This window comes from Rattus norvegicus, chromosome 4 (genome assembly GCF_036323735.1).
Source record: "Rattus norvegicus strain BN/NHsdMcwi chromosome 4, GRCr8, whole genome shotgun sequence".
In the NCBI taxonomy this organism is placed as follows: domain Eukaryota; kingdom Metazoa; phylum Chordata; class Mammalia; order Rodentia; family Muridae; genus Rattus; species Rattus norvegicus.
In genome coordinates, this window is record NC_086022.1 from 151,528,192 (window position 1) to 151,671,881 (window position 143,690).

General features: G+C 45.4%; 4 protein-coding genes across 14 annotated transcripts; 1 reads left to right on the forward strand and 3 right to left on the reverse strand.

Annotated features, from left to right (window-relative positions):
* Positions 1 to 30,062: 30,062 nt before the first annotated feature.
* Zfp422 (zinc finger protein 422) lies at positions 30,063 to 37,539 on the reverse strand. 5 transcript variants are annotated; one of them, XM_039107733.2, is made up of 2 exons: positions 37,388 to 37,539; positions 30,063 to 32,236 (listed from the first exon to the last, which is right to left on the reverse strand). In XM_039107733.2, exon 2 carries the CDS (start codon positions 32,140 to 32,142, stop codon positions 31,429 to 31,431), a length of 714 nt encoding a protein of 237 aa, XP_038963661.1. In that variant the 5' UTR covers positions 32,143 to 32,236; positions 37,388 to 37,539; the 3' UTR covers positions 30,063 to 31,428. The 5 variants fall into 5 exon arrangements, with proteins under 5 accessions (XP_038963661.1, XP_006237251.1, NP_001012763.1 ...); XM_006237189.5 differs by lacking the exon at positions 37,388 to 37,539 and adding an exon at positions 34,213 to 34,275; NM_001012745.1 differs by lacking the exon at positions 37,388 to 37,539 and adding an exon at positions 34,044 to 34,248.
* Positions 37,540 to 41,792: 4,253 nt separating this feature from the next.
* On the reverse strand, positions 41,793 to 77,012 carry Rassf4 (Ras association domain family member 4). 4 transcript variants are annotated; one of them, XM_017592701.3, is made up of 11 exons: positions 76,888 to 77,012; positions 63,866 to 63,956; positions 61,371 to 61,446; positions 51,976 to 52,118; positions 50,692 to 50,783; positions 49,907 to 50,067; positions 46,602 to 46,703; positions 46,340 to 46,391; positions 45,123 to 45,244; positions 44,343 to 44,440; positions 41,793 to 43,229 (listed from the first exon to the last, which is right to left on the reverse strand). In XM_017592701.3, the coding sequence occupies exons 2-11, from the start codon at positions 63,925 to 63,927 to the stop codon at positions 43,169 to 43,171; spliced, it is 969 nt and encodes a 322-aa protein (XP_017448190.1). In that variant the 5' UTR covers positions 63,928 to 63,956; positions 76,888 to 77,012; the 3' UTR covers positions 41,793 to 43,168. The 4 variants fall into 4 exon arrangements, with proteins under 4 accessions (XP_017448190.1, NP_001019446.1, XP_038963790.1 ...); NM_001024275.2 differs by lacking the exon at positions 76,888 to 77,012 and adding an exon at positions 76,623 to 76,692; XM_039107862.2 differs by lacking the exons at positions 44,343 to 44,440; positions 76,888 to 77,012 and adding an exon at positions 76,623 to 76,777.
* Depp1 (DEPP autophagy regulator 1) lies at positions 54,914 to 57,264 on the forward strand. Of its 3 annotated transcripts, none has more exons than XM_006237197.5 (2): positions 54,914 to 55,330; positions 56,128 to 57,264. In XM_006237197.5, the coding sequence occupies exon 2, from the start codon at positions 56,152 to 56,154 to the stop codon at positions 56,767 to 56,769; it is 618 nt and encodes a 205-aa protein (XP_006237259.1). In that variant the 5' UTR covers positions 54,914 to 55,330; positions 56,128 to 56,151; the 3' UTR covers positions 56,770 to 57,264. The 3 variants fall into 3 exon arrangements, with proteins under 3 accessions (XP_006237259.1, XP_006237258.1, NP_001019505.2); XM_006237196.5 differs by having other exon boundaries at positions 54,918 to 55,330; positions 56,147 to 57,264; NM_001024334.2 differs by having other exon boundaries at positions 55,180 to 55,330; positions 56,150 to 57,264.
* A 15,492-nt stretch (positions 77,013 to 92,504) lies between the features above and the next one.
* Tmem72 (transmembrane protein 72) lies at positions 92,505 to 117,798 on the reverse strand. 2 transcript variants are annotated; one of them, NM_001108643.1, is made up of 5 exons: positions 117,391 to 117,798; positions 101,732 to 101,798; positions 97,978 to 98,049; positions 96,476 to 96,615; positions 92,505 to 95,185 (listed from the first exon to the last, which is right to left on the reverse strand). In NM_001108643.1, exons 1-5 carry the CDS (start codon positions 117,458 to 117,460, stop codon positions 94,707 to 94,709), a joined length of 828 nt encoding a protein of 275 aa, NP_001102113.1. In that variant the 5' UTR covers positions 117,461 to 117,798; the 3' UTR covers positions 92,505 to 94,706. The 2 variants fall into 2 exon arrangements, with proteins under 2 accessions (NP_001102113.1, XP_038963792.1); XM_039107864.2 differs by lacking the exons at positions 101,732 to 101,798; positions 117,391 to 117,798 and adding an exon at positions 101,595 to 101,708 and having other exon boundaries at positions 93,469 to 95,185.
* Positions 117,799 to 143,690: the final 25,892 nt, after the last annotated feature.

Sequence of the window (143,690 nt, forward strand, 5' to 3'; positions counted from 1 at the left end):
ATAAAACTGCAAAGCTTTTGTAAGGCAAAGGACACTGTCTTTAGGATAAAATGGCAACCAACAGATTCAGAAAAGATCTTTACCAATCCTACATCTGATAGAAGGCTAATATCCAAAATATACAAAGAACTCAAGAAGTTAAACTCCAGAGAGCCAAATAACCCTATTAAAAATGGGGTTCAGAGCTAAACAAAACATTCTCAGCTGAGGATTATCGAATGGCTGAGAAACACCTAAAGAAATGTTCAACATCTTTAGTCATAAGGGAAACGCAAATCAAAACAACCCTGAGATTCCACCCACACCAGTCAGAATGGCTAAGATTAAAAAACTCAGGTGACAGCAGATGCTGGTGAGGATGTGGAGAAAGAGGAACACTCCTCCATTGTTGGTGGGGTTGCAGACTGGTACAACCATTCTGGAAATCAGTCTGGAGGTTCCTCAGAAAATTGGACATTGTACTACCTGAGGACCCAGCCATACCTCTCCTGGGCTTATACCCAAAAGATGCTCCAACATACAACAAAGACACATGCTCCACTATGTTCATAGCAGCCTTATTTATAATAGCCAGAAGCTGGAAAAGAACCCAGATGCCCTTCAACAGAGGAATGGATACAGAAAATGTGGTACATCTACACAATGGAGTACTACTCAGCTATCAAAACAATGACTTCATGAAATTCATAGACAAATGGATGGACCTAGAAAATATCATCCTGAGTGACGTAACCCAGAAAAACACACATGGTTTTAATATCATTGATAAGGGGATATTAGCCCAAAAGCTCGAATTACCTAAGATGCAATCCACAGACCACACAAAAATCATGAAGAAGAAGGATGATCAAAATGCGGGTGCTTCACTACTTCTTTAAAAGGGGAACAACAATATCCATCGGAAGAGATAGGGAGGCAAAGTTTAGAGCAGAGACTGAAGTAAGGGCCATTCAGAACCTGCTCCACATGTGGCCCATACATATACAGCCACCAAAACTAGATAAGATGGATGAAGCTAAGAAGTGCATGCTGAAAGGGACCAAATATTGATCTCTCCCGAGACACACATCTAGAGCATGTCCAATACAGAGATAAATGCTAGCAGCAAACCACTGAAATGAGAACAAGACCAGCTTGGGGGAATTAGAGAAAGGATTGAAAGAGCTGAAGGTGTTTGCAACCCCATAAGAACAACAATGCCAACCAACCAGGGCTTCCAGGGACTAAACCATTACCCAAAGACTATGCATGGACTGACCCATGGCTCCAACTGAATATGTAGCAATGGATGGCCTTGCTGGGCACCAGTGGAAGGAGAAGACCTTGGTCCTGCCAAGGTTGAACCCCCAGTGTAGGGGATTGTCAGAGGGGGTGCAATAAGGGAGGGTGGATGGGGAGGGGAACACCCTTATAGAAAGGGAGGGGTTAGGGGACTTATGGACAGGAACCTGGGAAAGGGAATACCATTTGAAATGTAAATAAGAAATACCCAATTAAAAAAAGAGATGAAAAATAAGAAATGTAAATAAAATAACCAATTAAAAAAACAAAGAAAATTTTTAAAAATCAGGAAAAAAAAACCACAAGTAAATTACTGATTGGTGCAATCTCAAACAAGAACGAACCAAACCCAACCCACTAGACACCAAGGAATATTAAAAATCCAGACCAAAATTAATGAAATATCAACAAAGAAAACAAAGAGTCAGTGAATCTAAAGATGGCTCCTTGAGAAGATCAATAAGATCAACAGACCTGTGACCCAACTAACCAAAACAAGAAAGCGGATCCAATGAACCAGAATCAGAGATGAACATGGAAACAGTACAGCAGACATCAAAGAAATTCAGAACACTATAAAAAAATGCTTTAAAAAGCTCTCCTTCATTAGGTTGGAAAATCTAAAATGAGTGAATTTCTTTCTAGATTAGGTCAAACTGCCAAGTTAGACAAAAAAACCTCAAACCACACCAACAAGTAACACCAACACCAACAACAACAATAACTTCAACCACAGCAAACCAATCTAAGCATATCCATAATAAATGAGGGGATTGAGAGAGGCATACATTTTTTTCTAACTGAAAAATGTCCAGGTTGAGATAAATTCACAGCAGAACTGAACAATATGTTCAGAGAAGACCTTCAGGGAATTCCTCTTAAACTAAAAAAGAAAATAAAAACAGAAGGATGATACCAAAGTCTCTCTATGAAGACAGTATTACTATAAGACCGAAACTATATAAATAGACACACACACACACACACACACACACACACACACACACACACACACACACGAAAAACTACAGGCCAACAATCCCAATGAATAAAGATTCAAAATTTCTCAATAAAATGTTTTCAAACTGAATAAAGATACATCAAAAAGATGACCCACTCTGAACAAGTTGGCTTCATATCAGAGATGCAGGGAAGAGTCAGCATATGCACATCAATAAATGTTTTATGTTACATGAATGAACTAAAAGACAAAATCCCACATTCATTTCCATAGATGCAAAGAGAACAAGCAAATGATGACAACAAAACCCCGTGACACAATCCAACATGCCTTCATAATAAAAGCCCTAAAAAGAGTAGGATCTGACAAAACATACCTCAACAGTAAAGGCTATGTCTGAGAAAGAGTAGGGTCAGAGAGAACATACTGCAACAGTAAAGGCCATATATATGAGGAACCCAGAGACGACATCATCCTCAACAGAGAAAAACATGAAGGAATACTATTGAAATCAGGAACAAGACAGGAGTATCCACTAGCTTCACTCCTTTTTAACACAGTGCTTAAAACACCAGCTGGAACAATAGGGCAAGAGAAGGAAATTAAAGAAATACGCATCAGAAAAGAAGCAAGACTATCCCTATTTGTAGATAACATATTAAACACAGGATTCAAAAATTCCACCTGAAAACGTCCAGAAATGAACACCAATTTCATCAAATGGGCAGCATACAGAATCAACTTACAAAAATTACAAGCAAACACACTTGGAGAGATAGCGGGCACTTTCCATTCACCAAAGCCTAAAAGAAAAAATATTTAGAAGCATTCCTAATCAAAGATGTAAAAGACTTCTACATTGATATGGTAATTCTCTAAAGAAAGAGATTGACAAAGAGCAGGAAATGAAAAGACATCCTATCGATGGATTGTAAGAACTACTATTGTAAAAATGACCATTCTACCACAATTGTATTCAGAAATACAATTCAATTCCAATCAAACTCCAATCTCATCAAATTCCTTAATTCTCTGGCTCTTACAATCTTCTGCTGCTTTTTCCTGAGGGTTCCCTGAGCATTAGCTGTGGGAATTGTTTTGTAGATAAATCCATCGGGACTGGTCTGTACAACTCTGCATTTTGATTGGCTGTTGTTTTACAAAATGGCATTTTAAAAAAAGAAAGAAATATTCTCCTAAAGTTCATCCAGAATCCCAAAAGGTCCTGGGCTATAAAAATTCCTGACGCTGGGAGACTTAATCTTTTCCATAGATGATTTCCTCTAGGTAGTTATCAAATCCCAAGTGGCCAGTCCTAAAAATATATGCACAACCAACACAAAAGAGAATCAGTGGATTGGATTGCATTTATATATTCTTACACACACACACACACACACACACACACACACACACACACGCATATACACACACACACACTCACAGAAATGTACACACACAAACACATGCAGCAATAATAAAAGATAATATGCCAGGATTTGAGAATAAAAATGAGGGCATGTGTGTGTTGTTGGAAGAAGGAGAAGAAGGCAGGGAAATAATATAATTATATTTTAATTAAATTAAAAGAAAAGCATAACCAGTTCCTCCATCAACTTAATACCATTTCTGTCTTAATTTGTTTCTATTTATGTGATAAAAACAGAAGCTAAAATGAACTTGGGGAGGAAGAGGCTTATTTGATTTACACATCTTGATCACAGTTCATCATTGAGGAAAATCAGAGTAAGAAATCAAGCAGAAGCCAGGAGCTCAGGCATAAACTGGAGCAGGGAAATGCTACTTACTGGCTTGCTCTCCGTGGCTCACTCAATTTACTGTCTTGTACACTCAGGTCCACCTTCCCAAAGTAGCACCAGCTTCAATGCGCTGGGACCTCCCACATCAATATTAATCAATGAAATACCTTACAGGCTTGTCAGCCTTATGGAGGTGTTTTCTTAACTGAGGTTCCCTTTTCCATATGATCCTAGATCATCTCAAGTTGACAAAGCAAAGAAACAAACAAATGAAAAACCCTAACCTAACCAGCACGTGTGTGTTTAAAACAGAGTACTTACATGCATCTAGAAAATCTCCTAAAGAGCATGTTGGGGAGGCAGAGGAATAAATGGAAAAAAGGAATAATGGAATAGGAAAGACTCAGAGGAGTGAGGAATGGGAGGTAAGTATGAGAGGAATTATAAGGAGGGATAACTAATATTAAATATCTTTGAAAAATCCATGTAAGAAACCACTACCATAGTCTTCCTAATATAAATAGAGATAAACATATACGTTGAGTTTAAATGGGGTTACTCTATCACAGAGGGACATTTATGCTGTCTTCTAGACACTACATGCTTTCAAATAAAAAGCTCAGTGCCTGGTTGAGTTCTCTTTTTTGTTGTTGGTGGTCAGCGGGGTCTATGGACCATCCATTGTCTCTGCCCTTAGTTACCCACCAGATTGTGATAGAAAGACTTTTTTGATGAAGATACTTTGTCTTAGTCACTGTTCTATTGCTGTGAAGAGACATCATTAAAGAAACTCTAATAAAAGAAAGCATTTAATTGAGGGCTTGCTTATAATTTCAGAGGTCTAGTCCATTGTGATAAAATTAATCTTAATTTTTATCAATATAAAAAGATTTATACCAGTGAAAACCTTAAACCTGTATTAATATACAAAATTCTGTACCAATGTAACAATATAACCTCAATTTTGCATCAAAATATAAAGATCAATATAAATATTGATCTTTATATAATATATGCCAGGATTTGAGAATAAAATATAATATAAATATGAATATAAAGACCAATGTAAGATTATGACTATAAAATGCTCTTGCTTAAGAGTAGATTCAATAATCCACCCATATATGTCTAATTTCTTATAATACTTCCATATCCCCCTCTTTTTCTTCTCAACATCCTGCCCTAAGAAAGAAAGAAGCATACGAGAAGAGGAAAGGAAAGAGAAATCATGGAGTCTGAACTTCTTACTTCAATTTTTCCCTATTCAAGGCCATAATTACTTATAGATCATCCCCTAAATTTACAACATGTCTATTATTTATAAAATAACCAAATCATCCACCCCAACTTAAGGGACTGGGATGATGGTCTCCTATAATTGCTTCCTGCTGAATTGGGGTGAAGATTTCCTGTTCGGGCCCCAAGAGAAAAATAGGGAAATAGTTAAGTTTAAAAAAAGCTAGCTGTTATTATTTGTCATCTAATCTCCATGTTCTAAGAAAGTTCAGGAGCTTAACTGAAGTCCTGACCTGAACATCTGAAAGGCTGGACCAAGTGAGCAACTGTTATAAAAATGTCCCAGAAGCAAGTCTTTAGAAGAAACAGCTTCTTTGCAGTTGAGGTTGGATCAAGCAGGAAGGTGGAAGAGCAGGTCCCCTCAGCCTCCTCATGGGTGACTCCTATTAGGGCTGCCCTCCTGAACTTCCATTCTGCAATATACAAACCTTACATGTAATACATATAAATGTCTACAGAGACATTTGTGTGAAATGTGTAGCACTCACAGTTTAATTAAGGATGTTTTCCTGCTCTTTTTGAGCAGGTGAAAGAAAACCGTCTTTCTATAAAAGTTATTTTGGATTATATCATTGCAATATATTTATCAGTACAATCTAAAAGAATGGTATAAAAAGTCTTGAGGATTTTGTAGTCAACAAGATCCATTGGCTATGCAAAGACTTTTGTATGTCTCAAGTCAGTCTCAGAGCTGCTCTCAAGTAGCAGGATGAGTGTATTTATTACCTGTCTTGTTGATCTTGCCAATCTCCTTCTTTTTGTCTGTAGCCAAGATCTTCAAGGGGTCTTCCCTGATCAAATCTTATTTTCAATGATCTGGATAGAAGATATAGCTTTTCTTTATCTGTTGGAACAAATGTAAAATCTCCTCTCCAACCTAACATATCTCCTTTCTTCACTTTTGAAATTCAGACTTCCATAGGTTGATCTAATTCAGCAGTCCTTTCTGAAATTCAGTGTATCTTAGCAGTTGTGCTATTTATGCCATGATGTCCATAAAATTGTATTTTAATAGGCATATATGCCTGAACATAATCAGTTTTACTTTGTAAAGCATCTCCAAGATAGCCATCATCTCTAATAAATGTGTAACCTCAGAATTAGCCCCCTCAGAACTCAAGTCCATTGGAACGCTGAACATGTATCAATTGTACGATGTATCAACTCTTATACATATCTCAATTCTCCAAACTCTACAAAATGAAGCACACAATCCGTTGTGTGGCATTGCTTTAAGTTAGAATTAGTAAGCAGAATCTGGATTTTTAATAGAATACATTGTATCCTTATGGGCTGCCATTCTAATTTCTTAAACCCCTGTGAAACCTTCTTGTATGAAACTATATTTTTTGATGTTTTTGTAAGTTCCGCATTGGATTCCTTTGAGGGTTTCTAATTTTGATTCAAAGATTCTTTCAACTTCTATTTTATGGTCTTTAATCTAGTATCTAATTTCTCAGTCTCTTCCTTCTCCAAATCTGTCTTATTCTGATCTCTCCCAAAAATGACATACAAAACTGTAATAATAGAAAAAAATAACCATTTGTATGCTGATAATTGAAGCAAGACCAAATCAAATCCAGATGCAGTGTGTCACTGTGCTGCCCTCCACCCCAAATATAAAATCATTTTTCTTTTAAAATTTCTCCATAAGGACTCTATATTCTTATACTTAAATTAAATATTTCTCAATATGATTTTTTAATATTTAGCTTCCCTTCTCTTTCATTGTTTTTAAAATTCAACACCTTATCAGTTTAGACTCTTGGGATTTTTGAATTTGCACTTTTTGCTGTGTTAGTTCCTTAGTTCTGCCCCAGAAGTTTAGTTAGCTCAGGGCTCCTTGCTCTGCCTTTTGTCAGCCCTGGCCAGGCTTCTCCAACTTGCCCTGCTTCTTTATGACTTCAGGTCTTCATCCCTGGGCATCCACCAGTAGTAGTCTTTGGCCCCAGTGCCATGCCATGCTTGGTTGTGCTGGCAACTCTCACCAGACAGAGGGCTCGAATGGACCCAGACTAGGATGCCATTCTTCTCCATGGGCCTCAGAATAAGCCATGCTTTCCACCAAGTAGCTCTTGGGAGAACCACAGCTTCAGTTTCTCTCAGCAGCCAAACACGTGCAAAGCCTTCTCAGACACTAATCCAGCTGGTCCCAAGCATTAGTAGCTCGAAAACCATGTTTTTGAGGAGTCTTGGGGTTGTACCTCTCTACCCAGTAACTTCTCTCAGTTTGGTTTTATGCCTCATGTACGGTGCGTTAGTAGAACCACTTTAAGCTTATCCCTGACTCGCTTATAATACAAGCCTTGATTATCACAAAAATATACATCCTGGGTTGTACAGATATTAGATAGCTGGAAACAGGCAATGTTTGCTTGCTCAGATATGCTATAAGAGATAGATGATCTTCAGAAATCTCAGAGACTCACAGAATATGGCACTTAAAGATATTTTTATAAATTTAAGGCCTTTTTGACATTGAGACACATCAGCTCCTGGCAGCACCCCATTCAACCTGGAAGAAATGATGGGTAACAAAAGACCTCTGTATGGAGTTGGTTCCACTGTGGGAACCTAGCCACTTGGAAAAGAAGATGCCCTAATTTTATTTGCAGACAAAATGCTGTGCAGAAAGGACAAACAGATGCAAGGATGTCAACTGCCAAGCTCTCCCAAGACAGGGTAAGCAATTCCTTCACCATTCCTGCTTAACCAAAGGCCTGTTAGGTATTCTGGGCCAGAAGGCTGAAGACAGATGCTCCAACATTGTAAAGAATATTGGTGACTGGCCAGGTGGTCAGCTGTTTCTGTCATTTCTATATTTTTGGAAGCTGCATACTCAGGTGATATTTCTTTCTCAGACCTCTGATGGGGTTGAAGACGAGATAGTCATAGTCTTACAATAAGCATAAGTTGTTTGGAATTTAAAATATTCTAGGTCTAGGAAGGTAATTTTAGGATGGTAATACAAGTTAGGATAGAAATTAATTTAGATACAGGACTCTGAACTCACCAGGATAAGAGAGGTAATAGAATAGGTTCTCCAGGGTTGCCAAATATAGACAAACTGGACTTTTGAATGTAACTCTTACCTAGTAATTTTCATAATAATGTCATGACTGTTGCTAGGGTACAATGTTGTTTGTTATAAAAGAAAGAACCTTTTTATTTAGACAAAGAGGGGAGATTGTTAAAGTTTGGTCTGTTGCTATGTGTTGCAATGCTAAATTCTATACCCAAAGGGAAGGTCTACGAGTGACTTCTCATGTTTATAAGCTGTTGTTGTGTAAACCTTATTTCTTGATTTAAAACTATCGATTAAACAAAATTAGCTATAGCCAATTACTGGAGGGATTAGGGTAGGTGGGTTTTGAGTTACCCTGTGTGGGACAGAGAAGAGAGAAAAGAGACCAGGTAGAGAAGGAGGAAGAATAAGAAGAGAGGAGGAAACTGCCACGAGGGGAGATGTATCATGAGCACAAAGCCAAGAGAAACAGTGTGTATTTGGGGTACATTGCTGGGTAGGTAGCTAAGTCAGCAGTTAGAAAAGTGGATTAAGGTTTCCTCAATTAATTGTCAAAGCCAAATAAAATAATCATAGTCTGAATCTCAGTTATTTGTAAGCTAGTCAAGGATTAGTTTAAAGTGGTTCTAATATACATAATCATCATGGCGGGAGGATGAATGGTGTTGGAATAGTAGTGGAAAGCTACAATCTGGTCTAAAGGAAAGGAAAGAAGGAAGGAGGGAGGGAGAAAGGGAGGGAGAAGGGAGGAAGGGAGGAAGAAATAGAGTAAAGGAGAGAGGGAAAGAGAGAAAGGGGCAGGGGACTTGGTCTGCTGTGGGCTTTTGAAAACCCCAAAGCCTACTCCCAGTGACAAACTTCCCCCAACAAGGCCACACCTCCTAATCCTTGTAATCTTCTCAAACACTTTCACTCCTTGGTGATTAAATATTCAAATATATGAGCCTATGGGGGCAATTCCCATTCAATTCAGCACATTCCACCCCTGACCCCTTACAGGCTTGTAGCTATATCACAATTCAAAATGTCTCCAGTCCAACTTCTAAAGCCCCCAAAGTCTTTCAGTCTCAATACTGTTTAAAGTCCGAAGTTCAAAGTCTCTTCTGAGACTCATGACAATCTTTTAACTGTAACCCACCGTAAAATAAAAAAGAAAACAAAAAACAGATCATACATACTTCCAACATACAACATACATTACCATCCCCCAAATAAGGAAAATAAGACTAGTGAGGAAATACTGAACAAAAGCACGATGAACAGGACAAACTCCAAAGTCTGTACCTCCACATAATGTTAAAGGATCTTCTAATCTCCAACTCCTTCCAGCGTTTTGAATGCAACATACTTCTCTCTCGGGCTGCTTCCACACCTGATCTGCAGCTATTCTTGGTAGATAACCCATGACTCTGGCATCTCCAACATCTTGGTATATCTCTAATCGAATCCAGACTTCACCTCACTACTTCACCCAATGGCCTTTCTGAGCTTCTATGCAATGACACCTCTGACCCTGCTGTGTTTCAGCTTTCTTCAGCCATGGGGGGAAATTCGTAAATCCCTTTATTGTATCCTTGACTCTAAGCCAGAACCATGCACAGTGGTCAGAGTGGCCAAGTTCTACTGCTTGCTGGGGCTGGCACCTGGGTCTCTTTGATTTAATTACGTTTGCATCAGCTTTCTCTTGTTAATGGCCTCCTTCATTGCTTTAAGCTTTTCTTTAATTCTTTCTCACAAGTTGTAAACTTAGCTAGGTAGGGTTACTCTGAGGTTACTGCTCCCTTAACTACATTGAGCATCAGGGTTTTCTTTAAACTTTTTATACTCTTGAGAACCGGACTTAGCTTCATTATACTTCCTGGTGCTCCTTTTCTCTCCAAACTGTACATCTTTATTTCTTTTTATCCAGCTTGTTCCTTCTCATTACAGACATGCATAGGAGTGATTACTAATAAGCACATAACACAGTCAGTACTAGGCTGCCTTGGAATCCCCTCCACCAACATTATTAACCCAGCATCTGCTGTTGCTGTTAGTCATTCTGACTGGTGTGAGGTGGAATCTCAGGGTTGTTTTGATTTGCATTTCCCTTATGACTAAAGATGTTGAACATTTCTTTAGGTGTTTCTCAGCCATTCGGCATTCCTCAGCTGTGAATTCTTTGTTTAGCTCTGAACCCCATTTTTAATAGGGTTATTTGTCTCCCTGCAGTCTAACTTCTTGAGATCTTTGTATATTATGGATATAAGGCCTCTATCTGTTGTAGGATTGGTAAAGATTTTTCCCAACTTGTTGGTTGCTGTTTTGTCCTAACGACAGTGTCCTTTGCCTTAGAGAAGCTTTGTAGTTTTATGAGATCCCATTTGTCAATTCTTGATCTTAGAGCATAAGCCATTGGTGTTTTGTTCAGGAAATTTTCCTCAGTGCCCATGTGTTCGAGGTGCTTCCCCACTTGTTCTTCTATTAGTTTGAGTGTATCTGGTTTGATGTGGAGGTCCTTGATCCACTTGGACTTAAGCTTTGTACAGGGTGATAAGAATGGATAGATCTGCATTCTTCTACATGCTGACCTCCAGTTGAACCAGCACCATTTGCTGAAAATGCTATCTTTTTTCCATTGGATGGTTTTGGCTCCTTTGTCAAAAATCAAGTGATCATATGGGTGTGGGTTCATATCTCGGGCTTCAATTCTATTCCACTGGTCTATCTGCCTGTCTCTGTACCAATACCATGCAGTTTTTATCACTATTGCTCTGTAATACTGCTTGAGTTCAGGGATATGATTCCCCCGGAAGTCCTTTTATTGTTGAGGATAGTGTTAGCTATCCTGGGTTTTCTGTTATTCCAGATGAATTTGCAAATTGTTCTGTCTAACTCTATGAAGAATTGGATTGCAATTTTGATGGGGATTGCATTCAATCTGTAGATCGCTTTTGGTAAAATGGCCATGTTTACTATATTAATCCTGCCAATCCATGAGCATGGGAGATCTTTCCATCTTCTGAGATCTTCTTTGATTTCTTCTTCATAGGCTTGAAGTTCTTATCATACAGATCTTTCACTTGCTTGGTTAAAGTCACACCGAGGTATTTTATATTATTTGGGACTATTATGAATGGTGTCGTTTCCCTAATTTCTTTCTCGGCTTGTTTCTCTTTTGTGTAGAGGAAGGCTACTGATTTATTTGAGTTAATTTTATACCCAGCCACTTTGTTGAAGGTGTTTGTCAGGTTTAGTAGTTCTCTGGTGGAACTTTTGGGATCACTTAAATATACTATCATATCATCTGCAAATAGTGATATTGTGACATCTTCCTTTCCAATCTGTATCCCTTTGATCTCCTTTTGTTGTCTGATTATTCTGGCTAGTACTTTGAGAACTATATTGAAAAAATAGGGAGAGAGTTGGCAGCCTTGTCTAGTCCTTGATTTTAGTGGGATTGCTTCAAGTTTCCCTCCATTTAATTTAATATTAGCTATTGGTTTGCTGTATATGGCTTTTACTATGTTTAGGTATGGGCCTTGAATTCCCGTTCTTTCCAGGACTTTTACCATAAAGGGGTGTTCAATTTTGTAAAATGCTTACTCAGCATCTAATGAAATGATCATGTGGTTTTTATCTTTCAGTTTGTTTATATAGTGGATTATGTTGATGGTTTTCCATATATTAAACCATCCCTGCATCCCTGGGATGAAGCCTACTTGATCATGATCGATGAGTGTTTTGATGTGCTCTTGGATTCTGTTTGCAAGAATGTTATTGAGTATTTTTGCATCAATATTCATAAGGGAAATTGGTCTGAAGTTCTCTTTCTTTGTTGGGTCTTTGTGTGATTTAGGTATAAGAGTAATTATAGCTTCATAGAAGGAATTCAGGAGCACTCCATCTGTTTCAATTTTGTGGAATAGTTTGGATAATATTGGTATGAGGTCTTCTATGAAGGTCTGATAGAATTCTGCACAGAACCTATCTTGACCTGTGCTCTGTTTGCTTGGGAGACTTTTAATGACTGCTTCTATTTCTTTAGGGGTTATGGGGTTGTTTAAATGGTTTATCTGTCCCTGATTTAACTTCGGTACCTGGTATCTGTCTAGGAAATTGTCCATTTCCTTCGGATTTTCAAGATTTGTAGAATATAGGCTTTTGTAGTAGACTCTGATGATTTTTTAAATTTCCTCTGATTCTGTGGTTATGTCTCCCTTTTCATTTCTGAGTTTGTTAATTTGGACACACTCTCTGTGTCCTCTGGTTAGTCTGGCTAGGGTTTATCTATCTTGTTGATTTTCTCAAAGAACCAGCTTTTGGTTCTGTTGATTCTTTGTATAGTCCTTTTTGTTTCTATTTGGTTGATTTCAGCTCTGAGTTTGATTATTTCCTGCCTTCTACTCCTCCTGGATGTATTTACTTCTTTTTGTTCTAGAGCTTTTAGGTGTGCTGTCAAGCTGCTGATATATGCTCTCTCCTTTCTTTCTGCAGGCACTCGGAGCTATGAGTTTTCCTCTTAGCACAGTTTTCAATGTGTCTCATAAGTTTGGGTATGTTGTACCTTCATTTTCATTAAATTCTAAGAAGTCTTTAATTTCTTTCTTTATTTCTTCCTTGATCAGGTTATCATTGTGTAGAGCATCGTTCAACTTCCATGTATATGTGGTCGTTCTTCCCTTGTTGTTATTGAAGACCAGCTTTAGCCTGTGGTGGTCTGATACGACGCATGGGATTATTTCTATCTTTCCGTATCTGTTGAGGCTTTTTGTATGACCGATTATATGGTCAATATTGGAGAAAGTACCATGTGGTGGTGAGAAGAAGGTATATCCGTTTGTTTTAGGATAGAATGTTATGTAAATATCTGTTAATTCCATTTGGTTCATAACTTCTGTTAATCTCTCTTTGTTTCTGTTTAATTTCTGTTTCCATGATCTGTCCATTAATGAGAGTGGGGTGTTGAAATCTCCTACTACTATTATGTGATGTGCAATGTGTACTTTGAGCTTTAGTAAGGTTTCTTTTATGTATGTAGGTGCCCTTGTATTTGGAGATAGATATTCAGAATTGAGAGTTTATCTTGGTGGATTTTTCGTTTGATGAATATGGAGCATCCTTCCTTATCTTCTTGGATGACTTTTGGTTCAAAATTGATTGTATTCGATATTAGAATGGCTACTCCAGCTTGCTTCTTCAGACCATTTGCTTGGAAAGTTCTTTGCCGGCCTTTTATTCTGAGGTAGAGTCTGTCTTTGTCTCTGAGGTGTGTTTCCTGTAGGCAGCAGAATGCTGGGTCCTCATTGCATATCCTGTTTGTTAACCTGTGTCTTTTTATTGGGGAATTGAATCCATTGATGTTGAGGGATATTAAGGAATAGTGATTGTTGCTTCCTGTTATCTTCATATTTGGAGGTGAGATTATGTTTGTGTGCTTGTCTTCTCTTTGTTTTGTTGCAAAATGATTAGTTTCTTGCTTTTTCTAGGGTGTAGCTTGCCTCCTTATGTTGGGCTTTACCATTTATTTTCCTTTGTAGGGCTGGATTTGTAGAAAGATATTGTGTAAATTTGGTTTTGTCATGGAATATCTTGGTTTCTCCATCTATGTTAATTCAGAGTTTTGCTGGATACAGTAACCTGGGCTGGCATTTGTGTTCTCTTAGGGTCTGTATGACATATGTCCAGGATCTTCTGGCTTTCATAGTCTCTGGTGAGAAGTCTGATGTAATTCTGATAGGTCTGCCTTTATATGTCACTTGACCTTTTTTCCTTACTGCTTTTAATATCATTTCTTTGTTTTGTGCATTTGGTGTTTTGACTATTATGTGAGGGGAGGAATTTCTTTTCTAGTCCAATCTATTTGGAGTTCTCTAGGCTTCTTGTATGTTTATGGGCATCTCTTTCTTTAGGTTAAGTAAGTTTTCTTCTTTGATTTTGTTGAAGATATTTACTGGTCCTTTGAGTTCGGAGTCTTCCCTCTCTTCTATACCTATTATCCTTAGGTTTGATCTTCTCATTGTGTCCTGGATTTCATGTATGTTTTGGGCCAGTAGCTTTTCTGTTTTACATCATCTCTGACAGATGTGTCGATGATTTCTGTGGAATCTTCTGCTCCTGAGATTCTCTGTTCTATCTCTTTTTTTCTGTTGTGATGCTTGTATCTACTACTCCTTTTCTCTTCCTCTGGTTTTCTATATCCAAGGTTGTCTCCCTCTGTGCTTTCTTTATTGCTTCTTTTTCCATTTTCAATTCCTTCACCTGTTTGATTGTGTTTTCCTGTAATTCTTTCAGGGATTTTTGTGTTTCCTTTCTATAGGCTTCTACTTGTTTATTTGTGTTTTCCTGCATTTCTCTAAGGGAGTTCTTTATGTCTTTCCTTAAGTCCTCCATCATCATGATCAATTGTGATTTTAAATCTAGCTCTGGCTTTTCTGGTGTGTTTGGATATTCAGTATTTGCTTTGGTGGGAGAACTGTGCTCCGATGATGCTATGCAGTCTTGTTTTCTGTTGCTTGGGTTCCTCTGCTTGCCTCTCGCCATCACATTGTCTCTGGTGTTACCTTGTTCTTCTATTTCTGACAGTGGCTAGACTGTCCTATAGGCCTGTGTGTCAGGAGTGCTGTAGACCTGTTTTCCTGTTTACTTTCTGCCAGTTATGGGAATAGAGTGTTCTGCTTTCAGACGTGTAGTCGTTCCTGTCTACTGGTCTTTAACTGTTCATGTGGGCGTGTGTTCTGAGTCCACCAGGCAGGTCACTTGGAGCAGAAATGTTGGTCTTACCTTTGGTCTCATTCCTGAAGATGCTCCTCCGGTCTGCATTTCAGATCTCCATGAATGCAGCAACCAGAAGGGCCTGTGCTGCATTCTCTGTGGTCCCTGTGCACAGGGGGCCCAGATGGTACTAGGCGTTTTCCTTTAGAGTCAGAAATGTGGGCAGAGTAGTCTTCTCTGGCTTCCCAGGCGTGTTGGCACCTCTGAAGGTCTAGCTCTCCCTCCCACGAGATTTGGGTGCAGGGAGCTGTTTGACCAGGTACCTTGAGATCTGGGCGAGTTCTGGTGAGTTAATATTATTTATTGTGATTTTAGTGTGAAATGTTTCCACTGGACCCAAATGGACAAGATGAAAGTACTCCTCACAGAAAGCTCATAGCACTAAGTGCCTACATTAAAAACTTTGAAAATTAAAAATTATCAGTTAATGACACACTTGAAGGCTTTAGCAAAACAAGAAGGAAAGAGTAAAAAAGAGTCTAAGAGCAAAAAATTATCAAACTGAGGCCATAATTATTTTTATTTATTTTTATTTTTTTTTTTGGAGCTGGGGACCGAACCCATAATTAATAACTAGAAAAAAACACAAATAAAAAATATAATCACTGAAATGGAGTTAGTTATTTAAAAAACAATAAGATTTACAAACCATTACCCAACTTACCCAAAAATTCTTAACAAAATACTTGGAAACTGAATTTAAGAACACATCATAATATTGGCCACCATGGTCAAGTTAGTTTCATCCCAGAAATACATGGGAGATTCAATACATGTAAGTTAATAAACATAATCTGCAGGATAAACAGACTAAAACACCAAAACCACTTAATTATCATACTAGATACAGAAAAATCCTTTGACAAACATCCAACATCCACTCATCTAACATCCCTAGAGACATAGGACATGAAAGAAACAGTACAACACAATAAAAGGAACTTATGATAAGCTTACATCCAACGTCATTCTAAGTGTAGAGAAATTCAAAATATTTCCACTAAAATCAAGAACAAAACAAGGGTGTTTAATCTTTTGATAGCTGTTTAGTCTAGGGCTTTAAATATTAGCTAGAGAATCAGAAAAACTGAAGGAAATGAAGGAGATACAAATAAGAAAGGAAGAATTCAAAGAACCCTCATCACAGAAATTACAATTTTATACATAACAGACCCTGAAGACTCCACCAGGAAACTTCTATAGCTGATAAGTACTTTCGGCAAATTAGTAGGATATAAAATCAAACACAAAATCAGTAGTCTTCTTATATACAAATGACAAACATACGGGGAAATAAAGAAGGGAAACAATACCTTTTTTAATACCCTCTGCCAAGTCCTGCATGACCTCAGAAGGGATGATATGACACAGTTCTTGCCACTGGAGCAAAGTTAGCAGGGAATAGACCTCCTTAAGTGTTAACAGGTGCTAGGCATAAGGCTTGATTGTATAATAATATAATAATAATATATTTTACTTCATGTTCCTCCTTCAGGAAATGTTCTCCTTACCATGGTTAATGAGTCCATGGTTAATTCGAAATAGCACAGTTCTGGGAAGTGAGATTGTGTCTCTGAAACATAGACCTTCAGGACAGCCATTAAGACTGTGGGAAAAAGCTCTGAAAACATGAGTTCAGGAATACATAACTGAGTGTAAGAGGTGTCCTTTACAGGATTTCTTGACTATGTAAAATATAAGAATGCAATATGATTTGTGTAAGGGGCTTCACAGACATGAAATAACAGAGGTAGCTGCACTAGTGAGTCAGTTTGTCAGAAAAGTATTAAAGAGATCAAGAAATTCAGGGGCACAATCCCACTTGGCTTAGCTTTTTCTTTGTGGTTACAAAGGCAGGCCAATCTCTGAATTCATTTGTTATGTTAAAAATAATGTACTTGCCCTCTTTTTCTAAGAATCCAGGGACTAAAGTCATAAAATGCTCTTTTGGGGATAATCGAAACGGAACTTGGATAAATGATTGAATTGATGTGTTAATAAAAGACTAAGCTTTGGTTTGCAAGAGAGAGCTACCTAGATAGAACTGTGTGGAGAGCTAACATAGCTCTTTTAGAATTGTTCTGGTGGGTTTTCAGACTTCGGCCAGAAAACCCAAGAGCTATCTATAGATCTATCTCAAGCAGAGAGCTATCTTGAGCAGAGAGCTGTCTTGAGCAGAGGGCTGTCTTGAGGAGACTACAGAGCTGTCAGCTTGCACCCCATCATTGACTTTGAGTCATTTCTTTTGCTGCTCCTAAACATTCCTTTCTCAGGACCCCCTCTCCAAGATGAGGCTGGTCCTTAGCAACCTAAAATATTTATGTTTCAATAACTCTAGCCAAGCAAGTGAAAGACTTGTATAGTAAAAGACTTATACAATAAAAACTTCAAGTCATCAAAGGAAGAAATTAAAGAGGATATCAAAATCTGGAAAGATTCCCATGTTCGTGAACCAGGATTACTATTGTGAAAATGGCTACCTTACCATATGCTGTCTACAGATTCAGTGCAGTCTCAATGAAAATTCCAACACAATTCACACAAATTGGAAAAAATTTTTAACTTCATATGGAAACACAAAAGCCTAAGTTAGCTAAAACAACCCTGAACAGTAGAAGAAGTGCTGCAGAAATGACCATCCCAGATGTCAGGATGTGCTACCGAGTGATAGCAATAAAAACAGCATGTTATTTGAATGAAAGAATATTGATCAATGGATTCGAATGGAAGACCAGAATATAACTCAACCTAAGTGTCCTATACTCATGGACATTTGATTCTTGACCAAAGAAGACTCTGATACATCCTGGAGAAAAGACAACATCTTTAAGAAATGGTACTGGTTAAATTGGGTAGCCATGTGTAGAAGAATGAAAATAGTCATTTCTAACACTGCATAGAAGTCAACCTTAAATGGACCAAGAACCTCAGTGTGAGGCATGAAACCCTGAATCTGAAAGTAGAGACAGTAGTGAATATGCTTGAGCTCACTGGCACAGGAAAGAACTTTCTGAACAAGACCTGCTACATCAATTACTATTCTAATGCTATGATAAAACACCATGACCGGGGCAACTTACAAAAGGAAAGGTTTATTTGGTACACATTCATGGTTCCATAGGAATAGGAGCCTGTGACCATCATGACAGGAAGTCATGGTGTTAGACTAGCAACTGAGAACTCACATCCAGAGCCACAAACAGGAAGCAGAGAGCATACTGGGAATGGCAGGAGTTGGCTGAAACCTCAAGCCAGTCTGCTATACCTCCTCCAACAAGGCCACACCTCCAGATCCTTCCCAAAATATAACTCCGACTGGGGGCCAAGTACTGAAATATGAGTCTACTGGGGCCCTTCACATTCAAACTCCACACTGGGCAGTGTTAACATTATGACCAAGAGCTAATAAATGGTAGGTTCACCAAGCTCCAGAAGAAGACCATACCACATGGATAGCACAAATTGTACTTGGTAAGCTTTTAAAGACAAAATTAGACAGTAGAAAAGGGAGAAAGAAGAGAAAGGAAGTGGAGTAGGGGATAAATATGATCAACATATATTGTCTAAAATTTTCTAAGGACTAATGAGGAGGTCTTATACACCAGGATCAAATAATGTATGTTTTTTTTTTGGCAGAAAGATGCATTTGTGAAGTAATTTTAGCACTACTTAAAAAGAAAAGTGAAGTTTTACTAGGAAGATGTTATTTAGGTAACAGTCAAAATGCTGTCAGCAGATAGCATATCCACGCCAGTAGTTAGAGAAGGAAATGGAGGCTTTCATCACTGTCCACCCATCACACCCAGCACGTAAGTCTTGCTTATCTACTCTGTCTGCAGTTTGGTTCAGTGATAAGTTGTTTTCCAATCAGAAAAGAAAACAATAATTTAATGGGTACTGACAACACGTACTTCTTGTTCATTATACCACTCCTAACCAATTACTAACTTCCTGTTCCTAGGGTCTCTAAATTTTGGGCATCGATATTACCTATAGGGTTTGTGAAATCACAGGTGGTATGGCTACAGCCCAAGAATTTATTTGTCTATGGGCCCCAAGAAAGCCAATTTAAAACCATTTCCTAAGTGAGGAATAGCTACCAGTCATGGAGTGGCCAACTTTGTATTCCCTTGGCACTCATTTCAATCCTCAAATATTAGTCAGCTTTTCAAGAAAATTAGCCCTGAGGGAAGCAATGTTGAAGAGTTGGTAAAACTCTTACGTTGGGGGACATGGCATAAACAAATCAGCAGCACAAGTGATATGCATAAATGAATGCTTATTTAAGTTAGGGTACTCACAGGAAGTGTGGATCTGAAAGCATGGAAACAGAGGAGAGGAAGAAGTCAACTTATTTTTGTTGCCAACTGTTTCAGAAAACCATGAGCAGTTAACAGTAATTGCAATAGAACATTTTGGGGAAGCAATGTCCTTCTCTGGGGCTTCCCCAAATCCCATTACACAATGTTTTACCTCTGAGTCAGTACAATGTGATAACTTAGTAGATAATTAATCCCATGGGAGCAAACTACTTACTTTGACTTGAAAATGTTTTTTGTTAAACTTACACACCTTTGGGAAATCATAAAATTCTGCCTTCATCACCTCGCCTATACCCTGAGCAATTAGAGCATTGAGGTAGTTATTAGGTATTCCCTAAACTATCTTAATGAATCTGTCTTTTGACCTCAGGATAAGGCTACCCAAGACAGGTATAACACATAAGTATTTGGCAATACACTGTTAGTAACACCTAGTACAATATATACATGCTATTATAGTTCTACATATGATGAACAGTTCATGATATGGTGTACAATGAGTATTACTCCTTCACTGAAGAGGAAGAGAAAAGGAACACCAGAAGGTGTATAAAATGTAAGTTCCAATATTGGTTGCAGCAAGGGGTTTAAATAAAGAATAAATGAGTATTTGCAGGAGCTGGTATCAGGAAATATAGAAAACTTTACTCTCCTCTATTTCTGGATACAACTATTAAATGAGAAATATAGAAAGGCTACTAAAGTTTTGAGAACACCATTAGTAGTGTGTGGGGACAGAGCACCAGAGTCAGAGTCACTATCAACTCACTGGTAAGTAGACTATGGTTTCATCCTGCCCAGGGACTGGATAGGACCATAAACAGGAGCAGGAAGAAAAAAGAACTGAGCCCTTTTTCTTCTGATGCAGGACAGTGAAGGCAGAACACCTGGGAAGTATGTGTGCTGAGAACCAGTGGTGGGTGGGACAAAGCCTATCATAAGAGATCTAATTAAAAATTATAAGTAGTGCAATCACACACAGTTGAATAGAGCAGCCACAGCCAATGAGAATAATGAGAGTAAGACACAACCAGTACTGTGTTTTCTTCAGTTGGGTCTCAGGGTACCAAGAATGTACTCCAGGGCTGCCTGCCTGGAGAACCACCTCTGCTTCTCAGCTGTCTAAGTTGGGTCTAAAGAGTTTACTGCGATGAATTTAGAGAGTTGTGTGACATTTACCCCCTCCTCAGCACCTCCAATGTGAGATCGAATTAGACCAAATGGGATGGATACTATCCTGGCAATGTGGGACAATGGACAATGACAGATTTATCATGGTTAATTATCAATGTCTTCAAAAAATATTTTTCAGAGACAAGGGAAGAAGTCATCAGAATTGACATAAGGTTGTGCACTTATGGGCAGGGACACTCTTTCCTCTGCTTGGGAAGCTGAAGCATGTGGTTGTAAGTTTAAGGATTGGGGAGGACCAGGCTTTGTAAGGAAAGCCTGTCTCAAACCAACAAAATGGAGTTGCTTTTGCCACCTCTTCCAAGAGTAAGCAAAACCCAAGAGGTTACAGAAAATGTTTTGTTTTTTAATTTTATATTGATCTTCATGAGTTTTATATTATGCATCCAGGCCTGCTCATCTCCCTGCCCCATCATATTCGCCCTTCACCCACCCCCCACAAATAAAAAAACACACAAACAACAGAAAAAAACGGAGCATAGAAATATCTCATTGTGGAAGTCTGGCTTCCATGCCACTTCACAGAAGATGAGTGGTAGGGCCAACTCTCCCAAGCTCTCGCTCTTGGGGCTGGCTCACCTGCACATTCTCCACAGCCCTACTGTGCTGCCCAGGTATGGTGCAGAGCCCACTCTTCCTTGGGCTGCAGCCAGCAAGGTACAGGACAGCTCGCCCACTCTCATGATCGGGGGTCAGCTCTCCCAACTGCCACAGGTGATGAGGGCCCAGAGGAGGAGGGCATAACCCCCATACCAATGCTCATGGCAGAGAAGTGGCAGGGCCTACTCTCCCATGCTATCATTCTTGGACTGGCTCACCTTCACCTCATCACCAGGGTCTGTAGCTGGTCTAGCTACTTTGTGGGTTCTTTTTCCCACCCTTTAACCCCTTGGTTTCACCCCCCCATCTCTAAATAGGAGATAAAGGATAGAGTGGGGGGTGAGAGAGATCCTTTAATACAATTTCTTTCTTGTTACTTCTTAGAACACAACTATTAACAAGCTGCAGCCAACCTCCCTGAAGGATAACCACCACCCACCCACTCTATGTGAGTTAAGCTTTGTATACCCTTTTAAAAAGTTCCCAGGACTCCAAATGTCACGCAATCACAGAAACTAACTGCAGCTGGCAAAACCATGCCTCTGCTAGAGCATGAGGCAAATCACAATCAGTTGCTGCGAAGCATCTCCACATCCCCACTCCTGGGATTAAAACAAAACTATATTCTTATAATATTTCTGTGTTTTAAAGAAAAAAATCCAAGATTCCTGAACTCTCACTCCAAGGGTCAGTTCTGCTGTGCTGTCCAGGAGGGGTACAGGGCCACCTCTCCCAAGTGCTGCAGCGGAGGACAGGCAGAGCGGCATGGCATGGCTGCAAGCAGGTGTCTACCTCCCACCTGTGCCATGAACTAGAGGGCAGGTCTGTGGGCAGCATGGTGTTCTGCTGGTCTCCATCTGTCTTCTCCCACGCTGTACTCTCTGAGTAGTAATTGGGACTCTGTGTTTCAATGCCCCGCCCCCTTGCTGTGGGGCAGAGCGTCTTTCCCTACCTGCACTATGTGGCATGGCAGAAAGCAGGTCTCTGTCTCTTCCTCCTCCTGAGTTGTGCTGCCTGGATTTGATTTGATTTTATGTATCCTAGGCGTAAAACAGCTTGGGACCACAAAGTCAGGCATCAAGCTAGGATTGATAAAGGACTGCCATCTGCTCTGTCCCTGACTGATACATGAGTATTGGCACCAACAAGGTGTGTCTTTGCCCACTGCCGGAGCAAGGCAGGGGTTCTGCAGGGCAGGGGGTCCTGGTTCTTATATTTTTGGTTGTGAGCCTAGCCTTTATTGGCTGAGCCATGTCTCCAGCCCTTTATGGTTCTTATACACAACTGACACTAACTAGATATTCAAACCTTGGCCCCTCCTTGAATTCTACTACATACATTTCAGACACAGACATGTCCCTTCTCAAGAATGAGGTGTTAAAGACACGGGAGAGACTTGTAACTGGTCTGGCAGAAAGAATGATAGTCTGAAGAGACACATGTGTTCCCCAGTCAGTTTATTAAAACAGTGGAGCCCAAGAAGTAGGAATGGCTCAAGAACTCTCATGCTGGGAGAAGGGAAAGGTCTCCACTAGAATATGTGTCTCAGAATAAAAACTTTCACATAGTTCTAATAACTTTACAGGTCATGAAGTAGGAGCCTAGAAGACGGTGAGCCAGCAGAGAGTGGGGCCAGACTTCGAGCAGGATCACTTAGGTGCATATGTCCCTGCCCTCTATTTAAAGGACTCTGAATAGTGTTTCAGAATTTCAGGCATGCATATGCCTTGCTCAAATGCACACCACATCTCTCCCTTCCAGTTTCTCCCTACACCTCCACCACTACTCCCTCCTAATTTCTTGGTTTTGTTTTTTCCCACAGTCCACTTAGATCTGCCAGTGTGTATACAGGTACAGGGTCATCTACAGGAGCGTGGGCATCCTTGCAGGGACAAAAACTTTAAGAAAGTTAACTGGGTTTCCTAGCAACCATCAACTGCCAAAGCTCTTCAGCAAAGACTTCATGACACCTTCCTCCTCCACACTGGGGTTATCCTCTGACTTACCTTGCTCAGGTCTTATGCATGCTTTCACAGCCACTGTGAGTTCTTATGTGCAAGTGCATTGAGGAGTATGTTAAATACTGGTGTGTGTGTGTGTGTGTGTGTGTGTGTCTGTGTGTCTGTGTGTCTGTGTGTGTCTGTGTGTCTGTGTGTCTGTGTCTCTGTCTCTGTCTCTGTCTCTGTCTCTGTATCTGTGTGTGTATTTAACCCATATAAGGAAGGAGCAAGAGGGTCCTCTTACAAAGTAAGAAAATAAGATTCACAAGAAGCTAACCTTGCTGGAACTTTGGATTTCTCTCCTCCAGAATATCTCTCTCTCTCTCTCTCTCTCTCTCTCTCTCTCTCTCTCTCTCTCTCTCTCTCACACACACACACACACACACACACACACACACACACACACACACACACCAAACAAATTAGTAAATAAATAAGTAAATATTTTTAAAGTACCAGAAACCAGTAAGAATGTGAACAGAATTTCTAATAATTTAACCCTGTTGGGTCTGTCTGAGCCTTACTTATACACCACTGTATTATATATGTCATAGGAACTTATGTATTAGTGATGTCTCTTTTCAGTCACTGATGTTACTTTAATCTTAAATTTATTCTTCTCTCATATAATACATCCTGACCAGGACTTCTCCTTGCTCCCCTCCTTTTAGTTCTGCCCCACCAACCCTCTCCCCTAGATCCACCACCCCCAGCTCTCCCCCATCTCCTGAGTCCCTCCAGGACAGATCTCCCAGAGACATCAGTCAAACACAGCACAAGATATTCACAGGCATGAACCCTCACACCAAAGCTGGGCAAGGCAACCCAGTAGGAGAAAAAAAATGTCCCCAAAGCAAGCAAAAGAGTCAGAGATACCCCAACTCCCACTGCCAGGAATTTCCCCCAAACACCAAGCCAACAACCATAACATACATGCAGAGGACCTAGTGCAGACCCATGCAGGACTCCACAACTCTGTGAGCCCTATGAGAACTACTTTGTTGATTCCACAGGCTGTGTTCTCCCTGTCTTCTTGATCACCTGATTCCCATAATTTCTCCTTCCCATACTCTGTAGGGTTCCTAGATCTCTGAGGGGAGGATTCCAATAGAGACCTCCAACCTGGGCTCTCTCTTTGCCTAATGTTTGGCTCTGAGTCTCTGCATCTGCTCCTGTCAACTGCAGAGCTAGCCTCTTTGATGACAACTAGATTAGGAACCGATCTATGATCTAGCAGAACATCGTTAGGGATCATTTCATTCATTCTTTTCCCAGTCATACTTGGTCTCATATCCTAGGTCTCTGGGCTGTTCCAGCCTTTAGTTCTTGGTCATTCAGGCAATGCTGAACATAGAGTGGACCTCAAATTAGACCAGTCATTGATTGGCCACTCCCACAAGTTCTGCACCACCATTGCCTCAGCATGTCTTGCAGGCAGGACAGAATATAGGTCAAGGTTTTGTGGCTGGGTTGATGTCCCAGTCCATAACTGGAAGCCTTGTCTGGTTACAAAAGATGGATGGTCCAGGCTCCTTGTCCTCCCCATCCTATTACTAGGAGTCCTTGCTAGGATAACCCTTGTAAATTCCGAGGGTTGCCCCCACATTGTCCCCCAAATGCCCTCTAATCCCAGTCATCTCTCCCTTTGTCCTTCTAACCTTTGTACTTTGTCCCTTTGTACTTTGTCCTTCTAACCTTTCCCCACCATCCGATCACTCCTGTTCCTTCCCCACCGGCTCCCAGTCCATTCACGAAATCTATTCTATTTCCCTTCCCAGGGAGATCCATTTGCCCCCAATAACTCTCCTTGTTACTTAGCCTCTCTGGATCTGATGATCATTATTTATTTAACAGTTAATATCTACTTATAAATTATTAAATACCATGTTTATCTTTCTGGGTTGGGTTACCTGAGGATGATATTCTTTCTAGTTCCAGCACTTTGCTGGCAAATTTTGTGTTACCATTTTTCCCCATTAATTTATTTATTTATTCACTTTACATCCCAGTTGCTCCTCCCCCATCCCTTCCTCCCTTTCACCTCTGAGAAGTGGAGGGGGCCTTCCCAGGAAACCAACCCATGCTGGTACCTCAAGTCACTGCAGGACTGGGTACATCCTCTCCCACTGAGGCCAGACAAAACAGCCCAGTTAGGGGAACAGGATCCACAGGTAGGTAGGCAACAGACAGGGACAGCTCCCACTCCAGTTGTTGGGGGACCCTCATGAAGATCCAGCTGCACATCTGCTATACAAGTGCAAGGGAGAGGGGCTAGGTCCTAGGTCCAGCCATTGTAAACTCTTTGGTTGGTGGTCCAGTCTCTGGGAGCTCCCACAGGTCCAGGTTAATTTACTCTGTTGGTCTTCTTGTAGAGCCCCTATCCCCTCTAGGTTCCTCAATCCTTCCCCCAACTCTTTCAACTCTTCAGTGACTTCCTGAGCACTGTAAAATTTTTGGCTGTGGGTCTCTGCATCTGTTTCTGATCAGCTGCTGGGGGGAGCCTCTCAGAGGACAGTTACGCTAGGCTCCTGTCTGTGAATGCAGGTTGACAGATACAATCACAGCCTGAGATTCCAAGGCGATTGAAGGATAGCCAGTCAGCAATGTGTCTTAGATCTTCTAAGAACAGCTTAGCTTATCCCTCCTCCCCCTCCGAACAGGCAGGGGTTGCTACTGCATTCATCCATGTCTGTCTCACACAGGATACCCATGTGTCAGGCCAGCAGTGACAAATATAGCTGTCAACAGTGTCTTCATATGTTGTATCATTGTGATAAGACTGACCAACCAAGAGGCATCAAGGTCTCACTGTGTGTCCCTGTGAATCCACTGCCTGTGTGGTGACAGTAGTTTCCTCCATCCACACATAGATGTCCACGGAGACATGGCTGACTGGAACATTCATCAAAATTAAGTTCACAGAGGTCTCCAAGGAATCCAGGTGCACAGTCACAGAAGTGATCCCAAAGAGCATCGTGACACGTGGCACCGTGTAGATTCAGCAGGGAACCACTTTCTTCAATTTCCAACTCACAGCTCACACCAGAATACGCTTGAGGAAGACACAGGTGTATCATCCTAGCTCATTGAGGCATACCGCCTCATCCGTGCAGGGATCAGAAATACTTTTACCTACTTCCAAGTCACAATGGCTGCCTTGGTATCCAGGCACACAGAAGCAGGAGTGGCCATTGATTCCATCCTGGCATACAGCCCCATTGTGGCAAGGGCTGGAAGCACATTCATTGTCATCTGTCTCCCAGAACCTTCTAGCATATCCAGCATGGCAGATACAGACGGGGTGCTCAGAGGCTTTACAGCACGTACCTCCATGTTGTCAGGCAGTCCCTCCACAGGAATCGTGGCAATTTCACAGGTCATCCCACTGTTTCCCAGGAGGAAATTGGCACAAGAAGCCCCTTTCTCCTGGGGTATTCACACAAGTGGCAATTCCTTGATAGGGACTGGAGAATCAAAGGTCTCTTAGATCTCATAGTCTTTGTCCAATGATGTCATTTAAAAAAAAAAACTGCCTAGTAAGACTCCCTTGTGTAAATATACCACGTTTTCTTTATCTCTTCTTTTTTTAAGGGACATACTAACATTTTACATTTACATAGGAACCATGTGTGAAGCAGACAATGTATGGCTGTTGGCTCTCTCCTTCCATTACATGGTTTCTAAGGACAAAAATTCAAGCGATCAGTCAGGTGTGGTGGCAAATTTACCTACTGAACCATCTTGCCAGTCCCCCAACTTTTTTTTGTAAAGTGTTTCAAAATGCAAATTTACTGATGGTTTTTAAAACAAACAACAAATAATTCCATGTATCCCAGGCTGGACTCAAACTCTGTATGTAGTCAGTCATGACCTTGACCGTCCTGCCTGAGACTACACACAGGCAGCACATTTTACCATTTGGGTGGTGCAGGCAGGGGGATGACCACAACACCAATCGGTCTCTATGTCAGCCCTCCCAGGATTTTCTAAGGTCAAATTTTAATGTACAATGTAACTACTGATTCTGTGTGTCTAAACCAACCAGCCTTTAAAATATTATTCTGCTCTTTGAAACATTCATATAACTGAGTTATCTTAGAAAAATTATTACTTATTAAATTGTTGATTTTATAAGGCTTTTGACTACTTAGTAAACTTATCTTAAAAGTCTAAGTTCGGGGCTGGGGATTTAGCTCAGTGGTAGAGTGCTTACCTAGGAAGCGCAAGGCCCTGGGTTCGGTCCCCAGCTCCGAAAAAAAGAACCAAAAAAAAAAAAAAAAAAAAAAAAGTCTAAGTTCATCTAAATCTTCTAGATGGTTACTTTACAAGCAATTGTTTTAGGTGATTTTAGATAAATTCAACACTGTTTAATACTCTATGTATCTGTGACTGGAAACACAAGAACTACGTATCTGAGCTTGATATTATGTGGGAGTCTGCAGAGTTAAAGACACATCAATAATGCAGTGATCTCATAAGCACTCTTCTATACAACAGGCCTGCCTGGATTTTCAACATATGAAACAATGGAATTATTTTCACTCTTTTTTGAGACAGGAACTCGCATATATTAGGCTAGCCTCATGTAGCTGAAGGTGACCTTCTGTTCTCTGGCTTTCATGAGAGGCAACCCAGTACTAGTTTAAGACACTTCCCTCCCTCCCTCCCTCCCTCCCTCCCTCCCTCCCTCCCTCCCTCCCTCCCTCCCTCCCTTCCTTCCTTTTTTCTTTTTCTTTCTTTTCCTTCTTTCTTTCCTCTTCTTTCTCTTCTTTCTTTTCTTTCTTTCTTTTTTTCTTAAGATGGGAGGTAGGGAGACCTTCTAGACACTTCTCTTTTTAATTAGTATCATTTGGATAAATAAAGAAAGAAAGAACCTGGCATTTGGGCATCTGTTTCCTTAGTAACTTTGTGTTTGTATATGAAGTCACCTGTACCTAAGAAATGAATGTTTGTGGTCAACAGCACTCTGGCAAAGTTTCGTAATATGTAAGAGTCCTAAGATTTTGATTTTCGTCAGTGCTATAGATTATCCTAAGTTAAGGGTGTAAGTTTTGTTTCAAAAGTAGAAAGTAAATACATAAAAGACTTCTGTGTAGTTGTGTGCAATTATGCTAATTGCTGCTGGCTCCCTCATCATTCCTCTTGTATTCTACAAGCCTTCCATGATAGAGTGGGCCATCTGTCTGTCTGTCTATCTACCTACCTATCATCTACCTATCTACCTACCTATTATCTATCATTTATCATCTACCTACCTACCTATAGTTGAAGGATACCACAAATAGGACTGACTGAATTTAACAATGGGCTCCAGATAGACTTGGCCTAGCAGTCATATCTGCACCCCTCTAACATTTGCCTACCTCTAACTGCTTGGATTTGGGATTAATACCTTAACATGTTACCCTCCCACATGTAACCAGACAAACCAAGGCAGACCTCATCCCTGTAACAAGGGAAAATCAAGCTCACACTATGTGATGTCTTCTGTCTTCAGAGTGAAGTGTTTGGGGGTGGGTGGAATGGTGGTGTTAAAATTCAAGTGGAAGTCATGGTGGGGCTAGTAGAACTCATGTGTAATGCTGGGTCTGGTAGCACTTATGTGTAATACTGGCCCATGGAAAGCCCAAGCAAAGGAATGAATTTAAGGTCTGGGTTTCACACCAAGGCACCCTATCAGGGTGCCAACAGAAATGGAGCCAGTCATGCCATTTCTTCCAGCAGTTATGAAGACAACCCCTATGCATGTTTACCTCCGGCTTCTAAACCTCATTCCTATTTCTACTCTGCTTCTGCCATTTGTTTCAGGACAAGCCACTCTTAGCCTTACTCTACACCTTCCTCACTGGGTGGAAAACATTTTGGCATACTTAAAAACCCACAAGAAACACAAACAAAAACCTATGGAGCACCTCTTTTCCCAATAAAACATGAAGTCAAGGAGTCTGGTGGAGTTGGGATGTGGCTTGGTAATAAGACCTAGACCACTATGCCTAGATGTGGGAAGAGGCAATACAAGAACTGGGTTGGTAAACACTTGACACCAGAAACTCAGCAGAATACAGGGGTTGAGGAGCAGTTTTCTTATAGAATGAATCTGTATTCCCAGAGGTGATGTCTACTAGACATGTTGGTATTTCTATCAGTATATTTATTAATTTTATACACCTGTGATCTCTCAGTTTTATTGACATTTCCAAAAAGAAACACAAAGTACACTGGTCACCAAAGAAGACTCCCACAAATCAGTGTCTTTGATGCCTGTCAGTTTCAGGGATTTCAGAATACTTACAAAACAAACTACATTAAAATCTGAAGGCTTTGTTTTAATAAGAAACACAGATGGATCTATTGGATAAGAGTACAAGCTATCAAAACTACTAGAGAGGCCTCATTGTGGTTGTCATCAGAATGGGCAACACATAGGACTTAAGAAAATGTTGTTAGTCCTGTGTGCCCCTCCTCTCCTAGAAGCTATGTCAGATACAAACCCAAGACTGACAGATGCTCGCAGGGCCCCATGGATGCATCCCTGCTACAGAGACTGACAGACGCTCACTAGAGTCCCATGGATACATCCTTGCTATAGAGATTTGGCTACAACAGGATGTCAAGGATTGAGTCTTTTATAAAAGATGTCTGCAATAGCCTTATACCATGTTGGATACTCTGTTGGATGTAACTATTGTCCACAGGCCACATGCTAAGGATCTCCATAAATACAGGTGGTGGGGATGGTGGTGGTGGTAGGGAGGGAAGGAGGAAAAGTTCAATTCTGAGGAAAATCAGAAAGAGCAGAACAAGTCTTCTAAAAGCTGTGATCTGTTTTTTAACTCACTGGAAACAATCTTCCAAAAGAAAGTAAGATAGTAGTACGCAAAAATATCTCAATCTTTATTTTGAGGATAATTGTCATTAATACAGGAAGAAGTGAGATTATAAAAATCAGAAAACATTAGCATTCAATAAACAAAAACTTGAACTAAGGGTTAACTAGGAACTCAGGCTTAGCATTCGAAAAAGGATGTCCGCTAGTCTTCTTAAACAACTGCTAAAAAGTAAAGAACAGTTAAGTTCTAACAGGGCTCCAGGAACTTGTAGACACACATCTGTCTCAGTCAGCGGCAGTCAAAGCTCAGTCTATGACACTGTAGTTCTTTAGCCAGAAGTAAGTCAGGCTTTCTTGGTAACATAGTTTATTCATGCAGGCCCTGTTTGCAAGAGAACAAAGGAACGCCAAGAGGCCACTGGCATGATTCAACATAAACCATTCCCATTTCAAGAAAGCAAGAGGCAGGGCATCAGCATCGCAAGTAATGGTCTTAGGAGGAGGTCTGCAGTTTCTCACTTTGGATTCTTTGAAATCTCTAAGAATATGGTAAACAAAAAACAAACAAAAGAAAAGCCACATGGAGACCTTTTCACCCCTTCATTAAAGCATCAGACACTATGACAAACTTATTAGTTAAAAAAAAAAAAAAAAGAAGCCAAAATCCTGTTGTTTGGCGAAAAATGGATAGAACTGGAGAACATTACAGTAAACACAGTAAAGCAGATGTGGAAAAATAACCAAAGACAATTTCTGTCATTCACAGAATCCAGGGTCAACAATTCAAGTGGGAAGGGAACTCTCTGGGAGGAAGAAGAGAACCAGGAGGTGGAGGTGAGGGTAAGAGCAATGGATATAATCAAAGCACATCATACAGATACATCGTACACATTAAAGAAAACGAACTCATTACTTCATACAATATACGCTAATAAAAAATACAAAAATCTATGAACTTGAATGCATTTTATTATGTCAAATACTGAATCAATGCTGATACTAATGGTTAAAAAAAACTACAAAACATTAAAAATATAGTCGGTCCTAGAACTTGAAAACTCATTCCTTCTCTTTAATGATTTTGTATACAGAAATTCCTAAAACCAAGAGTAATCATTGGCACACCAGTGAATCATGAAAACATGACGCTTTTTATCAAAACGTAGGGAAGAAATTTCAACTGAGGCCAAGGATGTTAAATTCTTACCAAACTTTTTTTTCAGTTTTCTGCTCCATGTCACATAAATTTACTTATTTATTCTGAAAGGAAATGAGGATGGCTAGACTCAGAGTTTCAGCCCATTGTCATGAAACTCCTGACATCTCCATGCTAGGGAGGACCAGTATCTAAGTGCTCTATCTACTGTAAAGTGTCCTCCCTCTTGGGAGAGGCTTTCACCGCTACGAGATTCACTTCTTCTTTTTGAAAAGGCCCGAAGCGGCTCCCTTTACCTGGCGGAGCCCAGCCACTGCCTTCCTTCCTTTACCACGTTTCCAGGACACCGGGTGAGTTTTCGCCCTGGCATTTTTACCCCTTTTATGTGACTTCTTTTCTTTGTGCACCTTCATGTGCTGCCTCAGGTGGGAGCTCTGGCTGAAGCACTTGTCACACTCCTCGCACTGGTAGGGCTTTTCTCCGGTGTGGGTTCTCTGGTGCTGAATGAGGTGGGAACTCTGGCTAAAGCACCGGCCACACTCATCGCAGCAATAGGGCTTCTCCCCGGTGTGAATCCTCTGGTGCTGGATAAGGTTGGAGCTCTGTTTAAATCTCTCTCCACACTCGTCGCACTTATAGGGCTTTTCCCCCGTGTGGATCCGCCGATGCTGAATGAGGTTAGAACTCTGAAAGAAACTTTTCCCACAATCGGCACATTTATGGGATTTCTTCCCAGTGTGGATCTTCTTGTGCTGAAAAAGAGTGGAGCTCTGACTGAAACTCTTAGAACATTTAGTACATTTGTAAGGCTTCTCATCCACGTTTCTTCTCCGTCTACTTAACCCTGAGTCGAAGCGAATGGCCACCCCCCATTTCTGTCGCTGGCGGGCTGTCTTGCGCTTGCTCTCATAGGTTTTTCCTTGGCTTGCACTTCGAGAAATACCCCCCTTAGGCTTTCCTAACCTCATGGTGAGCAGCCAAATGTACTGACAAGAGATTGTACTGTCTTCTGAACTTCTGAACTAAGGTCTCATATCCTAGAGTAACGCAACTCAGAATTTTCTGTAGAAGAAAAAGAAAAATACAGATCAACCGTTAATTCAACATTAACACCTCTTCGATCTGTCAAAACTGCATCCACATTTAAATCAAAGCACACCTAGTACAAAGGAAATGAGCGCACTTTTAAGAGACAAATGCTTGTTAGGGAATTCTAACTCCAGAAGTTAAGCTTAATAAATAACATCATCAATTTGCAATCTTACTGAGTTTGGACAGGCAAAAGAGAAGATGAAGATAACACAGATGTGTTCCGGAGCAGCCACAGAGGGTATTTTTGAAGGACTAAGAAGTAAAAGCAAGATAAAGGCTTAGAGGGAATAGAAAAATAACTGCAAAAGCCGATCAAACTCTTTGCCACACAGCATCTCATGTCCACATCGACTGTGCTACACTTCTCATTTAACAGCTGCTAAGACATTCAAATTCAAAGGAAATGAGGGATTAGATTCTATTTATTCTTATTTGTTTGGCTATTTCTGTAGATGATAACCTAGAAAACTGTGTCAAAAAATAGAAGCTAATCAGTAAAAAAAAAAAAAAAAGTAAAAGTTTCCAAAGAGTTTTATTCAGAAAATACTAGGTGAGAAAACTCTGAAGAAATGTTTTATTCTATTTCTAAGACTACACTACACCAAGAAGAAAAGAGCAATCAAAAGTTTTACATTAATTGTATTTGTTTACATTTAAGGTTGTCTGGAGGCTGTCAAAACAACCCCTTACACACACACACACACACACACACACACACACACACACACACACACACACAAATAGGTGACAGCGTGGGAGGTGTTCAGGGCTGCAAAGCCAAACTGTTAGTGGACTTTCAGTGTTGTAGGCTACTTAACCTACCCTACGAGCAATCAGTAACTGTCCTGAGTTTCCTTGCATACAAGCATTTAAAGGTAGTAAATAAAAACACAAATGACACGTTTCTTGTCTTTTTCTTCTTCTTCTTGATTTTGTTGTATAATAACTCTCCAAGCATAAGAGTGCTCAGGAACTTTTCCGGGGTGTTTAATAATTCTATCTGCTGTAACTGCAGCAAGAGAAAGGGCAAACTGCGTATAACACAGATCTAGAGTAATACCTGCCCATTAACCGTCCCCGTTACGTACGGACCGTTGTGTTAGGTACAATCGCACTAAACAGAAGACGGTGTGTGGGGTACCTGGTACTCAATAAACAGCTATAATGGTAATCATACACTTTCAAGCACATCTTTTTAAATACCGAGGAACTCACGACTGGTTGGAAACTGATGGATTATGAAATCTACCTATGGATGAAATAGTCAAACTTACAAGTAGAATTTTATACAGCTTTATGCTTTTGCCTCCGTTTGTGGATTTGTAAACACAAGCACAAAGCTCCTTTAACACACCCGTCCCAACCCAGGAGCCGCCTCCGGGCCTGTCCGAACTCGGGGAGGGGGGATGGGACGGGGGAGGTGGCCATCGCCCCCCTCCTCTGAACGCCAAGTCCGGTTTTCTGATAGAGGTCCTCAATAGAAAGGAGGCTCCGTAAAGCTGGGTAATGGAGCTCCAGTACGGGGAACCCGTCTAACTGGCATGCACCTGCTTTCTCACCCATTTACCAGAGCAACAAAGCCTCCCCGGCTCCCTCCAAGTCGCTCACAATGGCCCGGTGCAGCCTACGCAGTCGTACAATGGAGTCTTTCTCCGCAGCGAGCCGAGGCGCTCAGGCCGAGACTGACCCCAGGCCGAGGCCGCCCGCCCGGCTCCGTGAAGCGCCGCAGCCCGACCCCACACCGGTCCAGGCCGACCCGCAGGCCTGGCGCACTCACCGTGCAGGCCGCCACGGTGCTCGCCTCCCGCCTCGCCCGCCGGAAGTGCGAGCTCCTAGCGGAGCTGCGGGCCGCTCTAGGAAGAGGCGGAGAGACCCTCTATGGTCCCCAGCCCAGCCCACCGAGTCCTGCGGCTTCTTTAGGCGGTCCTTTTGTATTCCTCGCTTACCACTCAGAAGGCAGACCCACGGACCGCAAGGCCAAGTACCCGCTCTCTTTCTATTCCGGTCGAGCTACACAGAAATTGGCCTTTGTTAGATTCTCCCCACCCCCCAAGCTAGCCCGTCCAACTTGTAAATTGCATTCTTAGTGCTGAGTATCTAGTATAAAGAAAGAACATCAGCCTAAGGTGTAATTCATGTTTTTTGTTTGTTTGTTTTTGTCTTTTTTTTTAAATTATACCACTAAAAAGTCCCGTGAATGAAGTTCTGAAAGACATTGTCCGCACAGGCTGACTGATTAAAATGACAGTGGTGAAGAAAGGTTGGGATGTCCCAGGTCCAGAGGGTAATTACTATTCATCTCGGGCTGCATTCGTTCTTTGTCCACTTATGCGGAAGGACGTGGAACTTCCTGTTAGATAAAACACCTTTGGAATGCATTACACAAAATCCCATTCTCCAATCAAGAGGCTAAGAATAATACTATATTAGATAACATTTACAGCTCAGATGTCTAAACCCACTTCTCTGCAATGTATTTAAAAGTATCTCGATTTATGGCTTTCTTTGTTCTGTTACTGTCAAATTTTCATGAAACCAGTTGCAGGTTGAAAGGTGGAGTTTGGGTAATCTAAATCTGTGTTCCCTGGGCCATGGTCACTCGTGTTTGGATCCAGAATAAAAAAACAAAAAACAAAACAAAAAACAAAAAACAAAAGAAACCTCTTATGACTTTGAAGTGAGGGCTGTGGTTTTGAATCAGTCACTCCCATCAGGGGAAAATGAATGCATTCGGTATACTGGGCAGGAACCCCAGCTTGGAGAGGAAGTTTACTCACGTTCACAATTCGAGTGAACAACTCAGTTTTGGAAAGGCACACATTTACCTCCTTCCCAGGGGAGAGTCCTTCCAGTCTAATGGCTTCGGGTTTGTCACATTGCTGCTGACTCCCCCACAGGCAACCACTGATCCTGGTATCTATAAATGCAACTTCCCACCAAGAAGCTGCATCGTCTGCGGGGCTGGACAGATAAGTGAACTTCTGTGGTTCATTCTGTGTTGGAATGTTGCAGGTCCGGAGCCCAGTTACAACACGTTTTGAGGTATCTTTAGCCACCAAAATAACCACTACTTAGCCCACTTCTGTCAGACTCAACATCCTGTGACTGATAGGTAAAAATAGGTTTGGGGATGTGTTAATTTAACAAAACTGACTTTTCTACAATAAGAAGTCCAAGAGTCATTTGATAGGCAGAGGCCTGCAGCTGGGGTTCCTTCACATTGCTGTAACCACCCACTCCATGCTGCCACTGGCGTGTTTCAAAGTGTCTTGATATATAACTTTCTTTAATCTATTACTACAAAACTTCACGAAACTGCTTCCATGTTGGGGCCTGGGATGTGAGGCAACCTAAATCCGTTTCCAGACCATGGTCATTTATACTTGGTCCCAGAATAAACTCTCTTGTCCCATCTGAAGTAAGAGCTGAGGTTTTACATTGAAAGATACAGCACTCCAGAATTCCAGGTTCATATATCCACTTGCCTGAGTTCCCTGTTTGAATGTTCAATGAATTTGATAGACCAAACATTCCATCCCTGAGTAGTCTTCACACAGCTGTTGACAGCCATGCCATCACTCTAGCTGCTCAAGCCAAAAATCCCCAGTGTCATTCTTGTCACATTTTCCCCACTCTAGACTTACAAACAACCTTTCTGTTACCATCTAGGGGTCTTGGCTGGATATATTTCCTCACCAACTAAAGAAATAAAAGATGAGGGTCTGGAGAGATGGCTCAGCGGTTAAGAGCACTGACTGCTCTTCCAGAGATCCTGAGTTCAATTCCCAGCAACCACATGGTGGCTCACAACCATCTGTAATGGGATCTGATGCCCTCTTCTGGTGTGTCTGAAGACAGCGACAGTGTACTCACATATACAAAAAGGTAAAACAAAACAAAACAAAACAAAACCACACAGGAACACTGGAAAAGGACGTATCAATTAAAGGACCAGTTAAAGCCAGTGAGAAATCAGGCCCCAGAGGCAGCTACTGAAAAGCATACAGAAAGAAAGACTCTCCATAAGGTGGAAAGGGGATTAGGGAATTAAAATCCATTTTCCTCATGTGGGGCTTTTGAGTGTTTTTGGTTGCCTGGGTTGAGTTCTCACTCTCCTCACTTCATATTGGTTAGTGTTCTGTTTGGTATTATACTAACTTGACACAAGCTAGTAGCATTTGGAAAGGTCTCTCACCTGAGAAGATCCCCCCACTCTCCAAGGCCTGCCTGTAGGGCATTTTCTTGGTTAATAATTGATGTAGGTGGGCCCAGCTCAGTGTAGGTAGTGCCAGCCTGGGCAGGTGATTCTGGGTGTTTAAGAGCACAAACTGAGTGAGCCCTGGGGAGAGCCAGTGGGTAGCAAGTCTCCTTGGCTTCTTCATTAGATCCTGCCTCTAGGCTCCTGCCCTGCTTGAGTTCCTGCCCTGGCTTTCTTCAGGAATGGACCCTTACCTGGAAGTATGAGATGAAATAAACCCTTTCCTCCTCAAGGTGCTTTTGGCTATGGTGTTTATCACACCAATAGAAACTCTAACTGAGACAGTCAGTTTAGATGGAGAACAGGGAGCCGACAGACCCACAGCTTTGGGTAAACACGCTCAGGATTGGCCTTGAACATCGGAACAGCCTGGGCCGGTCAGCTACAGTGAGGTTCCTACTGCAGAAGAAAATTCCACCCGGCTTCTGCCTCAGGTCAGAAAGGTGAGGAAGAAGCTGGGAGTGAGCCTCTTTATTATTTGTCTGTGACCCTTTTCCATAACTAACTTTCCCCTTCCTAGCAGGGACCTCTCTAGCTCCTCATCTCTCATTCCCACAGATTATTCTGGGCCTGTCTTCACAGTATGTTCAGAACCGAGCCTCTTTCTCACAACCTCCACAGAGCTTCTAGTGACAAGTATTCTCTCAAAGCTCAGTGTGACCCTCTAAAAACCAAGTTAGATCATGCCTTTCCTGTGTCCAAAACCTCCCAAAGTCTTCCCGTCTCAAAACAAAAGCCAGTGACTGACTGTGGCACACGAAGTCCGACGCGGTAGGGCTAAGAGCCGTCCGCGCTCAAGAGGCCGCAGGTTCTCAGTACACGTTTGTTGCATCAGTGAACTGGTAAGACGCTTCTTTACTTACTTCAACATTTTCCTCATTCTCTTCTAGCTGCAGTCCCACAAAGCAGTGCTCACCATATCTGCCTTGGCAGACATGTAAATGAAGGCCAGCCCATCCCTTCTGGAGTTCGTGTCTCTGGCTAAAGAGTTCTGGCCAGCAGAGGGAGCTGTTTCTGCAGATGACCGAACAATGAACTTAATGATGTCCTCATCAAGGTCATCAACTCAGTAAGTCAGACACTGTGTGAGCTTTATCAAAGAGAGAATGAAATAACGCACAACTTTGTTCATTTTAGCTTTAATCAGCTTAAAATCACCTGAGAGGAAGGACATGAGGGATTTACCACATCAAATTGGCCTGTGGATATGTCTGTGGAGAATTCTCTTGATTATTAGTTGATGTAGAAGGACCCAGACTACTGTGAATAGCAGCATCCCTTGGGTAATATTCTTGGACTATATAAGAAAGTTAGATAAGAATGGGCCTGTGTGAAAGCCAGCAAACAGTACTCCTCCATGAATTCTGCTTCAAGTTCCAGCCCTGTCTTCCCTCAGTGACGGACCTGGTGGCTGAATAAACTCATTGTTCCCCTAAATTGCTTGCAGTTTGTGCTTTATCACAATGATAGAGGCTAAACAGGAGCAGACGCTTTGTGTAGCACATGATAAACATGATTTATTGTTAATTTTATTACTAAATTGTTGTCTTGTGTGGTTGGTGCTGGTGGTGAGGTGAGCTGGTGGAATAGAGAAAAAACTCAAGAGCAAAAATGCACTGGGACTACTAGTCAGGAACGCTAAATCTTTGTTGCCTCACTGAAAGGTAGAGCATCCTTCTTTGCTGTATAGAAAAACACCTACACCGGCTACAGAAGGCCCAGAGGGATTCGGAATAGGCAGGAAGTCAAGAGTGATGGAGTTTTTAAAGGAGACAAATGTCAGGAAAGAAAGGAGCAAAGTCATGGTGAATAGAAAGAATGGGAGGGAAGCCTGGGGAGAGGCCTGGGCCAGGAAAAGACATGCCCTTCTTCGTGTGTTAATATTACAGTATTCTGTTGTTATACTTCAGCCAGCTACTGTGTAAAGAACTTTTAAGGTCTTTAATACTGTCAGAGCGTGGCCATAGCAGCTGCCTGGGACACCTTTTTTGATTTTTGTAACTCTTGCTTATAGGGAGGGGGCAATTCTCAGAGCCCCCAGTGTAGCAGTTCTCAACTTATGGGTTGTCACAACCCCTTTTGAAGTTCAATGACACTGTCAATGAAGACCTTTGGAAATATCAGGTATTTCCATTGCGATTTATAACCGTAACAGAATTACAATTGAGAGTAACAATGAAAGTAATCATTCCGGTGTGAGGGTCGTCAGAACGTGAGAAAGTGTATTAAAGGATTGCAGCATGAGGAAGGTGAGCACCACTACCCTAGAGGGTGCATCTCCAGATAAGGACTTTACTAGGGGACTTAAACTGGCCAAGAGTGGATGGAGGTGACACAGTGGCCCAGAAGCAGCCTTGATACACATGCTCTTTCCCTCCGTTTCAATCACATGGCTCAAGGAGTTTGGGCATCCAGGATGAGAAAACATGTAGAACTGAGCCACACAGACACACCATGGGCACTGTATAGCCCCACCATTTCTGAGAGACGTAAAGTCTCCTGTGACGTTGTCTGGCCTTGTTATTGCAATAAAACTATGACTCTCAACAACCTTGAGAGAGAGGGACTATTTTCTCTCCCACTTTACTGATGGAGAAAGTGAGGCAAGTAACTTTCCCAGTATAGATTTCAGTTTGACATGACCATGGACATGTACACCATAACCATCATATTGCCTACCAGCTGACCTTGGCACACATCACCAGTCCTGTAAGACAAGCAAAGCTGTTAGGATACCCAAGCATTCTGTGCTGGTTACTGACACACAATAGTTCTTAACTGATATGGGACATGTCAACAGCTTTAGAGAAAGACGTGGTATATACTGGCTAACTGCAGCCTACCCTTGTCTGGAGTAGTGTATAAACTTCTTACTCCTACGTGAGATATACAGATCCCTCTGCCTGCTGCTTCACACGCCATGGAAGCCATGAGTCCATAAGTTACGCTCTGCACTCTGGGGTCTATCTGGGCCTGCCTTTAGTTTCATATCACCTTCTGCCTTCTGGCAGCTGGTTCTCATACACGAGGACCAAATGTTGTGAAACACCCACATGGACACACTTAACAGAGTCAAGTTTTGGAATCATGTTGTGTTTAAATCATCGATTAAATGATGAAAACCAGTCACAGGTCGTCCTTCGATTAGACAAAGGGAGAAGAGACAAAGGGTAAGAGGAGAAGCCACAGCCTGGACAGCAGGCAGATTTTCTTTCTGGGGAGTGTTAGCTCAATGGCTGTAGCTTCTCTGGAGATCTGCACCACAGGGGCCACTTACCCAGAGTGGGTTGGGTATTTAAAGAGCTCATTGTGGAACAAGAAATCTAGAACAAAACCAACAACAACAGCTGAGAAACACCCTAGCAAAGGAATTTCTCTTTTCTGTGGTTTTGTTTCTTAGACCCTGTTCTTCACATATGTGTTTTGGTACACATGCAGGTGTACATACATGTACACAAATAAGCACTGTATCAGTGAGGAGTGCTTGGCAGAAGTTCTGTCATTGGCAGAACTGACCCACAATCCAGAGACAGCAGGACGGGTTATTGGAATGCCTGAGTATAGGAACAAATATACTCTGTTTCCCTCAAAGTGGGTTCTTCAGCCCAGGACTCTGGACAATGAGTCGGTTAGATAAGTCTGTTTGGTAAGTCTTGTTTCCCTTGGGCTGGATGAAAAAGGAAACCCTGGGAATTCCCATGCTCTTGGATTAGCAGAAAACCTTTGTTACAACTCCACTGGAGGGCACAGAGCCCCACCTCAGGTCCTGTGAGGCTCCCAGCACGTCAACAGTTGGCTAATACCCAAGTGCCGTTCTTGGGGCCTAAATATAGTACATGCATCTGGTTGTTTGTATGTGTGCTACCGCTTGGCTGTGACCTAACAGACTTCCTGCTTGCCACTGATGAGGGTTAGAGGGCCTGAGGACCTGGCAGTCAGAGTCCCCCTGATAAGGACGTTCCATGGCCTGCCTCCCTGCAGCTGTGCTCACACAGCACAGTTGGCCTAATTCCAGTCCCTACTAAATCACCTGAGTAGACTACATAAGCCCTTTCTCCTTTCCCTGGGACCAAGGAGCCAGATGTATCCTGGGAGAAAGGCTTTGTTTTGTCAGAGAGAAAGGCCAAAGGTTACTGCTTCAGAAAAACAAGTCTTCCCCCTCTTGTTTTCAATCTACTCTGGTCATTTGTTCTGGACAAACAATCCTGTTTATCCTGCGCTCAGGACTTGTGCAATCTTGTAATCATGCTGATTTCATCCTGTGCCGTTTATTATTCTAGGCTCTGAGGACAGGCCTGTTTCTGAAGATGGTGCTTTCCGGCAGGGATCTTTATCTGTAGATACCTTTATCATCTGAGAGGCGGGGAACACCCCAGAAAGGCTGTGACCTCCATAGCAGAATGTAGCCCTAGCTCACCGTGACGTCTCAGCCTCCATAGTCTCAAGTTCCAGGGTTGTTCTGCCCCACAAAGGCTGGTCTCCAGCTGCCCTCAGAGGGCAGATGAGGCAAGGTTGGGCTAACATTTGTGAACACTTCACAAGAACGCAGCAGAGGACACTGCTCTGTGCAGTTTTCCCTAACTATGTCATTCAGAGATTAATTTTGATAATATTTCGAATGTAAAATACCTTAAAAAGCCTTAGCTAGTATTTTGACAGCTGTGAAACACCACTGAGCTGGCTGCCACTTCCAGGGTATCCTTGTCAGTGGTTCTCCCAGCACTGAGTCCCTGCGTCAGCACAGAAGGTGTCTCTTGGCCTACAGTACCCTTCACTTTTAGCTGTCTGCTCAGTATCATGCTTCCTTCTCAGGGGCTTAACTGTCCCCATGTCTACTTCTCCAGAAGAGGAATTACCAAGGCTCTATCTTTGCTCCTCCAGGATCCAGTACAGGCCTGGCATAAAAGAATCAAGTCAGTCGATTTCTTCTGGACAGGTTTTCAACTCTGGAGTCTGGCTGGAAATTTCTATGCCCTTCTGATGCTAAAATTCTACAATTCAGGATGACTCTATTGCCTAGGCCACCCACAGACTACCACCAGTAAGTCCTTTCCTGTGTTCTAAGGTAAGGTGGCCTTGCCTCAGGCCTTACACCAATCCCCAGCTCACGCATGAAGGGAAGGAGTTCTGTCAGTGTCCACAGGTTCCAACAGGTGTTTCTCTGCCTACAACAGCTCTTCATAGTGTACAACAGCTTCAGAGATTAGAAAAACAGGTCAAGGAAATAAACACAACAAGAAGAAGCACAAGAAAGGTTGGGCCTGCAGCTTCTGTTCAACACAACAGACCTTTATTAAGCACTGAAGAAAATACAGTGCCAAAGAATCGAGGAGGCAAGAAACCTCCCTTGGCAGCTAAGCATCTCGGTGAAACAGAGCTGGGTCCAGAAAACCTAGGGGTGACATCCACCCTGCTTCGTGGTTTCACACTGCACAGCTGTTCTCACATTTTGCTCTTCAGGACTCTGTGAGAGGCTTTCACATGCACTGCATTGAGGATAGAACTCTGTCTCCAAAGGCTTCCATCACACTTCTCTTTAAATCTACTGGCCTTGGACCTCAGGGGAGGAAGCTGGCCTTTAGTTTGCTGTTAGACAGCCATTTCCACAATTGATGTAAACCATTGCATAGTTTTACAAATGAAGTTTTCTCATTCATGCCAGAGATTTCAGTCAGCAAATTGTTCTGTATCCATTTCTAGGGGATTAGAAGCCTTTTGTCCTCAAACAGACATTTTTTCCATTTTTTGTCGAGCTTTCATAGGATGTATTGAGAGCTGTCCCTATCCACTACAGAGAAAGAAGCTCAGTGCCAAGGAAAGCAAGAGACATATAGACATCCACAAGATGGAGTAAAGGGGACTGAACCTTCTGAAGCCACTGCCCAGCTGTTCCAGTGCTACACGAGTCAACTCCCAAAACAATTTGATGGACATATTTCTTGAAGACAACTCCTTTCAAGAATTTCTTTGGATCACACTCACAAGCTAAGGGTGATTTATGCCAAAAACTGATGAGATATTGATAGTCCTAGTCCTGATCTAACCTCTGGGCCAGGAATGTTGGCTAGGAAAGGAGGCTCAGAGGCCAGGACATCATGGTGAAGCAGTAGATAGAAGCAAGCCACGTCTCATGGCTGTTGGCAGCTCCTGCCCCAGTTCAGTTCCTGAGTGGCAATAAGAAACAAGGGAAGACCAGGGGTTCATGGTTCACATGGATGATAAGGGCAGGGACTTGTGGCCATGCAGAGGCTCAGAGACAGACACTGGGCAAGCAGATGAAGCCCATTCTCCAGGGGCTGGGTGCTATATTGCTCTCTCAGACTGGAAATACACAGGAACAAGGCTGACCATACTATTCAACCATACAGTGTGGCCGGCACCGCAGTTCCAAGGCTCTTTATTACCATCTAGGCCAGCTTTGCACATAGATCCTGACTAGCAAGTTCCTGGGTGTGCCTTACGTGCTCCCTATGGTACCAAGACTAGAGACACAGGGTGCTAGGTAATCTGTGGACAGGTGGAATACGCATAGGTACTGGATTCCTTAGGCAGCAGGCATCGGTCAGTGATCAGTTAGGGCTGGGTCCCTGAGATTCCATGTGTACTTGCTACCACGGGAATCACAAAAGGCAAGCTCTGGCTAGTTACTTGGCCTCCACCAGCTGTTCCAGACGCTGCTGCATTGTCAGGCGCAAAGCTTGGAACCTGGAGAGAAACACAAGGGGTTTCACTAAGGCTGAAGGGCCAGGGAGGTGAGAGCAGAGAGAGAGGGGAGCAGGGAGAGCACTGCTCCCAGCTGGCTGACCAGCAGCTACCACCTCTGTCCTTCACCAAAGAGGCTCAAAAGGGCAGCGGATTGTGCAGAATTTCAAATAAAAATGCTGGCAGTTCTATTCCAGACTCTCTAGTAGGGACAGGGATGTGCTGGGATGCAGATCAGGGCTATAGATCAGGTTTCAAGAGACAATGTCTGAGCCAGGGCCATGCAAATAACCCAAGCTGCATCCTTAGCCTGGGTTTCCGATTGCTCTTCCCAACCTGAATCTATTGGCCAGGTGATTCCCAGGTCTCTGCTGTCTTTAAAACCCTATAGTGATGTGGTGGATTGACAGGACACTCTAGAGTCTCTGCTGAATCTGAGTGAGGCCCAGTTGCACAGAAGGAAGCCTGTGGCTTTCTAGGGATCATTAGCGTGAAGCCAGAATCCAAGCCAGTCCCTATTCCAGGCTCTCAGAGTAGAGAGAGCAGCTTGATCTCCCCTGCCCAGCCTTCCTGAATGATCTTCATACATCTCTGAAGCACAAACAGATCACTGGGACTCAAAGCATCATAATGTCATATAGCCTGCCCTGCTGCTGGTGACCCTTGCTCCCTCAAACAGCAGTCAGAGATTAAATGTTAACAGTCACTGCTTCCCACTGGGCTCAAACTTCCTACCTGTAGTAAGGCCTTGGACCAGGCTGAGGTTGTATCCAGCAGACTCTCTGTGACTGTTTTTCCTTGAGAGCTTGTGAGCTTGGTTATTAGCAGAACTAGAAAGCCAACCCAGGGCTCACCAGGCTCCTTCCCTTTGTCTTATGCTGGAGAAGAGGTCCAGCCTGGATGGGTGCATGCTCTACATCAGAAGGCTAACACCCTAGCTTGCTATCAGTACTGAACAGTGGTGTAGGAGGGCACTACTGGAGGCCAAGGTCAGCAGGCCTCCCCCACTGTACTTGGTATCTACAGAAGGGAGAAACCTGCCTGCTTGGACAGAGGAATGCCCCTCAGATGTCCTCTAATGGCCAGAACCGTGTCTGGCCAAAGGGTAATGCTTACTTCATGGTCAGTTTGATTATTTCTCTCTCCTCCTCTTCTTTTAATTTTTCAACAAAGCTGTCCAGAACTGGCATTTCGAACTTAATGTACTGGGCAACCTAGAAAACCCAAGAACATCAACATGTGCTTTAGATGAGAAGCCTGGGGTGTGTTGTCCACAGTGGTCCAAGCCTACGTCCTGCACCCACAGGAGCTGCCTCTCTTCCCAGCCCTGCTGCTGGCATTACTTTACTCTGTGTGCTGGGAGAATGGGGGACTGCTCTTATCTCAAAGCAACCATTAGCCATGGGAGGAAACGCCGTTGAGCTGAATATTAGGAAAAGCATTCAAGTCTGTGTCTTTGTCACCCTGAATGCTCTTGGCATGGGTGGGGGAGTCTGAATACCATTGTGCTCAACAATGAAATGAAGCTGTCCCAGCCCTGGGAAGCTGAGGGAGTCAGCCACAAGGTCTTCTTGGAGACCCCTATTCTATGGGCCCTTTTGTTTAGGGGCTGGATGTATGTGTATAGTGTTATCATTGAGACTCAACACCTCTACCCTTGTGTTGGCCCTAGTCAAGGGCCCCTTTGTGAGTCCTTAATGTGATAACAAACGCATATGCCACTGAAAGAAAGGGGCAGGGCTGGGTTCTCCTGGGACCCCAGTTCCTTCTGTCCCCACAACTGACAGCTGTGGGCATCTAGGACACACTGCCTGAGGAAATTGGTCATGATCCTCTTCAAGCCTTGCCTTCCAGTCCCTCCCTGTGGAACAGGCTTTCAGCTCCAGCCCCACTCACATCATGGGGCACTTCCTCACTCAAGTCAGCTTCCATCAAGAAGATCTTGACAATTTTCTCACAGGGCCCATGCAGGATTCTGGATATCAGTGGGTACTCACAATCTTTCAATTTTGTCTGCTCTGAAATAGAAATTTACAAAATTCATGGGATGTTAGGATTGCTCACCTATCCATGTGTGTGTGTGTGTGTGTGTGTGTGTGTGTGTGTGTGTGTGTGTGTGTGTATGTAGGTATGTATGTATATGTTTATTCAGGACAGGAGTATGATAAAAGGGATGTATTCAGACAATCTTTCTCAGACCTCTGTGGATCTGCATCTGGGGAGATATATGATTCCACTGAAGGGCAGCAGAGCTGGCCACCCTAGCTCGGCTCTCTGCACTCAGGATTGACGCTAGTGAGAAGAAGCAGATGCCTTCCTCACTTGCCTAGCAGCAAGACATCAATCTGTTGAGGCCTCACTCACATCTACTGTCAGACGTTAGATACTGTCAGGACAGAAGTTAATCACCAGCCCCAACTCTTGACCCTTGTTAGCCCAGAGGCAGCAACAGAGGAACCCACACAGTGAATGCTGCTAAAAACTGTCCTCGTCTTCCATTAGCCACTGATACTTGGTCACCATCCTGACTCAAAGGGCCCTTCGCCCCCCAGCCACCTTCATCTTCTCACCTCTCTAAAAGTTGACTTCCTTGCTATGGCAAAGGAATTCTGGGCATTCCTTTGAGTGAGTCATCTCTGGGAACTGCCATGGTTACGTGTGATGACCCATTAACAAGCTTCTTTCCTCTTGTAGACCCGCATTTGGTTCATGTACTTTGTAGGCCCATCCAATGAGCGGTAGCAGAGGAAAAATAACTGCCCTGCCCTATCTATCATTTAATAAAGGCTTGGCACAGAGAAAATAGGAGCAGGGTAGACAGAGGGGACCACAGACTTGGGAACACAGGAGATGCTTAGCAACAAGGAGCTGCCCATGGGCTGCCAAGGGATCCATGGCAGATCCAGGTTGCAGCCACTGGCACACAAGTCCTACTTTCCTAACTGAGCTACATAATGATCCACTAATGAGAAGAGTCTGGACAGAGTTCTTCCTACACTGTTTTAGAGGGGTTCTCAGAACGGAACCAAGTTTGATGGTGGAGAGGAAGTGTGGGGAAGAAGAAGGGGTGGCACGTCATGCTTGCCACGTGAACACCGGAAGCTAGCACTTACCCCCAGACTCATGGACGGTGTAGAGTGCGAACTCACTGGGGCCATCTTCTACCTACATAGGCAGGCACAAGAAATCAGACCACAGCAACTTTAGCAAAAGAGAAAAGACCAACCTCCCACCCTTCCTTGCCTAGAATCCCAGGGACACCGGCATATCAGCTTTTCCCCCAGAGCCAAGTCAGCCAATCCAGGAACCCTCAGTCCTTCCACTCTATCCAAGCACCAGCCTCTTGGCAAGGCTGCTCCCTGAGGTCACACTTACCCGGAACTTGTTTAGCAGCAGGGTGAGTACCTGCTGGGTGGTCATAGTGCTGTTAACCCGGACGTTGGTCACAGACCCATAGGCAGGCGTGAACACCGAGGTCTGTAGGGCAGATGGATAGCTCAGGGCAGGCCCACAGGAGACATAGCTAATGTTAAAGTTCTGAGCAGACCCAAACAGTGGGAGACTACTTCTTAGAATACCTGTCCCTTCCCAATCCTGCAAACCCATCACCATGATGTTTGTTCCTAGTCCTGGGAACACTCAAAGAGCTATTACTCTGAGGAAGAAGCTTAACACTGTACACATCCATCAATAGCAGCTCACTGGATCTTGGAAACCAGAACCCTAGCAGTAATTCACTGGGGTAGGACACGGGGCTCTCCATCACTCTTCCTACCGACAGCGTCGGCATCAACAAACACCTGTGAACTTAGGCTCAAAGCTTTCAGATCTACCCACTTCCCCAAGTGCTATCCAAGCAGAGGCCTCCAGTCACACGATGGCATTTGCCAACAGGCCCCTCCCTCTCACCTTCTAACATATTCTCCATATCATTCCCTATAGTACTACATTTAAAATACTCCAAATAACAAAATGTGGTCTGGCCCAGCTTCATACAGTCCCACCTTGGTCTTCCTACGTCTTTTACTCCCAAAGAGACCTGATGGATCAGAAACAACCTCGAAGAAGAGTATCAGGCCTGTCTGCCATTGTCAGAACCCCCTTTTAGAGAACATATAAGGCTTCCTGTGGCATCTCCACTCACTCTTAAACACTCGTGATGCCAAGACCCCCGACAAACATGTGGTGCTCCCGCTACATGGGTCTCTTCACAATTACTAATTTAAATATTCATGCATACATTTTGAGACAAGTTGTAACCATACAGACCATGCTGGTTTGAACCTCAAGACCTTCTTGCCTGACCTCCTGAAGGCTAGAATGACAATTTAGTATCACCGTGCCAAGCAGATAATTTTTACTCTTTTGTGGTCCTGGAAATTGAGCACAGGGCCTTGTACATGCTAAGTACCTACGAGTACTCCTCCACCATGAAGAACAGCGCCAGCTCTCTTTTTTTATCTTCAGATAAGGCCTCACTCTGTGACCTTGAACCTCTTGCACAGCTTAGGCTGCCTCAAAACAGGATCACCTTGCTTTGTTACCATGCTTGGTTTATTTATAATTTTTTGCATGGGAAGCATGTTGCATTTTTTTTTGCAAGTATCTTGCCCCTAATTTATGGTGGTGTGACTCATCATTCTTTTTTACTTTAAGACAATGCAAAAAATATACATATTCCTCAAATCATATCTCAAACTAAATCTGGATCCTCCCGCCCACCACCATTGAATAGAATACAATGCTACTCTCCATCCCGGGCAGCGACAGTGTGTACAGCTCCTGGTTAGCCACATAATCATCTGGAGAAGCAATCAGAACTCTCCAGGGGACCGTGCGTGCTTCTGAGCCCAGATGCACTGTGACTTGGGTGCTACATCTATTTCCACCTTAGGTTTTCAATTAGAATAAGCTCATCAGGGACACAAGTAGACTGCCAGTCAGACAGCTTCTGTGGAGAAAAATTACCCAGGACACTGTCTGAGGCTTGGGAAGGCTGCTATAAGCACTCTAACCAGACACTGAATGTGGGGAGCATCTGACATGTACTCTTGATTCTCACAGTGGCCCTCTAGAGGACCTACAACTGTTCCTATTTCCTGAGAAAGGAAACCTCAGTTGGGAGGTTAAATACCTCCTTAGGGTCAGCCATCAGGAAAGGACAGTGCTTCTTCGTGTGCTTCCTACTCCCTTAAAGCTGGTGCCTTCCAGCAAACAAAACTGACCCCGCTGCACTGGGCCTGCTTACTCTACCTGAGACCCACAAGCACTCCAGGCCACAGGCTGTACAGCAAATGAGCCTTTAGGACAGTGGTTCTCATCCTTCCTAATGCTGAGACCCTTTAATACATTTCCTCAACCATAAAGTGATTTTGTGGCTACTTTACAGCACCAATTTTGCACTATTATGAATTGTAATGTAAATATATGTGTTTTCCGATAGTCTAGGGTGACCTCCTATGAAAGGGACATTTGACCTCCCCCTGAAGAGGCTGTGATCCATAGGCCAAGAACCACTGCTTTAGTGCCAAAGAAACATGGGAAGCTCATCAGGTACTTCAAGGAGGGGAACATTCTTGTCAACAAGGCTGTTTGTTCTGCACAAAGCCTGCCTTGGACATGGTACCAACCAAGTAGAGACAAAAGTCGTTGGTTTACTTTCTTATCCCAGTGAATCACATCTGGATCTGAGTAGTCAGGACAAAGCAGCATGGACACCTCCAAGAATTAGAAGGGTCTGGGAACAAAACCCATGCTGTTAGTCATAACAGTTTAGGGAAATGATAGCATGAAGTACTAGTGGACAGTAGTCAGGAATAAAACCTAGAACAAGTACCCCTACCAAAAACGTCAGTACCTAGAATTAGTAATTTTCATTGTTTATGGCTTAGGGAATCTGTACCCCAACTTCTAAGAACATTGTGTATAGAAGTACAAGGTGAAAAATGGCATTTTTGTTCTGGTTAAAGACTCTCTGCAGTCCAGGCTTCCTTCCTATGAATCACTCTTTTAGAAAGGCAACAGTTCCAGTTGGAAGGTCCCCTCTCCATTCCCCAGCAGGGCAGGATGTGGCCTGTCACCATGCACTCCAGCTCCAGGCAGGGCCACACCCAGACTGCTACTCACTCCATTTATAGTAACAATCAACTTGTCCTTTTTAGCTCACTTGTTAATGGGATGATGTAATTGGGGAAGGTGATCTTTCCCTAAGGTCAGTACAATGCACTCTGGTACAAAAGGAGACGTGCTGGGAACTCAGAAATCCCCAGGTTCTCTAGGCACACCTTAGCAAGCAAGTGTAATTACCCAGCTAGAGCTGCAGCTGTGTACATGATGTTCCCATGACCCTGAAAGGGAGCCTCACAAGAATGGGCCAATTCAAGATACACTTGGCATTATTGTCTACTTAGGGCTTTCTTGCTCTGAATCCATACACCTTAGAGAATGGGTGGGTAGTGGTTGTGTGTGGGAAGCTCGGCTGTGCATGGGAATGTTATATGGCCGTGGCATTGGGGAAGAGCCTGTCACTCTCTTGAGCTTTCCGTATAGGGCAACAGCAGTTATCTTGAAGTCTAATGGAGGAATGGGACAGATGCTGAATGTTAGGGGCCTGCTCCTCTGTGCTGGGGAATAAGCCCTGCTCCAGCTTCAGAGCCCAGGAAAGGGCAGAGGGACTTCACCTTGTGGTTATAAAAGTGCCCATTGATGGAGAACCGGTGCCGTCGAATCTTCTGGGCCTCGCCCGGTGCCCGGGATTTGCACCTCCTCTGGATTATACAGCTGGCATCACTCTTTGTCCGCATAAGCTGCGGGACCTCCTCCTCTTCTTCCTGCAGGGGTCCTGCAGAAATAAATAGATGAGAAGGTGGAGGGTAGGGGATGGTCATGGCTCCAGCAGTGGCACTGTCTGTTGGATGTTGTGGCTCCCTGGAGTCCTATAGCCATGACATACTGTAGAAATGGCAGAACCAGGCTGATGCTGGTTTGGATGCTGGGCAGCAGTTGTGTTGGCACCACAGTGCCTCTCATGGTTGCCACTGAGGTATGTGGTCACCCATGTCCTCTGAGCACTCACACAGGGACAGGTCCTTCACCAGGTGCTAAGGAAAGGGTACAAAAAACACAGGCGAATGATGCCTGATCTCAGAGCAGAATGCAAGGATGAGGTTCTAGAGGCTTGGGATGAAAGAGAACAGCGCCCTCCATTGAGTCCACTTCCTTTTTATATCAAAGCCCATTTCAGAAGATTCAGGCCAGGAACCTAAGGTAACACTTCTATAAGCCTCTGCCTTCTTTTCCATAAAGGAATGAAGAAGAATGTGTGGACCCGGTTTCCTCCTGTGCAGGTGCTTAGCGAGGCTCTCTCATGAGACGGAAGCAGCCATTCCTGCGACTCCCTGTGGCTGTTCTTTGGAGACTGTGTACATCACCCAAAGCAGGCTGGGGTCTCCAAGGCTTTGCTTACCTGAGCCATCTCTGGAAACCTCTCCCTTATTTGCAGGTTGAGTGCTAGGCTCCTCAGCAGGGACCTTGCTGTCCTGGGGTGAAGCGTCCTTTCTGAAAACAGAGAAGCACAATGCTCAAGTGGCTGGGACAGAGAAAAAAGCCGCTCTGCTTTACCAGGCAGGACACCATGGGTGAGGATCCCAGAGGCAGAGTGTGGCGAATTTTATCAGCATAATAGAAAGCTCCCCATAGCATCTGGAAGGAGTGGGTGCTGTCCTTTCAAATGAGTAACTGTTCTGAGAGGCACCACAGACCAAGTGCAAAGCCTGTATCCGTGCGATCCTGGGAGGTGCGCTCAGTCATGTTAGTGCCTGCACAGCTGTGCAGCGAAAGAGCTTGTGGGTCTACGGAGTCAGGCAAGGTTACCCTTGGGATCAAATCTTCAGCCCTCTTGGCAGGACTGATCTCCACCCCAAGCCAGAGAAGACAGTAAAGGAGAAGGAGTAATGAGAGGAAGTAGCATTTGGTAGAGGGACTAGGGAGTGAGAAAGGGGCAGCCTGGGGACAGGTCAGAACAGCACGTGCTAATAACTATTGATCCATCTCTCCAGCTCCTCCATATATAATGCTTTAAAAATAGTGCCTCAGTATGTAAGCTGAGCCTGGGTTCAAACTCAGAATTCCTTCCCCACCTTCAGTTTACTGAGTGTTGTAATCTCGGGCATACTTTCATCCCCATGCCCATCTTATCTGCATATCTGGCCAAGGACAAAATTCGGAATGTTTGCTTCTGAAGAACTAACTGCCTTTGCCGTGATGGTAAAATAAATCAGATCTTAAAATTCTGGTAAACTGATGCAAACAGAATCTGTCACTGATGTAAAACAGTAGCAGCAGGAAGATGAATTTGGGTGAATCCCTAAAATTCCCTTTCAAGGAGATCCCCGTGGGCTGAGGACGCAGCTCATTGGTACAGCACTTAGCCCTGGGTTCAGTCCCCAGCACCATAAAGCAGGCGTTGGGATCATGAAACTATTCTCCTGGAGGAGGGTCAAAGGTCATATAATCATCACTAGGGAGGGTGCCCTAAGTAAGATTGTGTGTTGGGGTGGGTAAGGCTAGAAAGGATTGAGGTAGCCACTGAACGAGAGAGGGGTGTGATCTGTGCTCCATGCCTAAGCCCCAGTGAGGTGTCTACCCCAAGGCTCAGGATACTCCACATATAATGAGGTGTATCGTGTGGTGCTCGTGATAATAGACATCGCAGAGGCCTCTGGCTCTGCTCCCCCTGCCAGGCACTCACTGGAGGTAACTGAGCCGCTCAGGCACCCATGTGGCAGAAGGCAGGTGCACTCGTTCCCGATCATCCTGCATCTGGAGCCGGATGGGCCGTCTAAGTCCCCAGGCGATGTTGAGGAGTCCTTCGATGATCAGAGTCCCTTCTTCCTGTGGGACCAACACAGGTCAGTCTCTTCAAAACAGCAGTTTCCCTCAAGGTTTCTGTCCTTCCTCTCTGTGGCCTGCTCAGGAACATGATGCTCAGGCCCTCCGCTCCACCCGTCCTCCCGGGGAAGAGCGAGCAGTGTGTACATGCTTCAGTGCATGAGGGCAGGGGCCTGCACGAGGATGCATGAAGCGTTCTTTCCGCTGCTAAGTGCAGGCCTGGCCAAGGTCAGAGCTGGGGCCAGCATGGAGCTGCTGAGTCAGGTGTCCCCCAGGACACTGCAAGTGTCTGGCAGGCACGTCCACACTGCCGGGAGGAAGCACAGCCTGGGGAAGCATGCCTGCCTCCTGTGCTGGGCTAGGTTCCTTGACTCAAACTGCACTGGGACAAAGAATCCCACTGCCACCAGGTTCTACTGGACATCCTACTGTCTCTGCTATGCCCCAGGTCCTTCTCTCCACACATCCAGACAGCGGTAGTACCGACTGGCTCAGCTCACTCTGGACATTCATGGTCTATCATGAGTATTTCATGCTGTTTTTATACTGGACCCTCAACCTGCTCTGACTTCCTTAAGTCTACAAATGAAACAACTGCTACCCAACCCTAATTCAAGCATTCCATCCTACAGGCACCCACCTGACTCTGTCTCAAACTCCTTCTGTCCTTGGCTCTTTGTCTCCAATGTATTTCCAGCTTCCGTCTCCATGGGACCCTCTAGGTTCTCTGTACCCTAATGGTTACTCCATGAGCAACTGTATTGCCAGAGACCTACCTGAACCTCTGGCAGCTCTCCAGAGACTCCAGCCTCACTCTCCCATGGGTATCTCACCCAGTAGTTTATTTGCTTATATGCTTTAGGCCAAGAACATTTAATATACGAGTCCCCCCCACACACTCCTACTCCCCCCCCCACCTCTTTTCTCTTATCCTCTCTTCTCTTTAGGTATTTATTCAGTGATAGTCTGCATCCGGCTACCACGGTAACCATAACTAACCTCTTTCTGTCTCTATTTGCATCTTGGATGGTGACGCCACCATGGACGGGCCGGCTGACTACGATGCACGATGACTAACAGCATGCTGAAGATGTTTGTGAGCACAACGGATGCTGGGGATGCGTGGGTCCTAATTAAGAGTTCAGTCGGGCCGCCTAACCCACGGAGCAGGAGGCCTAAGCAAAGTCTGTGATTAGTTCCTTCCTCTGCTACCGAGTGATTCTCAGGCACAGTGCTGAGGGGCTAAGTGAGTCTGAAGCCTCCCATGCCTAATGACTACTTAAACGCACAGTGAGGTGGATTTGCAGTGGGCACTTCCCAGTGGATCTCTAAGATTCATTCAGCTTGAAGAACTGTGATCCCCACTTCTCTTTCCTCCCCACCACTCTTGATAGGCACCATTCTTCTTTCTGCTTCTATGAATTTGATTTGTTTTGAATTCCACACCGCACTTAAGTGAAATTATACAGCACCACCCCCCCACCCCGCAGTCTACTCTCTCTTCGTTGTCATGGAACGTCTCCATGAGAACAGGGATACCAGGAGAACTTCTTCACGTGAATATGGCCTCAGTCCCACTCAAGGTGTGGTTCCCATGGTCAGCTAACAGTCATATCTAGTTTCAAACACCTCACTGCCCACAGAGAGAATAGTCTAAGGTTATCAAAACCACACACAGCTTCTTGATATGGCCCTGTAGTGTTTGCCTTAACAGTCAGGCCAAAAGCTGGAGTCTAGTGGGATCATTCAGGTGTAAGTGGGGAATTGCCGCCTGACTTAAGCATTGTTCAGTATCTCCCGTGCCTTTACCCAAGGCACTAACACCACCCTTGGAATGCACAGATGCGGGACCAGCAGCGCTCTGTGCCCTCTGTCCATCTCTCATGTATCAGATCTGAGTATACTGTTCCCTCTGAAACTCCTCTTCCTCCTGCTTCTGAGGGTAGATGATCAGAGGCTCTGAGGACTGAGAAACTCACTGCTGGTTCCTTCCCAGGGTTGTCCACCTTGCCTTCAGCTGCCGCTTTGTTGGTATCACCCCTAGAGTTCCCTGGTTCCTCACAGCCCGCCATTAGCTCGAGCATGGCAACTGGCAAAAGCCACACAGCAGCTCCTTACTCAGACCTGCAGTGCCCTGCCATTGCTTTGACATCTTCTGGGCCCCTGACCTGGACCATGCACATAGGCTCCCATTGTTCCCCGAGTGTGCCCAGCACATTGTCGTCATAGGGCCTTTGCATGTATGTACTGCTCCAGCGTTTTTAGATCTCTGCACCAATGTCACCTGTAGAGAAGATATTTCTGACAGTCTCACCTGTAGTAGCAGCTATGACGCTGCTCTACAGCCTTTCGGCACCCTTCCTTGCAGCCATCATGAGTACCGAGTCACTGCCCCTGCCCACTGCTGACTGGATCATCCTCCTCACTGGGAAACAGGCTTCCTAGGTGGCGATTTGTCTGCAGTATTTACAGTCGCTGCACATGTCTGGCCAACAATGGGTAAGCAAATTTCCTCTTGAAAGCATCGCATCTGAGGTGTTATGAGAGAAGCCAGACCAACGGTTGGGCTGCCCTGGTGCCTGTGTAAGGGAATGTCCTTCACCCTGCAAGGCTCATGTGTTATCACAGTCATAAGTGCAGGCCTGGGACTCAGCAAAAATTAGTACAAGGCTGGTGTGTCATGGGATCACAGGGGCTAGTGTCATCCATAGTAGAAAATACTGTGTTATACCAGACATTGGCGGAAGCCTGTGAGGGTCCTATGCTGTTCCCAGGCTCTCCCAGCAACCCCTAAGCTGGCTTTGGTTTCTATCCCTAGTGAAGCTGTCTAAGTCAAGGCGTGGTGGCCGCCCCACACCTCACCCTACGGTGTAAATATTTCCCAACCTCCTGCAGGCACATACACACATTCCAGGCTGGCATCTGGGCCAAGCCCCACCCTCTGTGCTTTCCTCTGAGAACCTTCTGAAGCGCTGCTATTTTGAGCTTTTCCTGACAGTGATTGATGACTGGAGGAACCGTTTAAAAGCAGCAGCGATTGTTGGATTTGCCAGACAGCGCAGGGGGAGAAACCATAGCACATCGTCTTGATTGTCCTCTCCCCAGTGACCAAGAGCTAGAGACCCGGCTGTGATTGTCCTTCTCTGGGTGCTGCCTTTGGATCAGACAATCTTTACTCTTCTAGACTTCCTGCCACCCTGACTGCTGACTTACAGGTAAGAAGAGCAGTTGCCCTTTGGTTTGATGCTTTTAAAACACGGGGACTAGTTAATCTCTGAGAGCACTTCCCATCCTGAGCTTCCACGGCCTGGCTACTGGATAGTGTGTGCTGTTGACCACTATAATAAGGTGTTTATCCAAGGATTTTGTGCTTACAGGAGAGCTGTAATGTCAAAGCTCTGATTCCAGGAATTCCCCATAATATCCCTGCCAGTGGGCTGTTTATAACCCTGCTTTTCAGACGGGTAATTAGAGGTTTAGAGAGGGGACACTGTGGAAGGTCTTAAATGGCAGAGATGAGTTTGAAACCAGGGTGTTCTCCGACCCCACATTAACAACCCCAGGTTCTCTTATCTGTTCATTCCTCGGTTTGAAAATTTTAATTAATTTTACTCTATAGGCATGGATATTTTGCCTACACTAAAGTATATGCACTACACACATACCAGTCAGATCCCCTGGAACTTGATTAAAGATGGTTTGAGCCACCATGTGTGTGCTAAGAACTGAACTCAGGTTCTCTGCAAGAATAGGTACTCTTAACTGCTGAGCCATCGCTCCAGCCCAAATTATCTGGGTATTCTTAAACCACACTAATGATGAAGTCTTAGTTAGCTGCTTATTTTGGTGTTAGTAGGAAGGATAAGTGGGGGTGGGGGTGGGGGTGGTGGGTGAGCCTTGGTCTCAGATTTCTGGGAACCCAAGCCCCATGTAGCTTCTATGATGAGGGGGAGTAAGTAGGAGGGTGTCAGGCATGGTGGACCCTCACCACTGGTTTTCTCTTGGACAATAGGTTGTTTTTGCTTTATTAGCAGCAATGAGGTCCCGCCTTCTGCTGCCTGTGCCCCATTTGCCAACGATTCGGGAAACTTCAGAGGAGCTATCGCATGGGGCACCTGGGCAGGAGCCTCCAGCCTCTCCCAGCCTGGATGACTATGTCAGGTGTATTTGTCAGCTGGCACAGCCTACCTCAGTGGTGGACAAGGCCACAGCCTGGAGCCCTCCCAACAGATCCTGCCGGCCAGCCTGGCCTAGAGAGAAGAGGCACCAGTCCGAGTCTCTAGAAGATAGTTCTCCTTGCTTCAGCAGCCTACAGCCCACACTGCCCGCTCCCGGCACTGACAACCCTCTGGACTGGCTCTTTGGAAAGTCACAGGAACAGCAGACAGATAGAAGAGATCTACCCAACAGGACCGGTTCTTCAGGTCACTGGGGTGTGCACAGACAGATGGGCAAGGACTCGGGGAGGCCTTCTGAGGCCAGGGTACCTGAGTACTCCCTGGGAAGAAAGCCAGGGCACAGGCACCAGACCTCCAACCTGAAAAGCTGGACTTCTAGAAAGCCCTGCCAGGCCTTAGCATCCGTCTCCAGCTCTCGCCCCAGCAGCATCCTAGGCACTCTCTATTTGCATCTCCCAGTGATTCATGAACTCTAACCCCTCCCCAGAAAAACTCATAAAGAACATGGAGGGTCCTGTGACCTCCCCAGCTTCTCTCTCCTGTGGTGGACACTTCCTGGTCTGCAGGGATTGGGCAATTAATTCCTGGGGAGACCCATTCTTTAAACGGTGATGACAGTCTAGCTCCCACAATGCAGCTTGACTGGTACTGTCTGTTTGTGACTGGCTGGCCCATGACCTTGAAGTGACTTAGTTTCTCTTCCTTAGTTTTATCACGGTTAAAGTGAGTGTAGGCGGAATGACTACCTCTCAGATTGCTCTAATAAGGAGATGCGGGCTGTACTCTGAGTGGCAAGAGTACACAGTTCAGGGTGGCTGCCATAGTCTCACAAGAAACCAAGGGCAAAGGGGCAAGGGAAGGGTCTCAGCCCCATAAGGCAGACTTTCAACTGTCCTAATGTTGTGACCTTTGAATACAGTTCCTCATGCTGTGTGATCCCCAACCATAAAATTATTTTTGTTGCTACTTCATAACTGTGATTTTGTGGCTGTGATGAATCATAATGTAAATCTTCATGCTTTCCAATGGTCTTAGGGGACTCCTGTGAAAGGGTCCTTCAACCCTGCAAGGGGCCATGACTCACAGGTTGAAAAACACTATCTTAAAGGCTTCCAAGGAAGGGCCTGGCTCTATGCTCTACCTTTAGACATATATTTCCAGAGGCCCAACAAAAGACATGAGGTGTCAGCAGATGTACTACTCTGTTTCATATGGACTGTTGCCTAGGTACCCAGGGAGCCTGTGCATTGCAGTATCAGAGAATTTCCATGCTTAGAGCCGAAACAGAATGCAGCCTGCAGTCTGGGCCTAGTGGCCTCATCTCTGCTTATCTATGTGCCCACCAGCTTCACCTAGGCCCAGTTACAGAAAGGAGCACAGCAGGCAATTGTCCAACCACCTTATTCTGGCTAAGTCTGGATGCCCTGAGGCTTTGGAAATCCAGACCAGCACTGAGTCCCCACGGCCCAGAAGATGTCAGCTGCTGGAGGTATCTACCAAGCAAGAGGGTGAAGGCCGGGGGTGGTGATGGGAGGGTTTCCTTTCTGAGAGGGGTAGGTGTGGTGTTGGAGGTTGGAAAAGAATCAGGACTCAAGGCTCAGCACCTCATATGGGCAGGAGTCAGCTGACAACACTCAGGCTGGAAGGGTCTCGGAAAAGAAGGACTTTAACCACTTTGATGCCCTCTTTCACATGTGTGTTCGCAGAATCAGAATGCAAGTCACACACCAAACAGAAAACATTTCAGACAAGCGATTTGTCTGGTTTTCTTATTTGTAAAATGCAGGACACCAATGCGATCCCTCGCCCTTAACAGGAGTTGGAAATCTGGATACGTGGCTATGGATAGAGGTTACAACTCCCCTCAGTAGCCTCAAACTGACTTCCTCTAAGACAGTCCCTAGGCACAATGTCCCCATGCATCATAGGAAGACTGACCAACCGCAGAGGGGGTACCTGGCTGGAGACTACGTGGGCGGCTACCCCCAGCCTCTTTATGAAATTGGAGGGGGGGGGGACACCTGACAAGTGACATGGCATTAGTGACTGTTACACCGACTCAGAAGTCATGCTGCTGTAAGACAGTCAGGGAACTTGCTGAAATACTCTCCCATGTGGAAGGTGCTAAGTGACAACTTGAGAAAGTTCTCTGCCCCACAGCGCCGCGCCACACCTGGCTCCACCCAGTGGGGTCCACTAAAGATCTGGGGAAGGCGGTGTACCCAAGCTGTTGAGCACAGGGCAGTCTAATATACACTTTGTGCTCCCAGGGAACAGCTGTGAAAGAGCTCAGGATGGAAGGGTCGAGGGTTACTTCAGGATTAACTGATCTTCCAGGCCCAAGAGAGGGGGCAGTCCCATCCTTCTAAGGGTCAGAGTATCTCACACAGTGGAAATCCAGAAGATAATAAAACAGAATGCAGTGTGGCACATGACCACCAGGGGGAGACTATGAACCACTAAATGGTTAGTATCGAGGCTCGTCGGGAAATCCTGATCAGACAGCCTGTGTAGGATTAGTTAGTCTCTGATCACCCCAAATAGGTTTATATATCAGCATTTCCGGAAGACAGCCAACTTCAAAAGGTACTGACTCTTCTACGCTTTTCATTGTGACAGAAGCAAATTACCAAAGGCTAGTTTACGGTAGCGGGGGCTGGCACACCATTCTCCAGTCTCCAGCGAGACTGCTCCCCCTAGCTTTTAGAAAGGTCCGTGGGAAACAGTTGCCCCACAGTGTGGCCCCACCCACAGATTACCTCATTCCCTACAGGCATCCCACATGGCAGAGAGGGAGTCTGTCCCCAAACTGAACAGTCAGGCCGGAGCTGCTACCAGCAAGCAAGGCTTCTGACAACCGGGAGGGTCTGTCTCTTCCAGGGCACGCCCGAGTGGTGAGCACCTCAGCGTTGAAGGTACCTTATAGCCTACGGATCAAGAGTAACAAACTGCCCCCTGTCTGAGATCTAGTTGGTGATACCCAATTCCTGCCTCCAGTGAGTTCTAAATCATATGCCGGAAACAACCTCCGTCTTCGGAACCACAGCATCCTGCTTCATTTACTCCAAAGTCCTGTGAATTGAACCATCCTCTCCAGGAGGGAGAGGGGAGGCTCAAGGGATTCCAGAAGCAAACAAACTGTGCGTGTCTAGGAAACTCCAGATTCACCAGCATCCTCCCCAAGGATGTGTGTGTGTGTGTGTGTGTGTATGTGTGTATATGTATGCATATGAGTATATATGTGTATGTATGTGTATATGTGTGTATATGTATGCATATACGTGTATGTATATGTGTGTATGTATGTGTATATGTATACATATGAGTATATAGGTGTGTATGTGTATGTGTATACGTGCATATATGTGTGTATATTTATGCATATGTGTGTATGTATATATGTGTGTGGGTGCACCACGCATGCATGTGCATGTGCGTGTGTATGTATGTGTATATGTGTATATATATGTGTATATGTATGCATAGGCGTGTATGTATATATATATGTGTGTGTATTTGTGAATATGTATATCAGCTGCTGGGGGAGGGGATTCTGACCGGCTGAGGAGAGTTGAGTCTTCCTACCTATAAGTTGTATACAGTTCCTAAGGGAACTTTCATGAGTCACCGCCCATGCTCGGGTGGCCTTCTTAGTGAAACAGCTGCTTTTGAGTCATTTCTGCTCCTCCTGAGTCATCCCTCGCCAATACTCCTGGACCACTAAGCTGGTATGGTCCTGGTCTGTCGTGGGTTCCTTTTCTAGGCTAGTAGGTTAGCATGTGCTTTATCTCCCCAGATAACACAACTAGAGACTTAACTTCTGAGAGCCTCAAGCTCTTTGCAGGAGAAGGCCTGTGATAATAGAGGAGAGGCAAAGTGGTCCAGAGGTCCAGATTTCCCCCGGGGAACTGTGACTTCCTCCACCTGCCTGTCCTTGTGACACCCAAGGACAGGACATTCTGGGATTGTCCTATAGTAAGTACCTGGGACATGGGATCCTGGATGGCTAACCGCAGTCTGAGACTTTTTGCACTGCTTAAGTAGATGAATGACAGGGGCTCATTCCTGTCTGCCAGAACTCAGATTCTGGACTTGCGGGCTTGCCTCTATGGTGGTTGTTAACCCTGAAAAAAGCACACGTGGTCTCAGACTGCCTGCTCACTGTATCTGTTAATACTGCAGAAGGTCCTGAAAGGGGTTTCCTGGTTTCACGGATATCAAGTCAGTTTGCCCCAAGGGTTTAGAGTTAGTAACACAAGACCCTTACTGTGGTTAGCCCTCTGCCGGACAGGCTCTCGGGCATGAGTTTTGCCAGCCACAAAGTTCACTTATTTTCCATCTGGGTGGTCACAAAAACTCACAGCACCCTCAGAGCTACCCAGCGTTATCCCACACAGCTACTCCACAGAAGGAAATCCCAAGTGCCAAGCTCAGGGTCTTTCTATATAGCTCAGGCTGACTTAAAATTTATTAGGTGACACAGACTGGCTATGAACTCATGGTAATCCTCCTGCATCAATTTTGGAATGCCAGGATTAAAGGAGTCTGTTAATTTTTCTCAAGCTTGAGCTTCTATCAGAATGCCCTGAAAAGTTTGCTAAAACTTAAAGGAAAGTTTTTGTCCAGTGTGTTCACACAGCACACTTGCATGCACACATGTGCATGCATGCATATGTACATGTGTGTGATGTGTGTGTGTGTGCATGCGTATGAGTGGGCATGCACATATGTAAGATTTACGTTTCCGTCCAGTTCTTTAGTCACAGTGACATAAAGACCACAGCAGAGAACCATCTCAGTCCCAGAAACACCCAAGGGTGAGGAAGGGAAACCTAGCCAAGACCCACCCATTACACCCTGTGCTTGTGCCAGCAGTCTGAGGTGGGCACAAGTTCCTCACTCACTAGCACAGGTCAAAGACCAATGCCTCTCTAACCACATTTACTTGCCTGCCTCCCCAACTGGCACTGAAAGGGCCAGGCTGCATAACTACCCTGGGAACAGCAGGTGACCCCAGCCATCTACAAAAGCCAGCACAGATGCTGGCCTTTGAGGCAAAAAGGGTTATAGGTCTCACCTCTCGGTGTCTTAGCTGGAAGCTCCTGCCCTCGTGGTAGCAGTTGTAGGTTTTAAGCAGGCTTAAGAGCTCTGACCTACAAAGACACAGACACACAGGAACACTTGGTGAGTGGAGAAGCCGCCCTCAGGCAAAGCATCATTGATACCACGAACCTCATTCTCTTCATGTGTAAATGCAGTAGTGTACAGCTTTGTCAACCACATCTACTCAACCAAGAGACCCAATTGTCCCACCATGACACTTGACCTTTCATCACCCTCCCAGCAGCTCTGCATCTCTGCCCTTATAGGAACTGGGTGAGAAGGGCAGTGAGGAAAAGGTGCTGAGAAACAAGCAAAATTTCCAGACAGGTTCCCGCCCCACAGGAAGCACTAGATATGTGAGCATGTTCACTGTAGGGCATGTGTGCATTTTCACTGTAGGGTATGTATGCATGCTCACTGTAGGGTATGTACGCATGTTCACTGTAGGGTGTGTGTGCATGTTCACTATAGGGCATGTGTGCATATTCACTACAGGGCATGTGTGCATGTTCACTATAGAACATGTGTGCATGTTCACTGTAGGGTGTGTGTGCATGTTCACTGTAGGGTGTGTGTGCATGTTCACTGTAGGGTGTGTGAGCATGTTCACTGTAGGGTGTGTGTGCATGTTCACTGTAGGGTGTGTGAGCATGTTCACTATACAGTGTGTGTGCATGTTCACTATAGGGCATGTGTGCATGTTCACTATAGGGCATGAGTGCATATTAACTACAGGGTGTGTGTGCATATTCACTATGGAGCATGTATGCATGTTCACTATAGAGCATGTTTGCATGTTCACTACAGGGCATGTGTGCATGTTCACTATAGGGCATGAGTGCATGTTCACTACAGGGTGTGTGTGCATGTTCACTATGGAGCATGTATGCATGTTCACTATAGAGCATGTGTGCATGTTCACTACAGGGCATGTGGGCATGTTCACTACAGGATGTGTGTGCATGTTCACTATGGAGCATGTATGCATGTTCTCTGCAGGGTGTGTATGCATGGTCAGTACTGCCTATGGGCAGTCAGTCCTAACAACCTCCCTGTGCTCTCCTGTTACCCGCTGCCTCCAGAGACCTCGGTGGCTTGGATTACCAGCTGGCTCCCTGTCTTGACTGTTCAGAGGTCAGTCCTGGGATGAGGGTGACAGGGTCCAAGCAGGCCACTTTCCTCAAACACGTTCTCCCAGCACACTGGGAAGCGACTTTGTCCAGGGGGTGGTCAGGACAAGGAAAATCAGCAGAGCCATAGGTCTAGGCTAAGGGGTTATGGGGTATGAAACATGCAGGTGAGTTTTCAATCTCACAGAGGTTGGAAAGGGGAAGACGGCAGGTAAAGGTAGCAAGGTATACTTACTGAACCTAGCATCCAAGATGCTTGCCTGTCAACATGGAATCAGCGGGGGCTGGTACGCTGTGTGTGTGGCATTTATCAGCTAGAGTGCTCTGACTTTCTGGACACGGTCTCTGGCTGGACCCTGCTGCTCTATCACCTTCCAAACAGCCTCCTCAACCCCGCTCACAGCACAGGAGAATGATGACACCCTGGGGCTTAGGTTCTGTGCATGATGCGGAGACTGGGAACAACAGGGGTAACCATGTGCTGCTGAGTGGCAGCGCTACGTGAGGACTCCATGCTGCATTTGTCCCGTGCCACAAATGTGCAAAGGCTGGACACAAAAGTACTGGGAAGTGCACAGGTCTGGGAAGTTAATCATGCCCAATTTTAGAAAGTATTCATGCTCAGGACTCAAAAATGAAAGATAAAAATTAAAAAAAAAAACTGTTTTTAAAAAAGAGCTTCTCAGGCTGGCAGGATGGCTGCCAAACCTGGCGATCTGAGTTCGAGCCCTGAGACCCACACGGTGGACAAAGGGAGTGGTTCCTGTAGGTTGTTTCTGACCTTCAAATAGTTGCTGTGGCAGGCACATCCCACCCAACACACACACACACACACACACACACACACACACTCACACACAAATGCACACACACACACACACACCTCACACACACAAAATCACATAAATAAGTATGATAACAATATGCTTCTCTTTAGTTCAGAGAAAATATTCTAAGAAGTTTTTATGAGACAGAGTAAATAAAAAATAAGCAAAGTTAAAATATGTCAATAAAGTATACTTTTTCATTAAAACCCACAACTGGATTTTTAAATTGTTTTTAAACTGCAAGAGTTTTCAAATAATTCTAGTCTGTCAACACATTAAATACTGTCCCTGTAGAGCTCCATGGTCACCCCCTTCTTGTGCAAATACATTTCTCAAAGAATTCCATGATCTCCAAAGAGGGGCAGCCCCCCAACAAAAGGATTGGCCACTGTCCCCAGGGCACAGTGCCACATCTGAAGAGTTCTAGCACCAACATCCTGCCCCCCATGCAGGAGAAGGCCACAGAGGGCTGCAGAGCTCCCTTCACCCCAACACTGCACACTCAAACGTACTTTAGAATGAACTTGCTGTCGCTGATGGGCACATGAGAACTGGGCGAGCAATCTTCCTTCATCTTCAACTCTCCTCAGACCCGGAAGTCACCTGCCAGAAGGATGACAAGGGACGCTGTCTTAGTTAGACTTATGATTGATCAACACAATTTAGGAAGGGAAGCATTTATTTGACTTACATTTCCACATCACTGTTTATCATCAAAGGAAGTCAGGACAGGAACCTGAGAGCAGAAACCTGGAGACAGAAGCTGGTGCAGAAGCAATGGTGCTACCTACTGGCTTGTTCATCAAGCATGCCTTGCTCAGCTTTCCTTCTTACAGAACACAGGGCCCCCAGCCCAGGGATGGCACCCTCCACAATGGGCAGGGACCGTCCTCATCAACCACTAATTAAGAAAATACCTTACAGCTGGATCTGATGGAGGCATTTTCTCAATTCAAGTTCCCCCTTTTTGATAACTCTGGCTTGTGTCAAGTTGATTACCTAGGGCAGGTGTGACGGTCGGGGAGCAAGGGGAGCCACATTCAGTGCTGTCCAGCACCGATATTCCTAGGGCGGACATTTATCCATCCTCACGACACACTGGCTGGTTAAAGTTGGAAGCATCAGGTCAAGGAGCTAGCCTGCCTGTCCCTCCAGAAAGTTCTACGGGTTCTCCAAAATTCTAGATCAGTTCCTAAACATTTTAAGCCACACACTCTTTTCTCTTAGGTGAGCATTCTGGATGACAACTTCTAGGCTTTTCTAGAGTCTTCCAAAGCTAGTCTGGTCCTCTTTCTTGCTTTCGTACTGAGCTGGGGTGGTGATCCCACCAATTACTTTGGAGTCCGCTCCCTTGGTCCAGCCCCCTCGGGGACGGGGCTTCATCTAGATCTCGTTTATTCCATGTGAGCTACGGAGCAGTTCTGTGAATTGTCTGGTCCTTACAACACTATGAAACATTAACCAACGTTACCTCTTGTCCTGGGAAAACAGGATAGGGGTGAAGCCAAAAATCACAATGAACAACAGTAGGGTACTCTTTAAATGCAGGAGTCAGGATGGCTGATCTGGTCTCTGAACTTTTCTACTCTATATGGCTCCTGGAAAATTCTTAACCCATGTCCAGCCATGTGGAGTTGTGTCCAGCCTCCAGATTCTGTGGCAGACTCAACATTCAAGCTCTCTCTGTCTCTTTGCCACTTGCAACCATGGAAGCGTGAGGGCCCTCATGCCTGAACATACTGCCTTCAGGAAATATGACGTACAAGATCCTTTCTTTCCTTCTGGCTTCCTTTGAATTACAGTTACTATCCCCTGTCACATGTAGGTATGCTCTGAATTCCCCCAAGGGATCCCAAGACGGTGACGGTTCCCATAGCCTGTGATTGAATGCCTGCTCAGCTTAGATATAAACCTGACTGGGTTGTGGCCACAACTTATAAAGTTTTAGGTACAAAAACAAACGAAAACATCACATGGATTATTTTTCTGTCAGAATATTTGCGGACAGAAGACTCATTTTTACCAGATCCTAGCAACGTAACACCTAATTATTTCTTAATGCGTGAAGAATTTCATCATTTCGCTTCCCTCTGGTGTGTCTGGCTAGACAGCACAACTGCCTTTGGGACATTTAATGACTACATTATTAATTCAAACAAGTAAACAAGAGTTTTAAGTTCCTTAAACTCAAGCACTGATACCCTGACAGCCGGTCTGTCAACAGACATGGCTTCTAAGTGACTCTAACAGGTGTGTCATACATAGAGTGTGCATGTAAGGGACATGGATTCTTTGTGCCTAGGCAGGAAGAAGTCTGATAGTTAGACTTCATCCAGCTCCTCAGAATGGCATCCAGTTTAAAACTTGCCAGCTATTTATTTCTACATTTTCCCACTTAATAATTCAGGACTATGGTTCTTCCGGTTATAGAAAGTAGAGATAGGCAAGAGTTACTGCTTTCTGGCCGAGGACCCTGACTGAGGGTCCTTTCTGTTTGCTGGGCAGTAAGATGAAGCCCAGCACACCCTCAGTACCAATGCAAACTCTACTCTTCATCCCCCTGACTCCATGCCTGTTAACCTCATCATCCCTAAGAGGATATTTGATGAAGCAGGAGAATTACTATTGGCTGGGAGAAATGGGAGGAACTGGGGGATTTGGGTTTAAAGGTAACCTTAGAACTATCCCATCAACACAGCTTTGCCCACTCTAAAGCCATGGCCCAGGGAGAAGCCAGGCCCTTTGCGGGGCAGACTTTGACCTATCTAGTACCACAGCACTGCCCCAAATGAGAGCAAAGCTGGGAATTCCCTGTGTATTCTTGTTGGCCCAGCAACAGGGGGTTCAAAATAGAGTCAGTTCCCTTTGCTTGGCTTGTTGAAAATGTGGGTGTGTTCCTTCCCTAACCGCTGTTGAGCAGAAATGCTCAGCTCTGGGGAGTGCCCTGTGTTGGGGTTTCTGGGTTTGCACTGGTTCCAGGGACACATGGTGCACACTCATTACAGGAAGGACAGAGTTCACTCAGAAATGATGAAGAGTTTCCCTTGCTTTCCTCTGCATTTCCATCCAGTGTCTGCCATGTCCTTCGTGAAGCCCCACTTTGCCCACCACACACAGCCCTGTGGGGCCATGGACAGTGCCACCAGACAGAACTGGTAAGGTAGTAGCAAGTTCAGAACCCTGGTAGATCTCATAATTCTAGAGCTCATAGTTGAGAACAGCATGAGTTTGAACTAGCTCCTGACCAGGTTCCTGTCCTGACCACGACACCTCGCTAAGAGGACCATGACAACTGGTCACATGGGTAGCACAGAACCTAGAGGTCTCCATGCTAATGAGGTATCTAGAGTGTTTACCCAATGAGCTTCCATTCCTGGGCATCTCTTCCTACAAATGGTATTTAATCTCTGGTTCACCCTGAATAAGATATATGCATCTTCATCTGCCATGAATAAAGCAGTTTGGACAAGCAAAGACTGTCTCCTACATCAAGGACCACCATCGGTGGTAGGGGGAGGCTTTCTTTATACAGAGTCTGGCCTAAGTCTCCCCTTAGAAGGCCCCTCTGTGCTCCTAGCGCTCATTCAGAGCCAGATTCCCTCAACCCCAGCTTATTACTGGTTCCCAACTCCTCCCAGTCCCCAGCTGAGTCTAGGTTCACAGAAGTTTGAGAACCTCAGCCTCTGTCCCGCCCCCCCCCCCGTTTTCACCTGGAAACACCTTTGGGGGACCCCCTATCCTAGACCGTGTTTCACCTTCCCTGAGTGGCCTGTTGGCAGCCCGGCAACCCAGCACTGAGGAAAAAAATGCCCCTGCATTTCACCTCTCCTAAGCAGCACATAGACAGCATTCCAGCATCCAGCATCGAGGAGGTGGGAAAGCAGACCTACACAGCCTCAGAGTGCCTGACACGTTTTCCTCTCACATGGCTTGTGAAGTGCTAGGCACCAAAAGAGTCTCTCCTGATCCTTAGCTGTTCCTCCAGCAGCACACAGAAGCAGAGCAAGCCTTGGCCAGGGTGGGGCCCAGTTTCTGACCTGGGGCTTCTTCAATATTTATAATCCTATTTGATTAAGTGATGCTCCTAGGGGCACCAGTGCACAGGGGTGTGTGTGTGTGTGTGTGTGTGTGTGTGTGTGTGTGCGTGTGTGTGTGTTGGGGGGGGGGGTTGATGCCCTTCTGCCTCAGCACTTTTCTATGGCCCATTGTGGGAAGACAAAGTAGGTCAGTCCTTCCAGAGTCGGACATACAGCAGTAATACAAAATCTAAGTCAGGCTCGTTCCTGTAATCCCAAACTGAGACAGGAGGATCCCTGCAAATGGAAGTCCAGTTTGGGCTCCCGAATGAGATTATATCTAAGAAAGGAAAACAGAAACTGTAGCCATGTCCAGGGTTAAAGGGAGGGCTAATTTTAGGGACAGTTGTTAGAGAGTCCACAGGGAACTGGGGACACGTTCCTCTTTTCAAATTGTAGATCTTGAAACCAGAAATCTGGTTTGTTTGGTTTGGTTGGGATTGCTTTGGTTTTTCAAGACAGGGATTCTGGCTGTCCCTGACTTTTTGTAGACCAGGCTAGAATTGACCTCACAGAGATCTGTCTGCCTCTGCCTCACAAGTGCTGGGCTTAAAAGTGTGGGCCACCATGCCCAGCTGAAATCTGGGTTTTTATGGGTTAGTATACCGCCACTTAAAGTTTGGTGCTTTGGGCAGAAACACTTGCTACCCCAGAACAATTATGTCAAATGATTAGCAGCCTTTCCCAGCTCCCTGAACTTGGGGTCATGTTACCTTTCTTCTGCAAAAAGGACTTGTGTGACTCACTTTCCTGATGGCTCATTAACAACCAGTTTTCTGACAGCTACCCACAGTCACCCCCACATGAGCATACATGCGGGATAATTAGAAGTGAGGCTCTATGTATGAGAACAAATGTGCAGTTTTTATCTCTCCAAACCTGGGCTGCCTCACTTGCTGTAGTATTTTCCCAGTCTACCCATTTTCATGAGGATGCCTACATATTTTGGTTTTTAGAGGCTGTCATGAGTGTTGCTCTTCTTTCTGATTTCTTCCTTGGCAAGTCTGCTATGGTTTTCTAGAATTTTTTTTTTTTTTGGCCAACTTTTCTACCCTGTGACTTTGCTGAGAGTGTGGTGTATTCGTTCTGAGAGGTTCCTGGAGATTCTTCAGAGTATTCTAAGGACAGGACTATGTTGTAGCAAATGGGAATGATTGGCTTCTTCCTTTCCAATCTGTATCACTGTGTTCCCTTTCTTTTCTCTTTCTGTTTTCTCTATGACTTCAAATACTATATTTTGAATAAAAGAGAAAGACAGTACCTTTGTCTTGCTCTTGCTTTTACTGGAAATGCTTCTATAACATTGGCTATAGGCTGGCCACCACGGATTGGCCAACCTACTATTCCCAATTATTTCACAAATATTAGTGTTGTGAAAGAGGCTACATTACCAAAGACAATGCACACATTCAATACAATCCTCACTCACACCTCAAGGGCATCCTTCGCAAAACTGGGAAAAACAACTCTAACATCCATACAGACCCAAATAGTCTAAGTGGTCCTTGGGAGGATGAGCAGTGCTGACGGCATAACCACCTCACGGGATCCCACGGCCGTCACATCAGGAATAGCTGAGCAGATCCTAGATCCGTGGGCAGAACAAGTGACCCAGAAATAAAACACACAGCTACAGCCAACAAAATTTTGATGACAGCGTCTACCAAAACCAAACATTGCAGGAAGACAGCCTACCTAGCAAGACTAACTTCTTATGTGTAGAAGAATGAAACAAGACTTTAATGGGCCTGAAATTTTAAAACTGCTAGAGGAAAACAGGTAAAACACTCAAGTCCTATGAGCAAGGGTGTCCTGAAAAGAATTCCAATAGCTTATGAACTAATCTCTAGAAGGGACAGATGATGTTATGTGAAAAAGGAATGGACAGTAGGGTGAAGGATCCTAGAGAGTGTGGGGGAAATCTCTACCAATTGTACAATGTATATCTAGGATACATGAAGAACCAAACACCTTACACGCTGAAATCAGAACCATCCAATCCACAAACAGGCTAAGGAACCAGACTTGAAATAAGAAGTACAAATGGCCGATAAATACTCGAAAAGGCATTGGACATCCTTGGCCATTGGAAAAATGCAAACAAAAGCAGTTGGAACGTTGTCATCTAGAAAACAAATACTGGCAAGAATGTGGGGCCAAGGGCCTCTTATTTCCCACTGGTGGGAAAGCCAGTCTGTGCGCTCATGATGGAAACCAATATGGAGCTTCAAGGAAAATAAAAACAAACTAGCAGCACATGACCCAGCTATGTCACTCCTATGTATATGCCCAAGGGGTTCTAAATCAGTGCACCCATGAATCTCTTGTTGTTCTTGTTAAGGAAAAGCACCAGTTTCTGTCTATTGCCATAGACGTACAGTGGTAAGAAAGATACAAAATGAATGGAGCTGGAGATTGTGATGTAAAGCAAACTAAGGCAGACTGGGAAAGGCAGAATCTCAGATTCTCTCACATATGGAACCTAGATTTCAACCTGTGAACTCCAGTCCTCTGGAAGAGCAGTATGCATACTTAATCACCAAGCCATCTCTCCAGGCCCCATAAAATCCAATTTTAAAGAAAAAGAACCAGTGATGGTCTATTGCCACAGTCAGCTGGAAAGCCACATACATGTCCTAAGGATGCAGCCACTATAACATCAGCCTGCGACCCTGAGGGACTCTGTGGATCAGATCCTTGATCCATCCACAATGAATTTGCATTTGGAAAGAGAAACCATCTCTGCTGGGCTAAGATACCGGTGTTTCAGGCATTTCTTACTGTAGCATAACCCATTCCAGACGGACTAACATCAGGAAGTGTTCCATTAAAATTCTATACATTTAATAGATTTAAATTAGAAAATAATTCCAAGCACTAGGGAGGCAGAGGTCAGTGGATCTCTATTAGTTTGACACCAGCCAGCTTGGTCATATTGAAATCTAGGCAGTAAAGTCTACATAGTAAATAAGATAGTGGGGGAGGGAGAGGGAGAGGGAGAGGAGACAATAGTTAATCAGAGAGAGGGTGTGGGGGAGAGGAGGGGTTGGGGAGTGGGGATCAAATAAGTACAGGCTTGCAAGACAAGTATGGGACTAGTTTGTGGCTTCAGACTTGTGGCCTGCCTTAGTTGACAGTATCTTTACTCTCCCCTCAGAACGAGAACACTTCCTTTCTTTCAGTTCACAGTAGAAACACCTACAAGAAGAATTTCCTTCAAGTTAAAGGCCTTCCTACAGGTGGGCCTTCCCAAGGGCTGGGAGCTACTAAGACCTGGGCAGCTGCAGGTGCATGCCTTGTCTTTTGAGCCTTGACTTTTCCATCTCTGCAATAGGAATATTGCTCTCCATTGGCTGGGACATTTCCTCAGCTGCAGTGCTCTTTATTCAAATGGAAAATGTCCTCAGGTGAAACTTAGTGGGACCGCTTTGGTTGACAGTAAGGCAGCTGGCAGAGAGCTCATTCACCAGAGCACCAAGTGCTAGTTTGGTGTTTATTCTTCCCTTATTTCCCCTCAGCAGGTCCCTGAGGACACACCCAGTATGCCAAGTGTCTCTGATAGGATGAAGGCCCTGGTTTCATATAGGATAGGTAAACAGAGAAGCTTGGCAGGGAAGGAGTACGGCACAGCATCCATGGGAGGACACGGAGACATAATCATGATGCAGGAGGGGCAGGAGTCTGAGGGTAAGGAGGGCCATTTCAACAAAATAGTCTCTAGCAACTATAGGTTGCAACTATAGGCTATAGGTCTCACGGAGGAGGGGCCTAGGGTCCTTAGCAAAACAGCCTCTACACCGGAACAACATGTGACTTAGCTCTCATCAGCTTCATGACCTTCAGTGAGTCACTTGTTTTCCCTGGATGTCAAAAACTTCCTGAGTGGTACCACCTACTCCATTCCCACTAAGCTCGAGAGTTGGAGCTTTGGGATGTCCCACAGACTCCCCCTCCTTGTTTGTTTAACCAGCCTTGCAGAAATAAAGATCTTCTAGAGATGCGCTGTATCTTTCCATCTAACTATAGGACTATTGAAACAATAGACCTCAATAAATGGGAATTTCCCCAGAAAGCTCATGCTGGGAGAAGGGAAAGAGGAACCAGAGGAGAATTTCTCTCTCAGAAAGAGATTTTACAGAGTCCTAATAACTTGTTACACAACCTTACAGGATCAAACTGAAGCTCAGGCAAGACTGGGTCAAAGGTGGGCAGGACCACACCTTATCCAGGACTAATTAAAAGTGCATATCCCTGACCCTCTGTTCAAATTTCCACTGCACTTCAGGATCCTGGAGGTAAAATGGACTTATGGAGTTCTCTGGCTTTTGTCACCTCTCTTCCCAATGTGGTCACATTGAATAAATCCCCTCCCCCTTTTCTGTTTTTTATTTTCTTTTTGTGAGACAGGGTTTCTCTGTCTAATAGCCCAGGCTGTCCTACAACTCACTCTGTAGACCAGGCTGGCCTGAGACTCAAGAGATCTGCCTGCCTGGGCCTGAGTGTTGGGATTAAAGGTGTGCCCCAAGTTCAATTTTCTACTTTCAACTTGAGTCTTTGAATCTGTGTACTGAGACGGGCGGCCATAGCTGAGTTGGGGCACAGGTTCTGACTACAGGTTTGGTAGCAAACGAACAGTGTTGTGCCTTTAAGATCCTTCACTGGGTTGATGGAAGCCTGCTGTCAGTCACTCTCCAGCCCACAGTGTCTCAGTGAGTTGCAATAGCCTAAGGGGTGACTTAGAGATTATTGTTGTCAGGGAGAGAGAGAGGAGGGTGCACATCCACTCCAGCCAGGAAGCAGAGGGCAGTGTCTCTCTATTTGGGTCATTCTCTTGAAATGGCTTCCTTAGTGCTGAACTTCCCTATTCCCTGGGCAAGGTGTCCAAACCCAAGCATCTCCAATGGCCTACTTTCATTCTTTTGCAATAAAACACCATAATCTTATTTGGAACTCAACGCGCAGTTAGATGCTTCTTGGAAGACGTAGGTGAGGAGGGGATATAGCTGGCCTGGCCTGCCACCCGGGCAAGTCTGAAAAGCAGCCCCTGATATAACCGGACAGGTCAATTCAGCAAGGCCACTCCCCTCCCCCAGCAGCCTTTGTCCTGGTCCTGCCCGCCCCCTACACCCCAGCAGACACAGCTCAGGCCTCCAAGCTCATTCTCTGGCAGATAGATGCTCTCTCTGCCCCTCAGAGGAGCCTCAGGCTCCTTCCCTGAATACCTGGCTACCTCCCCTCTGTGAACAGACAATGGGTGAGCTGTCCAGACTTTCTGCTTCAGCGATTGCTCTGTTCTGCCAGCATGCGGAGGCAGCGACGGCGGGCACACAGCCTGCTGTGGAGCGACAAAGGCCACAGAAGCTTTTACAACTCCTAGGTCCAGGCCCCTCTTCCATTTCTTTCCCACGGAAGGCCAATCCTCACTCTTTACATCACTGTGGGTCTAGCCCCTCTGGATTGGCGGCAGAAGGAGCAAGGGGACAGATACCCCTGGAGCGGAATACTTGATATAATACCCCTGGAGATGAACTTGAGTGCATCTAGCAGCCTTTTATCATGAGCCAATGGGCAGCCTGCTTTTCAGTCTGTAGAGGGCCCTGCCCAAACTGTGGTGAATGTAGGTAGTGCTGTCCTCACTTGGCAATATGGGCATTGGGTCAACATCTAAAGTAAAATATAAGTTGGTCAGTGAAACCAGAGAGCTTGGCCGACTCTGTTCTAACCTTTCCGGGCACAATTTGATTTGGCAATGCAAACCAAATAAGAAATAAAGTGGCAAGACAAAGGAATCAGGGCCAGACACGGCCAAGGGAGGAGCAGGGAGGGCTGCCGCTATGCCAGAAGGGAGGCAGATGCAGGCTACACTGCCCCGTGCAACTGGGAAGCCTGTGGTCCCTGCTCCTAACGCTGGGGACAGGAGCACAGACACTGAAAACAATGAGCTTCTAAAAGATCATTCCAGCACCTGTCAGCCCTCACAGAGCCGGAGCTTCCCCAGAGAGCAGCCAGCTGTCCGCTGAGGGGATCTGGCTGGATACAGGCTGTCTGTCCTTAGTTCTATAGCCACCTCGATAAACAGCAGGCAGCCACTTTGCAGCTGCTGCCCTCTCCTGCTGTTCAGTTGCAATGGCCTCTCTTCTCAGGTCCCCTGACGTTATCCACCTCTGGTCAGCCACACCCCTCCTACTCCTGCCTAGGCTGCTCAGCCCCACCATCTGGGAAAGCCGGAGAGGCTGTGTACACTGCCAGCTGGAGGTGATAGGGATCCAGGGAAGTCAGACAAAGCACAGCCATCACAATCTCCCTTCCCACAACAGCAATTAATAGCAAGGCCACCTCTACCGTATGACCCCATCGGTCCTCGTGACCTTATATGAACCTGTTCTGCCATGTAGGCTTCCTTATCAATGTTTCCCTTCTTCCAAAAACCCAGGTCCTTGTCCCTGGCCCTGCTGCAGCTATCTCTCCTCCCTTGTGACTTCCTGAGGTAAATTGCAGCCTAGAGGCAGGGCCCCACCCACACACCTGCAGGACAGATTGCTGGTTTCTGCCCTTGCCCTCCAGTGTTCTTTCCTGTAAGCTGAGGTAATAAAGTCATTTCCAACCTTCCCACTCATACTTCCCGGCCCTGTGTCCCCACCACTCCAATCCAGGCTCACTCCCTTCCTATGGCTGAGACAGATTTGTGGAAACAGTTAATCCTCCCAGCTATGGTTTGGGGGCCAGATCCTCAAATCGCCTGGGTCCAGGAGTGCAGCCCAGATGAGCAGACCCCCTGACTACTTGGTGCTAAGCTGCTGCCAGGTTGTCCTCGACACTGTAATATCTGTTTTACACATGTGACCTTTGGCCTAGTCTGGGCACCATGTGCGGCTGCTGGAGAGGTTTCTCCTGAGACAAGTTGCTAGGTCTTAGAATTCCCTTGGGATGTGGATTCTGAAAACATAATACCTTCACCCCAGAACAAGAAAAATGTGTGAATGTGATTGTGCACACATACACACATACACACACCACACATACACCCACCACACACACACACACACCACACCACACACACACCACACCACACACACACCACACTCCCCCCCACACCACATACCACACATACACCCACCACACACACACACACACACACACCACACATACACCCACCACACACACACACACACACACACACACACCACACTCCCCCCCACACCACATACCACACATACACCCATCACACTCACACACACACACACACCACACTGCCACACATCACACACACACACCACCACACCACACATATACCCACCACACACACACACCACACACACACCACACTCCCCTCCACCACATACCACACATACACCCACCACACACACACACACACACACACCACACATACACTCACCACACACACACACACACCACACACCACACACACACCACACTCCCCCCCACACCACACACCACACATACACCCACCACACACACACACACACACACACACACCACACATACACTCACCACACACACACACACACCACACACCACACACACACCACACTCCCCCCCACACCACACACCACACATACACCCACCACACACACACACACACACACACACATACCACACTACCACACATGACACACACACACCACACACACCACCACACCACACACACACACACACACACACACACACACACACACACAGATAGTCATACAACTGTAAGTGAATCAGGATACCTGTGTCCACTTGTCCCAGATCCCAGGCTGAGAATGTCTGCTGCGACTCAAGAGAAACATTCTGGCTGAGATTTTCTTTGTCACTGACTTGGTGTGTGACCTCAACTGTTGTGCCATCTCTCAGCCTTGAGTTAGCTAGCTGTAGTGGCAGCTGGTATAGAGTGTCCCTGGGGCTCTTCTCAGGACTGCATCTAGAGGGCTTACCATAGCCATCTTTGCCACTAAAGGTCAAGCAAGGGAGTGGGCAGAGCTCCAGTTCTATCTCAGGGCAAGTCCCAGGGGAAACCCCTTAGGCAGGAAGGAGATTCGGGGAACTACAAATTTGGGGAAACTGCAAAGGCTTTAGGCCAGCAGCCACTTCCAATTTGCTGAGAGTTTACTTTAAAACAGTTTCAAGGGCTGGGGCTGGCAAGGCAGCTCTATGTGTAACAGCTCTTGCTGCGGAAGCCTCAGGACCTAAGATTAATCCTCAGAAGTCATGGAAAAGTGGACAGGGAGAAATGACTCCACAGAGTTGTCCTCTACACATGCAGCATGGCATGCATGTGACCCAGAGCATACACAGACAGACACACCTGTACATGTGGTCTCTCTCTCTCTCTCTCTCTCTCTCTCTCTCTCTCTCTCTCTGTGTGTGTGTGTGTGTGTGTGTGTGTGCGCGCCCGCGCGCACATGCTTGCACCTGTGCATGTGTATCTGTCTGTCTCATACATAATAATAATAAATAAAGACAATTTCAAATATTCTCTTCAACATACTTTTAGATTAAACAACAGCCTTCCTAAGAGCCTGGGCTCAAAGCTTACCCTGGCCGGGTTGTATGACCCTGGCAAACCAGTTAAACAACTATGGTCCTAGAGCTTCATCACTAATAACCGCTGTTGACATTGGGCTTCAGGCTCCTGAGAGATAGCGAGGTGCTGAGGAGGGAATGGGGAACTCAAAGAGGAAAAAGGGCCCCTAAGAATCCGGAGACAGGTGGAGTTTAGCCTTGAAACTAGAAGTGAGTGGCATCTTGTGTAGCTCTTTGGTTATGGTCCACTGCACCAACAGCGAGAAACAAGTGTCTGGATGAGTAACCATCCTAGTGTTGGCTTTCCAGCTGTAAAATCTTAAGGTCCTGCTGAAACCCTTTCCCGCCTCTAAGATCATGTCTCTAGGAAGCTGGCTGACAGGAGGACGAGGTGAGTACAACTGTAGCCGGCCGTTGGATTCACGTGTCCTGCTAAGATTTAGTCCGTAAAGTGCCTTATCCTAGGAGATGTTAGGCGCCCTGCCACCCTCAGCCTTGGCTGGAAGCCCGCAGTGCGCCAGGCTGGCAGGAGGAGGAGATTCGCGCACTGCGGCCGGTCGCGGGTACAAGTGCTCATGCTCTAGCGCCCTGACTGATCGCGACCCCAGGGTCGAGGGTGGGGTGCTCCAAGAACGCCCACTACCTTGGCAGTCTGAGCATCACTCACCGTCCAGTCATCGCGCGGTCCAGAGGCCACCAGCAAGAGAGTTCGCCTGCACCAGAATAGTGCCGGCGCCGATTCCAAAGCCGGGCATCTGCGGCAGGGATCAAGTCCGCCCTAGTCCACTCTAGACACACCTCTTCCCGCCCCCGAACACGCCCCTCTCCGCCCTGGGCACGCCCCTTCTCTCTGGTCAACAGCATTGCCTATCAGCTCATCTCTTCCAAGGTGCTTGGTATTGATGCCCTTCAAGAAAATCCCGAGCACTTACTCGCTTGTTCGATCTTTACGGACACCATTAAACGCTCTGCACGCCACTTAAGTCCCCAGTCCTCCAGGGCACCCCAGGACGCACAGCACAGAGAAAGCATTAGGATTGGGCCCCCAGGGGCCAGCGGTCTAAAGGCGGAGGGATCCTGGGTTTCAACAAAGACCTCTGCGCAGGCGCTACAGCCAAGACTTGGCGCATCCTAGCGTGGGTGAACTGTGTGTGTTTGTGTGCGTGAAGCCCGGGACATTTTACTGTCCAAGTGGTACCTGCAAACAAAGTTGTGGCTTCTCAGAAAGCTACACTATGATATCAGAGCTGGTGAATTAAAAAGGTTAGCTTCCCCTCCCTGTCTCTGTCTTCTGAGCAGATTGGCCAGCGGTGAGGCAGAGCCCCAGGCCATAGGCTACCGGGAGCTTAGGGGAGCTGGGCGACTGTGAGGCAAGGGAACTTTGTTGGCTCTGTTTTATTTCATGATTCCCAGTCCTGACCTCAGGACCTCTTGCCCTCCCCTACAAAGTAAGTCAGCTCAGCTTAGTCCCTGGTTTCTAACCCTCTTAGAGTCACAGAGCCATTTTAGAGTAGGCAGCATTTTAGTCTCTGGACCCCAGTTCAGCGCACTGTGCTAATTATGGCTGGTGAAGAGATGGCGAAGAGATTGTGCCCTTTACTTCCTGTGTCACAGACTGTCTATTTTCCTACCTGCAGCCGGCTAAAGATGTCCAGCCTGCAGTTCCTCTTCAACTTAGCCTTTGCCTCTTGTATTCTTTTTTTTTTTTCCTTTTCTTTTTTTTTCTTTCCGGAGCTAGGGACCGAACCCAGGGCCTTGCGCTTCCTAGGCAAGCGCTCTACTAGGCAAGCGCTCTACCACTGAGCTAAATCCCCAACCCCTTGCCTCTTGTATTCTTAGAGAGATCCATTCTCCGCCACCTCCGGTTTCCTGTGGCTGGTGACCTGTTGGAATACACGTTTCTTCCCGCCGCCCAAATGTTGAGCATTGCCAGAACTGAGGTCATTATTTGGGTGCTTCTAAAGGTTTTGACAAACGAAATGCACGAAATTCGACCCTAACTCCAACTTCTCCAATCCATCCATGCTCAGCGGAAGAAGTAACTGGCCGGTGCGAAGGGTGAGTCTCCCGGGGCTCTCCAGCATGAATCACGTTCTCTGCCCCAATTCATGCTGTTGCCTCGCCTGGCTTGGGATATAGGCCTCAGGTGTCCCGAACCCTCCTTGTGTGTTTGACATGCGCTGCTGGTTTGGTCTGCTGTTGTCCCACAGCCCTCAGCAGCCTTGGTGAAATGCTTCTATTTCCTCTGGAGAACAAACTGACTTTCACAGAGACTCCAGTTCCTTAAGTAGGAGGGGCCGTCCTGCTGCTCAGTATTGGCTGCCTCTTATGGTAGAGACTGTGGCTACCCACAGTTGCCCACTGAACACCCTCTATCTCCTGTGAAGAACCGAGGGACGGAAGGAGGGGTAGGGGAGGGAGAGACATTTGAGTGAAGCCCACCTACTAGGAACAGCAGCCTACTAGTGATGGATCACAACTGCCTGTGTTTCCGTGAGACACTCAATTCACAAGAATAGGTAACTGATAAAATACCGGGGCACAGCACACACCGCTGTGCTGTAGTTTGCAGAAGTCTTGCTTTGTTATCATCTATGCTCTTAGCTGTGTGTTAGATTATGACATAAAATGTGTACCACCGTGGGAAAAAACCCAAAAACTAGTTTCAGTCAACCTTGAAAATTCTCTTCATTATTTTCCTAGTTACTTTGAAGCTAGAAGTGGTCTTCACACTCACTTCCGGGCATCGAGAGGAGACAGAATTCAGGGAAGAAGAGACTTGAGGGGAGGGTGGAGGAAACTTTAGTTTTCTCAGTAGAAAGAAGAGCTGTCTCCCTTGCCTGCTTGTCTCATGTGAGTATAATATAGTGTCTGGGGCACTAGCAGCCGATTTGAGAGCATAAGACAGCATGTCACATGCTTTACGGGTAGTGAATTGTAAAGAAAAGGAAACTCAGGCTCAGTGGTAAAGTGCTCGCCTAGGAAGCGCAAGGCCCTGGGTTCGGTCCCCAGCTCCAAAAAAAAGAAATTAAAAAAAAAAAAAAAGGAAACTCGGTCTGTATTAAACATCTTAGAGTTACTGTGCTGTCTTCAATAAGCCTTCACAACAGTGGTGGAGTAATACACTTGACACGTGGCCAGTGTGACGGCTCCTTCCCAGTTGGCCTCGCCTCCTCAGTGTCCTCCTACCCTTCCTGCCCCCATCTCCCTCCAGTCTGTTCTGGTCACACTGAATGTGGCTCTCAGTCTTCTGCACTTGGTGTTCCTTTGTTCCCAAGTCTCTTCTCCAGACACTGCCAGGCTGACCCTTCACCTCCTTCAGGTCTTGACTCACTGTTTCTTCCAGATCGTCTCCAGCCCTCAGTAGTCACCCCCAACCCACCCTACTCTTCTTATGCTCCATGTCTTCATCTTGGGCTCCCCTCAGCCGCGGAGCACCCCGGCTATCATGGGGTTGCATCAGTACCCAGAATGCTCTTGGTTTTCTCAGTAGATTCAGGAAAGCCACAGACTCTCCAAGTCCCAGCTCCACTCCAGGTGAGGCATGGATAGTGTGAGATTGGGGTTCAACCTCTGGTAGCATTTTATTGGGGAGTGTATTTTTATCTCCATGAGTAAGGATCGAAGGACCCCTTCAGGTCTCAGGGGCTGAGGCCTCACAGAAATCTGAAGTACCATAGCAAAGGGGGCTTTGAGGAATTCTTGCAAGGAGCTGGTGGGAGGCCCATTCTTACAGCATGCGGCCATTGGGGTATCTTTAGGAAGCGTCATAGTCCAGGGTGATTTGTGGGGTCTGTAAGAAGGCAAATGGAAAAATTCCTGACCCACTCTTTCATGCAGGAGCCAGGAAGAGAGAACTTCAGCTTGATTTGTAAGTGGGGGAGTTTAAGGTGCGCTGGGCCCTGCTAAAGCCCACAGCATAGACAGAGATGAAGCTGCCTCCCCAGGTCTGACCTGCTCTAGGCTGGCTCGAGGCATCTTGGCACCTGCTCCTGTTCTAAGGTAACTGGGAAATCATCTTTGTCCCTCTGTCCAGGGCCTCACGTGCTGAGATATAATTGATACATGAATTCTGAGACATAGGAGCAATGGTTTGTATATGCTCAGCCAAAGGAGTTACACTATTAGAAGATATGGCCCTGTCAGAGTAGGTGTGCCACTGTGGGCATGGGCTTTAAGACCCTCATCCTAGCTGCCTGGAAGTCTGTATTCTGCTAGCAGTCTTCAGAAGAAGATGAAGATGTACAATTCTCAGCTCCTCCTGCACCATGCCTGCCTAGATACTGCCAAGTTCCTGCCTTGATGATAATGGACTGACCCTCTGAACCTGTAAGCCAGCCCCAATTAAATGTTGTTCGTTATAAGACTTGCCTTGGTCATGGTGTCTGTTCACAGCAATAAAAGATTTTCATATAAATGACCTAAGATGAAAATCATTTTACTTTTTTCTTTCCTTGTAAGTTTTCTCTTTCACATTTATTTAGTGTATATGTGTGGTCAGAGGACAACAGACATGAGTTGATTCTCTCTACCATGTGGGTCCCAGAACTTAGGTCATTAGACTTAGGGGCAGGTACCTTTCCTGCTGAGCAATCTTGCCTACCCACCCTCCTTTTCTGAGACAAGGTCTTATATAGCTCAGACTGGCCTAGAACTCACTATGACTATGTAGCAGAGGATGGTCTTCTCACCTCCATCCCCCAAGTGCTGGGGTGACAGGAGTGCATCACTGTGCTTGGCTCTGAGACCGTTTTCAAGGCCATTCCTTTAAAAGAATAAGTTGAGCAAGGTGTGGTGGCACAGGCTTTTCATTCCAGTACTTGGGAGGCAGAGGAAGCAGAGGTAGTTCTAGAGGGAGTTCCAGGACAGCCAAGGCTACAGAGTAAAACAAACAGACATCAAACAACCAAAAACAGAATAAGTTGTAATTTTTAATTAAAATTAGTTATTGACTTCCCTTGGCCTTGGGAAGATGGCTTTGTATGGCCTCATGTCTCCAACATGAGATTCAGAATAAGCGTCTTTTCTGAGCAATTGTTCAAGAACCGAAGTGTGATCCCAAAGGGATGTCTGTGGCTGGTGACTGCCCCTGATCTGCTGGAGTCCCCATCACACAGTGCTACTTGTTTGGGTGTGGTCCTTGAGTATTGTATTCTCTGAATGTGCAGGAGGTTTTGTGTGGGCTTGGTCTTGGACTTCAGGTAATTGATCCAAAATTCAGCATTCTGCCTATCCACCTGTTTCTCTGTCAAATGGTTTTCAGCAACTCCATTTGTTAAAGTGAAAATAATAACTCTGGGCTGATATGAAATTCTCGATCCATATCAGAATCTGGCTGAAAGGGATCATTTATTCCCCAAATGGACATAAATTTCAATGACATACTCACAACTGCCTTCTTGCTGACTTGGGCTTATTTTTTCCCCCTTTATGAAAGAAGTGTTTTGGAATTGCCTTTGCACCCCAAGCCCCATAACTTCTTCTTTTTTTTTTTTTTTTTTTTTTTTGGTTCTTTTTTTCGGAACTGGGGACCGAACCCAGGGCCTTGCGCTTCCTAGGTAAGCGCTCTACCACTGAGCTAAGTCCCCAGCCCCGCCCCATAACTTCTTAATGCTAAGCGAGCACTGGGTTTTCCCATCTTAAAGCTAGCTAGCACTGTGTTTTCCCAGGAACCTTTACCAGGTCACGTGACCGGAAGTGCAGCTGAGAGCAGAGAGAAACAGCGCCTGGGAGTCCTTCCTCCCTTAAATTCTGGGGGAAGAGAACAAAGGTGGAGCCCACATTTGGTCCCAAAACGTGTGGGAGTAAGGGCTGGCCTGAAGTCACCTTTGGAAAGCACCTTTGTTAGCTGTTCTTCTCACCTTATCTTCCCGTTCTAGAAATACAACACATTGAAAAGGAAGGTAACGTCATCCAAGACTACCAATTAGAAGGCGGAGGAAGGAAGGGATTGCCTTAGCTTTCTGAGGCTTGCCCTGCCTTCCAAGCTCTTGCCCAACACCATCTGAGATCCTCACCCCCATCCTCCAAACCACTACTTCACACTTGTGCCTCACTAGGCATGCACACTTATGTCTCCTTCACCCCCAGAGGGTGTGGGCTCCTGGAAGGCTCAGGCAGCGGGGTGGGGGTGGAATGGGGGTGGGACTGTCAAATGCTGTTATCTACATTACCATTGCTGTGGATTGCCGCATCATTAAAAGAAGATGCAGACACTTCGGCATGCATGGGTACCAGCCTGATGCATGTGTATAGAATTCATCTTAGTGACCACAGAAAGTGGCTTCATGTTGATCCACATTTTAATTCCTTCTATAAACCACTGGGCTCAGGGAGCCACAGCAAACATCTTGAGGGCAGGAATGATTACAGGAGGACACTGCTCTTCACAGAAATCATCAGAGGGGATTGTTCAGGTCCCCACAAAGAGTCTGGGGTTGCCTGGGAGCCCTAGTTCCTAAGAATGGGGAGCTTCTGAGACACAGGAACCAGGATCTTCCCTCAAGCCAGGATGTGAAGCCGTCAAAGGAAGCAGAGACCTCCCAGAGGGAGAGACAAGGACCCTGAGGGAATACAGATCACTCGCATACACACAAGGGCCATCTGTCCAGCTCTGGGTGTCTTTTAACAACAGAGAATCCTGGGGAATTCACCAAAATTAAGAGGCTTCTAAGGAATGCAAAACATTCCTAGGGCTGGGGCAGGCTGGCCTCCAGCCTGTGGCCTTGACATGAAGAAATAAAAGATGTTTCAGTTGCATCGACCTCCCCTCTCTGGGCTAAAGCCCACCCTCCAAGTTGTGACAAAGATTTGTGTGCTGGGGGAAGGCAGAGCCATAGACTTGCTGGACTTTTGATGCTTTCTCTTCACTTTGGAATGGGCACTGGTTTTACATCCCAGAAGATCTCTCTCAGCAAAAAATCATAAACACTGTCATTTCATCTGGGAGAGCAGAATGACCAGTAGTTCATTAGGATGCACCAAAGCGATAACACAGAAAAGACATGTATACAATCGAGGGTCGGTGTTCTCCACAGCTGACCAAATGGAGCTCAAGTGTAAGCAGGAAAAGCATTGCGACTGATGTGTTTGTTTATAAAAAGATAAAGAGAGAGGGGATATGTTCTGTGCAGGTGTGGAGGGGGTGCCTCAGTGGGCTCAGGCTGAGGCATCCCTTCCTCCTAGGGGACCAGCCACAGAATGGTATAGCATAAGTTTATTCAGGGAATGGGGAGGGGAGTCAAGAGGGTAGGTGAGGCAGAGAAAGGCAGAGAGAGAGAGTACAGAGCAGAGAGAGAGAGAGAGAGAGAGAGAGAGAGAGAGAGAGAGAGAGAACAGAGCAGAGAGAGAGAGAGAGAGAGAGAGAGAGAGAGAGAGCACGGAGCAGAGAGAGAGAGAGAGCACAGAGCAGAGAGAGAGAGAGAGCACAGAGCAGAGAGAGAGAGGGAGAGAGAGAGAGAGAGAGAGAGAGAGAAGAGAAGAGAAGAGAAGAGAAGAGAAGAGAAGAGAAGAGAAGAGAGGGGAGTAGAGAAGTAAAGGCCAGCCATGAGTGGAGAGAGAGGGGGGAAGGGAAGGCAAGAGCAAAAGAGCAAGGAGGGGAGAAGCAGCCCCTTTTACAGGTCAGACATACCTGACTGTTGCCAAGTAACTGTGGGGCGGAGCTTAGACAAAATGCTAACTGCTAACAGCAGCTATGCTAACACTATAGGATTTCCCGTTATTAGTCCCTATGCTTTACAGTGAGAATCACTTAGGCTGTGTTCACATTGTTTTATGGAATGAGATCAGTCTGTGTATGGAAACACAGAGGTGGCTTGCATGGACATACCACACCATTTCATTAAGGGTTTTGGGTATCAGCATCTTTGGGTATATACAGTGGACTGAAACCAGTGGCCCCAGAAAGTGGCTCAGGAGATTATGGATTGCTGAATGGAAAGCCTGTTAGGCGGGAGATTAAGACAACAGTTATGTTGCCGTCTGAAGTCTGCACACCAGTGAGTTTGGAACTCAGCCGACTGCTGAGCAGAATGGCTGGCAGTAATGTGCTTGTGTTATTAAAACCTTAGGTTTTCCTCTGGAGGCCACAGACTGGTCAAGTGAGACCCACCCACACTGCAGAGGCCAATCACTTTATCCAGGGGCTTATTAAGTTATATGTTAATCTCATCTAAAATACTTCCACCATAGCAACCTGACTGGCATTCGATCCAACAGCTGGGCCTCTGGGCCTATAGGCCAGCCAAGCTGCTACATGAAATTAGCCATCACACACAGTGATGGCCTATTCTGGAGTGTGACCAATAGTCCAAATTGCTTCATGTCCCCATGAGGAAAGACTTCATGCAAAGTATGAGACTATAAAAGGCCTTCCAGGACTGCTCAGGATAAAACCATCCACTTTTCCTTATATGTCAGTTATGCGGCTCTCTATGTAGCTCAGGCTGGCCTTGAACTCATAATCAGGTAACCATGTGCAGCTTGAATTTCATGCTTTAATGTATGCATCTGTGTTATGTGTGGGAACTCGGGGGACCTTTGTTCCTCCTTGGCTTCATAAGTTTACATTATAGATTTCCAAACATTTTCTGTGCAGGGGCAATGGATGTTTTTAAGGTGCCGCAACCACTCAAGCAAAAGTAGCCATCAGCCATAAGGAAATAAATGGGTGTCGCTGTTTGACAATAAAACTTTATTTATAAAACAAGCAGAAAGCCCAACTCCATTTATTTTTCTCTCTGCCAAACCTGTGGAAGGCCACACAAGCTGCACTGTGGCTTCAGACTCTTTTAGGTATAAAGAAACAAACAAAACAAAGAGGACTCCGTTATCTCACATAATGAAAGGCGCAGACACCCATAGTCTTGAGCGTGGCTTATTCAGTGTCTCAAAATTGTCTTTAGGGACCACAGTCTGTTTGCCATTGGCCGTCTTCAGCATTTTGGTCCAGTAATTCCTGCGCATCTGAGATTCTGGAAGACACATTCACATTTGGGGGAAGAGGGAGGGAAAGCCACAGCTCCATCCCTGTGGTGCTGAGGGAATCCTTCCAGAGGGGTCCTCTCACTACCTCTGGCCACAGACACCTCTGTGAGGCTGGGTGACTATACATCTGTCCAAGGGGCAGGTAGGTGCTTGGGGGGCTTCAGATTCTCCAAGTAGCAAAGGCTGTTCCTGGGAAGAAGCTCAGCTGGAGACAATGGAGGGGAGTCATGTGCTCAGGCAGCAGGTGAGGAGGAGGAACAGAGGGAACTGGGCCGACAGACAGATGGAAGGCTCAAAGGGTACTGTCTTTGCAGATCACCATGCCCAAGAACCACAGCTCTAGGGAACTGAGAGCCTCCCTGCTAGAGATCGGCAGTATGACCATGGGGCACAGTGAGCTGCCCATAACCACAGCATTAGGAACTGAAAATGGGGGAAATGAGGAACAGCCCCTGGGGCTAAGGGGGTTGGGCTGGGGCTGGAGCTTGGGTTAGGGCTGGGGCTGGGGCTGGGGAGAGCCTGAAAGTGCCTGAGCAGGAGAATAGATACGGTCTTGGAGATGCTGTTCGGGCTGGTGTCCTCTGTCAACTTTACTAGAGAGCCTAGGTGTTGGAGGCTGCTCCTTAAAGACACTGGGCTGAGGAAGTCTTGCTGAACCTAGGATTCTTATCCCAAGTTCAGAGATGGCAGTGGAGGGGCCTGGGGTAGTTGTTACAACACTTTCTGCCCAGCAGAGGTGGGGGAGGGGCACTCCAAGCATGTGAGCACGAGGAGGAGGTTCATCTGGCAGCAGGGGAAGGACTAGACTCTGCTGGTTGGGGAGTGGGCTAACAGGTGCTCAGTGCAGCAGACCCACAAAGCGACATGAACTCAGTTCCCTAAAAGGCTGCACCTAAGTTGAAGATTCTACAGGTTGACCAAACAGAACTCCATGAGTGTAGGGCTTGGATGCTGCAGACCAGAGCGGAATTTTTCCTGTGCTGGCTGTAGTCTGCTCGTTACTGATTTATCTCTTGCCTCTGTATCTGGCTTACCATCCCTTCCCACCTTTACTGTGAAAGCTGCTTCGTGTCTGTAGTCTACAAAGGTGAAAATATGTTTGTCTATTCTGGGAGCTTTGGCAAGTCTGGGTCTACACAAGTTGGCCCTCTCAACCCCCACCTCCTTCATCCTCCCTGCTAACCATTTCCTGTCCTATTCTTCATCCACTCTTTGATAAATGGGGACACAGGTGACTTAAGTAGAAGGGAAAGTGTCTACTCCGGACTGAATGCTTGTGTGCCCACCGGCTACCCCTCTACACTCAAACTCATCTGTTGAAGTCCTGGTCCCCAGTGTGATGGTGTTGGGAGGTAAGGCTGCTGGAAAGTGACTGGGTTATTTGCATGGAGGCAGTGTCACAGTAAGAAGAGGCACAAAGAGATGATTTCTACCGTGGAAGCTGCATGAATCAGGAAGCAGGCCCTCCCAAGCCTCTTATCACGCTGGTTAAGCCTGACCTGGAGCTGCCAGAACAGTGAGACAGACACCAGTGTGTTAAGCCTGGTTTGCACTGTTTGTTTGTTTCTGCTTCTGAAGTCAAGCCAGGGTATTTGGTCAAAGCTCTCCACACTTGGAGATGAGAGGAGATAAGAATAAATAAATGTCTGTCCACCTGACATAGGTCACCGATGGCAGACCACAGAAACAACTCCAAGTCTGGCCTAGTAAGCCAGTGAGTTTATAGATATTTTAACTGGAACATGGACTCAAAGGCAGCTATACCACTAGAAAGTCCAGGCTAGTATCAGTGATGACTCTCAAAAGCTGCATTCCTGGGCTCCCTGCACAACTTTAAGGCAGAGTCTCCCCGCCCTGTACATCACTGCTCTCACAAGGGGAGGGGCCCATGGATCCTGTAACTCTGGCTTTCTGGGTCTTCTAAGTTTCCGTAGTCTGTGGGTCTTAAGAGCTCCCATCCTCCGGTGGCTAGAAGGGAGTATTCCAGGGGAGACACTTCACAGCAGGAAGGGCTTCTGGGTGGGCTCTAGAGCCAAAAGTAGGTGAAAGGCACCCAGAGGTGAAGTCTTTGGCCAGCCCAGCCTTTGGTCTCCTGCGGGGAAGATGTAGTACTGGGTTCAGCAGCAGGCTAATGTGCACATGACGAAATTCTTCATGCTTTGGTTTCCCCATCTCAAGGTGGGATGGAAGCAAGCAGACCGGGACTTCCAGACCACAAGAACCAAAGGGGATGAAATGTCCTAGGCAGGGCACACACTCAGGGCCAGATTCTGTCGGTGTTTATGGTCCTTATGATCACACCACAGCATGAGGAGCTGTCTCTTATCTCTGTGGAGGATAATCTGATTGCTTTGGACTATTGCCTTGGGCCACACTCCCCCGGTCTCAGGACAGGTGATGGCGGATCCGACCAGAATTCTGCGCTTACTCTAGAGGCAGGCCTAGGAAACACATGAAGGAAACAAGACCTTTCCAGACTCAGGAAAGCTGGAGTGTAGTAGAGTCCTGGGTTTCCACAGCATGGTTATAGAAGCAGTAAACAAGGGGGGACGGGCAGTTGGACAGGATGGATGACACTCCTGAGATCCCACACCCATAGTGAAATGGCTTTATAGTGATGCAGCCCACTTCTGAATCATGCAAGCTCATGCAAGCAGCTCCCTACCTGTAAGTAAACCCAATAAACAACTGACGCATGAGGCTAGATCTGGGTGGAATCCTTGTTTGTCTGTTGTTGGTGGCCGACTAGAGTGAAAAGACTTTTTTTCACATCTCCCCAGGAAAAGCCACACAATAGATACAACCCACCTCTCCTTCCTCCATTTTCAAACTGCCCAAATTCATCAAATATAGCACTTGTGATTAATTGTGAGGCCTTATATGCCTCCTGAGCCACTCTTAGCATTCATCTATGGGATCTGGCAGAGTGCTAGACTCAGCTCTTTAACCCCAGTACCTCATGGAGTACCCAGTCCACACAGTAAGTACTTAGTACCTATTTGTTGAGCTAAGCTGACTCCTCTCCTTAACACTGTTCTTGGAGCTTATACTGGCTCCGATAGATAAAGGAACATTCTTGTTCCACTCTGGAAAGAGGAACAGCACTTAGGGTTTGAAAATACACCGCCCAGTTTCCTGGAAGCCGGACACTCAAGTGATAGTGGTCTGGGGGGAGTGGGTGTGGCCTCAAACAGAGAAGCTGCTTGGGGACAAATGAGTCATTTTTCACTTATCTGCTCTTTGAAGAGCATTTTGATTTGAGACTTCCTGGCGCTTCTGTATCTGTGAGTTGGTGAACAGCCCCTTTGAAAGGCTGCTCAGTCAGCTCTTGTATGGCCTCTACTTGCACAGGTTGCTTTTAAGAGATTAAACGAAGTCTCAGAAATTCTTGCTATTAAAAAAATCAGTTTATTCTAGACTCTGGATGCCCTCTGGGCTTGCTCTGTTGCCTGGTCACAAGTTCTTTATTAATACACACAGCAAGGATGCCTCCAGTATCGAAGTGGCAGGACTGTTAGGGAGGTCTCATGGAGGAACAATGTAAGGCCTCAAATCTTAGCAGACCTGTGCTACTCTGAGCCTTTTGCCTTTGGGCAATCTAATCTCTCAGCAGCTGTTTCTGTCTCTTGTCAAACTGTGGAACCCAGACTATAATTTAACTGAAATTCCACTTCTTATTTCCATGGGCAAAAGTCATGACTTAGTTCTTCCCTCTTTTCCTCCAATGACAAGCTATTTGGTCACTTCAGTAAGTCTCAGGAGAAGCCTCATTCCAGCTGTCATGGGCAGTCCTTTACCCCTGAGATCTCACCCTTTCTTCCCTTTCTACTCTGTAAAATACCCTACAGTCCAGCAGGCAGGCCAGCTGCTTGAGGATCAGGTAATAGGTTAATCTGTCTACACAGACAGCTTGAGACTGGAGAATACACAGGGTATGAGATGCAGGTTTGTCTTCTTTTGGGATTTCAGCAAGGAGTGAGGGCGGCTAGGACTCAGGAAAAGAGGTGTAGTTACTCTCTCAAACAAACACACCCTTGGCTGGGATAAAAGACCTAAATGGAACTCAATGGAATACCTTGTGGCCTAGAGAGACAGCTGTGGGCCAGAAAACTGACCCAGAAGGGAGAGCATTGTCTCGGAGTGGGTGTAGGCACCCACATCCCAGATATGTGGCAGTTGAGGGCAGAGGGATTCTGTGATGGTGTAGCTTACATCATTACATCTAAGCCTCAGACAATCTCAGGGAAAGAGGCTATAATTAACCCCCCTTTACAACAAGGGGAGCGGAGGCTGACAGGAGATCCATAAGCTAGATTACTAGTGAAGAAGAGACACAGGGCTCAAGACTGGGGCTCCTGTATATGACAGGAAATCCTCACCAATGTGTGCCATGTTCTCACAGCCATGGAAAGGAATGAGCAAGTGAGCGAGCGAGCGAGTGAGAAAGCCGCAGAGTGAGTGAGTGAGTGAATGGGTGAATGAGTGAAGCAGCTCTCTTGGACTCAGAGTGGCTCGGAAAACCCTCTTCCAGCAGTAGCAACAAGAACAACAAAACCAAAAAAAATTTAAAAAACCCACAAAAAAGCAAAAAGGTTACTATTTAATAAAATGTACTCCCATCTTGGAAAAAAATGTGAAATACTAGGCACTTAAATCTCTGAGAAAGATAGGGGTGCACAGTAAATGGAGAAATAGTCACAAACGGTCAATGACAGTTGAGGCTCGACTCTTTGGCCATCTGAGGGTCTTCTATTGCTTCCTCCTCCTCCTCCTTCTTTTCCTCCTCCTCCTCCCCCTCCTCCCCTCCTCCTCCTCCTCCCTCTCCTCCTCCTCCTCCTCCTTCTCCTCCCTCTCCTCCTCCTTCTCCTCCCTCTCCTCCTCCTTCTCCTCCCCCTCCTCCTCCTCCCTCTCCTCCTCCTCCTCCTCCTTCTCCTCCCTCTCCTCCTCCTTCTCCTCCCTCTCCTCCTCCTTCTCCTCCCCCTCCTCCTCCTCCTCCCTCTCCTCTTCCTCCTTCTCCTCCCTCTCCTCCTCCTTCTCCTCCCCCTCCTCCTCCCTCTCCTCCTCCTCCCTCCCCTCCTCATTCTCCTCCTCCTCCTTCTCCTCCTCCTTCTCCTTCTCCTCTTTCTCCTCTTCCTCCTCCTCCTTCTCCTCTCCCTTCTCTCCCTCCTCCTCCTCCTCCTCCTTCTTTTCTGAGAAAAGGTCTCATGTTTCCCATCCCCACTAGACTGGAAATTATTATACGAAGATTAGGATGACTCTGAGCTCCTGAGCTCCTGCTCCTACCTCCCTACTGCTTGCTGTATTGTACTCATGAAGAAATGCCCTGACTTTATGAGGCAGGGGATTGGACCCAGTGCATCATGCCTGCTAGACAAGTCTCTATCAACCAAGTTATATCCTCAGTTTCCCCTCTAAACTGTGGTTCCATTTTGAGAGAGCAAGATGTTGTGTCCCTCATGTCTCCTGTTTCTGTGTTTCTGAAACTCCATTCCAGGAGGCCCAGCAGGATGATGGAGCCCCCACCCGACCCCTCTATACGACTCCAATAGAAGGAGTTCGTATCTTTTTGAGTACAAAGCCAGAACAAACACAGCCAAGACACAGACAGTGGAGAAAGATTTACTACCTACAGCAGGCAATGAGAACATCAGAGTAATTAAAAAAAATCAATTCCCCCCTCAAACCAAGAGAGCATAGCACCTCATCTAGGAAATGTATATCCATTAACATTGTGGTGGACTCTTTTCCTGAGCATGTCACTTTTAAGGTCATGATTTAAGAAGGAAAAATATTTAGGGCATGTTTGGTTCAAGGTCATGGTAAGGTAGGATAGAAAGACAGGGGAAGACTATGGGAACGTTGGAAGGGAAAAGTAGCCCTCACTTGGAGACCTAGTTGGTGTTTAAAGAAATTCCAATATAACTGATAAAACCGAAACGGCTTACCGGAATGCTGGCTTTCCTGAAGACATCTCAGGTAAAAATGTTATAAAACAATAAATAAAGCATACATACACAGGGCCAGGGCATTGTAACCCCGAGTTAAACCTTTTTAGTATCCCGTCTCATCCCTAAACCCAAATGATACACCCCATAATCTCACCTTATCATTTTATATACAGAGGAATACTCTTTAACACATGGACTGTTTAATATTTAAACTTTGCTTAATCATTAAATGTTGCTGTGAATGATATCTTAAATGATACCCTTGGAGCAGTGGGTCTTAGAGAGCACTGAGTCCTACACGCAGCTGTTGTGAAGACACTCAAGTGGGGAGTGGAGATCTCCTTTGGGGAAGCCCACATCACATATCAGTTACTTAATGTCCTTCCCCCTTCTTCCTCCCATCCCCGCTCTCTGCAAGCACTTACATATACATAGTGTACTATCCTTATCTTTATCTAATCAACTCTATAACTTTATTCCACTCTCAGTTGTCTTGAAATACTTCATTGCTTTGGAGTCAATCCTCTGGCTTTGCCTCAATGGAAGCCACTGAGGGAGGGAGCTGTTAGGTCATTGACTAGAGCTGCAGCCTCTCCATCCCCAGGGTAGTGCCTGTTTAAAGGATAGAAACAGAAAAACTTCTGGGCACACTCAACTTGTGTCATAAAGCTGGTGTACATTGAGATATAGTTGAGAATAAGGAAAAGATGCTTTTGATACAGAACATGTTTTAATATAAGGATCTGCCTTTAATGCTGCTTGCTTCCCTTAGAGTCTCTATGTCCTAGCCCCCAGTCATCTCCAGGAAACTCCACAGCCTTACATATGACAGCCTTGATTGCTCCACCTCATCTGACTCCTCAGGTAGAGGCTCCAGACTGGGAAGGACAAACCGAAGCATTGAGGCCTGCTTCCTCCTATGCTCACCCAACCAGGCAAGGTATCCCCCAGGAAAGCGGGCTTTGCTATTGAGGACTTGTCCGGAAAGAAAAAAAGGAAAGCTCAGAGATCTTCCCAGGGGAAAGCCCTCTTTCAGAACAGGATGAGAAGAGTTCCGTTCACACCGTATTCTCAGGAACATTGTAAATACATCTTAGGGAGAATAAACCAATAAAAGGGTGTTCAGAACTCCATGGTACTGGTAGCAATAGACAAATTGCCAAGTCCTCACTTAATAGAGAACTAGACAGAGAGAGCCAAGGAGAATCCTGTGGGATCAGCCTATCTTGGGAGATGCAGAAACTGCTGCTAAGTGCAGGCTGTGCCCAATCTGGAGCAGTCAGGTCAGGGTGTATGGAGGCTCAAATTCTGTGATTCAAATGATGATGTGCTCAGAACAGTAAAAGTTACAAAGATACAAGGCAGATTAGTGGTTTTATAGAACAGAAACTGGAAGGCGAGGAGTGAGTCTTAGTGGTTACTGGGTTGGATCTTTCTTTGGGGTGGGGTGGGGTGATGAGTATATTATGAACTTGAGATAGATTAGACGAGTATAAAAAACTCAGACCAGAAATAGACTAAGACCCATTTAGCTGTATGGTTTAAGTCGGCCAATTTTATGACAGAGAATTACATCTGAATAAGGATGTTTAAGAAAAGTTTAAGAAAAGCTACTGACCAGGAGCCACCGATTTCTAGCACTGTACAAGCTGATGAGAGACTGCAGTGGTTTGGGTGAAAAATGTCAGTCACTCATCCAGTTAGTGACACTGTTTGGGGAAGTTATGGGAGCTTTACGGGGTGCAGCCTTGCTGGAGGAAGTGCATCCGTGGGGGTGGGCTTTGAGGGTTCACAGCCTCATGTCACATTGCCCTCCCCATTCTCCCTCATTTCCCGTGTGTGGATGAAATGTGACCGGCTGGCTTCTATCTCCGGCTGCATGCCAGGTCGTCTCTGTTATCACGGACTCTAGCTCTCTGGAACTGTCAGCCACATACACTGTCTCTTCCTTAAGTGGCTTTTGTCCATGGTATTTTATCTCAGTGTCAGAAAGTAATGAATACAGAGACTCAGAGAGAGTACCTGGCTCCTCTTGGTTAAGGGATTTCTTCCCTCTGGCCCTTGGCCTCAGTCAGGCTGCAAGCTCTGCTCCCTGAGTTCCAGCCTTGCAATCTGGAGTTAAGAGTCACCTCCTGGGTCTGCACTGGCCTTGCCTTACACAAATTCAGTGTCATGGTGGTGCTCTCTTGTTCTTCCTCACTGTCAGGTCCCCATAGTAATGGGGACATTCCCCTATATTCCATATATTTTATTTTCCCCTGACTGCACTATCCAACATCCTCCATTGGAAAAGTCAAAGAAACAGTTTAAATACCCCCGTGGTCATCCATCAGACGTAGATCTTTGGATGAGTTGAGTAGGCCATGCCTACTTACTCCAGGCCCCCTGGCTTGCTTCCTGCCTTCACTCCTCACAGTCTTAGCAAACACATTCTCTATTGCAAAACATGTTCTGTCCATCTGGGTTGCTGGCTGTGCTAAGTACCAGGCTAATACTGACTTCTAGGTTGCCTCATGTCTACGTGTTTCCAAAACCAAACCAAGCAAAACAAAAACAAAAAAATCTCATAGGCACTGATCATTATACAATAAACACGTTCTTTATCTAGACTATAAATGCTATGAGGCTTACCCATCAGAGGGCCCTGAAACAGGTCCCCTCCTCAGACACAAGATATAGGACTCTCAATTCATTGTTGCTCACATGCTGGGTGTTAGCTATGAAGAATAACATGTCTCTTTTTCCTGGCAGTAATCCTGTGGACTAAACATACTATTTAGAATTACAAAGTGTCTTGCTAATCTTTTCTCTGAGAAATATCTAAATCAAATTCACTGCCACCTCTGTAACTCCAGGATGCAGCCATGCCTGGCTGCCCACAACCCTCTCCCCTTCCCTCTGCTTTCTCCCCTCCTGTCTATTTTGAGTGATCATCTCCTTATCAGAGGTTCTTCTCCCAGGTATCTAAGCATGGCAGAGGTACTTCCTGTGCCATGTGGCTCTCTGGGGACAGTCCCTTGGAACCTGAACTACAATGACTATTCCATGCGATGTCCTAGCCATTTCTGCTACAGATGCCCACAGGCTCTCAGACTCTCTTATAGTGAACCATCTACACCGTCTACTTGGACTCTGAACGTTGCCCACACAGTTGGATGGGGGTTAGATGAGGGGAGGGCAGGAAGCTCTGAGCTAGCCTTCAGGAATGAGAGATGCTCTTCTGGTCAGCTTGTCTGGCAGGGAGCACAGAGAGCTATTGTTTTCCTGGGAGATTCTGAAATGCCTGCTGCCCAGCCCGGTCCCAGAGTATGCTGAGAATGTAGCCCACTGCCAGGCTGTTCTCAACTGAGAGCCAAGTCTTCCTTTCTCATATGTCCTCTGAGCAATCTCGATTATGCTGCCAGTATAGCCCTTGGCCTTTGGCACCAGTAGGCTTAATCACAAGCAAAACGTCCCATAGAGTTCTTACTGAAGGCTGAACCCTTTGTTGGGTGCAGGGGTGAACTCATGTTTTCTGTTCCTTTAGGGCTTAGAAAGTTGGGTCAGCAGCCTCGTGGAGAATGAAGCCATGGTCTCTTTCACTACCCCTTGCCAAGAAGGAGCCTGTGTTGATGCCACATGGCAAAGCTTCATTTGTGCCTTGCTGGAGGTCACCACAGTCTTGGTACACTTGGTACACTATGTCATTGTTCTGAGTGCCCAGACACCACGAGGATGTGAGTAGCTGACCAACAGAGACCCTGAGTTCCCTGTAGGAACTGTGACTATTAGGAATCTTCTGGCAGGTCCGTCCATCTGTAGACCTCTAGCTGAGAAGCTCAGAACAGGTCAGTGGCCATGAGAGAAGGCAGAAAGAGTGGGGTCTGGGAGGGAGGGATGATGGGGGTTGTGTCAGAACTGGTTTCCTCTGGCCCACTGTCACTATCACCTAGACCTTCAGTGAGCGATGGGATGATTCTGACCACATTGTCTTCAAAGTGTACCTGCTTTTTCTTGGCCAAGGAGTCAGCTGGCTCTAGAGCCAGTTCCATTAGGGTATCTTGGGCCTGCAGGACACGTGGCTTCTTGGTCCCCTTCAGGATGCTCTTCATGTGGATGAGGAATGAGCTGGGCCCCTCCTTGAAGGCCTCATGGAAAGTATAGGTTTGCTCAGTGTCCCCAGAGCCTGTGGTACTCACAATGCTGCTGGAAGGGTCCCTGTACTGCTCCGTGGGGGGCATCACCTCTGGGGCAGCCTTTTTTTTCTTCCGTTTGCTCAGCAGGAAGTAGGCCAGGCCAGTGATGATTAGCATGGAGCCTGGAAAAGATCTGGGAGGTCAAGACACTGCACAGACATGCCATGGAGGAAAACCAGAGGCGGGGCAAACCCTCTCCATCGTACCACTACTGTACCTTACTGTATAGTCATGATCAGCACCCTGATAGGTCAAGCCTTCACACACCCACACCAGACTCGGGCTGACATAATGACACGACAAGGCTAAAGGTTCAGAGAGACTTAGTGCTATGTTGGGCCAGGATACCAAACAAGGGGTCCGTCTGCTCTCTATGCCCCATGACCCCTTCATATGGAGAGCTGGTCTTGGTACTGACTACACCATTGTCCTCAGCTTCCCTCTCGGGGTGGATTATCGAGGGCAGGTATGTAATGGCTTTGCTAGATATGGATTCTATTGTGGATGTTGAGTTTGTTGGATGTCTTCTCACTCCCAGAAGTGTGACAATTCCCCCAGTTCCCACCCAATAAACTCAGGGAGGGTGAATCTCTCATGTTCAGTGGCACAGGGAATACTGCCCATCAATCATCTGGGCCAGTCTGCAGACTCTGCTACGGTCTCTTGTAAAGAGCACAGCCCATCTATGGGAAGCCAGGAACCTGACACCGCCAGTGCCCACCAGTCCCCCCAGGGTCTCTCCAGTCTGTCATTGTCAGAGGGGTAGGGCTTGTGGCTCACTCAATGTCAAGGCGAGTCCTTCTGTGACTTTCTTCAGGGGCCATGGCACATATGCTAAAGAAGAGAGCTTTGTCTCCTCCAGTTTAGTCTGGGAATCTTTCGGTCTTTCGGATGGGCTCTGGGAGGGCAGTGTATATATAAATAAGGGGGAATCAAGAGGAGGGTTGTAGAACGAAGGTCAGAGACAGAAGTACAGAGGGGAGGATGCCGGTTCTGGGGTTAGAGATTGAGCCGTCCTGCGAGGCGCTAGTGGGAGGAACAGAGAAGAAGCTGACATGTTGTCACATGTACCCTCCTGACACAGCCTAGAGCTTAGAGCTGAGTGGGTAGGTATCCAGGACATGCTGTCTGGGCTGAGGCTGAGCCACCTCATTCTTTGAAAGTGGCCAGAGAGAAGACAACCCAGGCTCCCATCAAAGGTCCAACCTCTGGATGGCTATGTACAGGAGGGTGTCGCCTCAGGATTTTCCTGCTGCTTGGTCAGCATAGTAGACATCTGACAGTCATGCTCACATACTGGGTCAGAGAGGGTCGATGGGCTGGCGGGGGCTCTGGGAGACAGAACCTGGTCCTCCTACTTAGATCACATCCGTGCAGGGCCCACATACGTCCACTAGCCCTGGTGCTCCTACCTGGTATGGTCACATGCCAGACCAGAACAGGGTGGAGGAAACAGGCCACTGACAGCAGCATGTAGGCGAGGAACTTCTGGAAGCAGCCCAGCCAGTGGGCCTTCTCCTTTGCTCTGTGTGCCAGAGACCCCGGCTGACACCTGGGGGAGGGGGTTCAGCATCATCAGGTTAGTAGAAATCATTATGTCAAAGTCCCAGCTCCACAGAAGGCCATGGGACCTGACCCTGCACCATCTGTGATCGCTGCAGTGGTTCTTGACGGAGTATCTGCAGGGGTTGGAGTCACAGAAGCCCAGGGTCCTCACAGTAGGTTCTACGGTTAGGAGGCTTGCTTGGGCCACTCAGAGGGCTCACAGGTTTTCTAAATGCTTCCCTCACCTATGCATGCCTTTAGCCATGGTTTTGACCACCAGGAAAGGAAAGATGGTGGAAGTCTTTTTGGGGGAAGTCTTTAATGTACAAGTAACAGTATACTGCAAGAACCATCATCACAAAACCACTGTGTGGACTGAACACTGTACACTGCACACTGCACGAGGAATAAACAGACAGGGATTCAGCTGCACTGTGCTTGCTATGCCTTGTCAGGCACAGGGCAGAACGGGCATGGAAAAACTTCATTTTTTTAAATTGACACACAGGAATGACCCAGGGTAAAGGCAGAGCCCTGATGCTGGGCAAATTTCTTCAGGGACACCGCCTACAGTTTTCCTTACAGGCAAAGTAAGACAATGCCTGTCTCGGACCTCTGATGCTTTCAGAGCATCACTGTCCACAGAATCTTGCCTGGTATAGCTCATTGGCGCCCTCTGGTGTCAGTCTGTGGGTGTACATGTACGTGCACACAGAAAACGGAAAGACGTGCTGAGAGGACTCAGAGACTAAAATATTCGTTCTCATTCCTGCAATATCAAGAATCCTTTGAGGTAGAATTCAGCAGAAAGGGGAGCATGCTGCCACCTAAAGGCTGAGCCTGGGAAGCAGTGATTAGCCCCCAAGGTGCTAAGGTCTGGATCTCATTGACTGGGGAACTCACTCTCTGGGCTGAGCCCTTGCTACACTGACGGCCATTTTCACACAGTGAGCATTGGCTGGGCAACAGTGGGCCTTTGTGGTCTGAATGCTGGAAGACGCAGAGCCAGTTTCTACACACAGCTCTGCTCCCTGCAAGCTGAGCCTTCTGCAGGGTCCTCAACGTGTCTTTGCAGCCTGGACGCTGGCCCAGAGACTGAATGTCCTGGGGTAGGGAAAGCTGATTTTGCCGGGGAGTCTGGGTAGGGTCAGGCCCTGACTGGATCTGACTTGCTGAGAATAGCAGATAGCAGGTGACTGAGTTGTGTTGACCAAACCAACTCTAGGCCTGGGCTTCCTGCTTCTGGAAGGAGACCCAGTCTACCATGGCCCCAGAAGCAGGGCAGCCTCAGCCATGGCCCTGCAGGTGAGGTATCTGTCTGGGGCTGGACTGGGTAGGGATGTAAAGATTACTCCTGGAGGCTACTCACTTGAAGCAGATGGCCAACAGTTGAGCCACAAAGTAGGTCCCTTCACACACAGAGATGGTGACTCCTGTAAACCTGTGAGGGGGAAAAACATGAGGAAGGCCATCCCTGTTGGTCTCCTATGGATTTATCAAGGTTGTCTGCTTATGTCTCTGAGTCCCAGATACACTGGCCAGGATCCCTGCCCCCATCTATTTGTGTCTCTATCAAACGTTCCTTCAGTGCTGCCTGGATGACAGACAGGTCTTGACTAGAGAGGCTGTAGCTAGGAGTAGAGATAAGGAAGAGGCAAGTGAGGTGGCCTGTACTTGGTATTTTAAGTGGACACTGGAAGGTGTGTTCTCTGTCTGCTGGCCCAGCCTTAAATTTGAGCACTTGGTTATCTTGTCAACCTGACATAAGTTACCGTTATCTGGGGAGAGGGAATCTCAACTGAGAAGATGCCCCCACCAGACTGACCTGTAGGCAAGTCTGTGGACATTTTCTGGACCAGTGATTGATGTGGGAGGGCCCAGCCCATTGTGGGTGGTGCCACTCCTGGGCAGGTGGTCTGGGTTGTATTAAAAAAAAAAAATCACAAGCCACGGTGAGCCAGGTAGCAAACGACTTTCCTCCATCGTCTCTGCTTCAGTTCCTGTTTCCAGGTTCCTTCCTGGAGTTTCTGCCGTGACATTCCTTTGTAATAGATTGTACATAGAAGTGTAAGATAAATAGACCCATTCCTCTACACTTTGCTTTTGGTTATGGTCTTTATCACAGCAAAAGAAAGCAAACTAGGATGGTCCTGATGAAGATCCCCCTCTCTCTCTTTTATCCACCCAGAGTTGCTAAGTGTCTTTCTAAAATACTTTCAGATACAATTCCATTCTCTCTGGCCTCAGGTTCTGCTCCTTGGCTTTCCTGACTCACTGGACTGCACCTCCTATTCCTCCATTATCACTACCAGGCTGCCAAGGGCTCTGGGACACACAGATCTGAAGGTGCCTACTGATCCAGAATGTCCATGCTCCAGGAATTCTAAAATCAGAATTTCCTGAGGCAGATGTGAAACCAAAGGTTTCTGTCTGACTTTTCTCAATTTTATACTCTCTCAATTTACATTAGAATCCTTGTAAGTAACATTTCAACTTTTGTTTGAAGAGCATTCCTGATCCGTACAATTGAAACTACACGCCTTTTAAATCCCTTTATGAGTACCTGTATGTAGCATGGGCCTTTGCACAAAGCTACCCTTTCTTGGAAGGTCTCTCCTTCCCTCTGTTGCCTGGTTGGTGAACACTTGTTATCACAATGGCAAAGTCACTAGTCTATGAGCTTCTAAAGGATTCCCTGTATAATTAGCATGTGAGACTTGGGCCCACCCTGGGCAGGTCTTATGGAAAGTGCCCTGGGGTGAAAGGTAGTGAGAGAAGAGGCAATAGGGGGATCAGGACCATTGTCTTCTTAGCGTCGTGGGTCTGCTTCTGTCACTGATCAGCTGTGTGCATGGACATAGAGACTTGGCCTTTCTATGACTCGGTTTGTCACCTGTAAGCCAGGGGTAATCATACGGCTTCACCAATGAAAGTATTACCAATTAGATGATTAGATGTCTACAAGTCCCTTAGAGATGTGCTTAGCATGTAACTACCCTTACATAGATGCTTTTTTCCTCTCTGTGTGATTATAGCATTTAATTTCTCCTCAGTATTTGCCCAATTCTTATCCCTTAATTTTAAAATGATAGGAACATAATGATTGAAATGTGCCAATCACAATGCTAAAAGCCTTATAGAAACCAACTCTTTGGTCTTTGTAATACTTTTATAACCAGCAGATATACTAATGTCAGTTATGAATGAGGAAGCTAAGGGTCAGACCCTTGCCTAGGACTACACAGCTCATTAGTGGCAGGGGCCAGATGGGGACCATCCTCAAACTTTGGAGACTGTGAGAGTCAGAAATACTCAAAGGCATATGCTTTGCAGAAACTCTCAGAAGAGCCATTTCCTACATCCTGGGGCAGAGAGCAATTCAGACTACGTGTGTAAGTGACTCATTCAGACTTCCTGTAAGGAGTTAGTAAGTTAGGGGATGGGGGATGGCAGGACAGGGACTGGTGTTGATCTGTGAGTGTCAGAGAACAAGGTATGAGTAGAGGAGAAATTTAGTGAGTGTGAGGGGCAGGGAGACTGGGGCTGGGATGGATCCAAGAATGACTGCCTGGGCATTGAGTCCCCTCAAGACAGAGCTGCCACTGCAGGCAGAAGGTGTCCTCATTGTCTAACTTGAGGCATACTGGTGCGATACCAGTATTTGGAGAGGAGGCAGGGTCAACCTTGCTGTAGGGGCCCAGGGAGACAGTGCCTCAAGGGCATTGAGATGTACTGTGTATACTTGGGTGCTCCATGGGTACACACAGCATGAAGGCCAGGCAATAGATGTCCCAAGGTGCAGCCAAGTGTCAAGAAATAAGTTAGCAGTATAGACATGAGCTCTGAAGGTGAGCCATAGCTGGGAGGGGGCAGATGTGAGAGTTAGCAGTGTAGATATGAGCTCCGAAGGTGAGCCATAGCTGGAAGGGGGCAGATGTGAGAGTTAGCAGTGTAGACATGAGCTCTGAAGGTAGACTGTAGCTGGAGGGGCAGATGTGAAATTTCTAGGGGAGTAGGGAGCCAACATTGAGGTAGGGGGGTAGAATGGCTGTCCAGGGCAAAGGTCAGCCATTATGCATGGTAAGTTAATGAGGGGAAGAAAATGGCAGAAGATGCAGCCTGAGACCTTGTGGGCAGAAAGAAGCAGTTGAGACATTCTACTGCTGGGGCACAGATCCTTCTTCCAACATTCCTTTAGCTAGTAGTCTAGGGCAGGATCGCAGAGATTCCAAGTCATAGGCTCAGGGACCCCAACTCATTGCTTGTGACATCCCTGCACACCCATTTCTTTTTTTGGGGGGGGTTCTTTTTTTTCAGAGCTGGGGACTGAACCCAGGGCCTTGCGCTTCCTAGGTAAGCGCTCTACCACTGAGCTAAATCCCCAGCCCCTGCACACCCATTTCTTTCATGCCAAGGTCTATTGGCACAGCTGGTGATGGAGAGGAAGAGTCAGCTTGGGAAGCAGAGTCCCATGCCTTAATGTGACACCTGTCGCTCACTAGCTTAGTGACTTAGGGTGGCTGCTTAGTCTTGAATTTGACCATTTCTACAACTAGGGCAATGAGCATACTTCTCATGATGCTAAGCTAAATGACATAATGCACATAGGACAATGAACTGTACTTTCCATGTAAAGGAACTATATGTATGTTTATAGTGAGTGCATAGAGTTGGTGGGTAAAAGGGTAGATAGATGGTTTTGTAGGTAGGTTGGTGGGATAGGTGGATGGATGGATGGATAAGGGTGAGCAGGTGAATAGGCAAGTCTGGAGATGCATGAATGGGTAGGTGGACATGTTGGTGGGTGGATTGATGGATAGATGGATAGATGGAGGAGTGATTTGATGAGGAATAGGCGCATCTGTAAATGGATGCATTTCGTAGGTAGGATGGATGGACAAGATGGACTCATGGATAGATGATGCATCTGTGAGTGTATGGAAGGATTTTGGCTGATGTATGGGATCTTCCCAAACCAGGACTTACCTTAGAAGTTTCTGTGGCTCCACCTCTGGATGGGGAGGAATTAGCATAGGAAGTGGGTTACCCTGTGTTACTCTGAGTGGACAGACATAGGTGAACTGGAACATGCAGGCGGGGAGAACACAGGTACTCATACTCACAGCAGATAGAAGGCCAGGCTTTTGAACCGCCCCCGGAGGAAGGTCTCAGTGCCCACTCCAATCAGTACTGCAAGGGAAGAGGAGACAGGACAGTGGGTCTGGGCAGACCACTCCATAGCGTTGTCCCATGAGGACTCTTGGCTAAGGCCTGAGTCTCTTCCTGAGGCCCGAGAGTAGGAAGGTTGGTCCCTTCCATGTGTATTGACAGCTGTGGCCACATAAAGAGAGCAGGAAGGTTTCCAGGTGGTCCCTGAAACCCCAGGAAGGGCCCAAAGAATACCTAACCCTATAGTATAGAAACCATTCAAGGTCCATGTGCCCTAGAAACTGCCTAACTAAAGTCAACGGCCCCTTGGGTTCATTACTAATCTCTGTGGTGACTTCCAAGACTCTTGTCATCCTGGGCCAAGCCAGTGTATGTTTTATGACTTGCCATGGGTGAAAGTTACCTAGATTTTACTCTCTTGCCTGGATCACTGAGCTTGTGACTGAAATATGGCTTTCATAAACGTAAGATAGTTACCCTAAAATTCAGAAGGTGCTCAGCCAAGAATTAAGGGGATGTTCACTCTGAATGTGACTCTCATAATCAAAAAAGCACTCGCTCAGAATTTAAATGGATGCTCACTGTAAATATTGAGAGATATTTACTCCCTTGTTGGCCCCCCTGACCCCCTAGAAGAGTAACAGACGGTGATTTGCAATATGCAGTTAGAAGGATTGGACTTCTGGGCTGCTTGTACACTCACAAGACTTCAAGAAGGACTCCTGATAGGAAAATCAATGAGCGACATTAGACTGTGAGTGGAAGGTCTCTTTGTCCACAGTGAGTATATTTGTTAATATATGCCTGGTGTATGAAACCAGGCATATTCTTTCCTCTTGAGAGGGCTGATAAGAATAGATGAGCTCTTAACATAGTTCCCTTAGCCATTGACTACGTCATCACAACACTCCATCAGGTGTTAAAATGGAATGTCTGGGGCCACCAGGACACACGTCTTTGCCTTTTCCAGTACAGGGCAGAGATGTTGAACCTGTTGGTATGCATTCCCTGAGACAGAGGAAGCTGAGGAGATTCCTAATATGGCCCAGAAGCTCCCTGTGTGCTGAGGTCCATGCCACAGTCACAGGTGAGCCAGGATGGAGAATTGGCATGGGAAAATGTCTGAGTTTATGGTAGAAACTTCTGGAAGAGATTTCATGGAAAACTTTGCCTTCAAGGCAGTAGAATTCACCTATTTTGTACTAGAGTCTTTTCTTTCCCTTTCTTTATTTTCTGTTTCTCAGTGCTGGGGAACAAATCTAGGGCCTTGTTTATGCCATGCAAACTCTTAGCCACTGACCTACATTACTAGACCCTTACTAGATTCTTTAAATATAACCCATAGATGAAAGACACCATTTGAAGTGTCTGTTTTGGCTTTAGCTCAATAGCAGTTCCTGTGATAGAACGCAATGCCACTGGCCCTATACACCTCTAGATATCCACACCCCTCATCATATGACTTAGCCATCCCTTATCTTTGGCAAAGAGATGCCTCTTGGCTCAACAACATGACTTTGTCTGAACAATGGGATTGTCTACACACAATGCAAGTAGAGACATAAAGTGGCCTTGAGACCTTAGCCTCCTCTCTGTTTCTCTGCCACTACCAGTCTTCTGCTGGACTGAGAGACATGTAGAACAGAGTTGTCCTATCATCCCAGCCAAGGCCAGTCTAGATAAGCCATCAGTTGCCTAGCCTCCAGGTAGGGACGCTTACCCAGCCAGCATTAGCAGAGCTGCTTAGCTATTTACCTGGATAGAGAACACCAAGAGCCTATTGTATGTTATTGAGGTTTTTCACTGTCTGAGGACATCATTTTATCAAGATTAACATGCACTTTCAGTGACAGCTCTAGTGAGACATTCTTTTTTTTTTTCTTTTTTCATTTTTTTGGAACTGGGGACCGAACTCAGGGCTTTGTGCTTGCTAGGCAAGCGCTCTACCACTGAGCTAAATCCCCAACCCCTAGTGAGACATTCTTGACCTGTGACAAATTGCACATGTTTCAAGTGCAGTCTGATAAGTACTGGCTGGCACGTGTCTTCGCCCATGGAAGCATCACGACATCAAGAGAACGGGCATCATTATCAACCTGAAAGCCTCCAGGCATCACATCAGTGAAATCTTCCATTCCCTTTCTGTGGTTCACCCTTAGGCAGCGAGTGATCCACTTCTATCAGGAGAGCCTAGTTTATGTTTCCTGTGAGTTAAGATAGACAGCACTGAATAGGGCACACTCATCTTTGCTTATTCGTTACACCCAAACCGTTATTTCCAGACTGATTTTAGCTGTAGTGTGCACCAGTAGTTCGTACCAAAGCTGGGCTCACTCGTGTTGCTGACTGATGGGGATGTAGCAGCTCAGCTTGTTTATAACTCGCACACTGACAGACAGCTAGGTCGCTTCTAGTTTTGGATATTCTGAACCGAGCTGCCACGGGTGTTTATATGCATTCTTTTTTTTTTTTTTTTTCTTTTTTTTTCGGAGCTGGGGACCGAACCCAGGGCCTTGCGCTTCCTAGGTAAGCGCTCTACCACTGAGCTAAATCCCCAGCCCCTTATATGCATTCTTTGCATGGTTCTGTGCTTCTTTTCTCCTGGGTAGGTGCTTGGCAGCGGAATCACCAGATCATGTGGCAGCAGCATGTACAGCTTTGGAAGAAACTGTCAAGCTGCTTCAAAGTGAGTGCACTGTTTGCATTCTCACTAGGAGTGCATGAGAATCTCACAGCCTTGCCAATGAGTCAGTCTTTTTAATTCCAGCCATCCTAACGTATATGCTTCAGTTCTCAAGGGCCCTAAGGACTGATGATGGGGAATGCCTTTTCACATTTACCATCACTTGTGTTTTGTGTTGGCTTCCAATGCTGTATTTTAAAGGGGAATGCTTTTTTTTTATTTATTTTTATTTATTTATTTTTTATTAACTTGAGTATTTCTTATATACATTTCGAGTGTTATTCCCTTTCCCGGTTTCTGGGCAAACATCCCCCTCCCCCCTCCCCTTTCTTATCGGTGTTCCCCTCCCCATCCTCCCCCCATTGCCGCCCTCCCCCCAACAATCTAGTTCACTGGGGGTTCAGTCTTAGCAGGACCCAGGGCTGGGGAATGTTTTAAAATCCTGATGGGATCCAATCAGAAGGGCTTTATTAATTCTTTTACTAGGGACAGAACTTTTCCTATTGATCTAAGAAATCTCAGCCTAACTCAACACAGAGATTTTTTTTTATCCTATTGTCTAGGAGTTTTATTATTTAAGATGTATACTTTAGGTCTATGATTCATTTCACACCTTTAGAGATTAAGATTAGAGATAGGTAATTTTATAGAGATGGATATTTAATCGTTTATGTTTCATGCATTAAAGATGCACCTTTTATATACTTGTTGCCCTTGTGATTTTCTTCTTTTTACACTGCAAGCTGTACACTGTTTCTCTTGATTGCATGGCAGTGGTGGTTTGAGCCCAGTCAGGATGCTGGCCACAGCTCAGTCCCAGTGCTGGCTAAATGTGATAAGGATGAACATCCTGGACTTGTTCCCACCTCAGGAGAAAAGCATCTAGCCTTTAACCTTCAGAAAGCTGCATGTTTTTAGTTTGCTTGTTTTTAAATGCCCCCCTTTCCCTGCCTTTAAGAAATATAACTTGGGGTTCAGCAGTTAACAGCACCAGCTCCTCTTGCAGAGAATGGGGATTCAAATGCTGGCATCCACATGGCAGCTCACAACTGTCTGTAACTTTAGTTCCAGTGGGTCTAACACTCTAACACAGACATAAATGCAGGCCAAACACCCATGCACATAAACCTCCCTCATGACTAATGATAGACAGCACTTCATAATAAAATTATGAAAAGGGGTATTCTAAGCAAATGGAACTAAGAAACAAGCAGGCTATTATACTATCTGACAAAATGGATTTTAAGCCCAAACTAATCATAAGAGATAAGAAGGGACAGTTGATTCTCATTAAAGGAAAAATCCAGCAACAGGATATTATGATCCTAAACATAGATGCACTAAACACAGGATCACTCAATTTCATAAAAGAAAGACTATTTCATGTAAAATCACAGTGACTCCAACAGAATGATAGCGGATGATCTCAATACCTTACTTCCACCAATAAATCATGTGGAAAAAAATCTTTATAGAGAATCTGAGGAGTGACATAAATCCAATGGACATTTATCTATCCCCAGAACATCCCACCAAAAACCTGAAGGTTATACAATCTTCTCAGTGGCCCATGGAACTTTCTACAGAAGAGAGCATATTAGCACACAAAACAAGTCTCAACAAATAAAGGAAAATTGACGTCACGACCTGCATTTTGTCTGATAACCATGGGTGCTGGATACTAACAACAGAAGAAATGACAGAAAGTACACAGAATCATTTAAGCTAAATGCACACTACTGAATCAAGATAAGGCTAAGGCAGACATCAAGAAGGAAATGAAAAGATTAAAGGAATAATGAAATGAAAACATAGCATATGAATATCTGTGGGACAAATGAAGACGTGGCTGAGGAGAAAGCGCCTGCATCATGCACCGTCATACAGATGTTAGAGAGCTCTCAAATTAATAATCTAATGATGCACCTGAAGCCTTTGAAAAATAAGAACAATTAATATCCCAAAATAGTAGGTATGAGGAGATAATCAAAATCATGGATGAAATTAATGAAAAAGAAATGAGTAGAACAATACAAAGAATCAATGAAACAAGTCTGACAAACCTTTGGCCAAACTAACTAAAGGGAAAGAAACCAACAAAACTAATCAAATTAACCAAAAGAAAGAGAAAGAGGGTCTAAATTAATCAAATTATAGAAAAATGGATTTATTATAACAGAATTAAGGAAATTCACAGGCTTATAAAGACATACTTTAAAGGTGTATGTTCTATCAAACCAAACAAAATCTAAAAATGGATGAATTTTTATATATACATATTTTATATTTTATATTTACACATACATAAATTCATCCCATATATAGATATAAACATATTTAAATTCAAATTTAAATCACGATAAAGTTAATAATTTAAGTAAATCCATAACATCCAGTGAGCTAGAAGTAATTAAAAACCTCCCAAGTTAAAAAAAGATTTCACTAGAAATCTACTACGGCTGATAAATACATTATGCAAAATGAACTACAAAATCAGTGCACAAAACAGTGGCCTTCTCCAAGCAAATGACAAGCTCACAGAGCTAGCAAGCAAGGAAACAATATCATTCATATTAGTGTCAAAACAAGCCTTGGACTAAATCTAACCAAGGAAGCAGAAAACTTGTATGCTAAGAGCTTTAAGATGCTGAAAAATTTTTTGAAGAAAACATCAGAAGATGGAAAGACCTCCCACTCTCATGGATTGGCAGGATCACTATTAGGAAAATATCCATCCTACCAAAAGTAATCTACAGATTCAACATAATTCCCACCAAAAACTCAATTAAATCTTTTAGAGAAGTTGGAAAAATGGAAATAATTTAAAAATTTTCATGTATAGATACAAAAGGCCCAATAGAGCCAAAACAATCCTCAGCAATGACGACAACAACAACAATGACAGTAATAACCTGCTAGAGATGCTATCACCCCAGATACTACGTTATTTTACAGAGCCATAAAAGTAAAAAAGAGTGTAGCATTCATATAAGAACACCCACTGGAAAATGGAATAGAATTGCGAGCCCACATACAGCCCACATTTCTGCAGCCATCTGAGTTTTGATAGAGAAGCCAATCATACAAATTGGAGAAATGACAGCATCTTGAACAAACTTGATAGCTTCGTGCAGGAGAATGAACCCTGCTCTCTCATCTTGGACAAAATACAGCTTCAAATGGATCACAGACATCAACATCAGGCCTAATACCTTAAGTCTAATAGAAGGGAAGCAGAGAATATACGGACTCATTGGCACAAGAAAGGCCTCCCTGACTAGAACCATGACAGTGTAGGCATGAAGACTAACGACTTGTAAATGGGAACATATGCATGTAAAAAGAGCACCAGCACTAGACTGAGGAGGAAGCCTACGGGATGGAAAAAATTCTTCACAAGCCACATACTAGACAAAGGATTAATATCTGGAACATACAAATGACTCAAAATTAAATATTAAGAAAGCAAACAACACAATTGAAAATGGGGCAAGAGATGAAACAGAATTCTCAAAAGGCAAAACACAAACAGCCTTAGTCATCAAGGAAATGTAAATTAAACCTACTTGGAGATTTCATCTCACCTCAGTCAAAATGGCCAAGATCCAGAGAATAAGTGCATCAAATCTGGCAGGAGTGTGAGGAAAGAGAAGCACTTATTTATTGCTGCTGAGAGTGCAATCGGGTGTAGCCACCATGGGAATCAGTGTGGAAACTTATCAAGAAACTAAAAATAGACCTACCGCAGGAGTCAGCAGCATAGCTTTCGGGCATATACCCAAAGCGCTCTATGTCCCACTACAGAGACACTTGGTCATCCTTACTCATTGCTGCTTCGTTCACAATGGTCAGGAAAGAGCATAAAAGTCCAATGGACGATGATATAACCAAAGTGCCATGTACCTTCGAAATGGAATATTACCCAGCTCTTAAAGAAAAACTATGAAATCCACAGGCATGGGGAAAGCTGGAAACCATAATTTTGAGGGAGGTAATCCAGACCTAGAAAGACAAATGTTATATGTTCCTTTCATTGGTTGATGTTAGCTTTAACAACGTTCTTAGTTTCTGGGAGAGAAAGGATCAGTTTTCTCTAAAAGTGTAGCCACTGACAAATCAACAATGCTCTAATGAAAGGTCACACATTCATGAATAATTATGAAGTATAAATTGGCCCTAGTGGGTGAAAAGAAAGATACAATGTTGTCTGTGACAGGACAGGGGCAGTAGATCCGAGAAGAGTTAGGAGGTGGGGAGGTGAAGTGACCAAAACGCATATGAAATGCTCAAAGATCTAACAACCGTAAAAAAATCATAAGGATTTACAAGAGGAGCACAAGCAACACATGTCTATTTATAGATGGAGAATTAAAGCTTAAAACAACTTGCAGCAAATTTCTGTCACAAATTTCAGTGGCTTGTGGCATATTATCCTTCTTATCTATATTAACTTGTTTGCTACAATCGTTCAGGGAGTTAGTCTCTGGTTTTCTTACATCTTTGTCTAGTGTTGGTGTCTATGTCGTTCTAGCTTGCTTTCTGTTGCTGTTTTTAAAACAAGACTCAAAAGCAACTTGAGGGGAAGAAAGGGTTTGTTTTGTGTTCCAGTTGATGTACCATCATCAAGGGAAACTGAGGCAGGAAGTGAAGCAGGGTCTATAAAGCAAGGCTGCTTACTGGCTCGACTTTAGGCTCATGTTCAGCGGCCTTTCATGTAAAGCCCAGGCCTACCTGCCCAAGGATGACACAACCCTCAGTGGTCTGGGTCCTTCTAAATCGATCAACAATCATGAAATTGCCCCACAGACGTGCCCACAGGTCAATCTGATGGAGGCACTTCTTCAAATGAGATTCCCTCTTCTCAGTGTGTCAAGTTGGCAGTTGAGATCAGTTGTGAAATATGTAGATGCCGATTCTATGCGATAAGTTGGAAATCACTCTGTTTTCAAATTTCTGTAGTTGTTTACGTAGAATTATATCACATCTTCATTAAATGTTGGTAGAATTCTCCTGGGAAGCAATCTGGGCTGATGTATCCATTTTTGGCGAGGAGACTGCTGGGTGAGATGCTGTGAGATGCCTTGCACTCCTGAGGATATCGTCTCCTGTTAGAACAGCATCTTCCTTGGGAGAGCTCAGAAAACATTGTCTTCTTGCTCTTAGCTAGAAATTTACATACTTCTTATTCAATCTCAGTGTTCGAAATCAGTGTGTATATTTGCTGTTCTGAACGACAATTTTCTTGGTGCTAGAGAATAATGTATGTGATTCCACAGCACAGACGCCATGCTTCTTCACCTGACCTTACCTATCACAAGGGTTCTTATGCTCCCCGAAACCTTGGGTGCTGCTGGGCAGCTCCACACCAGACAACCAAAGGAACGGCCAGCTCAGGAGATGCAAATCCAAAACACATAGACTATGTCACCCCAAGAGAAGACCTTCATCAAGGAAGCAGATGGTACTGATGAGGGTGTGGGGAAAGAGAAAACCCCGCTCACTGCCAGTGGGACACAAACCAAAAGAGCCGCTATGGAGCCCTGTGTGGAGGTTTCTCCAGAAACCCTGAAGAGAACACCACACGATCTATTCAGACGCACTACCGGGTCTCCTCACAAAGAAACGGAGTTAACATATCACAGAGGAACCCGTCCACGAGTGCCCGTTACTGAACCACTCACAGAAGCCAAGACATGAAGTCAGCCTAGGCATCCACCCATAGATGAACAGATAAGGAATGTTTGGTAATATGCACAATGGACTTTTATTCAACTTTAAAGAAGAATTGTGTCATTTGCTGAAGACTATAATGTTAAGTTAAATAAAACAGGCTTAAAGAGAGAAATATGTTGTTTTTTGTATGGGAAATACACACACACACACACACACACAGAGAGAGAGAGAGAGAGAGAGAGAGAGAGAGAGAGAGAGAGAGAGATAGAGAGAGAGAGAGAGGGAGAGAGAGAAGACAAGAACAGAGAGGGGAAGACAAGAAAAGACTAATAGGCAGATGGATATATGTATATATAAATATGTGTATATATGTATATATGTATATATTATATGTATATAAAAAGAACTGTGAGCCTATGAAACTGGATCAGAGCTGCCCTCTTCTTTCTGGTTTGCACACTGCACATGGTATAGCTATGATCTGTGTGTGTGTATGTGGGGGTGTTCATGCCTACTATTCCAGTACTCAGGGGACTGAATCAGGTAATTGCCAGACATTCAAGTCCAGCTCAGACTACACAGTAAGTTCCAGAACATCCTGGATTACTGGGTGAGATCCTGTCTCAAACCCCTCCCTACTGCAGCCACCACCACCCCAGCTTGAAAGTGACAGGCCTCTTACAACTAGATCAGGCCTTTTAAAGTCCCACCCACTCCCATCCTAATGGGGTCACTTGTTGCCTTCTCCCTTTCCTCTGATCCCTCCTCATCCTTCAAGAGGAGCTAGTTGTTCATGTCTCACAGACCTTGCTTCCTGAGCAGGCTTCTAGAATTAGCCTGCCTTGAGCTATAATCCATGGCAGCAGTTTTCATTCTGAGTTATTGGTTCCCTGAAGTCTCAGGGGAGAGCCAATGGTTGTCCCTGTTCTGTTGATGGGAAACTGAAGCTTAGTTTATGTGGGAAGGGGCAGTAGAGGGGTAATACAGGTCACAGATGCACGAGGTAGTGGAATGTGTTTACTACTTGGTCAGATCACATGCAGTGCCCTGTAGTGGAGGTCTTGGCTTCTCAATATATGGGTACATATCGCACAAGATGGAAACACCGAACTTTATCAGAGGAAATGAACCGTAATTAGCTTTCTGTGTTCCAAGTGCAAATCTAAAGAGGAGGATGGAGATATAGAGTGAAGAAAGAAATGTTTGGCCCAAAGCTTGTTGTGAAGCCAGAGGGAGGAAAAGACACAGGGAGAATAATCAACAGACCAGAAAAAAACAAAACAAAACTGGAAACACTTTGTAACCTCATTGGGACAAAAATCCCCTGCAGACATGTTAGAGTACATGATTTCTTCAATGGCAAGAGGTAGTCATGCAGATCTGCATATAAGAGTGGTTGAAATTAGCATATAGTGGAGACAGAGAGGCTGGAGAGATGGCTCAGTGGTTAAGAACGCTGGCAGCTCTAGCAGAGAACCTGGCTTGGATTCCCAGCACCCACAGCCTCCTGTAATTCCTGCTCCAGGGATCTGAGATCCTTTTCTGAACTCCACAGGGACCAGGCACACATGTGGTGAACAGACATAAATGCAAGGCAAAACATTCAGACAGTAAAACTAAATGACTATTCAAAATTAGAAAAAAAGGAAATTAGCACGAAGGGCCCTAGAGAGTTACTTAGAAATCATTTTTTTGAAGGCTTTGACCAAGGCTGAGGTGAGACCACGTGGATTTATGTTTGTAAGTCATTACTGTGTTTGAAGGGTATGTGGTAGGCAACGTATATTAAATAGAGAAGCAGGTTAATGGGATGTAACAAAACAAAGAAACAAAACAAGACGTAAGTGATCCCAGAGTGACTCCAGGAACTTGTTTTAGGAGCAATGGGACACTGGCTTGACAAGTTACCCACAATGGCTTTGCTTGGACATCACCTCGTTCCTTCAGTTATTCTGCTGTGCAGTCCTTAGGATGCCCTGCACTGTCACTGTGTGCCTAGGCAGGCACCCAGCTGGATTGGAAGGCCTTGGTTTCCCCATTAAATTCAGCACTACGATCTTCAGGCATTTATGGGTATAGGAAAGACAGTAACATGGATTTGTGCTATTAGTTATGTGCTTCTGGATGCATAAATGGGAGGTTCTACTGTGATCCTTCTTTCTGGGAACATTTGCAGACAGGACCCAAGAGTAGACTCAGCTGGAGATCTTTAGGATCACCAGATGAGTCATGCATACACGTTATTCAGAGAACCAGCAGAAGTCTTAAATGCCAGTGTCTTCAGCCTCACAAGTAAGTGGTGTTCTTGACTATATTGTTTGTGACAATACTGTCATACCCATGCTAATCCAGCCCCACCCTGACTAAGCCTGTGCACAGCCAGGACTGACCCAGGCTTGAGTCATAAGAGTAGACTATGGAGTGGCTCCAACTGGGTCTCTCTACTACTCTTTCTGTTTTGTTTCATTTTAAATCTAGCATCTTAGATTCATTCAAATACAGAGGAACATGCCCCTTTGAGATAGAAGACTAAAATTAGTTGGGAAATATCATGGTGCCTTATCTTGAATCACAGCTACTTGTAAAACTTAAGCCTATCCGTGAAGGGAAAAGTCAAGAATGATGCTGTACTGTTTAGCAGTATCTCAGGTGACCACAGCTGGATAACTGGGCTTTGGGGAGGATACCCCCTGCATGTCATATGAATAAGTTCTTCTCCTTTTCCACCCAGTGTCTGTGCCTTTTCTGAGCAGTGGCACCTGATTTCTCCCATTCTGTTTCCTGCATAACACTTTCATCCTGACTCAGAGGGCACGGATTAAAAGTAGGGTCTCAAGAACAGAGAGCCAACAGTTACACTCCACCTCCCTGCTTCCTTGGCAGCAGACTTTGAGTAGAGTGCTTTAATTTACCAAGTGCACCTTAGTTTCCCTCCTTGGACAATGTTACGGAGATGAGCAGAGTGAGGCCTTAATGGATAGTGCAGAGGATAGAATGAGGTTTTGCACTGAAAACAAGGAGCACAGGGTTCAGCCCATTATGATGACTCCGACAGCGATGTTATCAGCCAGCAACTATTAAACAGAGGCTAGAGGAATCAAATAGAGATGAGAGCACGTGTGTGTGTGTGTGTGCATATATGTGGGGGGTCAGGGTGGGGGGTGGGTGGGAGCCAGGATGAGAGTACACAGAGAAACTTCCAGTGAGCACCCTTTGTTCTGAGGTAGGGTGGGAGGCCCTAGCAAGTACTGATGACATTTTTCCCCTAGGGGACAAATCACTCTTGGGAGAACCCATGCTTATTTGTATGTAGGACAGCAAGGGAAGGACTTCCTTTCCAGATAAAGGTCCAAAGCAGGATTCTCCTTCTTCCCTCATTTCCAGTTATTATCCATTTCCCAGATCCTTTCTGATGAGTCTGTATTAAAAGCAATCATGAGTTGGGTAAGATGGTCCACATCTATAAACCCAGAGATTGAGATGGTAAGGTAGCAGATTTGAGGCTAGCCTTGGGTAAATATAGAGCCAATGTCAAAACAATAACCCAACCTAACCAAAACAGAATGGATTATAAGGTATCTTGTGACTGCACCTCAAGGTCTCACACAGGATATTTGCAGTGTCTCAGGTGAATGCAGAGAGAGTCTGTTTTCAGTGAGGGATAGCCAGATGTTCTCACACCTGTACAGAACAGGCAGGACCTCATGGTCTGTGCACAGATTCTCAGCATGTCTGCTTTGTGGGCAGGGTCTCGTGCTACATCTTGGCAAGAGAACCACTCAGGGATTTACACACACAGCTCTCATGACCCCATGACCTCAAACACCAGGGAAGGACTTTGTAAGGTCATGTTAGAGTAGGGTGTGTGTGCGTGTGTGTGACACAGAGAGAAAGAGATAGAGATAGAGACAGAAAGGAAGAGAGATAAACAGAGAGGGGGGAGGGAGAGAGAAAGAGAGAGAGAGAGAGAGAGAGAGAGAGAGAGAGAGAGAAGAGAAGAGAAGAGAAGAGAAGAGAAGAGAAGAGAAGAGACGAGACCAAAGAACAACATGACTGTTTTAAGGGATAAGATTTGCTCATTTTGAGAATATTCTGGCAAGGTGCTGTCTGTCCCCTGTGGCTTGTTCACTCTGGGCTGGCAGGAGCATCTGTCCTGAAAACCACTTAGAGCGGTGGTTCTCAACATTTCGGATGCTGGGACCCTTTAAATCAGTTCCTCCTGCTGTGCTGACCCTCAACCATGAAATTTTTGTTGCTACTTCCTAATGTAATTTTGCTACTGTTATGAATTGGAAATATTTCTGATGTTCTTAGGCCAACCCTGTGAAAGGATTGTTTGACCCCTAAAGGGGTCTCAACTCACAGGTTGAGAACCATTGATTTAGAGTACAGGGCTTGAGCTCTGTGCAGGGCAGCAAATCCATGATGCTCCACATCTTGTTTGTCAACTTGACACGATCTGGAGTTATCACAAAGAAAGGAGCCTCCCTTGAGGAAAGGCCTCCAGGAGATTCAGCTGTAAGGCATTTTCTCAATTAGTGATCAAAAGTGGGCGGGCCCATTGTGGGTGGTTTTATCTCTGGGCTGGTGGTCCTGTGTTCTGTAGGAAAGCAAGCTGAGCAAGTCAGGGGTAGTAAGCCAGTAAGTAGCATCCCTCCATGGCCTCTGCATCAGCTCCTGCTTCCTCACCTGCTTGAGTTCCAGTCCTGACTCCATTTGGTGATGAACAGCAACGTGGAAATGTAAGCTGAATAAACCCTTTCCTCCCCGACTTGCTTCTGGGTCATGATGTTTGTGCAGGAACAGAAACCCTGGCCAAGACACTTCATGAATGGAGTGAGGTGGGAGGAAGCAGCGTCGTGAGCCTCTCTACAGGGCTTGCTACAGCCACAGGCACAGGAAACTGTTGTATCATGGGAACACCTGAGACTTATAGCCCTGAGCCTGTTTCCAGGGTCCAAGGAGGAAGTTTCTGGGACAGAAGTTGCTACCTCCCAGGAGGTGCACATTCCCTGCAGGTGACACTCTGAAAGCCCTTGTCCACATCCCTGCCTAGCATCAGGATAATCCATGCTATCTATGCATACGGGGCACCTCATATGCCCCACTGCCCTGGGTATCTGCAATGTGCCAGTCGGTTTCAAGTCTCATTTCCCCTGTAGCAGCAATGTTCCTACAATGGGCCCCAGACTTTTCAATAGAAAAGTTTTCTTTTTTCAAGGATTTCAACAAAAGATGCTTAAAGAAACAAGGAATCTGTAAATCTTATGTACTGGACAGAGGCCCAAAGGCCAGTGATGTCAAGAGAAACCCAAGATTTGCCAGAGAGCATTGGAGCCCCTCTCCAGCTTCCCACTTGCCCCAGCACTCTGGAGAGCCCAAGGGATATTCTTTGAAAGCTTGGCCTTTAGAAGGCAACTGTGGTCTATTTTTAGCTTGGATCTTGTACTACAGCCAAGCAGAAAGGTTCATCTCCAGCATTAACAGCTGGGTCTTAGCAGAGATGAAGGTTGTGGTTAAGATGTGCAATATGCCTCGGTGTGCACATGTGCTGAGGGGTGTGGGACGAAAGGCCATCCTCAGGTTGAGATGAGGTAGACACACTAATCCATTAGAAAGATAGACGTGAGCTCCTTAAGCAGCTTCCTGGCAGGAAGGAGGCAGTTGCTCTGGGTGGAGTCTGACTGAGTTCTAGTTATAAGGTTCCTGGTAGCCTGAAGGGTACAATGTATGCATTTAAAACTCATGGAGTAGAAGGAACACAGTAGACTTGGACTAACAGTGGTAAACAGTAACTCACACTCGCATTATGGAGATAGATTTAAGATCACCTTTGCGATCATCCCTTACATGTAAAAGGCATTGGGGTCCTGAAGGAAGCTAGAGTTGGTTTTTCCACTAGCCTATCTACACGGGTCTGAGCAGATCAATTCTTATGCCTCGGGATGCAGGGGAGAGCTTTGTCTGGCGCTGTTGGGAACATCCAGGAGCCAAGATTCCAGGGTACTGTTACTCCAACCCCGTGTGTAACCTTGGCAAGGTCATGGCTCCAATCTGAGTTTATTTGCTCCATCTCCGGCGAAGCAGGAGGGCTGGAATTTGACCTTGTCAGCTCTGATTCATAGCCATGGTGCCAGAAGAGCCCAATAGCTTGACTATGAGCTCAAGCTAGCACCCCAGGAACATTCTGGATCCGCACTGACCGTGGATTAATCACAAGGGCATCTACCCAGAAGCACCACTCACATGGTCTTCTGCTAAGCACTGCATCCGCCAGATCCATCCATCACAGAGGTCAGGAAGCACAGCTTCAAAGCCCCTCAGGGCTGGACCAACGCGTGCATGCATGAGAAGCCCGAGTCTTGGGTCACATTGCTTTGGTTTGAACTGGAGAGGGGCCTTTCAGTTGGGAGAGACTCTTGAGAAAGTTTTTGTCCCGATGCAAAGATGGATTTAATGTGCATATTTTTCATTTTCCCAAGGGATTTGGTGTACAGAGAGCTAAGAGCTCAGAACATTGCTATCCAGTTCCTCAGTCTAGGCTCTGCCTCCTTCTGCATTGGTGTGGCTCAAGGTTAGGGTCAATTCTTTGCTAACTATCTGAAATTCCAGTCAGCTGAGCAGCTCAGGTGATTTCTGGTCCTCTAAACCTCACACCATGCTCCTGTAGATGGCTCATACCAAAGGGGCTGGTTTTCAACGATGCATTTTTTTCCAGCAGGGTGCAGGGAAGCTTGCCATCTTTATGGCTATCAGGTCTCCTGAGGATAAAGCTGCCCTGTCAACGGGATTCTCTCTGCATAAGCTAGGACTATTGCCGAGCAAAGGAAGGTGAACTTAGGTGATCATTTTAATTAGCTACACAATGGTACAGTTCTCACAGTTTTTCAGCCTTATATACCTTTACCTCTAGTCCCCACCTCGACCGGCTCTCCTCACAGCTCTCTGAGGGCAAGCCGCAGACCCGTTAGCTCACTGCAGCGCTAGGAATGCTGAAGGTTCTCGAGGTCTTGTGAGGGTGGTCTGCCACTGAGTATCGGCACCGGACTCAAGGCTCACTCTTCTCTCTCCGCCTAAGGCTCACTCTGCACCTGGCATTTTCTCAGAGTTCAGGGTTTCTGAGGGGTTCAAAAGAGGAGCGGAAGGGCAGATGTGGTCAGATGTGCCCACCATCTCCTGGCTAGAAGCCATTTCTCTAGTAGCTTTCCCTGTTGTGTCTCTGAGCAAGGAAATGGCAGACGAGAGGTAGGATCTTACCTGCAGCCGTGGTGATGCCCAATAGCCGGCAGGTATACTCCAGTCCAGTCCAGAATACTTGGAGCTTCATGGTGCCAGGGGGTGTGAACAGAGTCCCAGAAGAGCAGGCTGCAAAGATTCCCCTGTATCTGAGATGCTCTGGATGCTCCGCACAAGCGCAGAAGGCTACAGGGGCTGGCTGGGGGCCCCTGGGCCTCTGAGCTCAGCCTCCATGAACTAGCTCCGGGCTCCACAGCCTGGCTGAGGTGTGAATGGGGCTCACCTCCTTAGTTTAGCAGCGGGTGCCCTTGCCAAGTGCTGCTCAGTTTAATCATTATCTCGGAAGAACGCTCTCCTCTCTCCACACAGCCCTGGCCTAGCCTGGAGCTGCTTCGGCTCCTGTGTAGCTGCCTGAGATCAGGCTGATTAGGGTTGGGCAGGAGGCAGTCTGCAGCTGGCAATTAACTGTTTCTGACTGGGAGGAGGGAGCAGGAGATCGAGAGGCCAAGCCCTTCTGTGCCAAGAAAGTCACACCCACACCTCACACCTGCTGGGGTCCTAGAGGAGACGGGGCACATGCAGATCTGGGCAGGGGGTGGCGGTGGAGGAGGGAGAGTAGAGATAGAAACAGAGATTGAACAACCGCGTTTTTAAATCCCCACTGGAGCAACTTTGTACCTGAGTTCCAGGCTTTTCCCTTCTATGTATAGGTGGACTGAAAAGATTTCCAAATCCGGTAGGTAGATTTGACCTTCTTAGTTCAGACCACAACATGTCGAGTCCCTCTTCTATTCCTTACAGGCATCTGGGATATGAGAGGTGGGAAATCGTGCCTGCTGTGTGACCTTGGGGAAAACTGAAGGTGTCTGGAGCCTCAGTAACTGTGGCTGAAAGTACAGAAGAAATGTAGCTGTACTTGGAAGAGTGCCCGAGAACCCCTGACATGCCCAGTCTCTGAGGCTGGCCCTAGGTGGGTTTTGCGGCTCTTACTCTCCAGCTGATCCAGTGGATTAAACAGTATTGTGCTTTGGTTTTCCTATCAAGTGTTTTCAGAAATCTCTTCCTCGTCTGCTCATGTGGGATGAAAGACAACAACCAAATGAATGGGAAAAACTGGCCAACCCTAATAACAGCAGAAACGTCCACGTAATGCTGGATCCTTCTTTGCTGCTTAATGAAGGGACATAGTTTACTATTAAGATTATTATGGTTTGACCATTAGTTTGTTGTATTCCATAACCCACCCTCTCTTGTAAGAACCTCTGTGCTCATATGATACTTAAAATGATGTCTAGAAATGTATCGACTTGGCTTACTTTCTGCTTCCCTGAACAGGCTGTATTATCAGGTTATTTGTCTATTAGCTGAGTTCTATCTGTTTTAACTTCCTTGAAACGTGACATTTCTGGGCAGCCAGCTCTTGTGTACTAAATGCAGGTTAGGGTGTTCCTGTGGTACACATTGAATTGATCTGAGGAAGGAGCTGTGTCCTGGGCCACAATAGTTCTGTGGCTTACAGTTTTCTTTGGGAACTCTTTCTCTGAGTAGACTGGGAAGACCTCATCACATCATAGCTGTCACTTGCCTTTCCTGAGCCAAAGTGGCTTATTTTCTTTGTGCCTCATACCCCTGTGCTCAAATGCTCAGAAGACATGGACTCCAGAAGACATGGCCATGGCTTCCCTTCCCCAAACCAAATCTTTGGGAATGACCAGGCCACTCAGCTTTGGGCTAAAAGCCCAGAAGGGGCACATACTTCTGAGCTTCTGGGGCAGTCCACCTTACTTCTAACAAGGGACTCAAGAACAGGTTGAGCTTTTCCTGTATGGATCTCCTAGTCAGGATGAGGAATGGCATGGGTTGGGTCTGACTCCTGAGACGACAAGCAACAGTGAGATGACTTTGGGGGCTGCTAAACTTTCCAGATGTGCTTTGTCGTGTTGTCACAGTAGGCTTCCAGGCACCACAGGAGTCACAGTAGGATTCAGGCCACAGCATTTAGCCTGACAGAATGGGTTCAATTCCTAGCTTCTTTCCTAATCAGGATTTTCTCTGTGCTCTAAGCTCACAGTAGGACAGGTAGAGGACTAAGGATCATCAAGTTAGGGCATTCCTCAAAACCCAGGGCTGCCCTGTTTCACTCAGCTGCCCTTTACAGAGATCTGGAAAATGGCGTCGAGCTGATGGTGTGAGGAAGGCAGAGTCCATTTCAGAAGCAAATTGAAGAGGAATCCCAGTGTGAGCCCCTTTAGAAGAAACCACAAAGAGGGCATAGGACCATTAGCCCCATTTGTAGAGTCCCAAGGGGCAGAGAAAAGTCTGCCTTGGCCAAGTTCCCAAGATATCTTACAGTTTAGAGAAAAGACTGCCAGGAAGCAGTGGCTAGACCCTAAAATAGGACTAGGAGGAGAAGGAAGTGAGGCCCTAGACGTGCTCGCAAACAGAGCACTTAGCGGAAGGCCCAGGAGTTTCACTTTCCATAGGCTATGGGGAGGCAGGGGAGGGAAGGTCAGATGGAAGGCAGCCGCCCTGAAGTGGGGCGGATTCAGAATTCCATGTAGAGCCTGGCAAAGAGTCTTATTACAGCAGGGAGTCATATGGAGTGTGTCAAGTCGGGACCCCACTTCTCAGGACAGTGGTAGCATGTAAATTAAAAGTCCAATGCCAATTTCAATTTTGTCCTGTAAAGTACAATGGATAGACGTTGAAATGAGCTTTGAGCTTTGAGCAGTGAAATATGTTCTAGTTACCGATCACCCAGGAGTAGGTAGGCCTTGTGCCATGTGATGCATGGCCTGAAGTCCATGTGAAACCTAGGGTAGAGACATGTGGACAATTCATCTCTGGATCACTCGCAGTGAGAAATCTGTGATTCTAAGCGACTGTTCATCTGTTTCCTCACAGGCGAATGCTGTGAGGACTTCCATAAGGTCCTTTCAAATTAGAGCCCCTGGAATAGTCCAAGGAAGAGATCTGGGGCTTTCTGTCTCATGTCTTCTCTCCTGATCTCCCTGGATGTCAGGCCAGGAAGAAAAGTGGTGTGGTGAAGTTGCACCATGGTAGTTATAGATTTTAAAATCACTCTTGTTGTAATCTAAGCACTTGGCAAAAAGGCTGTCCTGGCTCCAGGGCTGGTGAAAGTGGCAGCGGTGTTTGTCTTCATTGTGGGAGCCGATGTTTACACGATGTGTCCGCATTCCAGAGTGTGAGTGCTGCCCACCTGTGCCAGCCCATTCTTACCCTCAGATTTGTGTCGGACTCGGGGAACCTACTCACTGTCACAGAGGGCGGAAATGAGGGGGCACTGAGTCTGCTCAGGCCTCTGTTTCAGATCCTCTGCTGCTTTCTCAGCGTTTGATTTATAGATGCCTGGTCTTGGAGCTGCCTTGTGAGAGGGAACTCTTCACAGAAGAGTGGAGGTGACTCAGAAAGATTTTGTCCGGAATCAGCATCCGGAGAGAGCCTCTCTGCTCCTACAGTTGAGTTGTTGGAGGTTGATTCAGGGGGATTCACATCTTCTCTGGAGGTGGTCCACAGGAATAATGCCCCAGAGGTCAGGACGGGGTTTCCTCATGGCTTTGTCTGGGGCTTCTGTTTGTTACTATACAGGGGTGTTTTTCAGACATCCCAGCCATATGGGATGGACATAAATTACACATCACTGACAGGGGCACAGAATTTCCAGATGTTAGGAATGGCTCTGGGGATCCTAAGGAGTGAGGAGAAGACAGAATGTATGTGCTACTCATTAGCCACTGGACTTGAGGAAGCCTCCGGAAAACAGTGGGAAGATCACGGGCATAACTCAAACCCAGAGATGTCCCGGGGGTGGTGTCTAGGCTGATGTAGATAACCCCTTGATATTTCATATCCTTCCTCGGATTTTATTTCCTGGACCCATAGCTGGGTGTCAGTAGAAAAAAGTGGGAATACAGCGCAAGCCCAGTAGCTAAATCACGTGTTCATTTGGCTCCTCCTCCTTTCGACTTATTAGCATATGGAATCTCCCGGTCTTTCTGGAAAATCGCCTCCATCACACTGTCCTTTTGTGGTTTGTTTTTTGGTCTTATCTGAACATTTGGTGTTTATTATGGAGTCGTCTTTGTTGTGTCCCAGTCCCGTGCTCTATAGTTGGCTATCTCCAAATATCCATGGCCCCGTCTCTTATTCTGTGCCAGGATTGTGTGTGTGCTGTGTGACCCATATGACAGAAAGAAGATTGTGATGCATAAGTTAGCTGTTGTTATGTGATCCGTAGTTTATCAACCCGGGCAGGATAGAAATGTTCCTCTCTCCTCCCTCCCCTCTCCCCTCCCTCCTCTCCTCTCCCCTTCTCCCTCCTCCCCCATCCCTCTCTCGGATGGGGGTTGCCTATGCCTGCAGCACTGATTCCCTGCACACCATTGCTGCTTTCAGAAGTCCTGGAGCAGTGGTTCTCACCCTTCCCAATGCTGCAACCCTGTAACAATTCCTCCTGTTGTGGTGATCCCCCAACCCAAAATTATTTTCATTGCTTCTTTGTAACTGCAATTTTTCTACTGTTATGAATTGTAATGGAAATATCTGATATTTGACCCCCCAAAAGGGGTCACAGTCCACAGGTTGAGAATTGTTGCTCTAGAGGCAGGAGGAGGAGCTATCCTCTCAGAAGGAAGCCAGAAGTAGTGTGCCCGCATGAAAATCTGAACCCTCTTCTCCCCAGTAACTGCCCGAATGAGTTCTAATGTGACTCGTGGCCCTTGTTAAGCCTCAGATGAATCCAACCCCTGCCAACAGCTACCTCTCCAGAGACTGTGAGCGTGGGCCAGCCAGGCTACTGGCTACAGCCAGACATATCCAACCCCCAGAAATTGTGAGACAGCAAATGTTTATTGTTCCAATTTCTAGGCTTTAGGATGATCTGTTACACAGCAACTGCTAACTAATACATCAGACAATCCTCACCGCTCTCGGCAGCTCTCCACCCTGGTGGCTTTCCTTTCCCACGGCCGGAACAGCTGGGACATGACAAACATGAAGATAATCCCCAGGGAAAGCCTCGGATTTCACCGCCCTCTTCTGGAGTACGGCACTAAAATTTCCCCTGTGTTTTGGTTACTGCTGTGTCAAAGTCAGTATGTCCCAAGCAAACCCATCTGTCCCTCTCAATCCCTTCCTATTTTCTTTCCATTATGTCCTAGAAGCCAGCCTTATTACTACTGTAGTCAGAAGGCTGGAAACTTTAGAGTCAGGACCACAGCTCTTTGTCTTTCTCAGTTCTGTTAATTCTGTATTGATTCCTTGTTGGCCACCTTCTCTTGTCTGCAGGACCCTTCATCCTGTCCTATCTCTTGCACAGATTGTTGTGCCTATCTCCTAAGGGGTCTTTAACCTCTGACGGTGCTCCCCTATATCACCTGCTACCCCAAGTTATGTTGGGGGATGGTAGATATTCATACATTACTCCCTACCTTAACTCTTTCAAAGCATCTCCTTTTCCAACAGAATAAAGCCGTAATATCTTAGTCTAGAATCCCAGGTGCTGCCTCTTCTCCAGCCTCCCGCACTCCTCTCCTGGGATCAGAATTCCCTTCATCAGTGCTGGCATCTGCCTCAGCTGTTAGAATTCCTAGGCTCAGAAATGGTGGATACTGGAATAAAGAAGAAAAGTTGAGGACCCGGATGCTTTAGGTTTTTAGGATGAGTTTAGTTGATTTACAGAGAGTAGCTAGGCCTCATGTCCAGTGCTGGCACAGGGAAAATGGCACATTTCCAGGCTGAATGCCTTTGTATCTCATCTTTTCCTCCTGAGGATGCAATCCACCTCAGCCAAGAACAGAAACATCTGAATCCAAAGTCTGTATAAGACTTATGTTTCCAGAAAAAGAAGAAATGCCACATTACTGAATGTGGCTGCCCCGAGATCTGTAGCACCATTTGTTTTTGCCTCTCAGGGCTTTGTTCTCCTCACATGTCTCCTGGGGTTGGCCTGTATGGAGTGCGGTCTGTATGGTGTGATGATGTAATCTTCTTCAGTGGGGCCAAAGGGAATTATGGGACAGTTATTTACCACCCTGGTCTCATGTTCCAGCTGATGCTAGCTGTCAGTGTGAGAGCGGACCGCCGTGCCTTTTGTGTGTCAGGTGTTCAGAGTTTACAGAGGACAGCTGGGCCCTTCAGGTCCATGTGAAGCTGAGGTCTCTATTACCACATTAAACAATTAATATTACAATTAAACCATCTTGACAGAGAAGACTCAGGGTGACTGTCAGGGTACAGATTTGACAGATTTCAGCATTCTCTAGGCCTGACCCTCTGGATGAAGGTAGGTGTCTGGCAACTGGTGTCTGAACTTCGGACTTCGGGAGGATGTAAGGACTAAATAACTGTGCAGGCTCGTAGCGTGCAGGCTATTTAGTCCCCAGTGAGCAGGAGTAGATTCCAAGACGAGGAGGAAGCAATATTTCAGTGAACGATAGCAAGTCACTGTGGACAGGATGCCCCTTTGCGGGCGCTACGAGGAAAGGACCTCTTCATTAATCAAAGGCTTGAGAGAAACAGGAGTCTGACTCAGGAAAAAGCCCAGGGTGTTACATGCAGGTCCTGGATGGACTCTCTAGGAAGGTATGTGGCTCTGGAATTGAGGACCAGTGTGAAGGTAGGATGTGGGGCAGACACTTTATGCCACTGTTTCCTTAATGCTGATTCCTATTAGTCTCAATTTTTGATTTAAATTAACATGAATATAATTCAAAGTTATATATCTGAAGAAAAATAAGATTTCCATTAGCAAATTTTGGAAAGAAGTCAACCTAAGAGCTAAAACCATATTTCTCTCAGTTCATTCAGCCACCATTCTCCACATATGAATAAAAGAGAACCCCCTAGCATAACTAAAAACAAAATCAAAATTAAGCTTATTTTGAAAACACAGGGGCATATAGATAAATGTGGCTGGTTTGGGGTAAGTATGCTGTCTCTTCCCCAGTGGAAAGGTGTGGAGGGTTAAAGGAGGGGTGCCTTCCAGGGGCACAAATGATGGTGGGGTAATCCTAGCTGGTGAGGATGGAAGAATGATACCAGGCTATGTAACTCTCTGGAGCGTCCTTCACACAGCCTGTGTGCCTTGAGGGCTGTACCTTGATGCTGTTGCGTATGCTCTGCCTTCCTGGAGACTTTCTGAAGATGAAAATCCAGCACTCAATATTTGAATAGATTTCAAAGCAAGTGTCTTGGTGTCCTTTTCTCTTTCCACTCAGAGGATCTATATGGCCCACTCAGAGGAAATGCTGGCCTGGTGTTTAAAGAGCAGCTGTGACACCACTTGATTGACATATTGAAGGGTCTGAGTGAACAACGACTTAGGAATTGGGCAAGCACCAAGCTGAAAGTGGCCAGGAGCCAAGGAGGAGGAGAAGGAAGAAGAAGAGGAGGAGGGAGGGAGAGGGGGAGGGGGAGGGGGAGGGGGAGGGGGAGGGGGAAGGCCTTCATTACTGGACCTGGGAAGGAGGCAAAGCAATGATATACACGGCTGTTTGAAGTGAAGCAGTAGCTTCATTTAGAACACTCCAGCAGAAAGTCCCTATTTCCAGGTTTCTGAGTAAACAGAATATCTTTGCTAATGGGCTGTTAGTCTCTGGTGGGTCTAACAGATCCTTTTTTCATACGGAGTAGGTTTGTCAGCAGCCCTCTCTCACTGTAGTAATGAAGTTGATATAATTAACTCGGAAAGCCTTTAGTTTTGCTCACAGTTCTGGGGGCCTTATTCTGCGCCTGGAATCAATGCTTTTGGGCCCCATGACAAGGCAGCACACCATGGACAACTCCTATGTGCTGTGCATCCAATTAGGTGCTCATCCTGGGAAATGCTAATTCTCTTCTCTCTGAAGCCATTAGTTGCCTGTAGTTCTTTGTCTAGGGAGGGACCCCATGAGGATTCTCTCTCCCACATTGATGTGTCGATACTGCGATTGTTTGGATTCTGATCTTGGTTCTGCAGCCATTTCTACAAAAGATTATTTCGCAGCAGACATCCTGGTTCTTTGGCTCTTAGAATCTTTCTGCCCCTCTCCCACAATGCTCCCTGAGCCTTGGATACAGAAGCTGTGCTGTAGATGTATCCTCTGGGGCTTGGGTACTCGTGTTCTGTTGATCTCTGCTTTGTGTCCAGTTGTGGCTTTCTAGCACAATCTCTATTTCCCATAGAGAGGCTTCTTTGATGAGGGGTGAGAGCTACATTTATCTGTGGGCATAAGGATAAAATTTAGAATGTAGTAAGAGATATTCTGGTCTAGCAAAATGGCTCCTTGTTCGCTTGTAAACTAATGAAGGAAGATACCTGGAACTTTCTTCTTCTCAAACCTCGCCCAGCAGCTACTGTAGTAAATCAGGCTAGACTACTTGAGAAAATACCTTTCTATCACTGTAACAAAAATACCCGAGGTAACCACCTTAAAAGGAAGAAAGGTTTATTTTTGCTTACAATTGTAGAAATTTCGGTCAGCGACTACTTGGCCCATTGTTTTGGTCCCATAGCAACATAACATCATGGTGGAGATGTAAGGTGGAGGAAGTCTGTTTACTCCACAGCATCTAGGAAACAAAATGAGAGCGGAGGAGTCTAAAGTTTCAAGATCCTGTTTAAAGATACAGCCCAAATGACCTAACTTTCTCCCACTAGTCCCCGCCTATAAAGTGTGTCATCACTTCCCAATAGTGTCAGAGCATAGGGACCAAGCCTTCAAACCCAAGGGATGGGGAGGGGTATTTAATATACAAACTGTATCATAAGAGGAAGCAATGAACTTGCCCTTCTGTGAGCTTATCCTGGACTCTCCAAGCCTGTGCTGACATTGATTGAGCAGCAGATCCTGCAGGAACCACCGCACAGCTGAGCAAAGCTAAGCTCATCAACCACAGAATTAAGAGTGAAAGTGTCCCTTAGCATCCTTGGGGAATTGACTGTAAAACATAGACTCTCTGATGATCTCCAAATCTCTGGGGGGCAAAAGTACCTTTGACGTGCTTGAATCTGACCTACACACATCCTCCCGAGTCTTTGCATCACTTGTAGGCTATTTGCAATCCACAGATGATATATGATTGTACACTGCATCATTCAAGGAGCAACAGTAAGAAAGTCTATGTGTTCAGCACAGACTCAAGTCTTTGGAAGGGATGCATACTGTTTAATGCACAAATGTAGAGTCTGAGGATACAGACCACTAATTACAGCTGTGTTTTAAATCATACAGCTTTAAGTGTTTGTTACTGAGGCTGGACAGAGGGGCTTCTACCTCTCCAGGGTTTGCATGGGAGAGATTCTCTAGCTGCTAAGCCTTGTAGAGAGAAATCCCATCTACCCACAGAAATGGGTGTACCCCCATTCTTTTCTTTATAGGACCCCTTGTTTACTCCCAGTCTAGCTTGCTGTTGGCAAACTGAGAGGTGCTGCCTTTCTTCTGGATTTTATAGGGCTTTGTTGTTCCCTGGTCAGAGTAGGAGGAGTGACTGCCCTCTCAGGGTAAAGGACATCATAGTGCTCATACCCTGTAGTCCTACTGTGTTAAATAAAATACAATTGTTGCAGATAAAGCAGGACACCGGGTCTGTGTGGGGTCGGTTATAGTGAGGTGTGACTGTTCTGGAGACATGTGACTCAGGGCTTTTGTCCTTCTCCTGTTGCTTTTCTATACAAGATTTCCCAGGGCTCCTGGCTGGTTCCTCAGTGACAGGAAACAATGTAGTCTCCCTTTCCCATCAGATAAAGAATGAGCCGGGCTCAGGGACTTATGCCCAAGCTAGGTCCAAAAATCACTTCCTGAAGGAGGGTCCCTAGATTCTTGGGGAATAAGTGCTTATCTATGTCACTGACACAAAACAATTCTTTATCACCTCCAGATAAACTGGGGTACGCCCCTTACCCCAGTTGGGTTTGGAACATAGTAAAAGCCATATACAGCAAACCAGTTGCTAACATTAAACTAAATGGAGAGAAACTTGAAGCAATCCCACTAAAATCAGGGACTAGACAAGACTGCCCACTCTCTCCCTACTTATTCAATATAGTTCTTGAAGTTCTGGCCAGAGCAATCAGACAACAAAAGGAGATCAAGGGGATACAGATTGGAAAAGAAGAAGTCAAAATATCACTATTTGCAGATGACATGATAGTATATTTAAGTGATCTCAAAAGTTCCACCAGAGAACTACTAAAGCTGATAAACAACTTCAGCAAAGTGGCTGGGTATAAAATTAACTCAAATAAATCAGTAGCCTTCCTCTACACAAAAGAGAAACAAGCCGAGAAAGAAATTAGGGAAACAGCACCCTTCATAATAGACCCAAATAATATAAAGTACCTCGGTGTGACTTTAACCAAGCAAGTAAAAGATCTGTACAATAAGAACTTCAAGACTCTGAAGAAAGAAATTGAAGAAGACCTCAGAAGATGGAAAGATCTCCCATGCTCATGGATTGGATTAATATAGTAAAAATGGCCATTTTACCAAAAGCAATCTACAGATTCAATGCAATCCATATCAAAATACCAATCCAATTCTTCAAAGAGTTAGACAGAACAATTTGCAAATTCATCTGGAATAACAAAAAACCCAGGATAGCTAAAGCTATCCTCAACAATAAAAGGACTTCAGGGGGAATCACTATCCCTGAACTCAAGCAGTATTACAGAGCAATAGTGATAAAAATTGCATGGTATTGGTACAGAGACGGACAGATAGACCAATGGAATAGAATTGAAGACCCAGAAATGAAACCACACACTTATGGTCACTTGATTTTTGACAAAGGAGCCAAAACCATCCAATGGAAAAAAGATAGCATTTTCAGCAAATGGTGCTGGTTCAACTGGAGGTCAGCATGTAGACGAATGCAGATCGATCGATCCATGCTTATCACCCTGTACAAAGCTTAAGTCCAAGTGGATCAAGGACCTCCACATCAAACCAGATACACTCAAACTAATAGAAGAAAAAGTAGGGAAGCATGTTGAACACATGGGCACTGGAAAAAATTTCCTGAACAAAACACCAATGGCTTATGCTCTAAGATCAAGAATTGACAAATGGTATCTCATAAAACTGCAAAGCTTCTGTAAGGCAAAGGACACTGTGGTTAGGACAAAACAGCAAGCAACAGATTTGGAAAAGATCTTTACCAATCCTACAACAGATAGAGGGCTTATATCCAAAATATACAAAGAACTCAAGAAGTTAGACCACAGGGAGACAAATAACCCTATTAAAAAACGGGGTTCAGGGGTTGGGGATTTAGCTCAGTGGTAGAGCACTTGCCTAGCAAGCGCAAGGCCCTGAGTTCGGTCCCCAGCTCCGAAAAAAACAAAACAAAACAAAACAAAACAAAAAAAAAACGGGGTTCAGAGCTAAACAAAGAATTCACAGCTGAGGAATGTCGAATGGCTGAGAAACACCTAAAGAAATGTTCAACATCTTTAGTCATAAGGGAAATGCAAATCAAAACAACCCTGAGATTTCACCTCACACCAGTGAGAATGGCTAAGATCAAAAACTCAGGTGACAGCAAATGCTGGCGAGGATGTGGAGAAAGAGGAACACTCCTCCATTGTTGGTGGGATTGCAGACTGGTACAACCATTCTGGAAATCAGTCTGGAGGTTCCTCAGAAAATTGGACATTGAACTACCTGAGGACCCAGGTATACCTCTCTTGGGCATATACCCAAAAGGTACCCCAACATATAACAAAGACACATGCTCCACTATGTTCATAGCAGCCTTATTTATAATAGCCAAAGCTGGAAAGAACCCAGATGCCCTTCAACAGAGGAATGGTTACAGAAAATGTGGTACATCTACACAATGGAATATTACTCAGCTATCAAAAACAATGACTTTACAAAATTCATAGGCAAATGGATGGAACTGGAAAATATTATCCTGTGTGAGGTAACCCAGTCACAGAAAAACACACATGGTATGCACTCATGGATAAGTGGCTATTAGCCCAAATGCTTGAATTACCCTAGATGCACAGAACACATGAAACTCAAGAAGGATGATCAAAATGCGAATGCTTCACTCCTTCTTTAAAAGGGGAACAAGAATACCCTTGGCAGGGAGTAGGGAGGCAAAGATTAAAACAGAGGCAGAAGGAACACCCATTCAGAGCCTGCCCCACATGTGGTCCATACATATACAGCCACCCAATTAGACAAGATGGATGAAGCAAAGAAGTGCAGGCTGACAGGAGCCGGATGTAGATCTCTCCTGAGAGACACAGTCAGAGTACAGCAAATTCATAGGCGAATGCCAGCAGCAAACCACTGAACTGAGAAAGGGACTCCAGTTGAAGGAATCAGAGAAAGGACTGGAAGAGCTTGAAGGGGCTTGAGACCCTATATGAACAACAATTCCAACCAACCAGAGCTTCCAGGGACTAAGCCACTACCCAAAGACTATACATGGACTGATCCTGGGCTCCAATCTCATAGGTAGCAATGAATATCCTAGTAAGAGCACCAGGGGAAGTGGAAGCCCTTGGTCCTGCTAAGACTGAACCCCCAGCGAGCATGATTGTTGGGGGGGAGGGCAGTAATGGGGGGAGGATGGGGAGGGGAACACCCATATAGAAGGGGGGGAGGGGTTAAGGGGGATGTTGGCCCAGAAACCAGGAAAGGGAATAACAATCGAAATGTAAATAAGAAATATTCACGTTAATAAAGAAAAAAAGACCCCCACCTAAATCTTTCGACAATATAGAACCCAACACATGCTATGATTTTCCCTATACATACATGCATACATACATACATGCATACATATATACATACATACATACATATAACATTTAATTTATAAATACTCAAGCAGTGCAAAACAAAACATTAATAACAACATACTAAAATAAAATAGCCAACATGGCAATTATTCTTTATGACCTAGAAGTACTAATAGGTAAAATGAAACTTACTTGAACTAAAACAGCAGTACTATGACAGTCAATCTGATACCTAAGATGGCTGCTAACTGACTCATGGGGTAGGAGTGCATACATGTGGACACATAGGGCAAGGGGATGAGTATTTTTCCTTAGGAGGAACTGATAAGGATGGCTAAGACTTCAGGATATAACTCAGAATAGCACATGATTTACTGGCCAGGAGTTGCTCATTTCTGGAATATTCCATTTACTATTTTGGCCTGTGGTTAACTATGGGTAACTGAAATCATGGAAAGGGGAACTGTCTCTAGAAGCCCACAGCTTGGCAAAGGGAGAACACGGGTCTACGTGGGCTTATTATGGGGTGATGGGGAGTTTAACCAATGATTTTCCTGCTACAAGGCATAGGAATAGGCATGGTCCTCCAAGACTGTGGGGTTCACTGGGACCTTCATGATTTGATTGGAACAGAGTGGACTCACAGAGCAGAGATGGGGTGCTGCCTGTGTGGCTATGAACCTTCCCTTAGGGCTATGCCATTTCCCATGTGCAACAAACTTGAGGTGTGAATATGTATGTGCACAGGTGAGCAGGGGCTGTCTGTGACTTCTTCAGGGGGAAGTTTCTCACGCCTTGTTAATCCTGCCTGACTTTCCATTGAGGTCACCACATTTGGTTTCCCTTTTCAAGACTGCTGGGACACGATGGTGTAGTTCATATTTCTTCTGCAGGGGGAGCACAGATGAGTCCCTATATTGGCAGACCTACGTTTTGTTTCTGCTAGGTAAATAAGCTGGGATTCAGATGTCAGTCCGTGAACAGACTTGTCGATTGAAATCTCAAAATAAAGTCTCACATTTGAGGAAGGGCAGGCGCAGTCCTCCATGTGGAAAGATGAGACCCACGGGCCTTGGGCTCACTGTGCAGTGGAACTTACAAGTGTTCTTCAGCCTTGACCCCTTTCAATTATAAAATTAAGATGAACACTTATGAGGTAGGACAAATAATCCATTAGCAAGGCTCTAGCAACTTTCTCTGAGTCCCTTCCGAACCTTTACTTGAAGTTCCTGTGCGCCCTCCTTCATGATATTTTGAGGTTTGCTGGCATGTAACTCATTAACCAAGGGAAACACCTTCTTGCTTATTCTTTTCAGATGGTAGAATGTCAGCATAAGAATGAGCTGGGATTTATGTCCACAGTGTTGACCGCCGCTTGGCCCTGCTTGGATTTCACATTATAAATTATGCTTTTGAGTGTGTCCTGCTCCAGGAGTTAGGTGATTTATTGTTTGAGGTTATGCTATGTGGAAGATCAGATGTGGGGGACTATATGAGTCTGGTCAGGGTTATTTTACAGAGCCTAGTGTTCTTAGCTTTATTATCCTCCTTGGCTCTGTTAGGGTCTTTTGGTCTGGGGTGCATGGGGTATGGCAGGTTGCGATAGGTAGGCTAGTGTGGGATTCACTGTTGGGCTTCTCTGGTAACAAATGAGTAAGGCTGTAGACAGACTGGCAGCTTCTCACGTTCTCTGTTTCTATGGAAGGAGGCACATAGACAGCTATTTATTTATTGAGACTATATTTGGCAATGTCAACACTTTTCCATAGATGGCATGGTCTGGTGCGTGGTACAGAAATGTTCACAGCACACAAATGTATATGATACATGGCCAATGCAGAGAGTTGATGGATATCATTAGCCCTTGAAGGTTCATGTGCTAGAAGCTTAGTCTGTAGGGTGGTATTGGGATCGTGGGGACTTTATGATGTGGAGAATACTGGGAAGCAATTAGCTCCTGGGGGCTCTACACTGTAAGTAGAGCAACATGTTCTCATAAGAGTTAGCTGTGAAAATTCAGGGCCCTACCTCTCCTGTATGTGGACATTCCATTGAGATCTCTCTGATATAGCCAGCTCAACAATATGACAGTGTTGTAACGTGTAGTCATTATCAGAAAAAAATGGGAAATAACACATGTGGGTGAGAATACGGAGAAATCAGGGCTCTTGTACATTTGTGGGTGGGAACGAAAATGGCACAGTCACTATGAAAGAGCATGGTGGCTCCCCCAAAAGATAACTGTAGGATTACCAGGGCCCCCAGCAATTCCACACCCAGGAGAAGCTGAGTGAGAAATGCTGTAGACATGAAGGGGCAAACACTGTATGTGCACACTTACCTGACTGATCTAGGAGAGACATTTACAGAGACAGGAAGTGAAGTGGGGTTTGCTAGAAATTTTAAGGCAGGCTTTTGTCTAGTGGGCACAGAGATCCTTTGAGAGCAGAGTTCTGGGCATGGGTGGTGTAATGGTGTAAGGGTAAAATGGTGGAATGGTGGAATAGGTGTTGTAATGCAGTTGCAGTGTTCCAGGGGCACATGCAGTGTTCTCTGTGAACAGACATGGTGACACTGCCCATGTTAAAATGCTGACTGTGAGGTTGAGACGACACATCTTATGCTATTTTCCAGAGAAGTCAAAGTGCATGGGCTCACTCACCAGGCCTTGCAGCAGTCTCCAGCTCATTTCATCTGTGCATCCCCACTGACCTTGGATAGATAATGCTCGGTGATGCCACTGGCTACACTTTACAGAGAAGTTAATAAAGGCCCAGGGACTCTGCCTCTTAGGCTATCATCTCCATTTCCTTTCTTTATGGCATATGCATTAATTACTTTATTTGTCTCCTATTACTTATCTTCCAGTGGAATATGCAGTTTTCTCTGGGTGAAAACTTGTGCTCCCTTTCATATCAGTATTTCTAAGGCATGGCACACACAAAATATGTCGCACTGCATGAGAACAAATGACCTTCGTCACCCAGCTAGCTTTCTGAGCTGGCAAGTAGCAGGTCTGAGTCATCCTTCTGCTCCTTGACTTCAGGGTAAGTGGGGAATCCCGCAGATGTGAAGATCCTTTAAGCTCCAACCCAGGGCAAATGGCCCCTGAACATCTGTGGTTGGAGCAGTGGGGCCCCTCTTGAGACCACCCTATGTCCTTGGCTGGAACTCCACTTAGCATTTCACCTACATCTTAACCTTACCCTGCTTTAACCCTTGCCCTGGAATCAGCAGGGGAACCTGGGCAGGCATTTCTCCGAAAGATGTTGCACCCCGGGTCTGTAGACCCTCTTCATCTTCCACCCACCTCTTCAGCACACTCTGCTGGCATGAATAAGCTACTACAATGAGTACAGTGTGTGGACACCCTCAGGGCCTTGTACTGCCTGATGCAGCATTTCTCCTGCCTCCTGTTCTTGCGGAGCTGGTAAGCAGAAACTCTGTACGGTGTCTAACAGCATGAGCAGGACATCTGTGTCCTGAGCTCAGTGCCTTGTGGCATCCTGCACATGGCACCCACGATACCTGACCTCACTGAACTTATTTCTCAGAAGGAACGGGAAAAGAACACCTGAAGCAAATCCCAAACTCAACCGAAGAAAAGAAGCATTGAGTTGGCCCATCAGGACAGGATGTCATCCAGAGGCCAGGAAGTTGGAGAAGGACAGAAAAATGATTGGCTGGAGAGGTGGAAGAGGGAAGGAGAGGACCATTCCCACCATTACATCTGCTTATGGCGTCATCTTCTTGGAAGAAAGTTATGCTTATCTGTGGAGTCAGGATAGATGGCCCCAGTGACCATTTAAGTTGAAGTGGATTAAATCCTCTAAATAGCACAGCTTCCTGATCTACCTTATGTTTGCCCACATGTGGGGAAGCTACACTTTGATTTGGATTCAGGACACACACACACACACACACACACACACACACACACACACACACGGGGGAGAGAGAGGAGGGAGAGAGAGAGAGAGAGAGAGAGAGAGAGAGAGAGAGAGAGAGAGAGAGAATGAATCAGGGGAACACCTGAAGTCTGAGACTCCACAAGAGACCATCTTCCAAGGTCAGAATGAAGATAGCTCTCCATAGAGTCGAAATTGAGATCACCACATGCTCCACTTTTTTTTTCTTGAATCCAGGCATCTTTTTCACTTAAAGAAGCCAGAGAACAGATGGCTTTGGAGAGCTCCTGGAGTCTGATAAAATGTCATTCAATAATCTTCCTTTGGTTTTCCATCATGAGAAATCTGAGGAATTGCTAAGATTTATAGTAGACAATATGAAGATCATTGCCAAAGAGTTTTTCTTTGTAATCAATTGACTGTCTCTGTTATTCATTTCAAGGACACAGAGTTGAAATGGAACAGGGTATCTTGCTGGAGGAAAAAAACCACACAGGTTTTTGTTTTGTTTTAAGAGTGAGGCTGACAGTGTAACCCAGTGGCTTGTCTTGACCTTGGGGCCAGGGTTGAGTCTTCAGCACATCTCCTCAGTGCTCCAGAAGGGTTTTGACCCTTAGGAGGCTTTGCAATCTCTTTGCTTTAAGGTAGGCACATCCCTTTCCTCTGTATTTTGCATATTTGCCCACTAACTGGACACCCCCACACCTCTGAGTCCTTCTCAGGGATTCCAGAGTCAAGGTTTTTTATCTTCTGTGTTACCAGAGGACCTTGTCCATAGTCATTTGGTTACTTATCTCATGGGAGGTGTACTAGTTAGGCTTTGTTTATTTGTTTGTTTGTTTGTTTATTTATTTATTTTTGATCAACTTGGCACAAGCTAGAGTTACCTGTGAGGAGGGAACCTCAATGAAGGAAATACCTATCAGATCTGGCCTGTAGGCAAGTCTGTATGGCGTCCCTTGAATGTTGATTAGTGTAGGAGGCCCAGTTCACTGTGCATGGTGCTATGCCTTGCCAGATATAAGAAAGATATCAATATAAGACAGGGAGCAAGTCAATAAGAAGTGTTCCTTCATAGCGCCTGCCTCAGCTATTGCTTGAATCTCTGCCCTGATTTCCCTCAATAATCAACTGTAACTGGAACATATAAGTCAAACAAACCTTTTCCTCCCCAAGTTGATTCTGGTCATGATGTTTAGCACATGAATAGAAAACAAACTAGGATAACAGCCTGCTGTCTACCCACAGGACAGTAGTAGCAGAGACACTAATATTTCTAGATACAAGCAGCTAAACATAGGCTCAATGGTTCTGTGTGCCTTTTCCTTTTGTTCTCTGAGCACCTGGTGGGTAGGGACCATGTTTAATACACCTTATTCCACCTTGTTCACAAGGTTCAAGTTAACAGAAGTTTGATTTGTGATTAGTGTTCTGAGAATACTCAGAAGAAGTTACATAAACTAATATATAAGCATAGCATTTGCAAAAATCAAACCATTGAATTAAATTTATCTTTTGTAAGTCCACCTATATTTCTTTTGGAAGTCTACCCCCCTCCATAATAAATGAAAAATATCCACAGGACACTTGCTTAGGTCTTCAGTTCAACTCATCTCCCTTTGCTTTTCTGTTGGACTAAGAATAGAAGACGCATTAGACAGATGTAATCAGAAGCTCCTTCATGTACGGTGACCTCTCTGACCTAGGGAACTGCCATTGGGTGTTTCTCCTGCTCACATAGGCTCTTTCTCAAGCAGCTCAGGTTTAGTCTTCTGTAATCACCATGCTAAGTGGATAATTAGTCTATTCCTGTTGTCATAACAAAGTACATTTGACCGGCTATGTAATAAAGAACGAACTTTATTTTTCATAGTCCCACATGCTGTGAAGTACAATATCAAGATGTGGGCAGATTCAGTGTCTGGCAAGACCTACTGTCTACTTCCAAACGATACCTTTCAGCTTCACGCTCATGTGGAAGAAGGAAGAATGAAGCTTGTGCCCTCACATGGTGAAGGTAACACAAGGTGCTAACAAGGTCCCTCAAATAGCTTAAGATTTCTAACCCCATTTACAAAGGTGGCCCTCTCATGAACCAAGCACCCCCAAAGATCCCTTTTTAATGGTATGAATTAAGTTCCAATCTGATTTTTGGAGGGACATAAGTGTTTACATCATGCTGTTGGATATCATAAGTAGGAGCCCAAACTGCAGAGATTAGGTTTAAATAGATTAGAAAACTATCTCCATATATCTCCCCAACCCATGTGGAAGAAATAATCTTTTACTTCCTGACTGAAAGTTTACCCTGTCTCTGCTCTTCCAGCCCTAAGCAACTCTATCGTGTTTTTAAACTTTTCATGTGCATTGTTGATTCTCAGAGAACTGGGGTCACTGTGCTGTTATTAGAGATTACTGCAGACTGTGATTAAGAACAGGACTGTATTTCTTTGGTGATAGAGAAGTCCAAGGTGGAACCGACAGCTGTTTAACACAGTCTCTGCTTTCAAGGTGCTACTTTGTGTTATGGGAAAATCTCATCCCAACCCGGGGTTTCTACTTTGCCTTTAATTGTTTATCTCCTAGATAAAAGACACACAACTCTTATTATTTATAGTAAGCCTTAAAGGGCACTAGAGTGGGGCAGGTATCTACCCTGTATACTCCTAGAATCCACTTTCCTATCGATAACTGAGTTATTACTGTGTTTTACCTGAGCTGCTCTTAACTCCAATTGGCCAGTCCTCAGGGCCACATTTTCTTGACTCCATGGAGCCTTTCTCCTCTGTTCACCTCTTCTCTCTTTCCTCATGGTCTCCTCTGACCCCTCAACCCCCTATCTTGGAACACCAAGCACTGCCTATCTCAATTTTTCCCAGCTATAGGCTGTAGGCATCTTTATTTACCAATGCAAAATAACATTGGGGCAACGTCACATAGTGGGTCTACATACAGACTCTCTCTGGGGCAACCAGGTCTTGGGGGCCTACCCTTAGCATTACAATACAGCTTTGTCTCTGAGTTCTCTAGAGGAGGGACATTATGTCCTCATGTGGGAGAGCATAGCCCAATCTTACCAGTCCTTCACAGAGGCAGAAGAGTAGTGACTGAAGCACCTCCCCTAGGCCCCGTCTCCAACACCCTAATTTTGGAAGGAACACATTCAAACTAGCCATAGCAAAAGCTGCGGATGTCTGTCACTACATGTTTCTCCTGCCCCAAGGGTCTCCTTCAAGTTGTTAAGGGCTGCTGGGACTCACACAGGGACTGCCAACCTTGACCTGTGTTAGAGACTTCCTAGGGTCTGATGAACAGGTCTTTTGATCCATGTCTTTGAAGCAGGAATTACAATCTTCCTACTTCTCTCTCCTCTCTGCAAAAGAAGTGCTAGAGAAATTATTTACTTAAAATTTAAAAAAGAGAACTTTATGTGGATGTTTAAGTAAATAAATTCACCTAATTCCATATGTGGTTGTGATTTTCTTACAGGAAGGGAAAGGGGAAAGATAAATGAGAGAATGGAGAGGAAGAGAGAAGAGTGAAGAGACAGAATTAATTATTCTGATGGCTTCCTCATTTCTATACTTTTCACACTCCTGAGAGTGCTTTGGTGTTTTCCCTTCATTTCATGGTGAGAGAAGTCCACTTCTTCCCTACCACCATTGCTCTTAGAACATTCTTTTCTGACCCTTCTTGTCCTGTATTCCCTAAGACTTAGGAGGAGTGCAATATATATTTCCTGACTTAGCGTTCAACAGACAGGTTGGGGATTTAGCTCAGTGGTAGAGCGCTTGCCTAGCAAGCACAAGGCCCTGGGTTCGGTCCTCAGCTCCGAAAAAAAATATTTGCAACATTCAACAGACACCTGTTTTTAGTAGTTTGACTAACTAGAGTCTTTGCACTAATCACTACTCACTGCAAAAAGAAGCCGATCTGATGAAGGCTGAGAGTAGCACTAGTGCATTGGCAACAACATAAATATTTAGAAGGCAGGTCAACTCCATGCCCATTTAGCAGAGCTTCAGTGGCAAATTCCCTCCATGGTTGATAAACCTTTTGATCAGGTTTATCATACCAAGGAGTCCTCTCATGAGGTGGGCCTCATATCAATCAGAAACTGGTTGATTATCTCCGGACCAGTCACGCCATGATTGCACGAGTGAGCACGAGTGAGCTTATCTCGTCCAGCAGTTCCAGCTTGTTGCACATACGGCTCATAGCTGGGTAGACCTATTAGTGGCTTTTCTCTTCCAGTAGCTTACACAGCACCTTTAGACATTAAGAACACGTAGCCAGGGCTGGAGAGATGGCTCAGCGGTTAAGAGCGCTCACTGACGGCCCTTCCAGAGGTCCTGAGTTCAATTCCCAGCAACCGCATCGTGCCTTACACCCATCTGTAAGGGGCATCTGATGCCTGCTTCTGGTGTGTCTGAAGACAGTGACAGTGTGCCCACATACATGAAATAAATAAATCTTAAAAAAAGAAACAAGAAAACTTAGCCAACTGGAAACAGCTAGTTACAGCTTCATTGTGTGTGTGTGTGTGTGTGTGTGTGTGTGTGTGTGTGTGTGTGTGTGTGTGTTCTGTAACTGAAGTGTGTGGTGTCAAACATTTTTATCACCTAGTTCTAGTGGGTAGTGAAGAGCCTGTACTTGAGATCCTCTGAGGCCTCCCTATGATTAGTGTTATTAAGACAAAAGCCTGGACTCCAGCATCGCCCAAAAGCTAGGCTCAGCCACTTTTCCCAGTACACTAATTACAAAATAATGGTGAGAAGCAGAGAGATTTATTTAATGCAGCCATTTTGGGAAGAGGAAAAAATAAGGAAGTCTAGTGTGCCCCAAGTCTATCACTGTATCACTAACATGAACTTTGGCTCAAATAAAGGGAGAACTGCGGCAGGGGGCAAAAGGTGTCCATAATTGTAGACTTGACCTACCCACAATTGCAGTCTTGACCTACTTGCTATCTTTTGATCATTGTGCCACATCTGGGTCCTGCAAGGTCTTAAAGATGGTCTGAGAAAGTTCTTGTTGCTTTAAGAGGCAAGGTACTTCTCTGGGATGATTACTTCTCTGCTAGGGTACAGTCTCAGCCTTGTGGATAACTGTCCTTACATGGGAGATAGCGTATGTTCTTTGAAGTTGTACTGTTCCAGGAACCCAAGGTTACTCAAGAGGGAAGGTTTAGGGAAATATTATGCCTATACCTTTAGTTAAAATAAAGGAGGCAGAAAGACTCAAAATGAAGGCAGTTACCTTGGTCACAAGTGAGAAGTCAATGCATTTTAGCAAAAGCAGCTTCAAAACGTGTATTTCAAGCACTGGAGATAAGGGCCCATTCATAGCGATTTCATTAATCACAGTGATCCCATAAGCCTAGTCTACACAGCTCATCTGGGTTGGTGAACATATCTGTGTGTAGAAGGTCCTTTCCGGGGAAGCTGTGGTGCCAAGGGAGGGCATCAAATCTCTGTGAAAATACCTCCCTTTCATAACTCACTGTGCATGTATAAACTAATAACATGACTGTTTTGTGTTAGGGTTTAGGGAAAGGTTTTTATTACATACATGAGAGAGATAGAACAGCTAGAGGCATCTAGAAAAGTCTAGTGCAGGAAAAGAAATATAATAAACATGGCCAGCAGACTGGACATGACTGGGCTGTCTGTGAGAGAGAGGAGAAGAGCAGGAGATAGAAAATAGAGAAAACATGGTGAGAGAAGTGAGAGCAGAGCCGACAGACAGACAGACAGACAGACACACACACACACACACACAGGAGAGAGAGAGAGAGACAGAGAGACACAGAGAGAGAGACACACACGCACATACACACACACACACACACACACACACACACACAGAGAGAGAGAGAGAGAGAGAGAGAGAGAGAGAGAGAGAGAGAGAGAGAGACAGAGAGAATAGCAGGGGTATAAGGAGAATGAGTAGCTGGGGGAGGGAAAGTCCATGAACTGGGGGGAGTTTAGGACGAGTGAGGAGGTGGAAAGGGCTAGGATGCTAGTAGCTAGTGTGGACTTTGAAATGTACAGGTATGTGTGGTTCTGAAGAAGCCTGGAGGCCAGCATGAGCTTTGACATGCTAATAGGTATCAGAGTTAGCCATATGTCCCTTCTGCCAGAGGTAAGGGAAATAATTCCTTTTGGTAAAGGGGAACCAGCTTCATAAGTTCCTGAGAAATATGTCTTTTATTTACCCATCAGAAGACCTAATATACTCAATGTTGAGCTCATTTCTGGATATTTGGACTGCCTACTGGAGTTTTCTTTGTTCCTGGCAATGCACATCTCTCCCAATTGCTTGTTCATTTGCACCCTCAAAAGTAAAGCTATTATAATTAATTGTAGTTATTGTATTGAAACCTTTTGTTTCTCTAGCAAATTGTCAAACTTAAGAAGAGTAGAAGCACCTAAATTCATAGTCAGCTGAGCAGAAGTGCATGTCTGTCTAGGGAACCCTTTACGTCTGAAGTGGGAGCAGTCTTGTGTTCACTTACTATAACATGGCTTCTCAACAGTCTCTGAGCAATTCGTGTCAGCATACAACTAAAGATACTCATTTAGTGTCAAGAGAACTGGTGTTTGTGTCAAGGAAAATTTGTGAATTGACTCTGACCTATAGCCTTCTCCACCATTCTATTCCCGTGGGACTATAGCTGTGTTGTCCTTTCTTTGCACAAACACAACAACCACCATTAGGGCTTCAGAGACCACAGAACATGTGCTGGTGCTTGTGGGGGTGCAACTGCTTTGGGATGTGAGCTAGGAGTCTCTGTGTTTGCTAACACACACACACACACACACACACACACACACACACACACACACACACACACAAAGTCTGAATTCCAAAATGTGTCAACAGAGTCAAAGAGGTGCAAGCAGAAGAAAGACTTTGCCAGCTGTGAGCAGAAAGATATGACACGGGAGAAGTCCTGAACAAAGACTAACAAATATGTAAATATCAGAAATGAGCAAGACTAAATGTTCCTGGAGTGATAATTGGAATCATTTAATGTTTTGTTTGTGCGCTTTACAACATCACTAATAACTACAGTTTCTGTTTAGGTCTCATTATTTAGGCAGAATAAACATATACGTTATGGTCATGTGGAAATTTTGGCATATGTTTTCTAGAGATAGTTTGCTGGGTCCAAGGTCTGTGAGCAGCATGACATCCAGCTGACTTCATCAGGGACACTGAGCTCCTAACAGTTCTTTTTCTGCTCTGCTCTAGAAAGCAGCAGTGAGAACTCAGGGCACTGAGCCCACCCAGAAACACAGCACCGGTCAGGAACTGCTGGAGGCTGGACATCTGGGGCATCCAGTTCCATAGACTTTTGTAAGACAGATCTCTCCACTGTCTGTTTCATCACTTGTTGGCAGATGAGAAGCTGAGGTCCAAGCTTAAATCTTTACATAAGCCAAGCTGATCTCCAGTTTAAACGTGAGAACCACGTCTCTTTGGGTATTTGGTGCCTAATGTCACAGGGTTAAAAAATCACCTGTACAAAGAAAGGAAAGCTAGGACGTCACTGGAGAGAAATATCCCATGGGATAAAGAAAACCAACCTGGGTTCAGTGAAGAAGGCTCTCTCTGCTCAAGGCCAGACTGGCGGGAGAATGGGGAGGGCAAGCCTGTGGTAAAGTCTGCAGTACATTCTGCCTTACTTTGGGTCCAGGTGGTTGGCATTAGCCTTAGTGTTGAGGTGATGACCCACTTTAGATCTTTGCCAACTCTGGTGTTTCAAACTACTGGAGTCTCTATTTTGTGTTCGTCTTTGATCATCCAGGGACCATATTCCCTTTGTTCAGTTGGAGAGATTCCAGCAAGCTCTGGACTTTGTGCTGCCATTTTCTACACTCTTCACTGGGGGTTAGAAAAAAAAGAATCTCACAATTGAACACTTCTGTCCCAGCAGGACAATATGGCCCTCGGAGTACCGGGAGCCTCACCTTGCTTTGGACAGTGGTGTCATTTCCAGTGATACCAGGAGCAGTTGACTCTGTATTAGTGCATTCCCTTTATCCCCCGTATGACATCTGTTATACTGGGGTCTGAGGACTCTCCCTGATTTAGAAGAGACCACTCTCGAGCTATTAATTAGCTGCTTTTGAGGCCACTTCATTGCTATCCTGTCTTTCTTAGTCCCCAGACTCAGGGACCAGGGCATGCCTGGCTATATTCAGACTTCCTCAACTTAGAGTCACATCTGAATTTCTGGGGAGAAAAAAATGGGTCTCTGAAAAGGAATAGGAGACAAAGCTGAGTGTTGAACTTTTTGTAGAGCTAGAAAGAGGAAGACGTCTGTCTGTCCCAGGTCTCAGAATGTGCTGGTTTTGCTGTTCAAGGAAGGTTTTCATAGGTGATTAGTAAAACTCAGTGCCCAGAAAGGACCTCAGTTTCTCCTTTTCCTTCCTGGAGATCCACACACACTGACCCATATGACCTGCCTGGCCTTTGGCTGCTAATCTATGCTATCACATTCATCAGTTTCTCTGATGCCTGGAGAAGTGTTTTCCACTCATTTCTGTGAGTGGGCAGGCAAATTGTAGGGATTAAAGTAGCAGAGTAAACTCTATTTTGTTTTAAAAACTCCAGTCTAAGTTAATTTGCCCTTAGAGAGGAATGGCCCCATCCTTGAGTTCTGAGAAAATCAGAAACGTTCCTGGCGGTTGCAAAATAGACACAGCAGCTGCAGCTAGCTGATAACAACAGAGTGGGCTTAGAAAACATAAGTCATTCCCAGGTTAGGATGCTCCTTTTTGGTGTATCTCCCTCCTTATGGTTTAACCAGTGCTGTAAACCAATTAGCTCAAAAACCAACATCCCTTTACCCATCTCATGGAATGCCAATGTTTGGAAACCCCACTTATGGTTTTTTCCTTTTTAAACCCCCTTCCCCTAGAACTCAGGGCTACTCTCCTTTCCTGTTACGTCAGGAAGGTGTGTGGCCCAAGCTCCAGCTTGAATAAAGACTCTCATGTGCTTGCATTGCAGTTGTGGTTCTTGGTAGTCTCTTTGGAGTTTCTGTGACCTGGGCACAATATTTGGTGCATTGGTGGGAAACCCGACTTCCAGGACCCCCAACCTGGAGGGTCTGGCACTGGCTGGTAAACGTCTAGGTAAACGTCTTTGTCTTCATGCATTGTCTGTATCTGTTCTTACTTTCATTTTTGTAAACAACAGCAGCAAAAGCAACAACAACCAAAAGCCTCGATGAGGTGCCCACCCGTCGGTTGAAGGAATTTTCGGTGAAAGACTGAGAGATCCATTTCTACCACCTCTGGTGGGTGGTGGGCTAGAAGGCAGGGTAAGGCATTTAAGAACCTTCGTTAGAAGTTGGTTTTGAAAAAAAATTAAGCCTACACATTCATACTTCATCTTTTATGTCTTAATAATGGGTTTCGTTGCTGTGATAAGATCAAAAGCAACTTGCTACGAAAGGGTTTATTTATCTTACAGTTTCATATCACAGTCCATTCATGATGACGTCAGGGCAAGAACTCAAGGCAGGGGCTGATGCAAAGGCCATGGAAGAATGCTGTTCATTGGCTTACTCCTGGCTTGCTCAGTCTGTGGTCTTATACATCCCAGGATCTTCTGTCTCGGAGTGGCACAGTCCATAATGGATT

Coding starts and splice junctions, on each gene's coding strand:
- Zfp422 (XM_039107733.2), bottom strand. CDS start 32,142: ATGAGGTTAGGAAAGCCTAAGGGGGGTATTTCTCGAAGTGCAAGCCAA.
- Depp1 (XM_006237197.5), top strand. CDS start 56,152: ATGAGGTCCCGCCTTCTGCTGCCTGTGCCCCATTTGCCAACGATTCGG.
- Rassf4 (XM_017592701.3), bottom strand. CDS start 63,927: ATGAAGGAAGATTGCTCGCCCAGTTCTCATGTGCCCATCAGCGACAGC. Junction 45,245..46,339: donor CACCGTCCATGAGTCTGGGG/GTAAGTGCTAGC, acceptor TTTCTATTTCAG/AGCAGACAAAATTGAAAGAT. Junction 44,441..45,122: donor GTGAGGAAGTGCCCCATGAT/GTGAGTGGGGCT, acceptor TGGGTTTTCTAG/GTTGCCCAGTACATTAAGTT.
- Tmem72 (NM_001108643.1), bottom strand. CDS start 117,460: ATGAAGCTCCAAGTATTCTGGACTGGACTGGAGTATACCTGCCGGCTA. Junction 101,799..117,390: donor GGGCATCACCACGGCTGCAG/GTAAGATCCTAC, acceptor CTTCCCTTGCAG/TACTGATTGGAGTGGGCACT. Junction 96,616..97,977: donor CTGTTGGCCATCTGCTTCAA/GTGAGTAGCCTC, acceptor CCCCTCCCCCAG/GTGTCAGCCGGGGTCTCTGG.